Below are 144179 nucleotides of genomic sequence, written 5' to 3'. Positions count from 1 at the left end.
CAGTTAAAGGTTGTACAGATTTGCTGATTGATTTATCCTGGTAAATGAAACAAGATTCTGTTTGTCAGAAACAATTAAAGTACAAACCAATGTTGCATTCAAAGCAACTGAAATAAGTCTGGTTATAAAACCTGTGGTTACACCCTCCGCAATTAGTCATAGTCATGCAGCCCAGATACAAACCCTTTAGTGCAACTCTTCAAAGTTGACCAGACATCCCAATCTGATCTAGTCCCAGTTGCCATCACTTGGCCCATTTTCCCTCTCAGACTCTTCCTATTAATATACCCATCTGGGTGCCTTTTAAATGTGGGAATTGTACCTGCTTCTGGCAGCTTGTTCCATGTGCATACCACCCACTGCATGAAAGTTGCCTTCAGGTTCCTATTACCTTTTCCACCCCACTAAACTTATGCCCTTTGGGGTGAATAGTCAGGCCTTTTCCTATTTTCACCTTATAAACATCTAGAAGGTCATTCCTCAGCCTCTAATGCTCTGGGGAAAGAGGCCCCAGCCATACCCGATAGCTCAAACCTTTCAGTCCTGGCAACATTCTTAAATCTTTTCTGCACCTTCAAGTTTAACAATATCCTTTATCAGAAAGGGCCTAGGCCCAAAATGTCAGCTTTCCTGCTTCTCTGACACTGCTTGGCCTTTTGTGTTTGTCCAGCTCTGCACCTTGTTATCTCGGATTCTCCAGCATCAGCAGTTCCTATTGTCTCTGACATCCCAACTGCTAGGGTCAGTGCACTGACGTGTGGAAGGTGAGCATGCCAAATGCTCCCTTCACCTCCCTGTCTATCTGCAACTCTTACTTTGAGGAAATTATGCACCTGAACTCTTAGGCAACATTCCCCACAGGTCTGCCATTAACTGACCCCTGCCCTCCTTTGCCTACCAAAATGCAACCACTCACTTTTCCCCCCAAAATTACACTGCATCTGCTACTCCTTTGCCCATTGGCCTATCTGGTCAAGGTCCTGTTGTGCTGAGATAATCATCTTCACTGTCCACCACACCTGCAAACCACCTACCTGTGTTCTTCCTATAGGCGCATCCAAATAATTTGGATAAATGCTGAATTGAACATTCAACTCTCAACATGGATCAAACAAGCCTTTAAATAGGACACGGAAAAGTTTAGCCCAGGTGCTGAAAATATTTGCAAATGGGCAGGGTTAGAACTATAGTTGTCTAGGTAGGCTACAGAAGTTGGGGCTCCAAAAGCAGTTACGGCTCGGAAATTTGTTTTTGGTCTGTTGAGAAATGCTCGCAATGGTGATGTGCTCATTGAGCACAGCAGCAAACCAGAGGACATGAAGAGAAACCATGTGTGGCTAGAATTTGACATGAGATTAATTGCTGTGGTCAGTGTTTGTTTGTGGGATGTTTGCCAGAGGCGAGAACAGTGTTGTTTTTTAGAGACCTTGCTGCTGTGAGCCAGCTGGACATATTTTCAAAGGCCACTATTGAATTTTGGATAAATATTTAAGGTGGTGAAATTGGGCCAGTTCAGTGTTAAGCTATTCTGAGTACTTCTCCTCTTCTATTTTTTTTTTCAGCAAAGAAGTACGATGCCTTCCTTGCCTCCGAGTCCCTTATTAAACAGATTCCTCGTATTCTGGGTCCTGGATTAAATAAGGCTGGCAAATTCCCTTCCCTACTAACGCATAATGAAAACCTGCTAACTAAGGTGGATGAAGTCAAATCAACCATCAAGTTCCAGATGAAAAAGGTGTGTATTTAATTTATTGCGATTAAAATTGCTGCACACTAATTGGAACAAGCCATTGGAGCTCAGCCTGATAGGAAGTTATACTGAAATCCTAATATGGATTCAGCTGAGTGGTTTATGTACAGCATGGAATGAAGTTGTACTGTTGAAAAGCTGAGCTGTCTGCCTGACTTCTCTGATATGTTAGGCATTCCCATTAACAATATTGGTGAGAGGCCCTTGACCTGAATTAGCTGATCGTGGGATGCAGTTCATTGTTGGTGTTTATGGTTTTCAGTGAATATTTAGTTTGGCTCTGATCTCCACTATATTCAAAATGAAGGATGGCTTTTCCAATGTTGTATAGAAATGTAGCACATGACCATACAATTATAGGCTCAACTTAGCCTATTGCCTTAACATAGATGGGAAGGATATTTCCTGAAATAATGCAGAGTACAGAAATGTTACCACAAGCTGGTGTCTAATTCTGTGATCATGACAGATGACATTAAAGAAAATGATAACTGATTTGAGTTGACTGAGGGTTATGCAAAGTGCAATTCATGAATGATTCACTGATGTAGACTGGGGTTCGTAGTTAAATTGCTGAAATGCTGTTCATCTGGGTTTTGATAGAAACTCCTTTTTAGACTTGTTTTGGTTGCTTCGGAGTTGTCGATGTAGTTTAATCATTCCTTCATTTCCCCTTAGGTGCTGTGCTTGGCGGTTGCAGTGGGCCATGTTAAAATGACTGAAGAGGAACTTGTCTACAACATTCATTTGGCAGTCAACTTCCTGGTTTCACTGCTGAAGAAGAACTGGCAGAATGTGCGTGCCCTATACATCAAGAGCAGTATGGGCAAGCCTCAGCGCCTTTACTGAGTGACTTCTGCTGTTGTATGTTTTTAATAAAATATTGTACAGCATTTGGTGTCTTGCTATTCAGTTGAGAGAAGCCAGTTTGTAGCAATTTAAGTTCCTGGGGTCATCACAAAGCTGGTAAGGCTTTATTTCCAGGTCTAGACTGCACTGTTGCCTTGCATAAGGGAATGGCACAGGTGATATGACCTGTATGAATCCAGCTGGTGCTGGGAAATACTCTGAAAAATGAGGTTGATACAGAAACTCTTAACCAGCTGTAGTAGCACTTGAGTAAGGTCAGCTTCAGTCACAAGATCAAGTCTGTTGCTGCAGACTCTAAATGTGGACTGCCTGATCCATTTAATGCTAATCCTGGCCCTGAATTCAGATTTTTAGATTAAATAACAAGTTTTCATGAAGTCCTCTGGTACTGAGGGAATTACCAGGGTCAAGCATTTGGCCAACTTGTATGTATTATGTCAATTTCTTTGAAGGCAGCAGATGGCCTTCAGCAGCTGGGTGTTGAAGGATATCTAATGACTGACGTTGTTTGCAACAGATGCGTAGAAGGGCTTTGAACCTATCTGTGTTGGCTGATAAACGGCTATTCAGCTTGATCCTGCCTTGCAGTTCTTGATTTGTAACCCTCCAGATTATGGTATTTCAAGTGCATGTCTTTTTAAAAATATGCTGAAGGTTTCTTCCTCCCCTTCAGGCGGAGCTCTAGACCCACCACTCTTTCTAGGTGATGCAAAATGCTCAACTCTGTACCAGTTGTTACTTGATCATTATAGACCCTTGAGTGCTAATGGACTTAGGCCTTTCCTAGTCACTGTTTGTAGACCCTTTCATTTGTACTCAATAAAATCTGACCACTATTGACCAAAGAATAACAGTAGGCCTCTGGGCCATTTGAGTCTGTTGCACGACATGGTAAGGTAATGGCCGATTTGATTTTCTAACCTCCAAGTCTACATTCTTGTGTATACCTGATCATCTTTCATCCTCTTGGCAATCAAAGTCTTTAAACTCTGCTTTGATAATTAAGACTACAGACTCCCTACAGTATGGAAGCAGGCAATTTGGCCCATCAAGTCAGCACTTGATCTCCATAGATCATCCTGTCCAGATCACGCCCTTGCACTAAAAATCCTACCTTGTTTTTGTATGGCTAACCCACTTAGCCTGCACATCCCTGGATACTATGCACTTTAGTATGGCCAATCCACTTAACCTGCACATGTGGACTGAGGGAGGAAATGCACATAGACATGGGGCAAATGTGCAAATTTCACACAATTGCCAGAGAGTGGAATTAAGCACATGTTCCTGGTACTGAGGCAGCAGTGGTATCACGGAGGAGCCCTAAAATTAAAAATTCTGCATCCAAGGTATCTTGAGGAAGGGAAGACTATAAAACACAAACTTGTCAGAGATAGTAAGAACTGCTGATGATGGAGTCAGAAGCGTGGAGCTGGAGGAATGCAGCAGGCCAGGCCGGAAAGCTGACATTTCAGATTGGGACTCTTCAGAACATCCTGACCTGAAACATCAACTTACCTGCTCCTCTGATGCCACCTGGCTTGCTGTGTTCCTCTAGCTCCATGCTGTGTAAACTAGCTTGTGTTTGTTTTAAATGGGTGCCCCGTAACTTTTAAAATGAGCCCTAACTCTAGATTGTCCCACTAGAGGAAAAACAAATATTCACATAGGCCTCAAGATCATGTATGTTTTAACTTAGTCACTTCTGACTCCACTCCAGAGTTAAACAGCCCAGCTCGTCTGTCATCCAGACGACCAATCTGTTGATTTTGAGTGTTAGGTAGTCTAGCTATTCTGTACACAGGCTCTCAGTGTGGTTTCACCAATATCAAACTAGCATGAACAACAGTACAGCACAAACAGGCCCTTTGGACCTGTGCTGACATGACTCCTAAAATTAAAAACTTGCTTTGATGTGGTCTGTAACTGTCTATATCCTGCCTACTCAGGAATTTGTTAAATTAACTCTCATGTTACTGTTGTGTCTGCTCTGGCAGTGCGTTCAATACATTTGCCACCCTTGACTCCTTTAAACTGTCCCTCTGTTATCTTACATCTCTGACCCCTTGTAACTGATATTCCTACCCGGGGGGAGGAGGGAGAAATAATTGTGTTCTATCCACACCTCAGTTTTCAAACTTCAATCAGTTTCCCCCTCAGCGTCTGACATTTGGTGACAGCAAATTAGGTCTGTCCAATCTCCTTGTAGTTAATACCCTCCAAACCAGGCAACATCCTGGTGAACTGCTTCTGTACCCTAACCAAAGCTTTCACCTCCAACTGGAAGTGTGGCAACTAGAACTGTGCACAATATTCCAAATGTGGCCCGTGTGAAGTTGCAGTAGGACTTGTCAATATTTTTACTCTAAGCAGCATTTGTATTTCTGAATTCAATTTTCCTGGAAACAGACAAAATGTTAGATTTCTTGGATTACTTACAGTAGGATCCCCAGGATCTGTTTCCATTTAGATAATATGCTTGTTTTTAAAGTTCTTTCTGCTGAAATGGGCAATTTCTGCCTTACTTGCATTGAATCCTTTGAACCAGACAAAGGGAGTGCAATCTTGGCCTGTCCTTTGTAGATAATTTGTTTTATTCTTGGCTACATACTTTATAAATCATGCATCCGGCTCTCTTTTATTTTCATCCTCAATTAGTATTTAATTAGCTTTTTATACAATTCTAGTAGAATCTCCTTGTTTAGGAAGGTATATCATCCCAATTTGACCATCTCCCTGCTCTGCTACCTTCAACGACATTAACAGGATACATACAGTCACCAGCTTGAGAATAGGCTCTGCAGTCTGTGTGCAACTTGGAGCACAGTGCAGGGTGATGGAAATTTTTGTACGTATAGGATTGTATTCATAAGTTGGATGTTTATAAATTGGGGGCCCCCTGTATGCGGTCCGAAGACCTCTGCCTCTAAATGTTTCAGCATCGTACTCACTTGTCACTCCCTTGTTTGCCCTCCCTAAATACATTATCTAGTTTTGGTCGTGTGAATATTTCATCTCCTTAACTTCATTGATGAACTGCTGGAGTAATGATCTGATTGGAAGAGCTGGGGATTTAGGGTTAATTGAATGTAAACGAACATTCAGGGACATGTCACAAGTGGTATTTAGTGCACGGCATTGTTCTTTCCTTATTGAGCTGATCTCATCTGGGGAGGTGGTACTTGTACTAGTGCAAAACCAATTTGGAATTATTTCCTATTGCTGGCTAAGCAGTGACTTCTGCTGGAGACAGTAGCCTAGATACAGACCGTGGACTTTGCTAACTCATAAGAATGCCAAACAACATTTTGCTATCTATCTCTTTCAAGGAACGTTCAATGTCGGTAGCTCATTTCAATTGTTGTCTGTTGGGATTTGCAAGTGTTGGGCTGTTTGCATGTGCTTTAATTTATCTTCCCTGTTCAGGAGCTGGATATCTTGAGGGCAAAGGAGATGAGAGAAGGGGTGCTGCTCCCGTATCCGCCTGAATTGGGGGTACATAGAAGGTTAAGAGAGCCCTGTAGAGGGAAACAGTGAGGATTACTAGTCCAATGACTTCAGCTTTCTGACGAAAAAACAGTTGCTGCCAGACTCTCTGCGATCTTTGTTTTCATTTCAGGTTTCCAGAATTTGTAGTATTTTGTTTTACTTACGCAGAGGGTGTGGTCTTCTGACAACTATGTGTTGGACATCCTGGCCGCAGTGTGGCACTCTGACTGTCAAATGGTGTGTTAGGGATAATCCATCATGTTAGCTGCAGAAATTGGGTTAAATGTATTTCTTCAAACAAAAAACTTGTTTGTTTTGCATTCTTCAAACAGAAAAGCCCCTTTTAAACTGGGTCCATCCCAGGTTCTAGTGTCCTTTCCTCTCACTCCTTAAATATGTTTCCAAAAATCTGTGACTGTCTTTAGCACAGTTTCATGTTTGAACGTCCTCAGCCGGCTTTCCATGCGTGCAGTAGCATTGAAGCAAACTTTGTCAGTCTCGTTGTGGCATCCTGGGAGAGACTGAAAAGCATCCTTTCTCATCCTCTTTCTCTGTCATCAAATGGTTAAGCTGCACCTTTTGTTTTTAACTATTCTAGCAGGCTGGCACTGTTCTTAATTAATTCAAGTCTTGTCTACTTGGCCATAGCCGATGTCGCCTACAAAGGCTGGTGTTCTGGATGAGTTGGAAAGATGTAAGCCGTTGTATTTGATCCCTGCCACGAATCCTGTCCTCTTAGCTGCTGACGAGGTCTTTTGCAACCACACAAATTCTCTTTTACTGAGAGAAACTTCTAATTCCATATCCACCCTTCCCATCTGCATGCAAAATATTTCCACGTTCCTTGCCAGCCTCAGATCGTATGCTGAAACTCTCATTTGGTAGCTCCAGACTTACTCCATCCAGTGTCCCCTCCTGGCTGACCTCTCCCATATGCTGTCCACATCTAAACTCCCAGGTTGCATTCACCCATCACTGATGTTTACATTGGCTCCCAGGCCAGCAAAACTTCAAATTTTAAGTTTTACGATTAAAATTTTTAAAACTGTCCTCTAATTTGGGGTGGCGTTGTAGCTCAGTGGTTAGCGTTGCTGCTTCACAGTGCCAGAGGCCTGGGTTCAATCCCGCCCTTGGGCAACTATCTGTGGCATTTGCACATTCTCCCCATGGTTTTTTTCCAGATGCTCCAGTTTCCTCCCACACTCCAAAGATGTGCAAGTTAGGAGGATGGCCATGCTATAGTGTACAGAGATGTGCCAGGTGTGTGGATTAGCCATGGCAACTGCAGCATTACAGGGATTGGGTAGGGGTTTGGTCTGGGTGGGATGCTGTTCAGAGGGCTTGTGTGGACTCAACAGGCTGAATCGCCTGCTTCCACACTGTAGGGTTTCTATGAACTTGCTGGCACTCTGGAATCTTCCCCCTGCCCAACAGTACTGGGCACTTCCAATTTTGTCCTTCACATCACCTATTTAATGGATCCAAAACTCTGGCCTCCCTAAGGCCCTCAAGCTTTCTAAAGATGCTTTTAAAAAGCTACCTATTTGGCTTAGCTTTTAGAATTTTGATAGGAATTAGGTTTTATTGTCATGTGTTCTCAAGTGCAGGAGCACAGTGAAAAGTTACAATATCGCTGTTCCCAGCACCATCTTAAGTACAGAGATACCTAGGTACAAAATCTTAGGTACAACACTGAAAAATAAAGAAATAAAGTTAAAAATTCAATATTAAAGTCATTCTCAGTATACAGCGGAAAATAAAGAAATAAAGTTGAAAGACACTGTCCCGATGTGCTCTTGTGGTTTGGGTTTTATATTAGAGGTGCTATATAAACCCAGTTTGTGGGTGACCAACCAGTACTTGAGATGTGAAAATTGACGACTGTGTGGTGGATGTTTCTGTATAAATGCGTGATAATGGTGAGAATCTGATACAGGGATGCTTGGTAATGCTATATTGGTGAGCTGTCATTTTAGCAGGTTCACTTGTGTGTGCTTAAATTCCTAAACTGAGCCGTTGCAAACCTAAATCTAGACTCCCTTGGTTGAACTATAAAGCAGAAAAATCCAGGGAGTTGAAAGCCTAACTGATTTGGATTTTTCCAGTTTGTTTCAGAAAATCTCCTTGTGCTTCAGACCAAGCTGAGCAGGATCCAGCTGTAGTGACATTATGTGCCCTGTTGATGGCGCCATGAGCCCTCAGTCACAGAAGATATAGCTTATTAATAAGAATTAGGGCAAAGATTCGATTACCTTTAATGTTGAACTGAGGGGTAACAGTGGCAGAATTATATGGTTTCTATTGCAATTAATACTGGTACAATCTGCCTTCTCCTGCTTGGCACGTCAGACACATGCCTCCTGTCATGTGACCCTATACAATTCTTACACCAGAGATGTAACAACCTGATGTTTCCACATGGAATTGGACTGAAATTTGCAGCACAGGCCAGTCCAGCATGGTCTATGCTGTTGATTATAGCAAGCTTTCACTTAAAATTGTGGTTGCACTTCCATAAGTTATAACTTAAATGAATCAGAACATCGAGTATGGGAGTTGGGAGGTCATGTTGCAACTGTACAGGACACTGGTGAGGTCACTTTTACAATACTGCATGCAATTCTGGTCACCCTGCTATAGAAAGGATTTTGTTAAACTGGAAAGGATGCAGAAAAGACATACAAGGATGTTACCAGCACTGGAGGGTTTGAGCTAAAATGAGAGGCTGAATAGCCTGTGTCTTTTTCCCATGGAATGTAGGAGGCTGAGCAGTGACCTTACGGAGATTTATAAAATCATGAAGGATACGGATAGGTTGAATAGTCAAGGTCTTTTTCACAGGGCAGGGGAGTCCAAAACTAAAGGGCATGGGTTTAAGGTGAGAGAGGAAAGATTTAAAGAAGGATCTGAGGATAACTTTTTGCTGCAGAGGGTGGTGCGTGTATGGAATGAGCTGCCAGAGGAAGTGGTGGAGGCTGGTACATTTGAAAGGCATTTGGATGGGTATGTGAATAGGAAAAGTTTAGAGGGATGTAGACCAAATGCTGGCAAATGGAACTAAATCAGCTTGGGATATCTGGTCAGTGTGGACAAGTTGGTATGAAGGGTCTGTTTCTCTGACTGGATGATACTTGATTCCTATGGGAAACAATGTTGAAGCCAAGTGCTTTAGGGCCACTGTAAAGGCTTGTCAGAGGTTTGTCAGCTGAACCAATACACAACTCAAGTTGAAATGCATGTGCAGCATTCACATTGCAGAACAAAATCTATAACTAAATAAAAAAAGCATATACAGCACCAATGTAAATTGTTTAAATATTACGCATGCAGTTCTTTTAGATTGGGGCATGCTCCATCTAGTGGCATACTTTGTCTAATGCAGGTTAGCTTTCGGACTAACTCTGCAAAACATCTTCAGGCATGAGAAAGAGAGTGCAGAATTTCAGTGACTCACAGGTCAGTGTGTGTTCAGAGTGAGAGTAGGGACAGAGTGGATAAAGTACAGCCCTCGAGGCTAAGGTCAGAACAGAGGGTGGAATTGGAGCTGGAGAGGAGAGCCAAGACAGAGGGGGAGCAGCTGAACTCCCCGGTGGCCACAGTGGAAAGCAGGGACTTTTATAAGTAAGAATAAGGGATGTGGGTGTCACTGAATTGGACAACATTAATTGCCGTTGAGAAAGTCTGGGCGAGCTGCATCCATTTTCTTTAGGTAGATTCACAATGCTGTTGGGGAGGGAGTTTGAGGATTTTGCCCTGGTGACAGTGGGGAATGGCGATATATTTCCAAGTCAGGATCATAACTAACTTGAAGGGGAACATGCATTTGTGTGGCATGAATATTACTTGCCACTTGTCAGCCTGAGCTAGATACTATCCGATCTTGTAGTTGAGGAGTCACGAATGCGATCATCGGTGAACGTGCCCACCTCTGACCTCATGATGGAGGGAAGGCCATTGATGATGCTGCTGAAAATGGTTGGGCCTAGAACACTACACTGAGGAACTCCTGTACAGATGTCCTGGAGCTGAGATGACTGATCCCCAACACCCATGACCTCATCTTCCTGTGTGTCAGGCATGACTCCAACCACTGGAGCATTTGCCCCAGATACCCATTGATTCCAGTTTTGCTGGGGCTCCTTAATGCCACACTCAGTCGAATGCAACCTTGTTGCGAAGGTCTGTCGCTCTCCCCATACCTCTGGAACTAAGCTATTTTCTCTATATTTGGACCAAGGCTGTAATGAGGTCAGGAGCTGAGTGGCCCTAGTGGAACCCAAACTGGGCATCACTGAGCAGGTTATTGCTGAGCAGGTGCTGCTTCATAGCACTGTTACTGACACCTTCCATCACTTTACTGATGATCGAGGGTAGACTGATGGGGTGGTAATTGGCCCAGTTGGATTTGTTCTGCTTTTTATGTACAGGCCATACCTGGGCAATTTTTCACATTGTTGGGTAAATACTAGTGTAGTAACTGTACTGGAAGAGCTTGGCTAGGTGATGTAGTATGTTCTGAAGCACATGTCTTTAGTACTACTGCTGAAATGTCATGAGGGCCAAAGCCTCTGCAATATACAGTACATCCAGCCATTTCTTGATATCACGTGGAGTGAATCGAATTGGCTGAAGACTGGTATCTGTAATACTGGGACCACTGGATGACTCCAAACTGGCTCATCCACTCAGCACTCCTGGATGAAGATTGCTGCAAATGCTTCAGCCTTGTCTTTTGCCCTGATGGGCTGGGCTCTTCCATCATTGAAGATGGGGATATTTGTGGAGCCTCCTCCTCCAGTGAGTTGTTTAATTGACCACCACCGTTCATGGTTAGATATTAGAAGACTCCAGATCTTAGATCTGATCTTTTGGTTGTGGGATCACTTATCCTTGTCTAGCACTTGCTGCTTTTGCTGTCTGGCGTGCAAATAGTCCTGTTTGGTAACAGCACTAGGTTGATATCTCATCTTTAGGTATGTCCTGGTGCTGCTCCTGGCCTGCCTCCTGCACTCCCCATTGAACCAGGGTTGACCTCTTGGTCTGATGGTAATGCTTGAGTGGGGGATATGCTGGGCCATGAGGTTACAGATTGTGTTGGAGTACAATTCTGCTGCTGTTGATGGCCCACAGTGCCTCATGGATGCACAGTCTTGAGTTGCTTGATCTGTCCGAAGTCCGTCCCATTGAGCACAGTGATACTGCCACACAGCACAATGGAGGCTGTTCTCAGTGTGAAGGCAGGATTTCATCTCCACAAGGACTGAGCAAAGGTCACTCTTACCGATACTGCCATGGACAGAGGTATCTGCAGCTGGCAGAGATTAGTAAGGATGAGGTCAAGTATATTTTTTCTTTTGTTGGTTCCCTCACCACCTGCCGCAGGCCCAGTCTAGCAGCTACGTCCTTTAGGACCCAATAATCTTGATCAGTAGTACTGCTGCCGAGCCACTGTTGGTGGTGGACATTGAAATCCCCCAACCTTGCCACCCTCAGTGCTTCCTCTAAGTGTTGTTCAACATGAAGGACTGCCAATTCATTGGCCGAGGAAGTACGGTATGTGGTAATCAGCAGGAGGTTTCCTTGTCCACGTTTAACCTGAAGCCATGAGACTTCATAAGGTCCAGAGTCAATGTTGAGGACCTCCAGAGCAACTCCCTCCCGACTGTATACCAATGTGCCACCATGTCTGCTGGGTCTGCCCTGCAGGTGGGACAGGGCATAACCAGGGATGGTAATGGTGACGTCTGGAACATTGACCATCAGGTATGATTCTATGAGAATGACTGTGTCAATCTCTTGCTTGACTAGCCTGTGAGGCAGGACTCCCAATTTTGGCACTAGCCCCCAGATGTTAGTGAGGAGGACTTCGCAGGTTCGACAGGACCATTTCCACTGTTGCGGATGCAGGGTCGTCTGTTCGCTTTCATTCCTTTTTAGCCCCTGTTACAACTGACTGTCTTGCTTGGCCCTTTACAGAGGGCAGTTTTGGGTCAAGCACATTGCTACGGGTTGGGAGTCACCTGCAGGCTAGACCTGGTAAGGTCATCTGCTTCTTTCCGTGAAAGACATTAGTAAACCAGATGGCTCTTTCCTGACAATTGACAATGGATTTATGGTCATCATTCAACTGTTTATTCCAGATTTTTATTAAATTCAAATTCCACCATCTCTAGTGGTGGAGTTTGAACCAGGTCCCCAGAACATTACCATTACTCTGGATTACTCATCTAGACAACACCACTAGGTCACCACCTCCCACTGTGAGACAGTCTCAATGAGCAGTACAGTTAATCTCCAAGCCAAACCCTTCTGCATGTCCTTGTGATAACTTCCCGCTTCAAGTATTTATCTAATTCCCTTTTGAAAACAAACTGTGATAGTAGTTGTTTGAAATGGAAATGACAGAAGAATTGGAGACTGTTGACATTGATATGAGATGGTTTAATGGCACAATCTTCTATATTCACAATGTAGTGAGTGTGCAGTCCTTAAAAAGAACTGCGAGTTTTCTAAAGAGAATGTTGCCAGTTACAGGGAGTTCTTGGTTTGTTTAGATTGTCGTGTGACGTTCCTGGTGCCATGGGCATGGCAGAGAAACTGCTTGGGGGTTTCTTCAAGTGGCCAATATTTCTTGGTCCATTTGAAGAGCCAGTATTGCAAAGTGGTGGGACAGCTGTGTGTGAGTTGCTGTCCTTTGATGATTCAGACAAGCTCGATTAATGTTTGGGCTTTTACTTGCTAATCTTCCTGTGCATTTTACACTCTGCAAATTGGGCCCCGTACTTTCATGCTCTGTGGCTCACCCAGAGTTCACCCAGTCGGTAGCTAATGCCAGTGACAATCCCCAGTCTGCAATCCCCCTAGGATGAGTTTATCTCTTCCCTCTGTATGTTTCTTGTAGGAATCCTTGCACAAATCAGACCACACACACCGTAAGTATTTTTTTCTGTGTTTATTTCCAGATGTTAAACTTTTTGCTTTGAAGTGGAACATAATAAGAACAGACAAAGACATAACAGTCAACTGCCCTAAAATATAGCCATGTCAGCTCAAATGAGACCATTTATTTCCTGGGAGAATTGAGAAACAGATTTTTATAAAAAACAAGGTCAATTTGGGAGAAAATGTTTCTATAAATTTCCTGTCTGACCTCCTTAGGTTGAAGACCAAAACACTACTGCAGTTCTGATTCTGAGCAAGTTCTATTTTGAATAAGAGCATCAAATAGTTGGGAAGAGTTACTTTACTATCACTGTTATCCTATAGAGTGAGGTGGGAATGGTTCATTCCCTCCATTAATTAATTATTGAGTCATATAGCACGAAAACAGACTCTCTGGCCTGACTTGTCCATGCAAACCAAGTTTTCTAAGTTGACCTCGTCCCATTTGCCTGCATTTGGCCCACATCCCTCTAAACCTTTCCTATCTATGTCCCTGTCCAGATGTCTTTTAAATATTGTAATTGTACCCACCTCTACCACTTCCTCCAGCAGCTCATTCCATACACGGACCATCCTCTGTGTCAAAAGGTTGCCCCTTGGGTCCCTTTTAAATCTTTCCCCTCTCACCTAAAACCTCTGCCCTGTTGATTTGGACACTCCTACATTTGGAAAAAGCACTTGGCTATTCATCTTATCCATGCTGTTCATATTTTTATAAACCTCTATAAGGTCACCCCTCAGCCTGCAAGTCTCCAGGGAGAAGAATCTAGCTCTGAGGAAGGGTCACTGGACCCGAAACGTTAACTCTGATTTCTCTTCACAGATGCTGCCAGACCTGCTGAGATTTTCCAGCAACTTCTGTTTTTGTTTCTGATTTACAGTATCTGCAGTTCTTTCGGTTTTTAGAAAAGTCCCAGCCTATCCAGCCTCTTCTTATACCTCAAACCTTGCAGTCCTGTACATTTTTTCTGTACTCTTCCGGGTTTAGCAACATCCTTACTATAGTAGGGTGAGCCAAACTGTACACAACTTTCTAAAAGTGGTCTCACCAATGTTTCGTACTGTTGCAACTTCTATACTCAATGCTCTGGCCAATGAAGGCAAGCGTATGAAACACTTCTTCATTATTCTGTTTACCTGCAACATCACTTTCAAGGAACTATGTACCTGCACCTCCTGTTTGACAACACAAGCAAGGTTCCTACTATTAACTTTGTAAGTCCTGTCCTGGCTTTCCTTATCAAAATGCAGAACCTCATATTTATTTAAATGAATCACTATCTGCCACTACTATCTAATTGATCACTACAATCCTGGTTTGTACCCTTACTACTACATACTGACGCTCCCTAGAATAAATAGATGGGTCTCCTCCGCTGGTATCTGCTAGCTCTGAGATGACCTTGCACACTACTGCCAGATGAGTTGCACCAATAGCCACCAGTTGGCGATTCCTTATTCAGTGGCATCCACTGCCTCTCTGTTGACACCAACCTAAGCCCAAAACATTGGCCTCCATTTGGCCGTGTCTCCCTCAGACCTCTAGGTCCCACTTTGGGTTTGGGAGCATCTCCTTCTGTCGAACCCATTGAGTCGCACAGTGACTGTCCAGGAGACACTGGACCAAGATGCCTCTGTGGACAGGGTCCAAACATGTCAATGAAATTAATACTGAGCATCATTTTGCCAGCCTGAAATGGGAGCAGTGTGTTTCTGATGTGAATGGCAGCGACGAGGACTGGATATGAACCATTCAGCCAGAATGGGTAGAAGAGAATTGCAGGTAACAATAAGAAATAGATGCCACAATAAAGCCTGGCAATGATGGCATCTCTGTCTCACTGTGATTATGTCAGTGCATCTTTAAGAGACATGCTCATGATATCATCACTGCATTAGAGCATGTGACCTATAAGAATAAAGATTACAGAGGTTATCTTACCCTGAGATCACATGAAGCATGGCATGCTGCTGAAAACATACTGCTTTCTTGTCCACTACTCAGTTAATTGGCCCATGAGAGAGGTGGATTGGCCATGTTAAATTGCCCATAGTGTCCAGGGATGTGCAGGCCAGGTGAATTAGCCATGGGGAAGGGGTTACAGGATAGGGTGGGTCTGAATAGGAAACACTTTGCGAGTTCAGTCTGGAGACTCAATGGGCCGGATGGCCTGCTTCCATGCTGCAGGAATTCTATGATTAAATGTGCTTGAGGAATTTGATGTTTTATAACTGCAGTTGATGTCTCACATAAACTCAAAATGCTGGCTATCTGAACCAAAAGCAGAAAATTCTGGAGAAACCCAGTAATATGAACACTATTACTCTATCCACAAATGGAACCAGACCTATCGAGTTTCTTTGGTACTTTCTGTTTTTGTTACAGAAAATACTGGCTTTCAACAAGTGAAACAGTAGGTATTTTATAGCTCCCCTCAGATAGTCAAACCATTTCACCTATAAACACTGAATACAGATTCTGGGGGCAAAACTGACTGTTTGTAATGTTACTGAAAGGAAGGTGACTCTTTTGCCTCTAGAATTGGAACGTAAGCTAAGAACTAGGAGAAAGAGTAGGTAATTCAGCCCCTTGAGCCTGCCCTGCTATTTAATACAATGATAGCTGGTCTTAGCTTGGACTTTCAAGCTGCTGTGCCATTGTGTATGATCATGGCTGATCATCCATTCAGCCCCCAGTTCCTGCTTTCTCTCATATGCTTTGATACCTTTAGCTCTAAGAACTATATCCAGCTCCTTCTTGAAAACTTTAAATGCTTGGTCTCACGGTGGCTCAGTGGTTAGCACTGCTGCCTCACGAGGCAAAGGGCCCTGGGTTCGATACCAGCTTCGGGTGACTGTCTGCATGGAATTTGCACGTTCTCCCTGTGTCTGTGCGGGTTTCCTCCGGGTGGTCCGTATTCCTGGCTAAGTGCAGGTTAAGTGGATTGACCATGGGAAATGCAGCGATAGGTTAGGGGAGTGGGTCTGGACGGGATGCACTTTGGAGGGTCAGTGCGGACTTGATGGGCTGAATGGCCTGCTCTCACACTTTAGGGATTCTGTCATTGGACTTCTTTCTGTGGCGAAGAATTCCACAGGCTCACCACTCTCTTGGTGATGAAGGTTCTCCTCAACTCAGTCTTAAATAGCCCACCCGACATTCTTAGACTGTGACCCCTGGTCCTGGACTCCCACTCTTTGTATGTCTTCCCTGACAAGTCCCTGTTAGGAATGTTATAGCTTATATGAGATACCCCATTCCTCTAAATTACAATTTAGTCCTAACTGATCCAGTCTCTCTTCATGCAACACTCCTGTCAGCCAAGAAATCTGGCAAACCTTTGTTGCTAGAACATCCTTCCTCAGAAAAGGAGACCAAACCCTCAAACAAGACTCACCGAGGCCCCTACACAATCACAGTAAGGCAACTCTGCTCCTAAACTCGAATCGTCTCACTATGAAGGCAACATACCATTTGCCTTCTTTGCCGTCTGTTACACCTGCACCCCTGAACAGGGAACAAGGATTGATCTTGTTAGCACCAATTTGATCCACACTGGTCATCGGGCCACCTGAGCCATTTAGATATCCCCCAGCAATCTAAGTTGTTGTGGTAACATACACTTATACTGGCATGTTGTACCCTGCAGCTACGGACAGTTTCCTAATTGTTTCCTTTGTTCGGCTAATCAGGAATGTCTCCCAATCTTACCATCTGGCAATGGCATTGGATGATCTGGTTTGTCTTATTATTATAGTCTTCCTCAGCAAACAAGCCCTAGTCCCGGGGCTGCTGGCTCAAAGTGATGGATGTTACTCACTTTCCCATGAACCCTCCATAATGAATGATAGGATCTGTGGTTATTATCGTGAATAACAGCCTTTGTATATATTTTTGTGAATTACTGACTCTGTATATGTTACGGTGAATGACAAATCCTGTATATAGTGCAATGAATAACGCACTTTGTGTATATTATAGTGAAGGATACACTCTGTGTATATTGTTATGAATCATGGAACCTGTATGTTTTAGAGTGAATGACAGAACCAGGATATATTATAGTGGATAAAAGATATTGCACGTATTAGAGTAAATATTAGGCTCTGTGTGGTGTAGCAGATTCTGTAGATTTTATGGAATCATGATGTGGAGAGGCTGCTGTTGGGCTGGGGTTGACAAATTCAGATGTCACACAACACCAAGTTATAGTCCAGCAGGTTTATTTAAAATCACAAGCTTTTTGAGTGCTGCTCCTATGTCTGGGTGTAAAAAGTCTGCAGATTTAAGATGCATCTGTTAATCGCACAGTTGAAATCTGTGGAGTAGGGAAGAAATGTCAGCTTCAAACTGAAGAGCATGTCAAAAGCTGGGAGGGTTGATTTGTCACTTGACTGAAGACACTGTTCTGCAAGGCTCAGTCAGTGTCAGTTAATTAAGCCCAGGGGATTACAATAGCTTCAGCGAAAGCCTTTGGACTCTGTATTGGTGTGGTTAACCTCAGTGGAAGTTCTTGGCAAGTTCCAGCATGAAAATAGACAGAATTTCCTCTTTTCCCATAACTAGTGTGACAACAGCATTAATTATGATGTGGCAGACATTTAGACAAGGTGTTAGAATAGGAAATCAACATAATATTGAAAAATCTTCCATCCAACCATCAACTTTCTATGAAATCAATAAATTAAGGCTAAGATTGCATAGCTGAAGCCTTATGGGAAGCAGAATTGATTGTGCAGTAATGTGTAAAATTACGGGGACTGGGTCCATATGAATACAATCCGCCACATTTAAGAAGAATAAGGATACACAGCAATTCCCAAAAAGGGCCGAGGATGCTTCGAATGAAACATTTTCTTTGCTTCCTCTGTATTAAACATTGTGAATGTGCTGAGAAATCTGTTCCAACAATACTAAGGACAGGAACAATATTCCCCAGGCACAAGTGGTTCTGGGTTAGTGAAGCACATGAGCCCAGTAAGGTATCAGCAAATTGGATGAAGTGGTCAAGAAGGGTTTTGGGATACTTGACCTTATTAGCAAAGGCTTTGAGTTTAAGAGCAGGGAGGTTATGCTGGAGCTGTATAAAATGTTGGTTAGGCCACAGCTAGAGTATTATGTGCAGTTCTGGAATCCACTTTATAGGAGGGATGTGATTGCATGGGAGAGGGGGCAGAGGAGATTTACAAGGATGTTGCCTGGGCTGCAGAGTTTTAGTTATGAAAAGAGATTGGACAGACTGGGATTGTCTTCCTCAGAGCAGAGAAGACTGAGAGGGGATGTGATATAGCTGTGTAAAAGTTTGAGGTGAATAGACAGGGTAGACAGCTGAGCCAAGGTGCGGGGGAGTCTGGGTAGGTGAAAGACATGGGTAAGCTAGCTAGTGATATAAAAGAAGATTGCAAGAGTATTTTTAAATATGTAAAATGTAAGAGAGAGTAAGATTGGATGTTGGACTGTGGAAAATGAGACTAGAGAAATAGGGGAACAAAGAAATGATAAAGCAACTGAAGAGGTACTTTGCATCAGCTTTCACAGTGGAAGACACAGTGGCATACCAGAGCTTCAGGAGAGTCAAGGGGCAGAGGTGAGTGTAGTGGCCATCACTGAGGAGAAGGCGCTGAGGAAACTGAAAGATCTGAAGGTAGATAAGTCACCCTGACCAGATGGGCTACATACCAGAGTTCTGAAGGCGATAGATGAAAAGACTGTGGAGGCATTAGTGTTGATCTTTCAGGAATCACTGGAGTCAGGGAAGGTCCCAGAGGACTGGAAAATGGATAATGTAACACTCCTGTTTAACAAGGGAGAAAGGCAGAAGATGGGAAACTATAGACCAGTTAGCCTGATCTAAGTCATTGGTAAAATTTTAGAGTCCATCAATAAAAATGAAATTGCAGAGGGCTTGGAAGTGCATGGTAAAATAGGGTTGAATCAGCATGGCTTTGACAAGGGCGTAGCATATCCAACAAATCTGTTAGAAAATTCTTTGAGGAGGTAATGAGCAAGTTGGATCAAGGGAGAGCCAGTGGACATAATCTATTTGGATTTCTGGAAAGACTTTGACAAGGTGCTACAAAGGAGGCTGCTAAAGAAGACAAGAGCCCATAGTGTTAGGGACAATGTATTGGCATGGATAGAGGGTTGGCTGACTGGCAGAAGGCAGAGAATGGGGATAAAGAGGTCATTTTCAGGATGGCAGCTGGTGACTAGTGAAGTTCTGCAGATGTGAGATTGGGTCACCAATTATTCATGTTATACATCAACAATCTGGACAAAGGAGCTGAGGGCATTGTTGCTAAGTTTGCAGATGATACAAAGATAGGTGGAGGGAAGAGTAGCAGTGACTTCTGTTGAGATAGGGAGGCTGCAGAAGGGCTTGGACAGGCAAGGAGAGTGGGCAAAGAAGTGACAGATAGAATATCATGTCAGAAAGTGTGAGGTTATGCAATTTGGTTGGAAAAATAGAGACGTAGACTATTTTCTAAATGGGGAATAGCCTCAGAAATCTAAAGCACAAAGGAACATGGGAGACCTAGTTCAGGCTCCTCTTAAGGTTTACATGCAGGTTCAGTTGGTGTTAAGAAGGCAAATACAAAGTTACCATCTTTTTGAATGGGCTGGTATACAAGAGCAGAGGCTGAGGCTGTATGAGGCTCTGGTCAGACTGCATTTGGAATATTATGGACAGTTTTGAGCCCTGTATCTAAGGAAGGGGTCCAGAGGGGGTTTACAAAAATGATCCCAAGGATTAAGAGGTTGTCAAATGAGGAGCGATTGAGGACTCTGCGTCTGTAATCAATGGAGTTTAGAAGAATGAGCGGACAACTGGTTGAAATTTACAGAATGCTGGGAGGCCTGGAGAAGATGTTTCCTCTGGTATGAGAGAGTGGGACCTGAGGCATAGCCTCTGAGTGAAGGGGTGACTGTTTTGCACTGGGACGAGGAGACTTATCTTCAGCCAGAGAATGGGGAATCTATGGAACTCATTGCCACAGAAGGCTGAGGAAGCCAAGTTATCGAATGTCTTTGAGACAGTGTTAGATTGGTTCTCGATTGTAAAAGGATTAGAAGTTATGGGGAGAAGGCAGGTGAATGGGTTTGAGAAATTTATCATCCAGGATCCAAACGATGAAGCAGACTCGATGAGCCATTTCCTACCCAGAGTGTAAGACAGCTTCCAGCAGGATTCTAATGTTGTCCATCCAGTCGGATTGTCTGTGAAGGGTCTAGGCCAGAAACGTCAGCTTTTGTGCTCCTAAGATGCTGCTTGGCCTGCTGTGTTCACTCAGCTCCACACTTTGTTATCTCGGGTTGTCTGTGAGTCTGTGGCAGTTTGGTCAGAATTTCAGAAAGTCAATAACCCTCTTCGGCATAAAGTTATCCTTCCCTCAACTCAGCGATGAACACATCACAACCAGATATACAATTTGGAACAATTCTGGTCTGCATAGCAATGCATACACTATAAAGCAGGCCATTTATCTACCAGGGGCCTTGATGAGGGAGAATAGAAAGGAAGTACCTAGGATGGTATTGACTGAAAACTGTTTCTATTAATCTATAGCTGCAGCTCTGGAGTACTTCAATGTTTGTGAGGAATCAGAGATCTGCAACATTTCAAGTTCACTTTGTAAAGGCAACTGCATAGCTCAGAGCAACCATGAAATGTGATAGAAATGCTCCATGGCATAGGCCCTCCAGACTTCTAACTATTGAAATAACGCCCCGTTTACATCCAGAGACTGTTAATGGCTTTTCAGGAAATGATGCAAAATTGTTGACAAGATAACACAATAGCTTTCTCCCTCCCACCTTCGTGTGCAGGCACTAAAATCATATTGATGGCAACAACTTATTTAATCTGGAAATTTATCGGTTAGTGTTGTCAGTGAGTGTGTTGGTTTCAACTGGATTCATTGTTGATTCTGTGGTTCAAAGTCCCACATATAACATGCATATATGTGCTATGAGGCGGCAGGGACTTGTGCGTTACAATTTGCACTTTTGAAAAAATACTCATTCATTCTTAGGATGTTGGTATTACTAGTTGGGCCAGCAATTGTTACCCATCATTAATTGCCTTTGAGAAGGAGATAGTAAAACAGCTTCTTGCACTGCTGCAGTCCCTGTGTTGTGGGCACATCAGAATTAGGCAATTTGGTCCTTTGAGTTTGCTCTGCATTTGATCACAGCTAATATGTTTCACAAGCCCATTATCCTGCTTTCTCCTCCCAAGCTTTGATCCTTTTACTAATAAAGAGCCTATCACGACCGCCTTCCCCCAGTGACTGTTGCAGGACCTGCTCTCTCTCTATTTCTAGGTTGACTCTCTACTGCTGTGTAGAGTATATTTGTGTGCATTTGTGCGATGTGGGCATTGCTGGCTGGGCCAGTGTTTATGGCCTGTCCCTAGTTGGCCTTGAGAAGGTGGCGGTGAGCTGCCTCCTTGAACTACTGCATTCCTCCTGCTGTAGGTAGACCCAAGGGCATTGCAGGGCTTTGGCGCAGCAACAGTGAACAATGATATTTTTCCAAATCAGTACGGTGAGTAGCTTGAAGGAGAATTTGCAGGCAGTGGAGTCCCCATGCATCTGTTGCCCTTGTCCTTCTAGATGGAAGTGGTCATGGGTTTGCAAGGTCCTGTCTGAGGATTTTTGGTGAATTTCTGCAGTGCACCTTGTAGATGGTACACACTGCTGCTACTGAGTATCAGTGGTAGATAGAGTGGTGGTTTGTGGATGTAGTGCCAACTAAGCAGGCTGCTTTGGTCTGGTAGATTCTTGAGCGTTGTTGGAGCTGCACTCATCCAAGCAAGTGGGGAGTATTCCATTAAACTCTTGACTTGTGTCTTGTAGATGGTGGATGGGCTCTGAGGATTCAGGAGGTGAGGTGAGTTACTCTCTACAGTATTCCTAGTCTCTGACCTGCTCTTGTCACCAATGTATTTATATGGTGAATCGAATTGTGTTTCTGGTAAATGATAAACCCCAAGATGTTGTTTTTGGGGTATTTAGTGATGCCATGAGCATCTCCCTTTGTGTCTGAAATGATTACAACCAACAGAGATTTTCTCTCTGACACCCATTGAACCCAGTTTTGCTGGGGCTCCTTGATGCCACACTCGGTAGAATGCAGCCTTGGTGTCAAGGGCTGTCACCCCACCTCTGGAATTCAGCTCTTTTATCCATGTGTGATTGAAGGCTCTAATGGGATCAGGAGCTGAGTGGCCCTGGCGGAACCCAAACTGGGTGTTACTGAGCAGGTTATTGCTGAGCAGGTGCTGCTTGATAGTGCTGTTACTGACACCTTCCATCACTTTACTGATGATTGAGAGTGGACTGATGGGGCGGTAATTGGCTGGGTTGGATTTGTCCTGCTTTTTGAGTACAGGCAATTTGGGCAATTTTCCACATTGTTGGGTAGATAGCAGTGTTGTAGCTGTACTGGAACAGCTTGGCTAGAGGAGTGGCAAGTTTTGGGGCACAAGTCTTCATTACTATTGCTGGATGTTGTCATGGCTCATGGCCTTTGCAGTATCCAGTGCCTCTAACCATTAATCAATATCACGTGGAGTGAATTGAATTGGCTGAAGACTGGTATCTGTAATGTGGGGACCACTAGGGGAGGCCGAAATGGATCATCCACTTGGCACTTTGAGCTGAAGATTGCGGTGAACGCTTCAGCCTTATCTTTTCCCTAATGTGCTGGACTCTTCCATCATTGAGGATGGGGCTATTTGTAAAGCCGCCTCCTCCAGTGAATTGTTTAATTGTCCAACACCATTCATGACTGAATGTGGCAGGACTGCAGACCTTAGATCTGATCCGTTAGTTGTGGGATTGCTTAGCTCTATCTATCACTTGCTGCTTATGCTGTTTGGTGTGCAAGTAGTCCTGTTAAAAGTAGCAAGTTATTTGGTAATAGATTAACAAGTCCTGGAAATATGTTGACCACCCGAAGTTTCTAAAAGAACTGCATGATTTGCACTGGAAAATCTTGATATGTATTGTATTCACAATACCTAGATTTCACCAATAATACCTGGATGGAGAGATACTGCTTATTTAGCACTGTCTTTTTATTAAATGAGAATATAAGGCAGTTATTTGACATTGTTGGAAAATGTCACTGTCATGAGCCACTTGGAAAAGTGGATTAATTCTCAAGCATCACTACTGCTGGGGCTGCCATAAAGTTAATGATCTTAGTATCTAATAATTATCCAATAGTCTAATCTAATGCAAAGCCTTTGATTTATCTATCTGTTGGAATCAAGTCGAAAGGAAGCACTGATCATACTGTGTACTGAGCAAGAACATTACAAATAATGATGTGGAGGTGCCATTATTGGACTGCTCCTTCATTACTTCACCTGATAAAGGAGCAGGACACAAAAAGCTAGTGATTTCAAATAAACCTGTTGGACAAGAACCTGGTGTGTGACTTCTGACTTTATTTCAAATAAGTAGGTCCTAACTGTAAGTAAACAGTAATGAGCCATGAATTTACGCCTTGATGTTTTATAACTCTACCCTCCTTTTAAAACTCCTGACACACACATTCAGATGAACATGAACAAAGGATCATTAGTTTTATGGATGGACAAAAATAAAAACTGGGAATTGGTGCACTGTGTGTGCTGAGGTGATCTTTTTTACTTGCCAGACATTTTCGTTCTTCAATCTCTTTCATTCCCCAGATTATTTTCATTTCTTTACGGGAGGCACAGAGCGATTGGCATATCAATTGCAAAGTCTCTGGTTGCTGTTTAAAGGCAACAACTTTCAGCAACTGGTAGGGAAACAAAACTGGCTTTCTTCAGGCTTCAGGTATTTTACTGAAGAGGGGAGGATGGACAGCCTGCCTTCCAGAGATTGAAAGGCTTCTCACGCCAATAAGCTGTTCAGCTACCCAGGAACAAATCAGAGAGTTGTGGTTAGGCTGGTGATATTTGGCTTTGGTTATGATGGGCTACTGTTACGCAAACTGATCAGCTTATTGTAGCTGGTTAAATCTCACTCTGAATACACTTCTGGTGCCATACCTTCTACAAACAACATCCCCTACTACTTAAAGAAAGTAACAGTAAACACAGCACAAGACAAGAATCAGTAATTTGTTTTCACAAGTACAGAATTCCTTCTACAGTTCTTCGGTTTTAAAACAGCCCTTTTATTTTTCCATTTTAAGCCATAATCAAAAATACAGAAAATAAAATGAGACAGTCTTCACATCATTCAGGGCAGTGGTGGGGGGTGGCCTATTGTGGGATACTTGAACATTGCCTCAATTCCCTTCCAGTAGAAAGATTTTAATGGCAGCGAGTTTAAAGTCTATTGCTAATCACCCTAAGTCATGGAGAAGGGGGTGAATGAAACATCAGAAAAATTTGAAGAGGTACTGGAAACCTTGAACAATGTTTCAACCTCAGAACTAACATTCTCACAAGGGCAAGATTCAGCAATCCAGGTGAATCCTGAGCTGATTTATTAATAATCACTCTAGGCTAGTGGAGAAATGTAACTGTGTTGACAGAGCTCATATGAGTCTTTATTATTCTAGACCTTGCTGATGAATCTTTGTCAGATTTTCACAGTCTAAAGAATATCTAACTGAGAGAGAGCCATCCAGATGGTGAATGGGGCAGGGGTTCATGTACAAAACAGATCAATTCTAAGAGGAGATAGTAAAAGTTGACACAGGAGATCTGCAGAATCTACACATTTCTTAATGTACAAAACCCCAAAAGACATCAGGTAAGATGAAGTAGCACACAGAGCTGACAGTTAAAAGTTCATGCCAACACTGCTGAGCAAAGAAACCTTACAGGCATAAGCATTACCTAGCTTTAAAAAATTGAATTCTGTAATTGCTAGAAAATCGATCACTTGTGAAAAATCTGCAAAAGCAGGGCACAGCCACAGAAGGGGAAAAGACCAAAGAACAATCCATGTGAGGAGATGAATTAGAGTCTCCGGTAACAGTGAAACTAAAGTTTCCCTCCAGGAAATTGACAACCCAGACCAAACATATTTTCTGCTATCCTTGAACATGAGGAAATTGGCACAGGCACCAATGATCTTGAATCCATGTGACGGGGGCACATCTGCAACTCTGATTCCTGAAATCACTTCATAGAATCCCTACTGTGTGGAAGCAGGCCCATTTGGCTCATCAGGTCCACACCTGCCCTCCAAAGAGCATCCCACCCAGACCCAAACTCCTACCCTATCCCAGTAACCCCACATTTCCCATGACCAATCCACCTAGACTGCACATCCCTGGACACCATGATCAAATTAGAATGGCCACTCCAGCTAAACCGCACATTTTAAGATTGTGGTGGAAAATCGGAGCACCTGGACGAAACCTCTGCAAACTGTCACTAGATAATTTAGATAATATGCTTCCTTTTTATTCTTACTGCTAAAACGGACATTTTTATACTTTCTCACATTACGTTTGATTTGCTAAGTGGAGATTTTTCAGCTTTTTTTTTAGATGGAATCCTCACAGTGTGGAAACAGGCCATTCAGCCCAACACGTCCATACCGACCCTCTAAAGAACATCCCACCCTGACCCATCCCTCTACTCTATCCCTGCATTTCCCATGGCTAACACACTTAACATCCCTGAACACTATGGGGTAATTTAGCATGGCCAATCCAGCCAGCCTGCACATCTTTTATTATTCAGGTTATTCACTGTTGGTTTACCAGTCTTGATCTGGCTTATCAATAATACAGTGTCTGGAATGTACCTGCCTCCTGTCATGACAGGGTTTAATAAACATGTAAGTGAGCTTCTGACGTAAACTATTTTGCCTTCTGACCTCATTAGTCATATATTGGTGTCATATTAAGAAGCTGGTACAGCTCAGAGCATGTTGTTCTGCATGCTTACCGTTATGTACAGCGGAATAATGAAACTACAGAGAAAACTGGCCTCAGCATCAAGAACCAAAGACACCAGAAGAGCAATGAACCAACTGATTGTAACAATTTAACATTTCTATTCACACGCAAGCCAGAGAGACGTCATGAGGTTATACGTTCCAAATTAGGCAGAAAACATCTCTGAGTTGCCATTTACATTCCAATGAAGAGAGTAGGATCTATTTTAGACTGGGATGACAATAGCTTGCAAATATCATCACCATAACAGGTTTCTTACAAAAATCAAGCAGGATTTAGCTAGCCTTTATCGGATGTGAGATTTCACAGAGCAAAAACCATTTCCTTCAAGTGGAGTAAAATATCAGGCCTAATGTTGTGACTTAGACATTTGTACAGCCAATTCCAGTGTCCATTCTGCCAGAGGGCAGGTGGGCCTTTTGAAAATTAGGTCTCTAAACAATGTTAAATACATTGCTCCCATATTGGTGTCCCTCAGTTTGATGTACGTCAAGGTGGTAACATGTGCATTATCACCATAACTGGACAGATCCCAGTCCAGCACCCCATCCATTGGCTCCATCTACACTTCTCACTGCCTTAGGAAGGCAGCCAACATCATCAAAGACCCCTTCCACCCTGATTATAATCTCTTCCAACTTCTTCCGTCGGAGACAGAAGACACAAAAGCTTAAACACACGTACCAACAGATTCAAGAACAATTTCTGCACCCCTGTTCTTTGACTTCTGAATGGACCCCTCAAATATCAAATTTAATGTTGACTTCACTCTTTGTGCACCTTCTCTGTAGCCATAAATTTGAATTCTTTACCCTTTCTATTACGCTTATGCACTTTTTATGGTATGATCTGCTGGTACTGCATGCAAAACTAAATTTTTCACTGTACTTAGCTACACCTGACAGTAATAAATCAAATCAAATTGAATAATTGTGAAAAACAACATTGAACTCTGTGTTTTTCAAGTCCTCAGGCCATCCAACAATATTTTGGCGTTGGTAAATTATGTTTGAAAAGTAATCACAAGTTAATAGACGAAGGGGACAGCCAGTTGGTTCTTTGTTAAAGGTTGGGTTTCGTTACCCCTAGGCAGATGAGTGATTAATTACTAAAGAATAAATGTTGTTCAGTTCATAGGAGAAACTCATTGCTGATTATCCACATTACCATCTACCTGAAATAATGTGTTATAGCCCTTTTCCTGTAGATGGCAGTCTCTCAGAAGGAATAACTAGTTTCCCCAGCATTACTGCTGGTGACTCAGGAGGATAACGGAGCTGAATTCTGCTTTACATGGCGGTGTCCTATCACAGGGTGAGATCTGATTTGCTCCAGTAGGCAGCAAGACCCTGGTGACATCATTATGTTGCCCCAGTGACCAGTTTGCCGCTGGAACCATTGCATAATTGAGGATGTTGGTTCACTCCCTCAGAGCTGTTAGTCCCATAAAACATCCCCAGTAGCTCACCAGACCCAGTGGCTCTACAGCTAGTGGGGCTCAAACAGGGAGATTGTGCCTCAATGGCAGAGCACACTTGCCACACACAGACATATTTTTAAGTAAGTTGGAACCAGGAAGCCATGCTCTGGTTATTGATCTCAGAGGGATGGTGATGTGACAGCAGTCTTGAGAGTAGATATCCAACATTGCTGTGCTATAATAGAATTGCTTCATATTGTTAATAGGAAGGAAATGTGTGACAATATGGGAATGATGGAAATATTTTCCATTCCTATCTTCACTGAAGAAACTTCATGTGGCAGAAATCAGCAGAGATTGTGATCAAAAGGAAATACTGTGAAGAATGAGCAGTATTACTCACTTGTGTGTATTGAGAAATTATTACCTAAAGGAAATCAGACAACGCCATCTGCAGGACAAACTCACTGCCAAATTGATTTGGATTTCAGAGAATGGGATACATGAGTTCAAGAGGAATATTTCAATGCTTGGCTTCTGAAACTGCTTTACTTGGTGTCATTGATAGAGATAATGCCAAGTAAGCAACAAGCCTCCTGTACTATGCTTGAGAATGGGAAAGTATGTTGCCGGACCAGCGCAGTGACCATAGAGTGTGAATGAAGATATGTAACCGACTCATAAGTTGAAGTAAATAGTTTACACACTTCAACACAGATCTGCGAGCAGATTGAAAGTAAAAAAAACTGCTTGCATATAATGAAGAAGAGCTGCTTATGTATCTATGGGTAGCAGACCAATATCCACAGGTTCAGGACACAATCAAAGAGAAGTGATTGTCTACTTCAGAAATCCAGGACACTGCAAAGAAGAAAACACTTGATTCCATACTGGAAACTCATGAGGTGAAAGATCGCCCGGAAGACCCTATTTGATTTTGCAGCAAAGGGATTCCCTGTGAAAGAGATTCAGGAGATTAGCGATCCTCCAGATAAAGTAATGGACCAATCATAGAATCATAGAAGATAGGAACAGGAGTAAGTTAGTTGATCCTGCTCCACCATTCTATATAATTATGGCTGATCATTGAGCTCAGTATCCTAATCCTGCAGATCCCCTGATCCCGTTAACTGTAAGACTTATATTTACCTTCTTCTTGAAAACAATCTGGGTTTATAGCAGCAACATTCTCTGAGAAGAAAGATCCTCTAGAAGGAAGGAGGGTAAAGTTACTGAAGAAGGGTCCAGACCTGAAACGCCAGCTTTCCTGCTCCTAAGATGCTGCTTGGTCTGCTGTGTTCATCCAGCTCGACACCTTGTTATCTCCTCCAGAAGGAAGATGTTTTACAGACCATCCAAGATCAGAATTTGAATCAACAGATGTAAAATCAAAGAGTTACCAGTCTTCCAAATCTGAAGAGAATGCATTCTGGAAGAATTGTAAAACTTCCAGACTTGGGTGGAGATGGTGTAGTTGTAAATGTAATTATATAGATGAATGTATAAATGTTAACTACAGGTAAAAGTTTTGCTGGGAGATGATGTATAAGCTAATGGTTCTTAAAGAGCTAATGATGGAAGTGCTTCAGACTTCAGACAATCTGAGGATATAATACAGTCTGTGTGGGGATTTTGGGATCGTAACTCTGGATCTTGTGAAGGTAACAAATATGTCTTCTGTCTCCCAGTTGTCTTTTTGGCAATGTATAACTAGCTAGTGTTACTTCTACCTAATTGTTATCATGGAATAGACTACATCTTATTAAAGCAAGAGCCTCTTCTTGTTAAGACTCACTAGTGCTTGATCCTCTATTGTTGTAAAACGAATTGTGCCTCATACCCAGGCAAGCAAAATGGAGTTGTGAGGTCCTCCGTCTACCCAGAAACAGCACCCCATTTATCTAGGCTTATTCCCCATCTCTTGAGTCAAATATCTAGAAATTTATTGATTTTCAATAAGACTCAATGTTACAGTTTCCACAGCCCTATGGGTACCAGGTTCCAAAGACTCATTATCCTCAAGGTGAAGAATTTATTTCTCATCCCAGTCCTAAATGGTTTGTCCTTTGTTCTGAGAGCATTCCTCCAAATTCTAGACTCTTGACTGGGGGAAGCACCCTATTAATTTTCACCCTGTCACTCCATTTAAGAATTTTGAAAGTTTCAATGAGATCGCCTCTTGTTACTCTAAACTCAAGAGAATGAGGACCCAATGTCCTTAAACTCTGCCTTAGGTGGAGATAGCTCCACATGAAGACTGCACTTCATGGCATTTTTTTCTCTTCAAGCATAAGTCTGGTCAAGCATGAGGTCAAGCGTCCTATTTCAAGGCTGAGCATGCCTAACACTTGCAGCAGTCAAATTTACTCTGATGCTGGGAGGGTGAAGCAGGGTATGTTTTGGCCAATTCATTGGGTGAATGCCAGAGAAGTTTCTGGCAGTGTGTGCACGCTCTGGGATAAAAGTTATAGGTGGAGATAAATGTGATTATATACATCAATGTACACAATTTAACTACGTAGAGAAAGGTTTGGTGGGAGTTCTTGTTTAAGGCAATGGTTTTGAAAAGATTAATATTGGAGTAATCTCTACACAATCTTATGTGGTTGTCCAGTTGTGTATAGGGAGAAGTCTCATCATTCCAGGAAACAGTCTGGTTAACCTGTGCTATACTGCCTAAATGGAAAATATACCCCTCAGTAAGGGGATCAAAACTGCACACCACAGTCCAAGTACAGCCTCACTAAAGTTCTATACAACTGGAACATGGTATCATTCCTCTTAAACACAAATCTTTTTGCAACAGAGGCCAATGCACCATTTCCCTTTTTAATTGCTTTCTGTACCTGTAGGTTAGCTTTTGCTGACTTGTGAAGAGAGTGCACCCCTCCAGGTTCTTTTGGCCATCATCCCTTCCTAATCTCCCAGCATTTAGTAGTAATCTGCATGTTCATTCATCCTACCAAAGCAGGTAAACTCTGCAGCACTGTGTGCCGTTCTCTTCACCCCACTATAGAATGGATTTTATTAAACCAGAAACAGTGCAGAGGAGATTTACTAGGATCTACCTGGAATGGAAGGTTTGAGTTATAAGGAAAGGCTGTATAGGCTGGGGGACTTTTTTCTTTGGAGCATAGGAGACTGAGGGGTGACCTTACAGAGGTCTATAAAATCACGAGAGGCATAGGTAAGGCAGCTTTTCTGTATGGTAGGATCTAAAACTGGAGGGCGTAGGTTTAAGGTGAGAAGGGAGAGATGCAAAAAGGCCCAGAGAGACGATATTTTCACACAGAGGGTAGTGAATGTCTGGAATGGCCAGAGATAGAGGTGGAGGTGAGTGCAATTTTGTCATTTGAGACACATTTAGATAGGCACATGGACGGGATAAGTTTGGAGGAATATGCACCAAATGCAGGCAACTGGGACTAGTTTAATGGTGAAAACTGGGCAGCACAGACAAATTGAGGCAAAGGGCCTACTTCCCTGCTTTAAACCACTGTGACTCTATGACTCACGTGTATTGATGTTATTGTCCATGCACCATGTTCTTGCCCACACACACAGTGTTTCTAAATTACAATTGCTTGCAGCTGCTCCAATGTTGCCCACATGGTGATCAGCCAAATGCAGTGTGTTGGCGTGTGGATTTAGAAGTTCAAAAATAAAAAAGCCCTCAGTTGCTGGGCTATTTTCGTGCTGGAGTAAGCCTGCCATAGGCTGTCCAGAAATGACCTCCACTCTGTGACCTGGTGGGTGGGCGTTTCGAACAAAACAAAAATTAAACTTTACTATACAACTAAAACAATTTACTATATATTGATGCACACAACTCAAAGTCTAATATTCATAATTAACAGGTGATAAATTTGATAACAGACAAACTATAGTTGAACATGTCACAAAGCACATTAAATCACAAATTAAGACAAATCCCAAAGATCTCTCACCATCTCTCCCAGTCCCCAAGATGTTAGTGACACTGCAAGTCACCAAGTTTGATTAAATTTTCACATGGGATTCCAAAGCTTGACTTTTGAACATCTGGCTTTGAAATTCTATCAAAGCTGTTCTGTCATGGACTGCTTATAGCTGGGTAGTTCAGTCTCGTCTCCTGGGCTGCACTCTTTCAGATTCTAGACACTGTACTCCAGCATCTACTGACAGACACAATTCCATCTTTTCCACAGACTGCTGCCTTCACCAAACTAGTTCTACCCTGGCTTTCTCTGAATCTAATCTTGCTCAGCTGCTTGAAGCAAACACTGCCTTTGGGCTTCTATCACCCTACCCTCTGCTGCACTGGATTAGTCACAGGTCACAGGCTTCTTCCAAGATTCACATGGCTCCATGCCTTTTTCTGAGCCCTAGACCCAGTATTTCACTGGACCGACTGGCTCGTAGGACGTCTAAGCTGTTTTAAGATCCTTGGACTTCATTCTAATCCCACCTGCAAAGACCCAAGGATTTCGGCTAGCTCCTCAGCAGGACATCTTCTGCATGGAGCCTATTCCTTTGTTCCTCATTCTCTCACTCTAGCTTTCTTACTAACTTTAAATGACTCTACATTGTACTGCATTTCTGTGACCTTTGAACTGTTCTGGGCAACCAGTTGAAAACCTCGTAACAAGCTCTTGCCCCATTGCTAAACAAAAATCAAATGTAACCAATAATGGGACTCGAAAATCAATGTTATTGATTGCCGGCTTACACAGTACAGCTGTATATAGGAGAAAAAATGGATTTCATGACACAATTTGCAACATTAAACAGGGATTCTGCCCTTTGAAAGAAAGAGTACTTTGCATTGATGCAGCATGTTCCATGACCTCATGATAAAGTTTTATTATGAATGATGTATTTCTGAAGTGTAACTATTCTTGCCAAGTGCGAAATGCAACAGCCATTTCATGTATAACGTGGTCCTTCAGTCAGACTGAAAATAATTGTCTGATGTCAAGGTGAAAGGGGAAGGATTTAAATTGGACCTAAGGGGCAACTTTTTCACAGGCTGGGCAATACGCGTACATAGTAAGCTGACAGTAGAAGTAGTGGATTCTGATACAATTAAAACAGTAAAAAGCATCTGGTTGTGTAGATGAATAGGAAGAGTTTAAAGAGATATGGGGCAAATGTTGGTAAATGGGACTAAATTTATTCAGGATGTCTGGTCAGCATGTACGAGTTGGACTGAAGAGTCTGTTTCCATGCTGCACATGTCTATGATTCTATCAACAATTAATTAATTAATCATCATAACTGGCTTTGTGATACAGCCTGAGGTCTAAGCATTGGTTAGAATACTGGGGAAGACTTCTAAACCAGCATTCTCAAAAAAAACACCATGAATCATTTACATTCCCTTGAGATAGCTGGCATAACTTCAATTTAACACCTCATCCAAAGACATGACTTTAACAGCACCAAACCTCTGCAGTGTTTTTCTTTAGGACATAAATGCTCAATCTTCATTATCACAGTTTAGGCCACAGCTAGTATAACGTGTCCATGTTTGACACCACACTTTTGAATGGCTAAGCTGACGAGAGAACACAGTGAAAGTTTTTACCTCTGGCTGAGGAAATTTAGTAATGTGGGAATGCGGCGAAGATCGGGAGGAGATTTAATAATGTCCAGAGTTATGAGGGGCATTGAGGAGAGTCAATAAAGAGAAATGGTTTCTACTGGCAACTAGCTCAGCAACTAGGGCAGACAGGAGACATGGATTTTTTATTCATTAACTTATCCAAATGTCTTTTACATGTTGTACCCGCATCCACCATTTCCTCTGGAAGTTCATTCCACACAGGACCCCTTCTTGTGTAAACAAATTGGCCCTTGTGTCTTTTTAAAAATCTTTTGCCTCTCACCTTAAAAATATGCCCCTTGGTCTTGAAACCTCCCACCCTAGGGACAAGACATTGGCAAATCCACTTATCCACACCCCTGATTTAATTAATCTCTGCAAGGTCACCCTTTAACCTCCTGAGCTCCAGTGAAAAAAGACCCAGCCTATTCAGCCTCTCCTTGTATCTCAAACTTTGCATTCCTGGCAGCATTTCTGGGAAATCTCTTCTGACCCCTCTCCAGCTTAATAATATCCTCCCGATAACATGACTCAAAAAAGAGTCATTACAGATCCGATGGGTTGGTTGGCTGTGCTGTAAGATTTCCTGGTTCTGGTCGATTTACACAACTATTTCCAAATAATAAAACAACTGCTGTATTTTTCTGAGCGAGACATTTCCGATGGTAAGTGGCTGGTCCGGACCGAATGGGAAAGCTGCTGTTGCTTTAAATGCTGACAGACTGTATACACTCACTGAGAAAATGCAGGCTGTGGGAATGTGACAGGAGATAAACACATGGTGAACCATACACACACACACACACACACACACACACACACACACGTACACGCATCATAAAAAGTCAGAGATGAACAAATACATCAGATCCCGTGCAGGCAGGGAGGGAAGCAAGAAACGCTAAAAGCCCTGCTCTTCCACAGGCAGGTGAAAGCTCTGTTTAGAGGCATGTTGTGTCTGCTGGATCTCACGCCTTAGTTTCACCCCGAATGGTCAATCATCTGGCTGAGAGGTAAAATCCTATTGAGTTTCATGTGCCACCTCTTAATGCATCTGAAGAACTGCCACAATCATTAAGACTTGGAATTGGGATTTGTGAAAATTAATACTAGATTGAAATTGATCCATGTAGATTTAACACACTGGTATTTGAATACTTCGACCATTGAGCTTGCTTTCAGGAGTTACAAAGAAAAGTGACTGAGTGAGAGGGAGGCAAGCAAATGAAAAATAGAAGAGTCGGCAGGGGGAGAGAGAGAGAGAGAGAGAGAGAGAGAGAGCGAGAGAGAGAGAGAACTGGAGAAAACGTGAAGGACAGAGAGCTAAGTAAGGAAGGGAATTACACTTTGGGAGCTTGAGACAAAGGGACAAAATTAAAAATAGAAATAGGGAGGGATATAAAAAGCAAAAAAGTGTGAAAGAGATAAAGAGGAAAGAGGAAAGCAATGAGGGAAAAGGAAACAGGAAAGATTGAATGAATAAAAGAGTGCAAAAAGACTTTGGAGCGTGTGTGAGAAAAAGAAATGGACAGAAAGTGAGAGAAAGAGGAGAGGGAGGTAAAGAGGGTATGAGAGCAGAGGGAATTAATGTGAGGAGAAACAGGTGGAAGGTGGAGGAAGTGAGAGAGTGAAGATATTATGAGACTTCACTGACAATCTTTTGAGCAGCGAATGCCATCAGTTGGCTCTGCCTAGGTACTCTTGCGAATCACTGCAGTACACCTGGGAGTTTGAAAATGTCCCAGATCTTAACTCCAGGAGGTTATCAGTACCATTAGAAAAAGTGCAGGAGAGAGGAAGTGGGTGGCCGAAAGATAGGACAGGATGAAGACAAAGGCAGGGCAGAAGCATACCAATTCAATAGTTCTTGAAAACCAATTACCAGGTTTGAATACTAGAGAGGTTGATGGCACCTTAGAGAAATGCAAGGGGAATTAAACCCCCAGCACTGAGAGAGATTTGACTGGATATAATGGGAAAGGAAAGAGTAGCAATGCAGTATTACTAGGGATTTGATAATTAATTGACATAGAGAGGTGTTTTTGTAACGGCAAATGTGTTTTCTCAGTGATGTGCTACCTTCGTAACTGAGCAAGTGCAGGACATTTTGTAAGTGGAAGAACAAACAGCTGGCAGTGAGAGTTTCTGGAGCTTGGGAAAAAATTGTAAAAATGGTACTTTGACAGCAGTAATCTCAGGATTACTCCCAGTGAAGTGTAGAGGTGAAGTGAGGAGAGGGAAATACATGGAGGGAGCGGTAATGCAGGAAGGAAGTTTTCAGATTGCTGGGACATTGGGAAGAGGGCAGTTGTATAATTTGTACATTTTGAATTTGCATTTGACAAAGACCAATGCTCTTGCAGACAGATGAACTCATACTGTCGGTGACAGTTTAAACTAATTTAATTGGAAAATTCAAGAGATGAGTAGCAATGAGATCAGAGGACAGAAAAACATAATCAGCAGTAAAACTAGAAACATCCCCCAAAATCACAGGGACAAGATTGAGGGGAATTACAAATGTGATGGAGCAAACATGTATGTATGTACATTAATACACCAATTATAACTAATAAGGGTTGTTGTGGATTTGCAGGCATAAGGGGTCGCAAGATAATTCCATTGATGGAGACATGTATCAAACAAAGCCAGGAAAAGTCCACATTGGTTCTCATCAGGAAATGACAGACAAATTGGATGGGAGAATGGCAGTTTTAGGAGAGAATCAATCTGGTGGGTTGACTTGAAAACAGAAGGGGAGCTGCTATATTGCTGGGCGATTTTGTTTATAGACCTCAAAAAAATGAGAAGGAGACAGATGAGCAAATGCGTTGAAAAACTTTAGTCGTGTGCCACAAAACAAGAGACTTTAATGACCCATACATAGACCAGAATAGAATTTTGTCAAGCACTGGGGACAGACTAACCAGAAAATTACAGAAAGTTGCGGCAATGAGATCAGAGGACAGGAAATTTTATTAAAGCAGTAAAATTAGAAATATTCCTCCAAAATCTCACAGGGTCCAGTTTGAGGGCTGTGACAAATTCAGACTGAAACTGGGAAATGATGTAGGCCACTTAAGTTGCAGTAAGATGGTCCTAGCTGACAGTGACCACCCCAACATTCAGCTTAAAGTAATTATGAAGAGGGATGTTAAAAGATCGAAAGTTAAAGATGCACAACTGGGAAATGCTTAATTTCTCTGCATTAAAGGTGGAACTAAGCACAGGTTGGATTGGAAAAAGTCAGTCTTATGGGAAACAATAACTGATGGTGGGCTCTTAGGGAAGAAATAGTTCAGGAATAAATTAAACATGTAATTTCAAAGAGCAACCGTAGACCAATCAAAGCTACTATGGACTGGAGGACAAAGGAATTAAAAGTTTCAGTAGAACAAAGTAAGCAGTTGACAAATGACAGGAATAAGATTCAGTCATTAACCTGGCAGAGTACGAAACTACACAAGGGGAGAGAAGTTGTGAGAAATGATTAAAATGTTTTCTAAGGATAGAAAGTGGTCAACTCAGGCCAAAGTGTTATAGACCAAAGAGAAATCTGCACATAGGGGTAGAAGATGAGGTTAAAGTGTAAAGTTTATCCATTGCAGCTGTCATCACACAAGAAGTGGAAGATTTGATGGTTAAATTTAAAGAGGAGAGGAGTAGTATGGATAACAATAGGCTAGAAAAGGCACACTATAAAGATAAGCATTACTAAAAGTTGTTAAGTCAGCTGATCCAGATGGAATGCAGCTAGGTTGCTGAGCAAACGGTTGCAACAAAGTCACAGTGTTATAGTGGCCAACAGCACAGAAAAAGGTCTTTTGGCCCATTGCACCCGTACCAGTCAAAAACAACCATCTAACTATTCTATTTCCATTTTTCAGCACTTGGTCAATAACCTCGCATGCCCTGGCATCACAAGTACACATCTAAATACTTCTTCAGTGTTATGAGGTTTTCTGTCTTTACCATCCTTACAGACAGTGAGTTCCAGATTCCCACTACTCACTAGGTGAGAAAATGTTTCCTCACATCCCCTCTTCAGCCCCCTTAGGGCTGTTTAGTCAGACTCACTGATCGGGTTTAAATATTACATTGAGCTATGGCTTCTACAGAGGAGAGACTCTATACTTTCGGCTCTGTGCTCTCCTTGACCTGCCAGGACCCAATGTTGGCAGAGACTGAAAAAAAATCTCCGAACCTATCAATTCAAAAATGAAACTTTTCAAATCTCCCCTTCCCCTCATTTTCAGCTTTCTGAGCTAAGAGACACGATGGGCCAAAGTGCCCCTTCTGTTCTGTTCTGTGCCAAGTCTAATTTTTTTTTTGCTGACAGGATTGTGAAGGAAGATGAGCTCTTTGCAGAAGTTGTCACTCACCCTCCAGCACTCCCAGTCTGCCTCCTCCCTCCTTCCATTGGCCACCCCTCCTAGAGATAATGCCCTACATCTGTGGAGACAGAAGGATGGTGTCCTACCCTCAGAGGTAAGTGGGCAAATCCACCTCAATGCGTTCATTTTCAGATTCTGCCCCTCAATGTGTCAGTCGTGGCTAGTTTCGGGATATAAAAGGAAAGTGGTTTATTGACAATAAAAACCAAAGGAACCGTCGATGCTGTAAATCAGAAATGAAAACAGAAGTTGCTGGAAAAGCTCAGCTGGTCTGGCAGCGTCTGTGGAGAGAAATCAGAGTTAACGTTTCAGGTTGACCCTACCTCAGAACTTGGTTAGCTGATAATAATTGGTCCTGTATTTTCCTGAACTGGTTTTAATTATAAGAGTATTGGAGAAAAATTATCTCGGGTACTTTTATCTCACTTTGCCCTGTTTTTCCTCTTCTGCAGTTTTTCACCTCTCCCAGGAGAGGAGTTAGCTGTAGGTCTTGGGGAGGTGGTAGGGTGGAGGGAGGTGGATTTGGGGGAACCAGGTGACCGATATTAGAAAGAGTCCAGCCATGATCCTCTGGTCAGTAACTCATTTCCTTCTGTCCGTGTTTAATGAATGTGTAGGTGAGTCTCAGATGTAAGCTGTGATGAAATTATGAACTCTGAGATCATGTGCTAGGAGGTTGGAATTTGTACATTCTGTAACCTTTGCATCATGTCCAATAAATTTTATTTAACAATAACCTCTGGACTGGGGTTATATGAAAAAAGGGGCAGTACGGTGGCTCAGTGGTTAGCACTGCTGCCTCACAGCGCCAGGGACCCGGGTTCGATTCCAGCCTCAGTCTGTGTGGAGTTTGCACATTCTCTCTGTGCCTGTGTGGGTTTCCTCCGGGTGCTCCGGTTTCCTCCTACAGGCTAGGTGAATTGGCCATCCTGAATTGTCCGTAGTGTTTAGGGATGTGTAGATTAGGCAGATGGGTCTGGGTGGGATGCTCTGAGGGTTGGTGTGGACGTGTTGGGCCAAAGAGCCTGTTTCCACCCTGAAGGGACTCTATGATCTATGAATCCCTGTGAGAACATGATGCAGCCGTTTGTTGCGCATTTTGATATGTTCTCTGGGTTGGATCCTGTTTAAAGCGATTGGAATGTAACATGTTAAAACTGAAACTCATCATAGAGATCAGTGTGGATACATCCAACATGGTAGCCTAAGTGGCAAGCTGTGGCACAAAATGCTGAATGGACTTGTATCAAAGAAAGTGCCGTCTGGTAGGGACACGAGAACACAAAGTAACGAAGTATAGGGATGCAGCAATGGGAATGATGGAAGGCAGCATCACTGATTATTTTCCAGTTCCTTAAAACTCTAACTGAACTTTTAACTCTAATGAATGTTTTTGTATGCAAAACAAACAGGATTTCTTAACATGAGTCAAGGCAATTTGGATCTGGGTTCACCTGCCATCACATGTAAAAACACTAAAAAATCATGAATGGATACATTTTCATCTGAGTTGCCATGTGCTGGGTTGAGTCTTCTCAACGTCAATGCTGATTGATCTGTACAGCCTTTGGGATGGTTCTAAATCAGAACAGGCCCTGGAGGTGTGATTCTGGGGTCTAACTATAGCATTTAGTCTCATTTAATATCCATGAGTCTCTGTCATGCTCTAATTAGTAACAGGTCTACCCTGTGAAGCAGGCTAAATGGAGAGATTGTCATCCTTCAGTAATGTTTATGTCCCAAAGATGCAACTGTAGGTCCACAGCTATAGGCAACGAGAGAGGCACTTTATAAAAGATGAGTGGATTGGGGATCACAGCACTGGGAGAGCTTGCTCTGGATCCCATTGTCAATGGTGAAGCTGCCTCAAAGGGTACTCCTGGTGCACACAGCTCATTGCTCAGAAACTTGCACTCTGCTGACTTGCAAAGTAAGAGCCAGTCGGGGTGGCTGAGGTTCAGGAAAGCTATTTGCCTCCCCTCCTGTGGACATCCTCTCTAGGAGGCTGGGATCTGTGCTGATTGTCCACACCAGCCTCCTGCTGAGCAGGGCTTCCCTTCAGCACTCTCGGAGAAGTGGAGAATCTTTATGAACTTGCTCCATTCTGCAGGCCACTGAGCAATAACCTCTACACTTCTGCAGCCCTGTAGAAAGAAACAGTTGAAAGAAAGGGACAATGTACATTTCTGTAGCACTTTGCATGCTCATAGGACACCGTGCACCCCCACCCTCCCAATCCAGAGGCACTGTATAGCCAATGAAGTAATTCTGAAGTGCAGTCTCTGTTATTCTTTAGGAAGTGAGGCATTTAAATAGTTCACAAGCACTAGATCATTTGTTTCAGTGATAATGACTGAGGACAAATATTGACCTCAACACCAGGGGAAACACTCTCTTTTCTCCCATCCTTCTTTGAATAAAGCTGTGAGACACCCATTTGAGAAGACGGGCAGGACCTCAACTGAACGCCTCATTGAAAAGCAGCTTCTCCAGCAGTTAGTGCCCCCTCAGTACTGCACTGAAGTAACAGGCTAGACTTACAGCTCCACGTGTCTGGAGTGAGGTATGTGTGATATTACTGAGCTACACTTGATGCTATACCAGCCCATTTCATGGTCTTCTTCACCTCTCTTCAATTTTATTTTGTAGGTCTCATTCAGTGAGCAGCAGCCTGGACTGATGAAAGGTTTCGTTCTCCCGAGGTGAGAGTTTTCAGTTCTGGCTACAGTGTTACCCTTGTACCTGAAGTAGGGTAGTTCACATCCATGGAATGTGGAGCCCACGTTGGGTATAAGCAAAGGAGAGTGTGTGCTTGGTGAGAAATTGGAGACATTAATCAGTGTGGTGTCATCAAATCAATGTCAGAACAGGTCCGAGCTCAACAGCAGAAGAGGAGCAGAATGACATTGAAGCAATGGCTGGAAACAGGATAAAAGCAAAACTTTCCCCTTCTCCCTTATTGGGAATGCCTCATTGTCAGTCTCAACTCACTGAGCAGAAACCAACAGCCTTACAGCCAATGAAAACATCTACAGGCGTTCCTCACCAATTCCTTTGGCTTCCTTACCTGTCTTTGCCTGTGTGGAGATAGGCTGTTCACCTTTTAAAGAAATTATCAGACGCATGAGATACTTTCTGAGCAATTTTGATTCAGAGATTATATTGTTATGACCATCGTAGAGACTGATAACTTTATAAAGGGATATGAATCACCTTGGTTAGTGATGAACAGAATCAGAGAAATGGCAGATGGAGCTTAATCCAGACAAGTGCAAGGTGGTGTGTTTTGGAAGATCTAATTCTGTTGTGAATTATACAGTAAGTGGCAGAACCTTTAAGCATATTGACATATAGAGGGATCTGGGCACACAGGACCACTGATCCCTGAAAGTGGGAACACAGATGGATAAGATGGTCAACTAGGCATTCAGCACGCTCACCTTCATTGAATATATTGGTTAACAAAAGTTATATTACAGCTGTGCTAAACTTTAGTTTTGCCACATTTCGAATATTGTGTGCAGTTCTGGTCGCCACACTACCAGAAGGATGTGGATGCTTTGGAGAAGGTTCAGAGAAAGTTTACCAGCATGTTGCTTGGCCTGAAGGGTTTTAGTGACGAGAAGTTGGATAAACTCAGATTGTTTTCACTGGAAAGATGGAGGCAGATGGGATGACCTGATAGAGATCTACAAATTAATGAGAGGCATAGATAGGGTGGATAGTCAGAGGCTTTTTCCCAGGGTGGAAAGGCCAGTTACAAGAGGGCAGATGTTTAAGGTGAGAAGAAGAGAGTTTAGGGGTGAAGTGTTGGGAAGGTGGTGGGTGGCTGGAATGCACTGTGATTGGAGGTGGTGGAAGCAAGCATATCAGCAACATTTAAGGCGTATCTTGATAGACCCATGAAAGTGAGTCAAACAGAGGGATAGAAACCCTGCATGGGCATTAGGCAGTAAGTCTAATAAGGATTAAGAATTGGTGCAGGCTTGGTGGGCCAGAGGGCCTGTTCCTGTGCTATATTGTATTGTAAAAATTTGACATTGAGACTTTACGGTAGTAAACAAATTGAAATTGACATAGACTGAACATAATTTAATGAGCAAAAAACACAGCAAACGAAAGAAAAGATATTTTCCAATAGCCAATTAAAACAACCAAAATACTTTACACAGTATTCACAGCAGAAACTTAGCTATGATGATTTCTACTCCTTGCTGAATACTTGAGCCTGGGTCTCTGCCACACCAGCATGTGTTTATCAGTGTGGAATTGCATGGACCTCCTGATGAGGAGATTGCTGGTGGGGTGGCGTTTAATCATATGACAGCATGCTGGATGTGGGCCTTCCTACATATACTCTGATCATTCTACGGTCCACACCTTCCCCTTCACCAACCAACTGAGGAAGAAGTGTGTGCCTACTTTCGTGTCTCCTCCTGGCCCTGTGGCATCTGAGGGACTTGGCACACAGGGAGCACAAGATAGGAGTGAGGCATGAAACTCAAAGAACAGGAGAAATTGTAAGAATGAGCCCAGAGCCCTCTAGCTCTCTGTAGCTGATTGATGAAGATGGGCTGCTTTGGGATAGTGTGTTTCTGGCCATCTGTAGCTAACTGGGCTCGAAAGTCTTGTGAATGTGTGATTGGAGTACTGCTATAACAGAGGTGATGGACCCAGGTGAATAAAGGTGCTTCTCGTTTGCAGTAAGGAAGAACCGAAGCAACAGCAGTCAGAGCCAGTAAGTCTGATCTCTGTGCAGCCTCCACAATTCGCGCTGGTAAGTTGTCCTCATTTTCTGGGTGGGCGCAAGGGGAGTGTTTCTGATGTTTGATGATGTGATTTGCATCTGGTACATAACTACTTTTAGAGTTACAGAGACCAGAATTGCAATTACCTATTGGTGTTTTTAGAGGGCCATTTGAACATAGGTGATAAAAGTCGATCTGTTCAGTACAGATCTTCAAACAGGGAGAGCTGTTAACCTGACCTCATCACCTCAGGAGACCTCCCACCCACAGCCTCCAACCTCATTGTTCCCCAACACCGCACGGTCCGTTTCTATCTCCTTCCCAAAATCCACAAACCTGCCTGCCCTGGTCGACCCATCGTCTCAGCCTGCTCCTGCCCCACCGAACTCATCTCCACCTATCTGGACTCCATTTTCTCCCCTTTGGTCCAGGAACTCCCCACCTACGTCCGTGACACCACCCACGCCCTCCACCTCCTCCAGGACTTCCAATTCCCTGGCCCCCAACACCTCATATTCACCATGGACGTCCAGTCCCTGTACACCTGCATTCCGCATGGAGATGGCCTCAAGGCCCTCCGCTTCTTCCTGTCCCGCAGGCCCGACCAGTCCCCCTCCACCGACACTCTCATCCGCCTAGCTGAACTCGTCCTCACACTCAACAACTTCTCTTTTGACTCCTCCCACTTCCTACAGACTAAGGGGGTGGCCATGGGCACCCGCATGGGCCCCAGCTATGCCTGCCTCTTTGTAGGTTACGTGGAACAGTCCCTCTTCCGCACCTACACAGGCCCCAAACCCCACCTCTTCCTCCGGTACATTGATGACTGTATCGGCGCCGCCTCTTGCTCCCCAGAGGAGCTCGAACAGTTCATCCACTTCACCAACACCTTCCACCCCAACCTTCAGTTCACCTGGGCCATCTCTAGCACATCCCTCACCTTCCTGGACCTCTCAGTCTCCATCTCAGGCAACCAGCTTGTAACTGATGTCCACTTCAAGCCCACCGACTCCCACAGCTACCTAGAATACACCTCCTCCCACCCACCCTCCTGCAAAAATTCCATCCCCTATTCCCAATTCCTCCACCTCCGCCGCATCTGCTCCCACAATAAGACATTCCACTCCCGCACATCCCAGATGTCCAAGTTCTTTAAGGACCGCAACATTCCCCCCACAGTGATCAAGAACGCCCTTGACCGCGTCTCCCGTATTTCCCGCAACACATCCCTCACACCCTGCCCCCGCCACAACCGCCCTAAGAGGATCCCCCTCATTCTCACACACCACCTTACCAACCTCTGGATACAACGCATCATCCTCTGAAACTTCCGCCATTTACAATCCGACCCCACCACCCAAGACATTTTTCCATCCCCACCCCTGTCTGCTTTCCGGAGAGACCACTCTCTCCGTGACTCCCTTGTTTGCTCCACACTGCCCTCCAACCCCACCACAGCCGGCACCTTCCCCTGCAACCGCAGGAAATGCTACACCTGTCCCCACACCTCCTCCCTCACCCCCATCCCAGGCCCCAAGATGACATTCCACATTAAACAGAGGTTCACCTGCACATCTGCCAATGTGGTATACTGCATCCACTGTACCCGGTGCGGCTTCCTCTACATTGGGGAAACCAAGCGGAGGCTTGGGGACCGCTTTGCAGAACACCTCCGCTCAGTTCGCAACAAACAACTGCACCTCCCAGTCGCAAACCATTTCCACTCCCCCTCCCATTCTCTAGATGACATGTCCATCATGGGCCTCCTGCACTGCCACAATGATGCCACCCGAAGGTTGCGGGAACAGCAACTCATATTCCGCCTGGGAACCCTGCAGCCATATGGTATCAATGTGGACTTCACCAGTTTCAAAATCTCCCCTTCCCCTACTGCATCCCTAAACTAGCCTAGTTCGTCCCGTCCCCCCACTGCACCACACAACCAGCCCAGCCCTTCCCCCCCACCCACTGCATCCCAAAACCAGTCCAACCTGTCTCTGCCTCCCTAACCGGTTCTTCCTCTCACCCATCCCTTCCTCCCACCCCAAGCCGCACCCCCAGCTACCTACTAACCTCATCCCACCTCCTTGACCTGTCCGTCTTCCCTGGACTGACCTATCCCCTCCCTAACTCCCCACCTATACTCTCTCCACCTATCTTCTTTACTCTCCATCTTTGGTCCGCCTCCCCCTCTCTCCCTATTTATTCCAGCTCCCTCTCCCCATCCCCCTCTCTGATGAAGGGTCTAGGCCCGAAACGTCAGCTTTTGTGCTCCTGAGATGCTGCTTGGCCTGCTGTGTTCATCCAGCCTCACATTTTATTATCTTGGAATTCTCCAGCATCTGCAGTTCCCATTATCTCAGAGCTGTTAACTTTTAGACTGCTGACAAGTCCAAGAAACTCTTGTCTTCCTGGGCTGAAACAGTCAGCTTGTTTCAGCTCACATACTACAACATTGCAACACAACACTTACTCAAATACCTGCAGCACCAATATGAACCTAAATAAAATGGAAACATTTGTCTGTCAGCTGCATTGATAATAGGAGCTGGGATGTCATGTTGTGGCTGTAGAGGACATTGGTGGGGTCACTTTTGGAATACTGCGATCAATCCTGCTATAGGAAAGATGTTGTGAAATTTGAAAGAGTTCAGAAAAGGTTTACAAGGATGTTGCCAGGGTTGGATGGTTTGAGCTGTAGGGAGAGGCTGAATAGGCTGGGGCTATTTTCCATAGAGTGGCCGAGTCTGAGGGGTGACCTTATAGAGGTTTATAAAATCGTGAGGGGCATGATTAGGGTAATAGACAAGATCTTCACCCCAGGCTGGGGGAGTCCAAAACTAGAGGATATTGGTTTAGGGTGAGACGGGAAAGATATAAAAGGGACCTAAGGGGCAACTTTTTCATACAGAGGGTGGTGCAAACATGGAATGAGCTGCCAGAGGAAGTGGTAACTGGTACAATTAAAACATTTAAAAGGCATCTGGGTAGATATATGAATAGGAAGGGCTTAAAGGGACATTGGCCAAATGCTGGTAAACGGGACTAAATTAATTTAGGTCATCTCTTTGGCATGGATGAGTCAGACCAAAGGGTCTGTTTCTGTTCTGTATGACTCTATGACTACTGTATGACTAACTGCAACCCGTAAACATTTTGCAGTTTAGAATTTGACTTCTTCCTCATTTTTTACTTCCTGGTGTTGGTGAGCAGGAAGTTTCAAACAGACACTCTTGTTACTTTTTGCCAGCTGTGTGAGATCAGGAAATTGGTAAACAGTCATTAAGTCACATTTGATGATGCTATCAGGCACTGATTGTCACAGACATGTGTAATCCATGGTACCATAACTGACCATGGATATACACTGACCTGTATCATTTAGAAGGTAGAAACCCTGTTGGCGCAGAGTAGTGTTTATGATATTGGAAGTGTAAACCAAAGGCCTGAACTAATATTCCAGGGACATGGGCTTGAATTATATGGTGCCCACCTCTCCTGAGCATGTTTCCTGGGAGGGGCTGGGTGACCTTTTGCTCATCCTCTACCCACCCCACAACAATGTAATTGGCTAAGCGTTGAAATTGACAACCCGTCTGTGATTTTAAACGATAATGCACGGCCAACCAAGCCTGTTAACAATCTGATGAACCTAGGTCTTCCACTGCCCATACTGTAACATAGTCAGCATGGTTGAGTGGGTGAGTGTTGGGAAGACCATTTTTTAAAAACAAATGGTTAAAAGGCAAGGGGAGGGTGCGATTTACATGTTTCAGGAGGTGTGCTGGGCACATTGGGGCACCCCTTCCAAGATACTTGGCCCACTGTTGTGCCTTGTTATTTCCAGGCTGGCCACCTCTTACCTTGGACAACTTCCATCCCTAGTGTCCTCAATCGGTCCCCTTCCAACACCCCTGACTTTCCTGTCTCTCGGGTCCATATTGTATTCTTCTAGGAACCCACCTGCAATTCCTTCAGTGACCACTACTCAGTTTTGGTGCAGCTGGCCAACCTGATTGGAATTGATAGTGTCAATGCCAGAAATCCAGGCAAGCAGAGGATATTCAGTCACATTCCTGGCATGTAACAAGCCTTGAGAGGTCAGGAGGTGCAGTACTCTGGGCTTTGACACTCTGGTATAGTCATAATATTTATATGGCTGGTCCAGACAACTTTCTGATTAATGGTAATTCCATGAAATCCTGTGATGGTAATGCTGCTAAATGCCAAGGGGAAATGGTTAGATTCTCTCTTATTGGAAATGGAGTTTGCATTCAAATCATACCAAAAACCTTCTCCAGCCTTACAGCTCACTGAGATATTTGTGCTGCTCTGGTTCTGGTCTCAGTCGCACCCCTGATTTTAATCAGCCACCTTTGATGGTCGTCCTTTTAGTGACCAAGCTCATGTATTCCACAATTTCCTCCCTAAACTGCTTTTCCATTTTTACCTCCCTCCTTTGAGGACTTGCATCACCTACCCCTGACCCCTACTTAGGACACGAGACTTAACGGTTTCCTTATGTGGATCGATCCTCACATTTTGTTTGACTGCGCCACTGTGAAGCACTTTGCAAGTGTTACAACATTTCAGGTGCTATATAAATGCAAGTTATTGTTGTTGCTGCCATTACGAAAGGGCCAATTTCGTGCCCCTTTTAAAGTGAACTTGTGGGCATATTAATTTGAAAAAGAGGCTGCTATTTACTGCTCATTAAGTTGCTACCTCATTGTCTCAAGCATACTTTCTTCATCCACAGACCACTGGATGAGCTGGACAAATAAGGGTTGTATCTTTGACTGGAGTAAACAGTCTGCAATGGTAACTTACTGAATACAATGTACAGCCAGTGCTTACTGTGTTTCTGATCAGTGCTCTCAGTGTCCAAAATAAAATTCTCCGTTATAAACAAACCTCCAACACCTGAGAACATTACACTTTGAGGACAACATCATCAATCGTTGTTACTAAACTTAAACAAGAACAACTGGAAGCATAAATGTTCAGCAACATACAACTTAGTCAGACATACACTCAGTCCTTTCAGCTCAGACCTTGCTATTCTTGCTCTCTCTCAATATTCTTGGCTCAATTTGTTTATTTAGTTCTTCTTAATTCATTCATGAGATGTGAGTGTCATTGGCTAGGCCAGCATTTATTGTCCATCCCTAATTGTCCAGAGGTTAGTTGAGAGTCAACTGCATTTCTGTGGATCTGGAGTCACATGTAGGCCAGACTAAGTAAGGAAGGCTATTTCCGTCCCTAAAGGTCATTAATAGACCGGATGGGTCTTTACAACGATACACAATGGTTGAATGGTCGCAGCCAGGCTAGCTTTTGACTGCAGATTTTTAAAATTGAATTCAAATTTTACCATCTTCCATTCAAACCTCACATGCTCACAATGGGGTTCTGATTACTCACTCAGTAACATTACCAATATGCCACCACTATCCTCTCACTGTGTGCCACACAGTTCCTCTTTTGAACATTCTGTGTTGAAATTAAGGTTTATTCCTGGTTCCTCTTTATAACTTATGATCAAAGTCTTCAGAATGGAATTTGTTCTTCCTCTGTCCTCCCTTCTCAGTCCTGATTGGGGTCATCCAGCATCAGCCTGGGACTCTGCCGTCAGTGGGCACAATTGTTCTGGAGTTATCTGGTTGATGGAAGCCCTTGAGAAGGCCTTGTTGCAGGTGGTCAGGCAGGCTCGGATCGTTGGTCTTTCATGTCTTTACTGCCTGGGTTTCTCAGTAAATGGACCAACCAGGGACAGTGGCTTACGATGGGAGAATATCAAGTGACCAAGTGAAGTACATTGCAGCTTTCTGTTTCCTGCACCTATTAACCACTCCGGGAACATCCCCAGGAAACCATTGCCTGGTACGCTAAAAAATTTCATAGATGATCTCATTTCTAGCCTCTTCCATCATGTACACAATTCTGAAGTTATGATTAGCTAAGATTCAAAGTATAGGTTAAAAAATCCTTTGAAATCTTTTGTGAATTGCCTTCTCTGTAAAAGAGACCTCGCATTTCTACAGCACCTTTCTAAGTACTTCATTTCCACCTTTAAAGTGCTGAGATTTATGTTATTGCAATAATTGTTTCACTCACTTCACTTTTTACAATTTACATGTACCAACATCTCTCTAACAGCAATACAGTGATTGACCAATGAATTTGTTTCAGTGGTGTTGCTTAGGGTTGAGGGCTAAGCAATTGGCAGGATAATGAGGGATGGCCCCTATTGAGTCATGCTGCAAAGAGACATATTTTATCGAGTTTTTCATCTTCTACGCTTGAGAACAATTCATAAGAATACCAGTATAAAGGAAAATGATATTTACACCGGACAAGAACAAGGTGTTGGTGTGGTGGCAAATGGACTCTAATTGGCTGAGCATTGCCATGGAGAATGCACAAGTTAGGTGATGACTGACAATTAACCACCAAGATTTATTTGAAACTGAAAACAAGCAGGTTGACTCTGATTGGTAAAGTCATTGTGCTTATAAATGAACTGTTTGTCTTTCATTTTATTGAGATGGATTGTTTAACAAATTTAGGCCACATGGATTAGATGGAGAATTAGCCAATTGAATACAGAACTAGCTCGAAGGTAGGAGATAGAGGGTGGTAATGGAGTGTTGTTTTTCAGACTGGAGGTCTGTGATCAGCGGTGTGCCAAAAGGTTTGGTCCTGGATCCACCGCTTTTTGTCATTTATATAAATGATTTGGATGTGAACATGGGAGGTATGGTTAGTAAGTTTGCAGATAACACCAAAACTGGAGGTATAGTAGACAGTGATGGAGGTTACCTTAGAGTACAATGGGATCATGATCAGTTGGACAAATGGACCAAAGATTGGAAGATGGAGTTTAATTTAGATAAATGTGAAGTGCTGCATTTTGGAAAGGCAAATCAGGACAGAACCGAAACACACAATTGGTAAGGTCCTGGGCAGTGTTGCTGAGCAAAGAGATCTTGGAATAAAGTTTCACAGTTTCTTGAACGTCGAGTCCCAGGTAGGTAGGATAGTGAAGAAGGCGTTGGGTGTGTTGTCTCTATTGGTCAGTGGATTGAGTATAGGAGTTGGCAGGTCATGTTGCGGCTGTACAGGACATTGATTAGGCCCCTTTTAGAATATTGCGTGCAATTCTCGTCTTCCTCCTATAGGAAGGATGTTATGAAACTTGAAAGGGTTCAACAAAGATTTACAAGCGTGTTGCCAGAGTTGGAGTGTTTGAGTTAGAGGGAGAGGCTGAATTAGCTGGGATTATTTTCCCTGGACTGTCAGAGACTGAGGGGTGACCTTATAGAGCTTTATAGAATCATGAGGGGCATGAATAGGGTAAATGGACATGGTCTTTTTCCCGTGTTGGGGGAATCCAAAACTAGAGGGCACAGGTATAAGATGAGAGGGGAAAGATTTAAAAGGGGCCTAAGAGGCAACTTTTTCACTCAGAGGGTGCTTCTTGTATCAAATGAGCTGCCAGAGGCAGTGGTGGAGGCTGGTACAATTACACCATTTGAAAAACATCTAGATGGTTATATGAATAAGAAGAGTTTAAAAGGGTACAGGCCAAATGCTGGAAAATGGGACTAGATTTATTTAGGATACCTGGTCGGCATGGATGAGTTGGACTGAAGGACTGGTTACATGCTGTACAGATCTATGACTATGACTCTATGAGTTGAAGCAGGCACAGTTTGTGTAGATGTTTTTTAAGCTTGCATGTAACAGGACCCTGTGTGTTAATAAATGTAGATCCCATTATGCACAAGTTGCCCCACACTGCAAGCCAACTGAATTTAAACTGGAGAAGAGCCATCTGGAGAGGGTAAAGCTAGGAAATACATAATGAGTGGTATGAGACTGAAAATTGTAAAGGAGAGAAAGGGACCTTCCACTGCAAAGGCACAGATTCCTGAAGGTTACAGCTCTGCATAAGGTTCTAAAGGGTTAATGCTGTAGCCTGCATTAAGTGCCACCCAGTTTAATGAAGTCATAAGGTGGGGCGAAGAAAGGAAGAACAGCTATAGATCTCAAAGAAGACAGGTCCACCATCCAAGTCTCCTCGTAGTCTCTGAAACCATGTCTATCTTATTAATGTGACTTAATCCCGATTACTATCCTGCCACAAGCTACATTTTGTTTAAGGTACGAAATTCATCTTGTTGGGCTGTCAGCTAATTTTCAACCATCACAAAAGACCAAGTAACCACCTATTGAGTTAGTTAAAAAAGTCATGGTGGGAGCAACCTACCTGAGCATATGATGGCAGTGCTTGGCATGGCATGGTCAAATGACAGGAGTAGATAAGGTGATCAAAAAGGCATACTGGGATACTCTTCTTCATTAAATGAGGCATAAAGTACAAGAGCAGGGAGGTTGAATTAGAACTGCACAAAACACTAATAGTTTTCATTTTTGAACACCCTGCCTGAAAGTGTAGTACAGACAGAAAGCAAATCTCTTTGCCTGCTCACAACAGGAAATACACTGGCCATACCTAACGGGCCCATGACCGCAATACTCTTAGAACAGTTTCCAGTATTAGATGTGATTCCACAACTGGGCAATACAAGTTGAACAATTCTGACTGTGTAAAGAATTGTGCTAACAATTCATTTATATCCCCACCCAACCAGTCCATTCACATCTTCCTCCAGTTTACAGCATTATCACTCACTGTCGATTACATGAAAATATGAGCAGGAGTAGGCCATTCAGCCCTTCGAGCCTGACCGCCATTCTTTAATATCGTGGTTGCTCATCTACCTGAGTACCCTGTTCCTGCCTTCTCCCCATATCCTCTGATCCCTTTGCCCTAACAGCTATGTTTAACTCCTTCTTGAAAACATTCAATGATTTGGCCTCTACCACTATTTGTGGAAAAGCATTGCACAGGCTCTATGAGTGAATGTCTACTCTATAAGACTGACCAATCACGTGGCCTTTTTTTTTGTCCAGTTTGCAAACTGTTTACTGATGTTCCCTACATTGAAGAGAAGCTATGAGATCTTTCATACTGAGCTTCATGTACATCGGCTGGCAAGAAAGCTCTGGTCACGCAAAGACCAGCCAGTTTGGATCCAATTGGTCACACGGATTTGGATCTCATGGCTGTTAAGTTTCTGACTGGTCGACTGTTAGAGACTTGGTTAAGCTCTTGCTAAGATTCATGCCCGACATTTTAGCCATCCTCTTTTCTGAAGCTTGTGCCATGCTGGTGGACAGAGTACTTCAGTGGGTTTCCCATTGTTTTCTGTAGGAAGGCTGACCAGGAGACTGCCCCCATCATACTTCCTGCCAACACAATGGAAGGATTTACAGGCTGACATGTGACTTGTTTGCCCATGATATGAACGCACCGTCCATTGGCAGTGCTATTTGAACCCAGAGCCTCCGACGCAGTGGAAGGATGGCACCTTCTATGGACTCCTACCATCCACAGAAACATTACAGGGTGCCCAAAAATAACTTCTATAACAGCCGAGAGAGAGAGAGAAAGAAACATGAAAGGGAGCAACAAAAAAGCAAGCTACTTTGTATAAAGTAGTAATTGTTTGTGTTGGTCCTACACTCACACAGCATCCAAATTATTAGCCTTCTTTACAATAATCAGTCGTGAACGGCACAGGAGGGGTTATGGGAGGTCAGTTATTGTTGAGAGACATATGTGTGCATTCAATGTCGATTCATGCATCAAGCAAGCGCCACTCTAATGCAGCAGAGCCTGCTGATTATTCCCTATCTTTCCTGTGTACATTCATCTCCTGTTGAGTTGGTCCTGGAATCATAGAAAAGCTTCCATAAATCTTTCACGCTGTTACAAAAATATTCAAAATCCTTTGAAAGATTAATCAGCATCCAGACATTGAGCTGGCTTTTCACAAGTTTGTAAACTATTTCCAGGAATGTCACATTCAAGTGAGTGAGTACTCTGTAGTGGAATAATCACCTGCTTTGAGCTTGTCAAATATCTATGACAGCAAGACTCCTGATGTTTGTACTTTAGCAAGAGCTCTGCTTTGAATGTGATGTGTGTACTGATGGTATGAATAGGCGAACTTTAACCCTTTTAGATTAGATCAGATTCCCTACAGTGTGGAAACAGGCCCCTCAGCCCAACAAGTCCACACGCCCCTTGAAGCATCCCACCCAGACCCTTCTTCCTATAACCCACACATCCCTGAGCTCTACGGGCAATTTAGCAAAAAGCAGCAGAATTAGCATTGACTTGAAGGTTAATAGAAACTTCATCCAAGTTTTGTCCGGTCTGTCTTCTCATCTTCTGCATCAATGAAATTACCCTCAAACTGATACTCTAATAATTATCTTTATTTGAAGGCTTTAGTAAAACACTCTTTACATGTGGAGATAGTAGGAACTGCCGATGCTGGAGAATCTGAGATAACAAGGTGTCGAGCTGGATGAACATTGTAGGCCAGGCAGCGTCAGAGGAGCAGGAAAGCTGACGTTTTGGGTCGAGACCCTTCTTCAGAAAATGAACTGTTTACATGTAACATGTTTATATTAGGTGGCAATATATCATTATAATTTAGATCAAATGTGTTTATAATTACTCATTTGAAAAGGGCTCTTTCAACCAGGCATATTTGAGGTATGGGTTATACTGAATATTTAGGAGATCTTGTAATGCAGTGGATTCTGTCCCTGCCATTGAGCCTGAATCTCCAGGTTCAAGTCTTATTTCAGGACCTGACCGTCAATGGAGATGCATTCATAACATGACCAAATAGGCCAGTTATCAATGTGTAAATCCTTCCAATGCACTCTGCAGGCAGACAGTAGGAAGGGGAGACATTCCTGCTCAGTCAATAATGGAAAGAAATTTGAAGCCTCTGCCATGATGATGCTTAGCTCCAGACTACAACATGTTTGTGAAAGTGCACGTTGGACTCATTGATCTGTAACACACTACACTTTGAATTACCTCCTCAAATAATTCCATCAGTTTAGTTAGACATAACCTTTACTTAAAGAATCCAGGTCTTTCCTGATGACTTACCCCGTCCATTTGAATTTTTCCAATACTTTATTTACTAATGACTGGCCCATAATTACTCAGTCTACGTTCATCCCTTTTTAAACAACAGCGTAACATGAGCAGACCCCTGGCTCTGTGCCTCGAGCTAGATTGGATGGAAATAATGATTAGAGCCCCTGCTACTACCTCATCTGAACCCAATACATCTGGGCCTGATGACTTATCCATTTTCAAATACAACCTAACACTTAATATTTCTTCTGTTGCTATATTTATTCATCCAATATTTCATGCAACTTCTCAACTACAATGCCCACACTTCTAGCCCATTTCTTTATGCCCGTATCTTCCACCTACAAACATAAGGTACTACTTTGGTTTCTGATTTGTCTTATTCTTTTCTTAGCCATCCTCTTGTTCTTTATTTATTTATAAAATATCTTTGGATTTTTCTAGATGTTCGTTGCCAATATTTCTTCATGCTCCCTTGTAAGGGCGTAATGGTGATCTTACCATAAAGTTCATCCAGGATCACAGACTAATTGGGCTCAAGTCCTGACATTTCATGTTTGCATCTGAAAGCAACCTTTCATCAATTACGTTACAACCTACCTGAGCGGCATTATCCATGTTCAACACCAGAAACATGCAACACATCCCTAAACAAAAGTGTTACTGCATTTTGTCAGGGTCCCGCAACTGATGACTGGCTTTGGCTTACTCTTAAGTAAACATTAAGATAGAGAATAGATATTCACCTGTCATACCTGCACCAGGAGTCTCTGATTTCAATTGTGCTACTCTGGGTAAATGGCAAGCAGGCACTTCAGTGAGAGTCCACGATAGTTCTTATCCCAGAGTCAGAGGCTTGAGCACTGAACATAGGTTGAGACACCGGTGCTGCAATTTCAGAGGAGTCAACTTTTGAGGGAGACATTAAACTGAAGCCAGTAGGAAGTCTCGAGGCACGGTCCCTTTGGGTCACAGCTTCTGAGCTGGCTGGTTACTCGAAACAGGAGCAATATGCAGGATTATAGAGAGAAGGCAGAAGAATGGCTCCAAGTGAAATGTTGATTTGGAGCATTGTTGCAGGCATTGAGTCATACTGCATGGAAGCAGACCCTGCGGTCTAACTGGTCAATGCTGATCATGCTCCAAAAATAAACTAGTCCCTTACACTTGGCATATCCCTCTTATTCATGTCCTTATCCAAATGGCTTTTAAATGTTGTAACTGTACCTACACCCACCACTTTCTCTGGCAGTTCATTGCACACACGAACCATGCCATGTGTAAAAGTTTTGCCCCTCATGCCCTTTTTAAATCTTTCTCCTCTCACCCTAAAGATATGCCCCTAGTTTTGAAATCCCCCAACCTGGGAGAAAAAAAAAGCCTTTGCTATTCACCTTATCTATGCCCCTCATGATTTTATAAACCTCAGTAAGGTCACCCCTCAACCTCCCACACTCCAATGGATTAAGGTCCCAGGCTTTCCAATTTATTTTTATATCTCAAACCTCCATCCTGGTAAACTGTTTCTAAACCTTTTCCAGTTTAATAATATCCTTCTTCTGCAGTGTAACAATTCTGTGTTCATGTGAAATGAAAATGGATGTTTTCTATAACAGGAAGCGCTTTGGAAAATCTTTATATCTGGTACCAATGTGAAAGCCTGCCTTGGAATCTTCCTGGAGGTTGTGATATTTGTTAATGCATAGAGTAGCATGTTCTCATTGACTATTGCAGGAATCTGATACAGCTGCTCAACACTACAATGAGCGATGTGATTCCAGGGCAACTTCAGAAGAACAAACAGTGTACAGTGATGAGAGTGGGGAAGGTAAGTGCTTGACAAAGTTTGGGTGTCTTATGATGTCTTGCCAGGGTGCTTAGATCTGTTTGTATCCATCCCCATCTTCCTATGCCCACCAGGGGCTGACATATGATGGTGCCAATTCTATGCTACACCTGACCAATGCACTCTCCAGGGTCTGCACAGTCCTGGGATGACGCCTGAGTGTTAATCATCTTATTGCAGGATCATTGGGAAATTGGAGGTTACTGCAAACATTGTGGGGACACTACATGCTGTTTTCAAATGGTTACTTTGAGTGTTCAGTTCATTGAAGTTTGAAGATCAATCCCCAATCCTGTTTCTGTTCATTTTCTCTTCCAGCTAGGAGGCATTCAATCTTTCCTTACAGCTCCAACTTGCTTCTCATTCCCAATTCAATCCCCTTTCTGAATACAGAGATAATGGGAACTGCAGATGCTGGAGATTCCAAGATAATAAAATGTGAGGCTGGATGAACACAGCAGGCCAAGCAGCATCTCAGGAGCACAAAAGCTGACGTTTCGGGCCTAGCTCCCTTTCTGAATACAGTCTTTTTCTCTAACATAGTCCGATGCCCTGAGCTTGGCTCGCTCAGTGTAGGGGGTAATGAGATGAAAACATTGAAGTCTCCTATTACGATTGATTTATCCTCAGACTTCAACATTGAGATTTTAGACTGGATTTTCAGAACTGTGGCAATCTCACGCAGATCGCCAACTCCAACCTTTCTTTTCCACAAAAGGGGAGCTCCCCAGTTTGGAGAGAAGTTCTGCTCAGCTCTCCCTCAGAAATACGGAGACGTATCTCCATTCTGACAGCTCTTTCATAGTGTGGGAATGAAAACCACGTCTTTGCAGCAGTCAGCTGCTGGATTCTGACACTTTGACAGCTGCCTTGAAAGTGTAAGTATGTAAGATAACTAAGTGAGAGGTGAGAGCACTGTGATGGCAGCATGCCAAATGGGAAGGATGGGCACAGGCTGCCATGTAAGTGGGGTGTGAAATCAAGACCCAACTAAAAGAAATGGTCAGATTATACAATAAACCCAATTCATAGAGAAAGCTTTAATTAGTTGCTAAGTCCTGAAGAACAGACTGCATACAGACAGAAAGGGAAAGAGGTATTAAAGACCTTAAAGATCTGACGGAGAGTTAAAGAATTATACAATTCCATGAAAAAAGAACTTTACAACTGAGGGTATTATTAAGGAAGAAGTTTTTTTTTAAACATTTCTTGCTCATCCCATATTACCTGTGAAATGAATAACATACTCAGCCACTTCACAGGGGAATTGAGAACATTGCTATGGGTCTGGAGTCACATATTGGACAGGCCGGGTAAGGGTCCAATTTTATTGGATACAGTGAACCAGATCAGATTTTGCAACAATTCCCTGGTAGTTACATAGTTGCTATTAAGAAAGGTTGTTAATTCCATAATTTTTTAATGTGGCAGGGTAGCATTTGAACTCGTTTCCCCAGAACTTTAGCCTGGAGTCCTTGGATTATTAGCCTAACGATATTACCACTCCACCACTACCTCTCCAGCACATGGGAAATGATGTAGGTCAGCAATGCACTACCCGAAGCAGCACTACATGAATGAATTTCTCTCTGACTTGGTTTTACTGCTGCTGTTAAGCATAAAGTTTGTTTTGTCATTATTAATAATGTTTATATTTATTAAATTTGCAATATTTAATATTGCAGTACAACTGTTGTTTTGAGGACTAAGTTATAAGTGTAGACACCTCTCCTGTAACGTTTTGAGTAGCATTTTGCTCACTCTGTCCTGTCTCTCACATAGACAGCGCTCCTGAGGAACCACTGAACAACTCAGTGGATGAGGTCTCCATTTTGAAAAGGCTGGGCCTTCGGAGGTAAGCAGCAGTAACCATCATGCATGCTTCTATCGTGGATCATAATTCAGGCTTGCGCGACTCTTACAGATCTGACAACACCCAAAACTCTCAATAAGAGCATGAGTGGCACGGTGGCTCAGTGGTTAGCACTGCCGCCTCACAGAGCCAGGGGCCTAGGAGTGACTACATGTGTGGAGTTTGCACTTTCTCCTTGTGTCTCTGTGGGTTTCCTCTGGGTGCTCCGGCTTCCTCCCACAATCCAAAGGTGTGCAGGTTAGGTGGATTGGCCGTGCTATATTATCCGTAATGTTCAGACATATGCAGGCTAAATGGGTTAACCATGGGAAATGCAGGGATAGGGTTGGGTCGTGGTTCTGGGTGTGATGCTCTTCTGAGGGTTGGTGTGGGTTTGATAGGCTGAATGGCCTGACTCTGCATTGAAGGGATTATAAGACAGAGTTCTTGCTTACTATCATCAGTGTGTAATATTAAAATATTGTCCATTAGGGGAAAAGGGTTCCTCCTGTAGTTTCTGGATTACGGTTTTTGTTTGGTGAATAGTTTTTACCTCTGTGACAAATCATCATTATCTGCATTCATTGTCTAACAAAATGCTTGCAGGATGGTCCAATGCAAGCCCAGAGGGCACGAGAGTCTTGGCTGAATCAGAAAGCAGACAAACTCCCCCTGTCACATGCTGACCACAACATCGGGAAAAGATTCTACAATGCTTTGAAATCTGTCTGAGGTCTACAAGACTGCAGGCCAATATCTGATCAAAAATCTCACTGAGATCTTTTAGCTTATATGGGACAAAGGAGCCATTGCACTAAAAAAAAATTATTCTATTGTCCTCTCGGATAAGCAAAAAGCAACATGTCAGTCTTGTGACAACTGGAATGGAATCTCACTCCTCACCCCGCTGACTGAAAATATCTTTGTCAGAATCCATCTGAATCGGTTAGTGTGGAGCTGGAGGAACACAGCAGGCCAGGCAGCTTCAGAGGACCAGGAAAGCTGACGTTTTGGGCCTGGACCCTTCTTCAGACCCCATGTCTGAGGAAGGATCCTGACCCAAAATGTCAGCTTTCCTGCTCCTCTTATGCTGCCTGGCCTGCTGTGTTCCTCCAGCTCTACACTATGTTATCTGAGACTCCAGCATCAGCAGTTCTTACTATCTCTGAATCAGTTAGTGCAGCATCTAGTGTCAGGGAGTTAGTAGGGCAAGTAGCAGCTTTTAATAAAATTATAAGCCAGTAATAACAGCTCAATGTTGTCATCAACCCAGATGTATCTGAAGGCAAATGTAGTGCTCTAATAAAGAACTAACCACAGAGAAGGAATGAGCAGATACTAGGCAACTTATGAAGTCGTGGAAGCAGAGTCATTAGTGACATTTAAGCGACTGCTGGACATGCACATGGACAGCAGTGAATTGAGGGGAATGTAGGCTAGATTATTTTATTTTTGGATTTGGATTATTCCACGGCACAACATTGTGGGCCGAAGGGCCTGTACTGTGCTGTACTTTTCTATGTCCTATGTTCTATGTATTATTAAAGGACCTGAATATTTTAAAGGTAATGGATGAAATGCATGTGCAAAAACAGATGAAATTGGGACAGTCTAGAATTACCAGTTTCATTCATAAATTATTGTTCTCTTTGGGTGACCGTATATAATTTGTAACTGTGAATGGTGGTGCAAGCATACGTTTTGTGAAAAGGTTGTTGTTTGGAGATGGCAAATGGGCTGGCTTGCTGTAGTTATGTGAACCCTAGCTCCTCACTAAAGGTTTTCACTTTAGTTTGTGGTAGCCATTAAATGCATTATGTGAAACAGCAAAAATGAATTAACATTTTGCATAAATTAGGAGATATATTGACTTCATTTGAAAGGAAACTTAGGAGAAATGTATGACAGGCAACTAATCCCACATGGTTTCATTTTGCAGTATCAGCCAAAATTTAAAACGAGTCCTCTCCCCAACTCAGTGATGCACTTATGCTGTGTCCTCAATGACCTGTAAGGCTGTGGGCAAAATATTTTTCATTCAATATTGCATGATTCAAACACAAAATTGCACGTTTGCCTTAGAGCAGGACAGCTGCTGGCTATCAGACCTTTCAATATGCATGGAAAGCAAAGCCAGTTACCTCCAGTGTTGCATTCTAATGGGCTCTCTGAAGATGCTGTGACTTTAAGAAATTATTTTGTTTTTTTTTGAAGAGAGGTTGTAGGGTGGAGACATCGAGCAGTCTGCCAGACCCACTAGAGTAACCTGCTTGGGGGGCCTTGAGGTTTTTAAATGCAGACTGAATGGGTATGATCAGCTGTCACAGATCAGGATTTCTGAATAGCATCAGAAGCTGTTGGGGCCTCAACAAGAGTTGGAAGCTTCAGTGAATGTCTCCTGGCTGCTTCTCTCTCTGAATTTTCCCTTGATGTGTTTTTCTTCCTGAATGGGAGAACTGCATGTGAGAATCTATGTCTAAACTTTCCTTTTTGCCAAGGGATGTGTTTATGGGATATTTCTATATCAGAACAGGTAATTCGTAACTGTTACTGCATCTATTATTCTGTTAAGTTTTCCAACAGAGTTAAGTTGTTCTAAATGCCTCTTTCTTTTGGTTGTATTTTAATGACAGTGTTTAAATAAGTTGAATTTTGCATAAAATGGAGTAGTTTGACCAGATGCATCGCATCCGAAACACACAGTTCACATTTGCTTTTAAAAATAAGACAATGTTAGGGTCTAGGCTACCTTTTTATAGTATGTTGAGGGGTCTGGTCTAGTCCATGACAACTCATCTGTGATGGGATAGTAAGAACTGCCGATGCTGGAGTCAGAGATAACACAGTGTGGAGCTGCAGGAACACAGCAAGCCAGGCAGCATCAAGGAACAGGAGCTTGAGAAAAGGGTCCCAACCCGAAACGTCAGCTTTCCTGCTCCTCTGATGCTGCCTGGCCTGCTGTGTTCCTCAAGCTCTACACAGCGTTATTATCTATGATGGGCTCTTGTTCCATTTCTTTCATTGATCACATTGAGTCAATGATCAGCCCTGAAGGTTGTAGCATTGACAAAAATTGCAGGCTGGAGAGTGGGTTTATTTTCATTGGTGGGTGTAACGAATCCCCCCTCCCCGCCGCACCTCATGGAGACTGTTGCTTGATGGCTCCTGTGTCTCTACATCGCACTATTGTGAAGGTCATATCCCAGCATAAAGTATGATTTAGTTTTAAAGTTGCTATGATTGTTCATATTAAATTTGCTACTACCATTTTACAAAATTTCGCTTTGTGCTGGAATACATTGCATTCAAAAAAACAAGTTACAGAAGCTGATGCACAGACAAGAGTCATTCTGTACAATTAAATATAAAAGCCTGCAGTTTCTTCCTCCTGGAATTTAACACAGAAGTTGCACTGGAAAGCATTTTTGTTGGAAATTAAACACCGCAGAGGCAGGCAAATGTGCCATTCTAATAAACGATCCATTTTTTATTTTGCAGGGAATTCTACACTGAGAAAGAGGTCGAGGTAAGTTCAGCATTCTTTTGTTTTCTGTCAATGTTCAACAGCGAAGGATAAAACAATAGCACTCAATCCTGTATGCTAATCATCTCCACATGTACCTACTAACTGGTATCAGTGTAAGTGACCAGGGGTGCATGGGAATTCCTTTCCACACTCCTCACTCCAACCTAACAGGTCCTCAGGACAATTGCTCCAACTGCTGTGGTAGTGGAGTAAAGGCACCTTATATCTGGTCAGCATGGACAGGTCAGACCAAAGGGTCTGTTTCTGTGCTGTACAAGTCTATGACTCTTATGACTCCATGATCTCTACGACCAATTGAGATATTTAACTGTGATTTCCAATTCTTGTCTGTCCCACAGAAGATACATTCTCTCAGCAGCCACCCCGTCGAGACCTCTCTGTTTCAATGAGTTTGGAAGGATATGGGCCAACTCAGCCAAATGGGACTAGCTTAGTTCGGGAAACTTGGTCGGCATGGACGAGTTGGACCGAAAGGTCTGTTTCTGTGCTCTATGGCCCCACAAGCCTGCGACATCTGGAGGTCATTTCTCATTCTGCCAAACTCTGGTGGATAGCCTGCCCAATGCTCCTCTACCTTCTCAGAACACATTCGTTATGGCCACTTGTATCTGTCTTATCTTCTAGCTCTTTTCCCATTCTCCCAACCATTTCTATTTATGGGGGATTTTCTGAGATTATGTTGTTTTTGACCTTAACGTAGGATACAAATGCAAGTTGTTGTCGTCATGACTAAGGTTAAAAATAGTCACTTATGCAGTAAAGTGGCAAATAAACTGGGGAGGAAATCACGGCCAACCTTTGATATGAATTACCAATGGTAAGGATGTGAAATTGAAGCCCCACCAATCCTCTATGGTTGAGCTTTAGGATCCCATGGTACTGTTCACAGAAGGGCAGGAGTGCTTTCACAGCCAGTATTAGCCCCTCAGCTACAGATAGCTAACAATAATGGTCATTATCATATTGCTTGCTGTGGGATCTTGCCATGCTCAAATTGCTCATCATGTTTTCCATATTACAATGACAATTGTTCTTCAACAACGGATTCCACTGACTGCAAAGGGAGAGCCTGAATTTGTGAAAGAGACTGTTTAAAGACAAGATCTTTCTTTTGATGGTCTATTGACCCAGTGCTGTTTCACTGTGCTGAAACTCTCTGGACTTGGAGCCTCTCCCATGGCACATGAAGTATTATTCTCGATGCTGGGAGTACAGCCCATGTGACCAGCACTGTGACGGTAGGAATTTGAAGCCAAATGCAGGCTGAATGGCCACTTCGTTCAGATTCCTTTTTCTGACACTGCAGACTTCTCTCTTTATCTCCCCTACCCCCTGCCCAGACTGCATTCGTCCACCTGTCTCTCGCATTCAAATCTGACATGTTCACGTTGAAGCAAAGGCTTGAGGTGGAAGAACGAGCCCGGGATGTGGCTGAGGAAAACATCCAGAAGGAGCTGGAAGGATGCAGAATAATACTGCAGGTAATTGAGACATGGAAAGTGGACAGCAATATTGTCGATGCTGGAGATTGGACCCTGATTCAGGAGGGATGCAAAATAACATTACAGATGGAGGAGAAATATGGGCAAAGCCTGAAATTGCTGTATATTTTATGTCTATTATTCACACAGAGGTCACTCTAGTTGTTAAGTGTGCATGAACTTGGTAGAGTTGATAAAGTAAACATTTGCAATATCCTCCCAGATCAATTTCTAGGAGCTTCCATGATGTCTCTTTACTTATTTCTGATACAAACTTTGAAGCACAGTAAGCAGAGATCAGTTAACAGCTAGAACAATCACATATAGAGCAATTGAGCCATTGAACAGGACAAAGGTTATGAAGTAGTTATTTTTATTAATTTGTGGGATGTGGGAGTTATTAGCTAGGCGAGCATAAATACCAGAAGGGTCCAGACCCGAAACGTCAGCTTTCCTGCTCCGCTGATGCTGCGTGGCCTGCTGTGTTCATCCAGCTCTACAACTCGTTATCTCTAATACCTATTCCTTGTTGCCTTCTAAGCGAATGCTTTGCCAGGCTATTTCAGTTAAGAGTCAACAAAATTGCTTTGGTTCTGAAGTCATATGTAGGCCAGAGAAAATAAGAATGGCAGATTTCCATCCCCAAACGACTTTAGTAAAGCAGACAGGTTTTTATGACAATCGTCAATGATTGTCTCCATTGGGCTAGCTTTTAATTCAAATTTTTAAGAATTGAACCCAAATTTCACCGTCTGCCATGGTGGGGTTTGAACTCATGTCCCCAGGACATTAGCCTGCGTTGTGGAGGACTCATCCAGTGACAGAGGGGAATGGAGCCAAGTGCTGGAGTGTTTGCTGTGATGTTCCGAACTTAATGCTCATGGCTGATTCTATGCAGAAACTGAAAGCTGCTTGTTCGGACAGGCAGAGACAGGAGACTCTAAAACAGTTCGAGTACAACCTTCAGGTTCTGGAAGCTTCCATCACACGAGTGACCAACAGCTCTGAACTACTGGGTGCAGTACATCAGGTAGGTGTGCGTAGATCAGTCATTACAGTAGAGGGCACCTGTTTCACTGGGGTTTCTGCAGGAGTTATAATTCATCATCAATCTGTGTGTTTAATTTTTGTGCAATATTCAAGTATTAAGATATAGGAACAAAGACAGGAACATAAGAATCAGGAGTAGGAGTAGGTAATCCAACACTTTGAGCCTGCTCCACCATCTAACATAATCGTGGCTAATCTTATCTTGGTCTTAACTCCACTCTCCTGCCCACTCCCATTGGCCCTTTATCCTGCTTTTCATCAGAAACATATCTATTTCTTTCTTGAATCTGTTGATTTGATTTTCCCTCCACTGAGAGAAGTAGTTTCTCCTCATCTCAGTTTTGAACCTACCTCCTCTCACTCTATATCTATGGGCCATGGTTTGAGACTGTCCTGCAAAGGGGGAACATCTTTTCAATGTCCATCCTGTCAATTCCCTTTGGCATTTTATTTACTTCAATCAGACATCCTCCCCCGGCCCCGCATTCTTCTGAACACCAGTGAGTACAAGCCCAATCTGTTCAACTGCTCCTTGAACTCATGCCTTTCATCCCTGGAATCAACCTGACGAAGCTCCTCTGAAGTGTCTCCAGTGTCCCCACATCCTTTCTCAAATAAGGAGATCAAAACTGGACACAATATTCCAAGTGTGGTCTCAACAACTGCTTGGAGCCCCAATATTAAAACTATCAATATTACCCCCCCACCCCCACAACTTTAATTCGTTCACGGTAATGAATGTGTCGCTGGCCAGGTCGCATTTATTACCCATCCTTGGTCTGGAGTCACATGTAGGCCACACCAGGTAAGGATGGCAGTTTCCTTCCCTAATGGACATTAATGAACCAGATGGGTTTTTTTCCCTGACAATCAGCAATGGAGTTGTAGTATTCATCACACTCCTAACTCCAGATATTTATTGAGTTCAAATTCCACCATCTGCTGTGGCAGGATTCAAACTGCCTCCTGAGAACATTATCTGGGTCTCTGGATTTACAGACCAGCAATAATATCACTAGGCCATTGCCTCCCCATTGGCAGCAGGCTCCTATTAATGGACATGCACCATTGCCAGTCTCAGGAATCTTGTTAACAGCTTGGTCAAACTTCAGTTTCCTGTCTTTGCAGCATTCGTCTCCACCAGTTTATATGCCAGACTAACATTTGCATCCTGTACTATTATCAGTGCTAGTACCAGGCTCCCATTTGTAGACCTGTCAATTGTGGACCACTTATTTACAGACCATCTACTGCCTGACGTTGTGTTTTTTAAAAATTGTTGCACAGCCCCTCGGTAGGATTCTGACCTTCAGTTGCTGCTTCAGAAATAAATGCCCTGGCTGATTGACAGTAGATCATGAGAACAGAAATCTCCACCAAAGTGTGCATGACATCCCAAAGGCTTTAGGTTGGAGACAGCTCAATGCAACTGAGGTTGGGGAGTTAAGATGGACCAAAGCCCAATACTGAACTGTCTGGAGGTAGGAGGGTTGGAGTGTTGTCTCTGAGGTTGACCATGTTTTCTCTATTTCATGACATTTCGCTATCCCTTCCTGATATGAATGTTTAGTGTTTTAGAACATATTGTTGCAGCATGTACTATAATAATTAGAATTAGTGTAATAATTAGAATTTGGAAGAAGAGTAATGGTACACATCTTGAAAAATCCTATATTTTCCCTAGGGATACTGCCTTCATATAGAGATAACAAGATATCGAGCTGGAAGAAGGGTCCAGACCCGAAACGTCAGCTTTTCAGTTCCTCTGATGCTGCTTGGCCTGCTGTGTTCATCCAGCTCTACACCTTGTTATCTCAGATTCTCCAGCATCGGCAGTTCCTACTATCTCTGCCTTCATGTAGAGCCTGTATCAAAGGTGTGGCCACAACATTGCAGCCATGCGCCTCCAACATATACTCACTCTGTCAGATTCCCGAATGGAAGCTGAGGGGGATAATGTGTGTGATGTGCCTTTGCAGGAAGCCCGGGTAAGTGGCGGTGTGCAGGTGATGATGGAACATGTGGCCAATTTGAAAAGCATACATGCCAAAGAACATGCAGAACTGCAGGAAATGAAGAAAATCATTCAGCAGAACTCCAGGAGCCGACAGTTTGGAGACATGAGAGGTAAGGACTGTCTCTCATCCAGCACCATCCAATAGAAAAGACTGTAAGTTGGAACTTCTAACTTCATTTCTGTATCTTTCTACTTTTCACCTAAGATTTTGTCTAGGTGCCTTATACCTAAGATGGTGCCATGTACTCCTGTGCCCCTGTACTTGAGTACATGTGACAATAAAATCTAGTTCTAGTTTTAATTCTAGTTCTTGTTCTAGTTCTAGTTGTAGTTCTAGTTCTAATGTCGTCTTTTAAAGCAGAGGATCCATTCATTGTGACTCAGCGGTTAGCACTTCTGCCTCACAGTGCCGGGGACCTGGGTTCGATTCCAGCCTTGGGTCACTGTCTGTGTGGAGTTTGCTCGTTCTCCCTGTGTCTGCGTGGGTGTCCTCCAGGTGCACTTGTTTGCTCCAAAGATGCGCAGGCTAGGTGGATTAGCTGTATTAAATTGCCCATAGTGTCCACGGGTGTGCAGGCTAGGTGGATTATCCATGGGAAATGCAGGAATATAGGATGGATCTGGGGATGGGATGCTCTTCAGAGGGTCAGTATGGACTCAGTGGGCTGAATGACTTGCTTCCACACTGTTGGGATAATAAGGTGTAGAGCTGGATGAACGCAGCAGGCCAAGCAGCATCAGAGGAGCAGGAAAGCTTGTGTTTCGGGCCTAGACCCTTCTTCTGGAGTTCCTACTATCTCTCCACATTGTAGGGATTCTATTCTATGATTCAAAGTTTGAAGGGGGAATGTATATAGACTATTGAGCTGAATTCTCCGTTCTGAACCCCTCCCTTCTGGTATCGGGTGGGAATGGTGTTGTGTAACAATAGGATATTGGCTAGTGCAGCCTTGAGGCCCTTCCCCCATGAGTGATACCTTCCACACCCTCCACGTGCAAATAGCAATGGGATAAGACAAGACCGATCAAACCACCTAATTTTCATCATGCTGTACCTTGATCATGGCCAGGATCACCATGGGGAAGATAATAGCATGACGTAAAAAGGTGGGATTAATGTTCCCATGGTCCCCTCAATGGAGGGACAGCACCTCATTGCGTTTGCTTCCCTCACCTTCCTGCCCTATTCTGCAGTCCTCAGTTCCTGGATGTGTAGACTCTCAGGGAAGATTTTGCCAATTTAATTGCCTAGTCTTATCTCTAGCAATGGCCCTGTGCAGAGTCATTGAGATTCTAGAGGCTCATACTATCCAGCTTGGCAGCAGCCATTCTGCAGGGAAACACCATGGCTACCTGATGAAATCTGACTGATTTATGTTTGCTGCAATATCGGGTTGGTGGACAGTGGACCAGCCTGGAGGACAGTCTGATACAAACTGTACAAGAAAATGGAGGGTCTGAGTAAATAAACCTTAAGGGGGCCCTGGGACCAAAACTTAAATGGAATGGGTAATAAAGACTGGGATGGGGATGGAAGGGCAAATTAGTTTCCTTTTAGTCAAAGTTGTTCTCAAAGGTAGGTGATGCTATCTTGGTCACATATTTGGACTTTATTCTCTTACAATTGTCTGCTCACATGAGTAATGAAGTTAATAACTCGATGGTATGATTGGCCAAGCAGAAGCCACAGACCTGGAGGCTGATGTGGGCAGTTACCTTACCTAATGACAGATCAACAATTACTCATTACTCTGAAAGCCTCACTCCTGGTGCCAGATGTTTAACATGTAGTTGGCTTCTGAAAGATAGACTGCTCATCCAATATCATGACAGCAAACCTATGATATTCTACCAACTCAAATCCTGGTAGTACTTTCTCAGAAGGCATTCCTGGCATCTTGTGGTCTTTGCCACCTCTATCACTATGTGTTACTAGGTAAGGGCTGTTTTGAGCTAATTCATGGCATCAGCTCTAACCTTGTGTTTGTTTTATCTTGGACCTATCTCATGATAAGTAGTGGGAATACACCAGTATAGAGTATCTACAGAGGAGGCATTGACTTTAGTGACTAACATGAAGGCTTGTTGAATGATAGCAATAAGTTCAGATACAATTGGACAAGCATAATTACTGGGACTTTAGGGAGATGGTACAAATACATCTGCTCCCTTTGAAAGTGAGCGTGGAATATTTTGTCTTCACCCACAGGCTGTATGTAACATCAGAATAAGTAATGGAGTCAACATGACATGAACATTAACCCCTTCAAAACTATTAACTTAGGTAAAGCACTCCTGCATAGCAGCAACATTTTGGATCAAGCTTATTCTTCAGAAACATGGAGAAATCGAAAACATCAAGGCTTTTAAACATTGCAATATACTCTCTTGCAGATGATGCCGACTTTCAGACTAAGCATCAAATGATGAGAGCTATGCATCAGGTAAATCAGCACTATGTCTTCATTAACATATAGATAACTCAAATATGGTACATTTATGGGGAAATAATCACATTTCTCATAACGATATCAATGGTTAGTGATATATTTGATCTTTCTTTTTTCCTCCTCGTTCATATAAGACTGTTTTGGTTGGTATACTGTTGCGTGATTCTAATAAACTTTTCATCCATTGAGTTGATGACTTCACTGAAATGACGCTTAGAGGATTTCCCCAAGTTATTATATTGCAAAGTGTGTCGCAGCTTATGCAGTGCCATTCTCTCATCCACCTCTATCGCATTTCCTGTTTACATTGCCTTGTTGACACCTACATTGGAGTTTCTTCATTTTTAATTCTTTCCATGGGATGTGGCAATCAGTTTGTGCGCCATCCCTAAATTCCTTTGAGAAACGGGTGAGCCACCTTCTTTAATTGCTGTTGTCCATTTGTTACAGGTATACACATGATGCTGTTAGAAAGGGAGGTCCAAGAATTAAACACAGGAAGAGTGAAGGAGCAGTGAGATAGTTCCACGTTGGGATGCTGCATGGTTTGGTGGAGTTATTGCATTAATATTCCCTGGTGTTTGCTTCACTTTCCGTTTTGGGTGACAGAAGTCCCAGACTCTGTCAAAGGAGTCTTGGTGAGATGGTGTATGGCATCTTGCAAATGGTACACATTGCAACCACTGGGGACCAGTGTGGAGGAAGTGAATGTTGATCAGTTGGCAGCTTTCTTCTGGGTAAGATATAACTTTGTGACTGTTGTTGGAGCTGTTTTCATCCAGGCATTCCACTACGCCTACTAGGTTTTTGAAATCAGGAGGTGAGTTACTTGCTGCGGAATCCACGGCTTGTGAGCTGTTCTCGTAGCCATAGAATTTATATAGCTGGTCCAGTAAAGTTTCTTGTGAGTAGTGAACACAGGATGTTGATTCAGAGTGATTCCGTGATCGTAATACCTGGAGTTGGTTAGATTCTCTCTACATAGAATCCTGACAATATGGAAGTAGGCCTTTCAGCCCATACTGACCCCCCCGAAGGACATCCCACCCAAATCCCCTCCCCTATCTCTGTACCCCTGCATTTCTAATGGCTAATTCACTTATCTTGCACATTTTTGGACTGTGGGAGAAAACCAGAGCAAACCCATGCAAATGCAGGGAGAATGCACAAACTCCACACAGACAGTCCCCCGAGAGTGGAATCAAACCCAGTTTCCTGGTGCTGTGAGGCAGCAGTACTAACCACGGAGCCTCCATGCCATCCTTCCATTGTACACAGTTATTGCATGGCACTTGTGTGGTTTCAATGTTACTTGCTATTTACCAGCCCAAGCCTGAAGGCTGCGCTGACCCCTTTGAACATTAGATCTGTATATAATCGAGAGTGTCAAGATCAAATTTCATCTCCCTGCTCTTACCCTCCACAAAACTCTGCACCTCCACATTCTGCTTGGTCATCTCCTGCTACAGGCTAAAAGAAGCTAAAAGCCCTAACCTGCTAAGGAGAAACAAATCTCCGGAAAATACATTTCTGCAAGGATGCTTATAAATATTTAATTTAAAAAATAAATTGTGTCAGTCTTTCCCATGCTATCACTGAGCATAGTTTTGTATTCAATGTAAATTGCAACATGCCAGAGAACAGCCTGTAATTTCTGTACAAAACTGTTCTCCTCTCTCAGTGTAGGACTAGCCAGGACAATGTGTGATGGTGATGCTGTAGGATATCCAATTCTGAGCTTGCAGAACGGCAGCAATTTAACCCTACATCTCTGGTCAGTGCTGTCAGTGGAGAAAGATACTCATTTCCAACGTTCTCCCTCCCTCTCAATGCCTTAGGGTATCTGTTTGCTTCAGGGATCTCAACGTAGTTAAAGCTGGCAGGTTGTGTGGGTTGCATAGGCTGGTGGAAGTAATAAGTCAATTCTGTGGTGCCCACTTTTGATTCACTGCTTCCTGAAAGTTAACCTGAACCTCACTGAACCATTTCCAATGATATCGGTAAGAGAATGTAATCAAAAACTGGTTTCCAAAAATGCAACATCTGAGTTTGTTGCAAATTAATTCTTGATATCTGGGCATCAATGCAATAATAACGTTTCCTGCCCATGCCTAGTTTTCCTTGAGAAGGAGGTGATGAGCTATCTTTTTGACCCATTACAGTCTATATTGTACAGACAAAGTCCCACTGTGCTGTTGTACTGGGATGTACAGGATTTTGATACAGCCACAGTATTATGTCTCCTGGTCAGTCTGTCAGTCTGCCTTTGCTCATGACAACATCACTGTATCATAGCATGTAGTAATATGAGGGTATAAAGGTCTCACGCACCATCTTCCCTCAGGTCACTTGAAGCATGACACTACTGGAACCTCTGTTGTAATGTAATGAAGTCCATTGTGTATGTTTATCATCAAGGGCCTACTCTAAGTCAGTAAAGGTCCCTTGGGGTTGGTTCAGGTCTATATTCCCTAACTTTCTATTCTAGCTGTGGGGAAGTCAAATATATTTCAGGCAGGCTTTGTGGATCTTGTTATGATTCTGTGGATGGGAATTTCTACATCGTAGTGTATTAACAAGTCAAGATAGGTAAAAGCTGTCTCTTACAATGCTAATGCAGAATGGTAATAGTTAATTGCTCCCTGTGTTACAGTAGATGGTTCCATTCTGAAATAGCACATAAACTAAACCCTGATCTGTTCTTATTTACCAGAGTACAGCTCGCAGGAGAGTGAGCATCGCTGTCATTCCAAAACAGCTCGTGGTAAGTGTACAATCTAATTTTTCATATTTTTGTAATGTAGCTGCTTTAGATCATTTTAATTATGTAGCTTTTGAGGTTGAGCATTACAGTGTGCAGATACATTGGTCTTTCATCTCTGGGGCTTATCTCACAGGCCACAATGCTGAGGTGAATATCGCCTCTCTCTGCTGGTGGTCAGTTCTCCCACGGCATAGGTTGGCAATAGTTCAACCTGATCCCTCATGAATGACTGGTGAGAGAAATGGAAAATGCCGCACTGCTCAGGAAGCAGCCAAGGGGCTTCCGGGACACTGGGACTGAGGTGAAGGATAGGTAACTGTTGTACCTCAGGACACAATAGTATTTCAAGAAATGGGGTTGAGATAACTCAAAATAGTGAACAGCTTGGTATTTTGGAGATTGTTTTCCAAGCTTTATGTCTACGTTGAGTGGATAGATGTGGACCTTGGGAGTGGCGAGTCATATTAGAATTAGAATTAGAAATAAGTTTATTGTCATGTGTATTCAAGTACAGTGATACAAGAAAAATTTACGAAGTTGCTATTCCTGGTACTATCTTAGGTACGAAGGTACCCAGGTACAAAATATTAGGTACAAAGTAAATAAATAAAGAAATTAGTGACAAGTTGAACATTACAGTCCTTCTTAGTATGAAATAGAAAAATCAAAGAATTACAGTCCTTCTGTAGCCATGGCACTGCAGGCACTCTACGCTGGGCTTCACCATGAGGGCTCGATCTCTCACGTGCACTAGGTTTGATCATCAACCCCCTCCCACCCCGTGTGAATTGGTCTCCCCATGCACGCACTCCTCCACGATGTTGTCTCGCCACTGACCGCCATCAGGGCTCACCAGCTGCCTCGGCACGGCTCACCAGAATCCTGATCCAGTACAACGCCGAGCCCTCAGGCCATTTCCATGCATCCTGGTCTCGGAAAAGCCACAGCAACTTTGCACCAGCCATATTGCCAAAGATTCACTGTCGCCCCATGGCCGCTACTGTCACTGCTGCCTCCACAAACAAAGTCTCTCCAGAAAGTAAGGTGAACGAAAAAAACCTAAAAAATTGAGGAAGAAACAAAGAAAAAAAGTAGAAGAAAGAGAAGCAGTTGGAGTGGACAAGCCCTGGCTCAGGAATCCTACTCTGCCATCGCCCTGAATCATATAAAGTGGAAATCCATTTCCCATTTAAAGTGAATAGATCTCGTGTTACCTTATCTTCTTTGTTAGGATCACTAGGGTTAACAACAATCCATCTAGGTCCAGAAAGCACAATCAGGAATCAGAATTAAAAAAAAGATAATAGGAAATAAAACACAAACAGAATTTGTGGTCCTCAGGCCAGGGAATCGAGGCCACAGGCTCCAATTGTAGACTCCCCAGATGTAGGGAAATAGGACAAAGAGTTAGGGTTTGCCCTATAGACAGCCACTTGGATACCACTCATAGTGCCTGTGCTGGAGATAACAAGGATCATGACTGATGTTTTAATTCCGGAGGATTGAACTCGATGCCTGTTGGGTCACACAAACTGCTACCACCTCTGCCCCACCCCCGCTACAATGAGCAGTCGAGCACAATTGTTGCCAGTAGTTGCAGGAAGATGTAACCCTATTGGTGTAAAGTGATCGTATGGGGGCCAGTGAATTAATGGTTACAGAGTTGGGGATGACAAGCACCTGAGAAAGTGAGAAGCCTTCTCTTGTTCATGGTCACTGACAAGTGGTAAAGTTCCTGACCCTGGGATGGAGTGGTAACATCGAACAACACAGACAGACGCTGGTAATAGAACTTTGAAGGATCTATCCATTTCATAGAATTATAAAATAATGCAACATGGAAGAAGACCATTTGGCCCATTGTGTCTGTTTCAAAAAGAGTTATCTAATTTAAAGCACCCTTTTCTCTGTAACCCTCTCGTTACTTTCCATCAAGAATTTACCCATTTCTGAATAGGATGTCACTATCGAATCTGCTTCTACCTCCCTTTCACGGGCACCTTTCATATCACAAATCATTGTATAAATTTGTCTCCTTGTGTTATCTCAAGCTCTTATACCAAACACCTTAAATCTGTGTCTTCTGGTTGCTGACCTTTCTTCTACTGGAATTATTCTATCCTCAATTAATCCACCAAAATCACAATTTTAGATGCCTCTTTTGAATTGCATCTTATCTCATAATCCAGCATTTCAAATTCTCCGCATAACTATCCCTGATCCCTAGCAGCATTCAATTCAATCTCCTTTGAACTCTATCTATGACATTGATAGCTGGTATATCAGGAACCTAATGTATGCTGGTTGACTGATCTGTTAGATATGATGCCTGGAAACTCAAGGGAAGCACAGTGTTTTGGTTCAGAAAGCCAGTTAGCGAAGGAAGGTATTGGAGCCATACGTATTGAGATGTTTCGAGAAGGCACTTTCTACCTCAGTTTCAGCCAGTGTCTATTTATATATGATCAAGCAAAATGGCCCTCAATTGATGATCGATATACAATTAACGACCAACACCTCTTTTGTTCCCATTGTGAGTACAACCACATCTGGGAAATAGATTCATCTCTGTCTCTCATAGGTTATAGAATTATTTTTATCCTATCACATTACTTGGGCGTCATTAAGAGTGATGAGTTAACGCTTAACTTAAGAGTGAACCTCCTTGCTTTGGATCTGGAGTCGCATGTAGGTCAGGCCAGGTCACAATGGCAGATTTCCTTTATTAATGGACATTAGTGAATCAAATGGGCTTTTCATGACGACCAGCAATGGTTATGTAACTGCCATGAGATAAGCTTTGGTCAGCTCAGTGTAAATACTGCCATATATTTGTCATGAGATAACAGCTCTACTCTCTCAAGCAGCGATTTATATGTATGTTCTTTCTAGGTCTTGGAATTGAATACAGAAGTGATTGCCATGATTATTCCATGTCTTACTAGAATCTCCCAAAACCTGTAATAGTGCACAATGCCTTTCAACACTGACTACAGAAAGCCATCTGGCTGGAGTACAAGTTTCAGTTTACACAGGGAAGAAAGTTTTCCATAGAGGGATATCGATTTCATGGTGTTTGGCACTTTGCATCCCGTATGTCAGTTGTATAGTCTGAATGTCAGCCAGCAACTGAGCATTTTGCTGTTGTCTGCACCTGTCTGAGAATCTGTTTGACATGGAGATATCAGCAATGGATAAATCTCCCAATGGCTGCTCTTCTCAATTTTCTCACCTTCTTCATTTATCTCCGTCATTCCCTTACTATGCTTATCTTGTTTACTCAGTTTTATGATGTCCTATGTTTTCTGCAAGATTCAGGCACCAGAAAGCCTGGACTGTGGACCCATCACACTGGATGGACACCTGCTGTTTCTCTGCTTTCAAAGGCTTAGCTGGCCTATAGTTCAAGGACAAATCACTGATATAAATTGTTGGTACTCTGAGAACACTGCATGTGGTATGCTGGGAAGGCTCTGAAGTCAGAACTGCAGTTTTTAAAGGGCTCCCGGCTGCCATGAAAACTGTAATTTTTTTGGGAGGGGCTTGCAATATAATTCAGAGAAGAGTACTCAAACTTAGCGACCAGAGATAAAAAGAGAAAATACTAGAGAAATTCAGCAGGCCTGGCAGCATCTGTGTAGAGAGAAACAGAGTTAACATTTTGAGTAGGATATGACTGTCCTACAGAGCTGAAAGTGGTTGGAAATTGATGGTTTTTAAGCTGAGATCAGAGGGGGAGGAGGAGTAAGTGGAACAAATGGTGAGGATGCCCAGAGCAAAAGACGAAGGGAATATTAAATGGTGGTGAAGGAGCATATAAGAAACAGGTGTAAATGTTGCCTTTGAAAATAACTTCATTCTGCTGAGAGAAAAGTTAACAAGATACAAACAAGACATGGCTGCAGCAATGGGGGGTGCGGAAGGGGGTGTCAGGGGTTTGGGGGGGCTGGGTGGGGGGAGATGAAAGACATGTTGGAAGCACCCCATTGGTAAATGGCATCATCAGAATAGATGGAATAGAGGCAGCAAAACTGGGAGAATGGAATGGAGTTCCTGCAGGAAGCAGGGTGTGAGGTGTTCTAGTTGAGATAATGGTGTGGTTGTAGTATTATGAGGGGACAGAGGAATGTCTATGGGCTTCATTTATATGGACTTCCAGAAGGCATTTGAGAAAGTCCCATATAAGAGAAGTAGATGCCTACTGAGTTAAAGGCAAATTACTGGCAATGGCTGGGAAACTGGTTGAGTCGCAGGTGATAGAAAGCAGGGAGAATGGGTAGGTACTGAAGTCGGCAGGATGGGACCAGTAGGATCTGAGTTACGGCCTCAATTATTTGCATTATTTATTAATGACTTGGATAAATGGCATAGAAAGTCAGCTATCCAAATTTCCTGATGACACAAAATTAGGCAGCGTTCAGACAATGTCAGCGATAGCATAGAACAACAGAGAGATATTGGTATTCTAAGTGAATGCGCAAAACTCGGTGTAAGCAAATGTCCATTTTGGACTGGAAAAGTTTAGAACAGCGTACTTTCTGGATGGTCTGAAGTTAAACGCGATGGATGTCCAAAGAAATGTGAGGGCTTCATAGAATCCCCACAGTGTGGAAACAGGCCCTTCAGACCAACAGGTCCACTGACCCTCGGAGCATCCCACACAAACCCATATAACCCACCTAATCTACACATCCCTGAACACTATTGACAATTTAGCATGGCCAATCTATCTAGCCTGCACAGCTTTGGACCATGGGTGGAAACTGACACAGAGAGAATGTGCAAACTCCACACAGACAGTCACCCAAGGCTGGAATTGAACCTGGGTCTCTGGTGCTGTGAGGCAGCAGTGCTAGCCACTGAGCCACCGTGCCACCCTAGGTGCATTGGTCTTTAAAATGATATGAACAGTTTCTAGAAATAATCAAGAAAGCTAATGCTATGCTGCCCTTTATATCTAGAGGACTGAGTACAATGCTGCAGGTGTTATGCTGCAGATATACAAAACCCTGGTTAGATCCCACTTGGAGTATTGTGAGCAGGTCTGAGCACCACATCATAGGAAGGATAGATTGGCCTTGGAGGGAGAACAATGTTCAACTTCAGGGGTTAAATTAATTTATGAGAAATAATCATGTAAGTTAGGTCTAATCAAAGTCTTCAGACATTAACAGAAAACTCCAGGGAAGATAAAGATAAACAATTTCCACTGGCTGGGAATTCTAAAACCGGGGGACATAGTTTGAGAATTAGGGCCAGACTGTTCAGGAGAGATATTAAGAAGCAATTTTACACACAAAGAGTGGCCAACATTTGGAACTCTCTTCCACAAATGGCAGTGGGCGCTGAATCAATTGTTAATTTCAAATCCGAGATAGATAAATCTTTATTAAGCAAAGGTATTTAGGGATATGGGGCATTGGAAGGTATGTGGAGTTAGGCCACAGATCAACCATGATCTCATTGAATGGTGAACAAGCTTGAGGGACCAACTCCTGTTTCTATGTTCCTTGTGAGCCAAGAAGATATGGGCTCAATGCCATGAGGGCAGCTGGTGATATTTAAGATCTCCTTCCTCAGCAACCAGAGGCTAGTTCAAATTGCAGGTGATTCTTAAGTCTTTTCATCCAGGCCATTTAAGAAAGGGAGAAGATGTACACACAGGTTGTGACCCCCCTGCTTTTGCATCTCAATGTAATAAATCAGAATTAATAGCGATTTAAGATAGCTATAAATATTTCACTGCTTTTTTTGCTGCTCAATGTAATGAATTATGTGCATTCATTTTCTAATATTAGTCATAGTAAGTCGATTATTAATTCATACAGCAACAAAAATGTAGATGTTTCCACAACATAAACACCATAACTACAAGAGAGCATGTTTATTTGGAACTTTTCTCGTTTATGTTATAAAGTCATTCAAATAATCTTTGCGGAAACTAATATTACCTACTTACATCCATATCAATCAAACTAAATCAACTGTGACATAAATCTCATCAAAAAATGACATCACTTTGATGTCATTCATGCTTATGATGATTGGGAGTGGCACAGTGGCTCAGTGGTTAGAGCTCACAGTGCACTGGACGCGGGTTCAATTCCAGCCTCGGGCGACTGTCTGTGTAGAGTTTGTAAATCCTCCCTGTGTCTGCTTGGGTTTTCTCCTCTGGTTTCCTCCCACAGTCCAAAGATGTGCAGGTTAAGTGGATTGACAATGCTAAATTACCCACTGTATAGGGGATATTCAGGATTACAGGGATAGTGTGCGTCTGGGTGGGATGCTCTTTGGAAGGTTTGTGTGGACTCAATCAACCAGATGGCCTGCTTCCAGACTGTAGGGATTCTATGATTTAATCTGCACACATGGGATGCTCTCTATTTGTGTGATGAGGATTCTGGCCTATGTCAAACATCCTCAGTCGTGATATTGCACACCAGTGATTCGCACTTTGGATAGTTGCAGATCGACAGTAGTCTGTGGAGTACATTTTGAGAACCTCTGTTCTAATTAGAGTGTGCAGGGGACAGTTAGCTCAGTGGCTGGATTGCAATGCACCCTCAGCGTAGGTTCAATTCCTCTATCGACTGAGGTCACCATGGAAGTCTCCCCAATTTCACCCCTTATCTGAGGCATGGTGATCCACAGATTAAACCCACTGTCCTTCATGTCTCTTTAATAAGAGAGCAGCCCTTTTTACCTCTGGGACTGCAGTGACTTTACTTTGCATAGGTAGGTGATATTTGAACATCATGTTTGGAAATGCCAGTCCACGTCAACATGGTCCTCCCCATTGTGATAGTAGATGAACAAATAAGTTTTTAAACCTATTTAAGTTCTGCCAACTAAAATAAAGAAGTATGCAATCATATTAAAATAGGCTGTCTGGTTAAGTTTTTTTGTTATTCCTTGCAGTAGACTTTGATGTGTTGTGACTCAGCAGTAATGTTCATGATTCTGAGTCAGCAGTTGTAGCTTCACTACTTGCGCACATCAGCTAAAGGTGACACATCAGCACAGTACTCCCAGGGGGCATAAAAGATAATAAAATTCTATTCTGCAGACAGGCAAGGGAGAACCCCAAAGTCCTGCTGTATATTTTACTCTCAACCAACATCCCAATATTAGATTGTCTGATAATTTATCTCATTGGTACTTGGCAGAGCACAAATTCATTACCCATAACACACCATTGACTATATTACAAAGGTTAGTTTCATTGGCTGCCATGTGCTCTGGGACATCCTTAATTCATGAGAAATACTGCATAAATGCAAAGCGTAATTCCCACATTGCTTTTCCTTTGGCTTTTTCTTCCTTTTGTTCCAACAGACCTTTCATATTCCAGACTCCAAAGCAGCTGACAGTGAAGAGTGCAGGATGGATTACAGCTGTACGAAGATCCCCAAGCACAATGTCCCACTACAAAACAGGTAAAAGCACAACTTGAACCTAAGTCAATGATTGTTAAGTTGACAGATATTTTGTCATCTTATTGGCCAAATGGCAGCTGGCAGCTATTGGTCATACATCGATTGTCCCTTCACAACATGTGTGTGTGTGTGTGTGTGTGTGTGTGTGTGTGTGTGTGTGTGTCTGATGGTTAGGCAGTTTCAGGATTTTGACCCACTGATATTGACAGAATAGTGGGATATCTCCAGGTTAGAATTATGTATTCCTTGCAGTAAACTTTGGAAGAGCTGATGTTTCTATGCACCTGCTACCCTTGCAGTTGTTACGGCTCAGTGGGAAGTGAGCTGAAAATCAAGCCCTGCTTTTCCCCAGTTATCACCAAGATTAAAGATTTTTAAAAGTATATTCAATTCCCCAATTTATGTGTCCTTTAGACCCATGTTGACAGAAAGCATGGATCATGTAAATGGGTCATAACTACAGGTAAACAGCTCAATCTGGATAAATGTGCAGTGATAAGAGTCCTTGAGTCATGTAGCATGGAATCGAGCCCTTTGGCCCAACTTGTCCATGTTGATCGGGTTTCCAAAACTGAACTAGCCCTATTTGCCTGCATTTGGCCCCTGTTCCTCTCAAATTTTCCTATCCATGTACCTGTCCAAATGTCTTTTCAATGTTATAATTATACTCACCTCTATCATTTCTTCTAGCAGCTCATTCCATATACCTATCACACGCTGTATTAAAAAAGTTGTGCCTCAGTTCCCTTCCAAATCTTTCTTTTCTCACCTTAAACAAGTGCTCTCTAGTTTTTGACTCTGGAAAAAAGACCTTGTCTATTCATCTTATCTATATCCCCCATGATTCTATAAACCTCTATAAGATCATCCCATCATCCTCCTATGCTCCAGAGATAAACATCCCAGCCTATTCAGCCTTTCCTTATATCTCAAACCTTCCAGTCTTGGCAACATCTTTGTAAATCCATTCTTGTACGCTTTCCTGTGTGATAACATCCTTCCTGTACCAGGCCAACCTGAATTAAAGGCAGTACTCCAAATGTGGCCTTACCAATGTCTTGTATAGCCACAAAATAACATCCCAACTCCTGAGATGAATGCTCTGACCAATGAAGGCAAGCATACCAAATGCCTTCTCACCTACTTGTGACACCCCTTTCAAGGAACTGTGTATCTGCACCTCTAGGTCTCTCTGTTTGACGACACACCCCAGGAACCGAACATTAACACTATAATTCTTTCCCTGGGTTGTCTTACCAAAATGCAACACTTGACATTTGTTTAAATTATTCTCCATCTGCCATTCCTTGGCCCACTGGCCCAGTTGATCAAGATCCCATTGTACTCTTAGATAACCTTCTTCAGTGCACACTGTCCAATTTTAATATACGTGGGCAGGCAAACAAAGCAAGAGAAAATCAAGGATCATAGGTACCTGCAATAGGTTAGGGTTAGGTGGGCATGTACGGTAGTCCCTTAAAATATCTGGATGTGTGAATTAAGTGATTAAGAAGATAAATAGGACACTTGTCTTTATTAGCTGAGACAGAGTTTAAGAGCAGGGAGAGTGTAATGGAAAGGTATAAAACTCTAGCCACAGCTGAGTATTATGTGCCATTCTGGAAAGGGATGTGATAGCACTGGAGAGGGTGCAGAGGAGATTAACCAGATCTGGGCTGGAGAGTTGCAGTTATAAAGAAAGATTCAACAGACTGTGTATGTTTCCCTTTGAGCAGAGGAGACTGAGAGGGAACTTGATTGAGATTTATACAATTATATGAGGCATAGATAGGGTAAAAGGGAAGAAACATTTCCCTTTGGTGGAGGGATCAATGATTGGAAGCAAGGTGAGGAGCAGAAGATTAAGTGAAACATGAGGAAATGCTTTTATTGTGGGAATTTGGAAGTTATTACGAGAAAGTTAGAGGCAAAAGCCTTCGTAATATTTAAGAATTAAGAATGTGCTCTAGCAATGCCAGGGCATGCAAAGACAAGGGCTAGAAAATATATTTAGAATAGTTAGGTGATCGATTTTGTCTGGCCTGGATACAATGGGCTGAAGGGCCCTTTTTTGTGCTGTAGATCTCTATGACTCTACCACTCTAATTATGTGCCATTGACACATTAACTCTGACAGTTAAATCTCCAGCACCCTTACAAACTCCCTGATTACACACAAATCCAGGCAGTTAGGAAAAACATTGGTGCTATCGTTGGAAGGAAAGACTGGGAAGGTAGTTCAACGGTCTTTGCGCACAGTATTTGCTGAGATAATCCAGTTAGCTTGTCAGGATGTACTGTCCCCATCCATCCCTGTATACGTTTATCTGTTTGCAGAAGGTGCCTGGTTTACATTTATAAATTCTCTGGCTTATTGGTTAAGAGCCACAGCTTCTAGCAACTGCTGAAGGAAAATAAACTTTTTTTTTCATCTTAAGATGGTTCTTATAGAAAAGAAAAGAGCTCTGGGCATCACAGATATCTAATAGCTTCTTGTTCAGAGCCACAAGCTGTGTTCAGCTACTTGGGAACCAATCATATATTTGTTGACAGGCAGAAAACGTCTCTGATCTATAACTGATCATTGGTTCACAGACCAGTCAGCTATTTGTTGCTGGCTGAATCTCTATTTGTACACAGCCCTTGGCTGCAGCTTACCTGCACCTTTCCCTACTACTGCTTGATCTAGCAGCTGTGTAAGCAGTGCTTAGAATGAGTGTCAGATTAATTTTAAAAAGTGCAGCAATCCTTAACAATCCTTGTTTCTGAAAATAAATCTTTTTCCCATTTCAGTCCACAATCAAAAATATAGAAACAAAAATAACAAAGGTGTGGTCTTTAACACCCTCCTAGGTGTTGGAGGCATTGACCTCCAGGGTCTGCTGAAGAAGATTTACCGACTGGATGCTCAAACTATAGCTACAGTGGAGGGAGGGAGATGGTTGAGTAATGGCATGGATGATTAAGATGGTTGAGTAATGGCATGGATGATGGTGGACTGATTTTCTACTGAACAGTGCCACAAAATCAGCTGGAGAAATTCTGCTATGTGTAAATTCAAGTAATGGGTGTTTCAATGGTAAATCTTTAGAATTCCTTACCCCAGAGGCTTGTGTAAGTTCAATCACTTAGCTGGTTCAAGTCAGGAATTGATAGGTAAAAGAGACAGAGGTAGTGCAGGCAAGTGACATTTCAGCCATGATCAGATTGAATGGCAGAACAGACTTGATGGGCTGACTGGTCTACTCCTGATCTAATGTACTTTTATATTAGCCTGGCTGACAGATCCGTGGGGTAGCAGTATCTGTTCCTGACTCTACTTCACCACTGTAACTAGATATGAACTTACAACATTGTCAACACTCTCAATCCATTAACAATTTCTCAATTTGCTCCACTTGTTTATGTGTGGACCTGTAAGAATGGAAAATTGGAGAGCGTAACAGTTCTTATGAGCTGGGGGATTTTTAAAATTACATACCCATATGGGCAGCATGGTGACTCAGCAGTTAGTACTGTTGCCTCACAACACGAGGGACCCGGGTTCGATTCCAGTCTCTGTTAAATGTCTATGTGGAGTTTGCGCATTCCACTGTCTGTGGGGGTTTCCTCCAGGTGATCTGGTTTTCTCCCTTGGTCTAAAGATGTGTAGGTTAGGTGTGGTCACGTTAAGTTGCCCTGTAGCATCTGGAGATGTGCAGGCTAGGTGAGATAGCTGTAGAAAATGTAGAGATAGACTCTATCTGGGTGGGATGTTCTTTGGTAGGCCAGTGGGGACTTGATGAACCAAGTGGCTTACTCCCACATTCTGTGATTCAGAGGATTGCGGATGTCACCGACTAGGCCAGCATTTCAAATTCAATCTACCAGTGGTGGGACTTGAACCCTGAACCCAGAGTATTAATCGTCCAGTTATAATATCACTCGGCCTTTACCTGGTATAATTTTACATAGCTCAGATTGTGCCAAACATAATTGCAATTGAATTAAGGATTCCAGGAGGTTTGGCTAGGTATAGATTTTTACTGTCTGGTTAGACACATAATTATGTTTATTAGGAATGCCTTAGTTTAAGTTTAAGAACAAACAGCTGGTGGCTAGGAATTGTCTGAGTGCATGTATTTAGAGAGCACTTCTCAAAGTCATGATAGTCAAAAGGAAAAGGGAATGGAGAGGTGGACTAGATAAGCTTGGAGGTTGGGTTTTGCATTGCTTATGGCCTATGATGTCTATCTTGCAGCAGACTACGAAATCTTCGCGAAGACTCAATTGGGAACTATGCACAGTGCCTAGCGTCAAATTCAAACCAACCTATGCTGCCTTCTCAACGCTGTGAGATTAAATCTGAGGACATCTCATTTCGAAGGTAAGGTGGTGATTAGCGAGCACTGGGGGCAGAGAAGTGTGTGTCTTGTTTGCTTTGGTGAAGAATTATAATGTTAATATCTTCCTTTTTTGCCTTTAATTGTTTAAAGACTTTAACAGAGTAAGGGAGCTAATATGATAAGAATTCTGGTAAGATTGTTGAATATTCCTGGTGCATAGTTGTCATTGAATATGATTCCTCCTTCGTTCTGTGCTCCAGAGTGTATCTCCTTGGAGGATGCTTCTTATCAACAGTGGTACTTTTTATTCCTGTAAGATTTGCTGTACTTGTGGGGAAATGTTTAGATGCCAATTCCTGAAAGGGTGGTGGAAGCATATTCAAAAGTAACACTCTGTACAGAATAAGATCAATACCTGAAGGAAGAAACGTTAACAGGTCTATGGGAAAGATCGGAGGAATGTCATTCATTGGCTACCTCCATGAAAGAGCTGGCAACGGCACGATGAGCCAAATGGTCTCCTTCTCTACTCTATCGTGTGTGATTCCTTAACAGCAACAAGAATTTTACCATGTGGTGGTGACCATCATGCTGAGTAAACTCTGTACTTCATCAAAGTGCACATAATTCCAAGTGTGTCGTAATTCATCAACTTGGCATGAGAACATGGCAGTTCCTTGAACGAGTGGGGGTTTACATTTTCTTAAGATTATAGGAAATAAAAATATTGAGCTTGCTCTGCTGTTCAATGTGAGTATGGCCAATCTGACTACAACCTGCTCGTCCCATATAATCCTTGATTCTGTGGGACATCAATAACCTATCTAATGCTGCCTTTAAATATATCCAATTACCCAGTTTCCACTGCTCGCCACGGAAACAAATTTCAAAGAGTGGAGGAAAGGAGGCTGAGAGGGGACTAGATCGAGATGTATAAAATTGAGGTGCTTTCATAGGAAGAAATTTTGCTCTTGATAGATGGATTAATGACTAGGGATAATAGATTTAAGGTAAAGGACAGAACGTTAAGAGGAGATGTGAGGAAGTTTTTTTCACCCAAGGATGGTGGGAATCTGGGACTCAATCTGCCTGTGAGGGTGGTAAGAGGCAGAAACCTTCATCACATTTGAGTATTAGATGCACATTGCAATGCCAGGCAAAGACATGGGCCAACTACTGGACAATGGAATTAGAATAGTTAGGTGGTGGTCTTTGACCAACATAGACTCAATGGGCTAAAACAGCTTTTATCTGCACTGTGGATCACTGATTCTATGACTCTAAAATTACACACAGTTCTCGGATGCAGTCCAACTAAGCTCCTATACAATTAAAGCAAGGTTTCTTTATTCCTATACTTTAATGCTCTTGTGATAAAGGCTGACATTCCATTAGCCTTCCTAATAGCTTGTTGCATCTGCATATTAACCTTCTGCAAATTATCAACAGGAATACCTAGATCTCTTTGTACACTTTCCAATGCTATACTACTTAAGAAATATTCCATATGTTTGGGTCTCCAAATTTAGATAATCTTGTATTTATCTACACCATATTCCATCTTCCATGTTTGCGTCCATTCACGAAGCCTAACCAAATCCTCCTGAAGCTGTCTTACATCTTCCTAACATTGCACATTCTCACCTAGCTTTGTATCATCCATAAATTTGGTCCTTGCCTTTAAATCATTGATATATTCATGACCCTGGGATCTAGTGCTGATCCTCACGGTACACTGCTAGTCACACACTACCAGCATGAGAATGACTGATTTATTCCTACTGTTTTCTGTCTGTTAGTGAATCATTAGTCTATGCGAGTGCATACTTTTTATTCACTGACAGGATGTGGACGTCACTGGTTGGGTCAGCATTTATTGTCCATCCCTAAGGTGATGGTAAGTTACCTTTTTGCTGCAGTCTATTTGATGCAGGTAGTCTCACAATGCTGTTGGGACAATGTCACTAGGATTTTGATCTAGTGACACTGAGAAATGGCAATATATTTCCAAGTCACAATAGGCAGTGGCTTGGAGGGAGGATTTGCATGTGGTGATGTTCCCATGTATTTGCTGCCCTTGTCCTTTCTAGATAGTAATGGTTGTAGGTTTGGAAGCTGCCTTACGAGCATTGGTGAATTTCTTTAGTGCCTTCTGTAACCTTCGGTATTTTTTTCTCACATGCCTTGACTATTTTTTCGAATCAACCTCCTCTGGAGGACTTTATCAAAAGCATTTTAAAAATCTAAATATGCTATGTTCATTCACCCCCCTTTTATTTATTTTGTTTTTACATTTTCAAAAAGTCTCCCAAGTTTGTCAACACTATTTCCCATTCTCACAACCCATGCTGATTATACCCAACTAGGTCCTTATCAACCAGATGATAATTTATTTCTATCGTCCATGGAGCAACATTTGTTACCTTCCTATACACAGGAACCATTCCACAGTCTATATATTTTTGGAAGACAATCACCAATGCATTGTCTTATCTCTACAACCACCTCCTTCCACATTCTGGGATTTAGATTGTCAGATCCTGTGGATGTATCAACTATCAGACCCTAAAATTTCTCCAATACAACCTTCTTACTATCAGTAATTCCCTTCAACTCCTATTCTCTACAGTCGCTTGGATCTCTAATTGTGGAAAGTTCTTGTATCTTCCTCAATGAAAAAACAAGTTTTTATTTAGTGTCTCTTCCATTTCGCTGTTCCCAACATAAATTCTCCTGACCCTGCCTGTAATGGACTGACACACATCTTAGGGAAACAGTTAGTTTTACAGTCTGTTTTTACATTGCTAGGTCAGTATTCATACTTATGAGTTTCTTGACCCTCCTTTTGTCTCCCAAACCTCCCATTTGAACAGCCGATAGGCCCTTTCTTTTAATTTTGCATTTTGAAGGAATGTCCAGGTGTTAGATGCCATGTAATAGTTTTTTTTAAAAAGACTATCCGTTGCCTCTATACAATCATGTCCCTTATAATGTGTTTTTCCAATCCATCTAAATGAATTTGTATCTCATGCCTTCATACTTACCGTTATTCAAATTTAACACCCTTGCTTCAGCATGAACTACCTCACTTTCGAACATCATGTAAAATTCTGTCATTTCTGGCCAATCATGCCTGAAGGTTCTTTGGCAACAAGATTTGTTAATTAGCCCCTTTTCATTACATAATACTAGATTTTTAAAATAGTATGTCCTTTAGTTGGCTCTTCAATATATCGCTCTAGGAAATCATCACAAAGACACTCCAGTAATTAATCCGCCATAGCTTTAGTGCTCAAGTGGTCTACCCAATTAATTTATAGACTGAAGTCATCCATGATAACTCTGCTCATGCTTCATGATTCTCTCAGATCCTGATCAATACTATAATTAAAGTACAGAATGAATAATAAAGCTTCTAATGCTGTCAACGATAAATTCAGCCTTTTGTGTATTGTCTTTGATTTCGTAGATCAGAATGCATGTGGAACTTGAAAGGAAAAGCAAACTGGAAATCATCAAGATCAGGAGGAGCACCAACTTCCTTATTAAATACATTGGACTGCCCCTGCCTGAGGTAGATCTGAACAAATTCTGAGCTCAGGGGTAGGAACAGCAGATACTTTAGATGGTGGGAGCAGGACACAGGTCAGCCCTGCCAGCTTTTTTGAGTTAAAGCCTGGGTGGTGGGGCTAGGGACCTGAGATCCTCCCTGCAGCCTGTTGAGAACATTACCCTAAAAGGTGTTCTGTAACGAACAGTGAATACCGATTGAAATGTTATCTTATGATATGAGCCAGATGGCAAGAAATCCAATTGAGGGTTAAGTGGGGCAAAGATACTGCATCACATACGGAGTATATTTGTTCTTAAGTTGCTGATATCATGAAAATGTCAGGCCTGGGTTGGATTTGTTTCAGCATCGTCCCAAAAACTGAGGGCTTCAGGGAAAATCTGACCCTGCCCTTTCCTAAGGATTAGAATTGTATTAGCACATGCTCGCTCTCAGGAGTGGAAGACCCAGGGACACTGCAAGCAGTTGAAGCGCACTGACTAAGATGAATTGGATAAATAAAGGAATATGTTGAATCCATGAACTTTCCTGGTGTCTGCTGTTGGGCTCTGAGATTTTTAAAAGAATACAGAGGTTTTAGTGATGGAATTTGAGAGCAGGTAAGGCCTAGGCACAAGTTGCACAAAGAAAAGCAGGGATGCTAAAGAGGTCTGAATTGAAACACTGCAGAACTGTTGGAGGATTATCATAAATGAGGCATGTAAAGAGACAGGTGGGTATGAAGGTATTGGGTACTTTTAAATTTTGGGGCTTTGTTGGACCAAGAGACAAAGAGTAGAATGGCAATGGCAGCAATCCTCACAATTATGGATGATTGGGGCCTGTTGCAAGTTAGCAGAAATATTTTTTGAGGAACTCAATTTTTTCGAGGGTGGAATTTGAGAGGCTGTCCAAGCAATCACTGGATTTGTTAAGTCCGCAGATGACAAAAAAAAGTAGGAGAGGAAACAAGCAAAGATATAAAGGAGAGATGGGTGTTCTTGGTGAGAGAGGCTTTTGGACGAGAAGTTTCAATCATGGTCGAGCAGTTCGGGATGTGTATGGTCTGGTTCAGCCTCAGGCAATGGTCAAGAAGACAGATAAAGTTGGTGGGTTGTGAACCGGGTTTGAGCTTGGGAGCAGAAACAAAAGGCTTTGCTCTTTCCAATGTCTAGCATAGTGGGAAAATATTATTTGTCCGAAACTGGAGTTTGGCCAGGCAACATGGCGACTCAGAGTGGTACAGCTGGATGCCACATCAATGCAGCTGTTGGATTTGATGTATTTTTGGACGATGTTGTCAAGGGACAACATGTAAATCAGATTTGGGATATATCCTTGGGGAATTCCAGATGTGCTGACTGAATAATCCCCCTATATCATTGGTGCAAGCTTAGAAGGTGCTAAAAGAACTCTGGGTTATTGAACACTTCTATTTCAAAGGTAGAAAGATTAAATGATGCTATTTCATCCCAGTCTTCTAATGGTAAAATGATGCTGAAATTTGTTTAAGGTATTAGGAGAACAATAACAAATCAGGTATCTCAAATGATGCAGCCAATGGCGACTCTTATTTGCATCAATGATCTAATTTTTAGTTTTAGCCCCTCCCTCTCTCCTACCTCTCACTCACCTTTGATGGTTTGCATTGCACTTAACAGGCTCTGCATATAAATTAATCAATTGGAAAACGCAAGTGATTTAACAATGGCCCGAAACGTCAGTTTTTGTGCTCCTAAAGTGCTTCTTGGCCTGCTGTATTCATCCAGCTTCACACTTTGTTATCTCGGATTCTCCAGCATCTGCAGTTCCCATTATCTCTGATACCAGATGGTGACATTTGGATTCAATAAAAATCTGAAATAAAAAAAGCTAGGCAGTGCTGAGCTGCAGTAGCCTAATGGATAATACATTGGTCTCCTAAACGCGGAATTGTAGGTTCAAGCCCATTCTGGGCTAGTTGGTTTTAAGGGCCCTCTTGTGGTGCATTGATAGGAGCTTAGAGGTTTATGGATGAAATTTGCTAATTTTTTGACCAGAAGACCTTGGTTCAAGGCCCACCTGCTCCAGAAGTGTGTAATTACTTCTCTGAACAGGTTAATTAGGAAAATAGATTAAATGTAAAGAAAAGCTCACAGACAGAGCCATATAACTACCTGCAATTGTCATAAAAACCCATCTGGGTCATTAATTTCTTTTAGGGAAGGAAATATGCTGTTCTTACCTGGTGTGGTCAACATTTGACTCCAGACCCACAGCAATGCCCACATCAAGTGAATGGATATAAAAACAAATGTGCCTGGGATAACCCTTTGTAGTGTTAATGGATAAAATGCTTAATTGTTGAATTTATGACTGGCAGTGCAAACAGATCAAGTCAATTCATTTAAAGAGAAAAGGAAAGTTTGAACTGTTCGCTTTGGAGCTCAAGCATGAGAGGTGACAGAATTGAGGTTTAAGATGATTTGAAGGTATGATAGATTTAAATAAGGCTGTGACTTCAGGCTGGTGAGCTGATAACCAAAGGTCTGCAATCTAAAAGCATTGGCAAAATATCTACAGGGATACGATGCAAGATTTTCTGTTCACTCTGGAAGCTGTGGTTGTGAAAGTGAAATTGATTCGTGAGTCTTTTTTTTAACGAGTGGACATGGAGCTGAGAGGTTTATGGATGAAATTTGCTGATACTTTGACCAAGTAGGATCGCTCTTTCAAAGATCTAGGATAGACAGAATTGGTCAATAGCTTCTTGCTGATCTGTAAGTTTCTAATTCTTCAGGCTCTATGAAATTGGAATCTTTTCAGTGTGTTACATTTCGACGGGAGGCTGTTTAGTTATAGCTGCACTCAGCTGTGATGTTTGATTCTTAAGAAAATGGAAAATTTGAGACTGACTTATTATACAGATGAGAATCCCAACCTAAGCTACCCATAAAAATTCTTAGTTGAAACAAACACTCACCACCAATGACCTTAACACACCATTATCAATTATGTGTCCAACTGCACATGCTCAATGCATTAACACATGAGCACAAAGGCAAAGAGGAGCAAATTACTGCAGTTTCTGGAATCTGTACTGAAAACAGCAAAAGTTGGAGCTCACAGTGAGTCTAGATGACTCTTCATCAGAGATGAAGTGAATTGTGGAGGGGCAGCATTTATGCTGTGGTGGGGGCTGTGGGGTTTGGAGTGCGGGTTGAGAAAGAGTGTTGATAGTTCTGATTAAGTGATCAGAATGTGAGAGCAGCAGAACAATGGTGTGCCTAATGCCAAACTGCAACAGGTAGACCAACTCCAGTGGGAGGAGGTGAGGGGGGACGTGATGACAGAGAATTTAACAAGTAAAGCTAAAAGAAAGGGAGGGAATGGATTCACAGTCTGAAGGTTTTGTACTGTATATTGAGCCCCGAAGGCTGTGAAGTGCCCAGTCCGAAGATGGTATATTGTAGAACCTATCTCTGTCTTAAATACAATCATGACTTGGCCTCCACACTCTGGCTGAAGAAATTCCTCCTCATCTCAGTTCTAAGACATTTCCACTTCACTCTGAGGCTGTGCTGTCAGGTTCTAAGTCTCCTACTAGTCCGTATATTTTGTCCATGTTCACTCTATCCAGGCCTCTTAGTATCCTGTAAGTTTCAATGAGATTCCCTCCTTATTCTTCTAAATTCCATTGAGTATAGACCCAGAGTCCTCAAATGTTCCTCATATGTCAAGCTCCTCATTCCCAGGATTATTGTCCTCTAGAGCCCCTCCAAGGCCGGCTCATCCTTCCTTAGACATAGGACCCAAAACTGCTCGTAATATTCAAAATGTGGTCTGACCAATGGCTTATACAGCCTCAGCAGTACATATCTGCTCTTGTTTCTAACCCTCTTGAAATGAATGCTATTTGTCATTGTCCACTTGTCTTCCTAATTGCCAACTGAACCTATATGTTAACCTTAAGAGAATCCTGAACGAGGGTCCCAAATCCCTTCGTGCTTCAGAAATTTGAAGCCTTTCCTGATTTAGAAAATAGTCCACACCACTACAAAAATCATTTCTTCCTGGATTTGGCAAAGAAGTGTGAAAATGCTCAGGAAATTAGTACAGAATGTAAATTGTAATAATGTAACTCATTAGTACCATACTTTCCTCTATATTAAGCAGGTAAATAAGCCCAGATCCACAAATCAAATTGACCAACTGACCTTTCATTTTAAGGAATTATCTCCTATTTATCTGTTGTTCCCAAGTCCCTTTAGAAAGGCCTTTTGTCTCACATTTTCAGGACGTCCTGTGGGGGACTAATCCTGGGAGTGTTCAGGCTGAGTTTGAGTGACAAGGGAGTGTCTACAAGTGAGTGAGTCACCCTGCAGAAATGATAATACTGTGATCTCACAAGACAACTTCAGATTTTTAAAAAGTTATTTTTAACCACTTCACTACCCCGCTGTTATGAAATTAAGCAGCCCTTTCACGTTGAAAACTTTCCCACCTTCCAGACACCAATACACCCTCGCCCCTGAATGGTTGCAGTGTCTCTTATTTTATTTCATAGCAGTTCACAGAATGCCCACGGTGTGGAAGCAGGTTATTTGGCCCATTAAGTTGACACCAACCCTGCAAAGGGTATCCCACCTATTCTCTGTAACCATGTATTTCCCATGGTTAATCCACACAGCCCATACACTGTGAGCAATTTTGTATGGTTAGTCAATTTTTGGCCAATCTACCTAATCTGCACCTTCTTGGACTGTGGGGGGAAACCAGAGCACCCAGAGGAAACCCACACAGACAGGCATCCAAGGGAGGGATCGAACCCAGGACCCTGGTGCTGTGAGGCAGCAGTGCTAACCGCTGTGCCAACTCATCGCTCACCCTGCCACACTGTCTCAGTCACTTTTGCTCACTGAAATTCTGGACCTCCTTGGTGTAGTTGGACTTCTTCCACTGAAGAGTGCAATTGGACAGAAAGAAAGGAGCTTCAAAATTACTTTCCCAGACGACTGTTATTGCTGCCCCTGTATGTCACTCTTCAGGCATTTGGGTTTAAAACAATTGGTTCTGGTCGGGAGGGAATCAATCGATTGATACTCTCCTCTTTCTAATTTCTATCCTCAGGCAAAACCAGGGACAAAAAGTAGGTGGCATGTTGAAGAAGGAAACATTGAACAGAAAGCGAGAGACAGAGAGTGAGAGTGAAGATGAAGATGAAAATACTTCAGACACAACGAGTGATGCCTCATTGTTGTGAGTAAAAACATCTTGGGACATCAGCAAGTGTAAATCTTGAAAGGTGCAATGAAAACTGGGAATTATTATAACCCAATTTGGGAACATTAATGTTTAGAGAAAAACGAATTGTCAGACTTAATCAGTAATAGTATAACACCACCAGATTACGCATCTTTCAACAAGAAAATTTGCAATCTTTATTGTATTTAAAAGAAGTAAGCAAAACTATAACCGTCACCTGAAAGTTAAATTTATCTAATGCTTGGCATTTGGTTATTTTCTCGCTTCTTCCAAGTAGGACACATCACTCTCAAAGTTATTTACGATGTGGGAACTATCCATAAATCTGAAACAATTCTCTGGATACTGCTTTAATTCTCCATTCCAACTGTTCTCAGAGTTGAAACTTTATCTTCTCTTCTCTTGACTGTGGATGCCTCAATCCATTGTTCTGGATATTTTTACAATACTTTCAAACTAATGTGCGGCTTGTTTTTTTTATTGTAAGACTCTGTGAGGACCACCGTTGATTTTTCCACCAGCTTCAAACTAGGTCATCTTTCAGCTTTCTTCATTTTCCTCATGAGATACTGTCCTTCTTGAACAAGGGCACAACATTTGCAAATCTCCAGTCCTCTGATACTAAACCTGTAGACAATGAGGACTCAAAGATCAAGCCCAAAGGCTCCGCCACCTCCTCCCTAGCGTCCCAGACAATCCTCGGAAAAATCCCATCTGGCCCAGGATATTTATCTACCGTCACACCTTCTATAATTGATAACACCTCCTCCTTACTAACCTTAATCCTTTCAATTCTAGTAGCCCATAACTCAGTCATCTCCTCTGCAATATTATCCTGTTCCCCAGTGAAAACAGATGAGAAATAATCATTTCACACCTTTCCAATCTCCACAGTGTCCACACACAACTTCCCACTTCTGTCTTTGACTGGCCCTATTCCTACCCTAGTCATCCTTTTATTCCTCACGTACCTATAGAAAGCTTTAGGGTTCTCCTTTATTCTACCTGCCAATGTCTGCTCATGAACGCTCCTTGCTCTTCTTACCTCTCTCTTTAAATCCTTCCTAGCTAATCTGTAACTCTCCATCGCCTCATCTGAACCATCTTGTCTCATCGTCACGTAAGCCTCCCTCTTCTGCTTAACAAGAGATACAATTTCTTTAGTAAACCAATACAATTTCTTGAGTAAACCAAATACAATTTCTTTAGTAAACCACGGATATGGATATCCCTGGCTATCCCATGGATATCCCTGAGCAGTTCCAGAGCACTCTGAAGGGGGAGGGGGAAGAGCCAGAGGGCAGTGTGCACATTAGTGCAAATGAGATAGGTAGACAAAGGGATGGGGTCCTGTGAAACAAGTATAGGGAGTTTGGGAAGAAGTTAAAAAGCAGGACATCAAAAGGTACTGATCTCCGGATTACTCCCAGTGCCACATGCCAGTGAAGATAGAATTAGAAAGATAGGCCAGATGAATGTGTGGTTGAGGAGCTGATGTAGGATACAGGGTTTTCAGTTCTTGGATCACTGGGATCTCCTCTGGGGTAGAAATGGACAGGTTGCACTTCAGCTGGAGGAGGTCCGATATCCTCATGGGGAGAATTGCCAGTGTTAACCGGGAGGGTGTAAAGTAGTTTGGCAGGGGTGGGGGTGAGGGAGGTGGGACTCTGAATAGGAGAGGTGCCATTGAGAAGTCAGAAAATAAAACATTAGCCATTGAGAGCAAGTTTGCTATTCAGGATAGCCAGGGTGCAGTAAATGGGGGGGAAAGACTTCTATTTTCAAGTGCAGTTTATTTCAACCCACAAAGATCAACCGGTAAGGCAGATGAGCTCAGAGCATGGGCTAGCTCAGGGGACTGGGATATTATAGCCATATTAGAAACAAGGCTGAGAGAAGGGCAGGACTGGCAGCTCCGTGTTCCAGGCTATAGCTGCTACAGGCATGACAGAAATACAAGTAAGCGAGGAGGGGGAGCTTCCCTTTTGATTAAGAGAGTGCATAATAACAGTGCTTAGACAGGGTGTTCTTGAGGGGTCATCGAATGAGACCATATAGTTAGAACTTAGAAACAAGAAGGCGATGGTCACTCTGTAGAACTGTATGAGAGATCCCCAAATAGCCAGCGGGTACTAGAGGAGCAGATGTGTAGAGAGGCTGCAGATACCTATAGGAATAATACATTGGTATTGGATGGATATTTCCCCAGAATGTAAAAGGCCTGAACAGGGTGGAATTTGTCAAATGTGTCCAAGAAAGTTTCCTAAATCAATATGTAAAGGGCCCTACTTCAGAGGGTGCAACACTGGACCTCCTCTTAGGGAAAAAGTTCGGACGAATGACATAAGTGTCAGTTGGAGAGCACACTGGGTCCAGTGACCAAAAGCCTCTTAGTTTCAACACAGTTATGGAAAAAGATAAGGACAGGTTCACAGGTAAAGGTGCAAAACTGGAGCAAGGCCAGTTTTGTAGCCATTAGGCTGGGCTTAGTAGAGGTCAGCTGGGTGGTTTTGTGAATGTACAAGGCATGATTAGTAAGTTTGTGAACGATACAAAATTAGGAGGTATCATTCATAGCAAGGAAGGTTATCAAAAATTACAGAGACATCTTGATCAGATGGGGAAGTGGGCTGAAGATTGGCAAATGCAATTCAATACAGGTAAGTGTGAGGTGTTGCACTTTTGAAAGTCACACAGGTAAGACTTATGTAGTAAATGGTAAGGTTCTGAGGAGTATCGTGGAACAGAGGGACCTCATAGTTCAAGTACATCGTTCATTGAAAACAGCATCACAGGTAGACAGGGTGGTGAAGAAGGCATTTAGCATGCTGACCTCCATCGGTCAAGGCATTGAGTATAGGAGTTAGGACGTTATGTTACAGTTGTATAAGTAGTTGGTGAGGCCGCACTTGGAGTATTGTGTACAGTCTTGGTCACCCTGTCGTAGAAAAATATAGTTAAACTGCAAAGTGTGCAAAGAAGATTTATGAGGATATTGCCAGGACTAGTAGGCCTGAGTTACAGGAAGTATAGGCATTTATTCCTCGGAATGTAGGAGAATGAGGGATGACCTTATTGAGGGGTATAAAATTATGAAGGGCACAGATAGGATGAATCCATATAATCCTTTTCCCAGGGATGGGGAATTGAAAACTAGAAGGCATATATTTAAGGTGAGAGGTGAAAGATTTCGGAAGGACCTGAGGGGCAACATCTTCACACAGAGAATGGTGTGTATATAGAATGGGCTGCCAGAGAAAGTGGTTGAGGCAGGTACAATGGCAACATTTAAAATAAAAACATTTGGAAAGGTACATGGATGGGAAGGGTTTAGAAGGATATGGACAAAATGCGGGCAATTGGAACTATCTGAGTGGGCACCATGGTCAGCATGGACCAGTTTGGGCCAAAGGGCCTGTTTCCATGCTGTATCACTCTATGACTCTATGAGATACAACCCTGGAAATAAGCTCTATGGGTACTCCACATGATGAAGTTACCTTCTATGTGTGCGCTGCAGGTCTAACTAATTGTCACTTACTTTAGTTGTCTGTTCTTGTTCAGCTGCACTACATGCAAAATCCATCCTGCAATTAAAAGTCTTTGCAAACACCCAGATAAACTGAAATCAGAAAATCTCCCTAAGCTTCAGCCATCTCTGGAACAGACCACATGCTCGGTGATGTCCTCAAACAGGCCTTCGGATTAATGATCCCTCATTTACAACTGAGAATTGATGTCTGCTTTAACAACAATTGATGTCTGCATATTGCAGCCAGAGCAAATCAATTTTTGATTTAATAACAGAGGTTGGTCACTAAATGAGTCCTAATGGTGGACTCAAAGGAGTCCCGCCTTGAGGCGAAACTCACTGAGGACTTGCCAACTTTTAATATTTTCTGTCCTTCACTGCTTTAGAAGAATTGTGTACTGCTGAAACTTTTAACTTTTTTTTTTACTTTTCAAATTTTATACCTAAGAATTTGTACCTAGGCAACTTTTGTACCGATGATGATACCAGAAATGGCGACTTTCTAAACTTTTCACTGTACTCAGGTATCGTTGTATTTGAGTACATGTAACAATAACATGTAATTCTATGGCTCAGCTAATAAAGGCAAGTATCAGTGGCTTCCTAACCATCTGATCTACGTGTCCTGCTATCTTCAGAAATCTCTCGAGGTCTCTCTGATCTTCAGTCCTATTCAGGGTCCTACCATTCATTGTGTAATCTCCTGTCTAGTTAGCCCTCCCTTCATACTTCTCCATTTAAAGTCCATTTGCCACTGATCTGCCCAGCTAACCAGTTCATTGATATCCTCCTATAGTTTATGGTTATCCTCTTCAATAGTTATCATTCTACCTACTCCTGTCAGCTGCAAACGTCTAGATCATATCCTCTACACTTAAGCCCAAATTACCAACTTGCAACACTAACAGCAGGGGCCCCAATACCAAGCCCTGCATTACTCCACTGGAAACAGTCTTCCAGTCACTGAAACATCCCCATAGTATCACTCTGCCCCTCTTGCATCTCAGCGGATTTTGGATCCACTGTGCCTTGGGTTCCATGGATTTTGACTTTCTTGACCAGGCTGTCATGAGGGATCTTATCAAAAGCTTTGCTAAAGTACATGTACACTGTAGCAAATGTATTAGCCTCATCAGCACTCCTGTCTACCACCTCAAAAAGTTCAATCAAATTTGTCGATCACAACCTTACCTTAGCAAATTTGACTGACTATCCCTGATTAGTCTATGTCCTTCCATGTGCAATATACTCAGTTCCTCAGAATTCTTACTAGTAACTTTCTCACCATGTGAGATTAGATTGATTAGCCTGTAATTTCCTGGTCTAGTCCCTTTTTTTTCAAATAATGGGACAATATTAGAAATCTTCTGGCACCTCCCTACACTTCATATCACATTAAATCCCTTCTGCCCAGTTTTTTGCCCCACTCACTCAAATATATACAATTCCTTATAAATTCATTTTGTCATCATTAAAACATAATTACTGGCCTATTTTGGTATGATCGGCAAATTTGGATCGATTACTCCTGTCCCAAGTCATTAGCATAGATAGGAAATAATTGAGGGTCTGAAAACTGACTGTTGTGGCACTCTGAGATAACAAAGTGTGGAGCTGGATGAACACAGCAGGCCAAGCAGCATCTTAGGAGCAGGAAAGCTGGCATTTCGGGCCTAGGCCCTTCATTAGAAAAGGGGGAGGGGGAAAGGGTTCTGAAATAAATAGGGAGAGAGGGGGAGGCGGATTGAAGATGGATAGAGGAGAAGATAGGTGGAGAGGAGACAGACAAGTTAAAGAGGCGGGGATGGAGCCAGTAAAGGTGAGTGTAGGTGGGGAGGTAGGGAGGAGATAGGTCAGTCCAGGGAGGACGGACAAGTCAAGGGGGTGGGATGAAGTTAGTAGGTAGGAGATGAGGGTGTCGCTTGAGGTAGGAGGAGGGGATAGGTGAGAGGAAGAACAGGTTAAGGAGGCAGGGATGACTGTCATTCTGAGTTATCTTTCCAACCTGAATCAGACCCATTAGTCCTGACTCAGGCATCTATGTGTTAAACAATTCTCAATCTGTGGTAATACAGTGCAGTAAGCTCCTTTCATGTATCACCTTATCAAATGTCTTCTGGAAATCCAAATACATTGTTTTCCTCCCTTCTTGAGCCAAGGTGTCACGTTAGCAGCTCACTAATCTACTGGAGCCCTCCCAGAATCATTTGTGTTTTGGGATATTTTGACCAATGCCTTAATTATCTCTGTAGCCACTTTTTAAAAACCCTTGTCAGGTCCTAATAACTTGCCTGCCATTTTAGTCAATTTATCAAATTCTCCGTCCTTCATATTAGAGACTGTTACAAGATGTTTCCCCTATTAACAGCTTCTTTATAGAGTCATACAACATGGAAACAGATCCTTTGGTCCAACTCATCCATGCTAACCATGTTCCCAACCAAACTAGTCCCGCCTGCCTGTGTTTGGCCCAAATCCCTCCAAAGCTTTCCTATTCATGTACTTGTCCAAATGTCTCTTTAATGTTATAACTGTATCTGCATCCATAACTTCCTTTAACAGTTCATTCCACACACGAACCAGTCTTTGTGTCGAAAAATATTGACCCTCAGGTCTGCTTTTTAAAATCTTCCTCCTCTCGCCTTAAAAATATGCCTCTTAGTTTTGAATTCTCCTGCCCTAGGCCCTGTTATCTTTGAGGTGTTTCAACCATTAAGGCCAATACAGAATATTGATTTAAATTACCTGTTGTCTCCCTAACCTACCTTATTCAATCACCAGTCATATCCTCCAATGTTTTATGATCTTGTTTTTCTGAACATTAACTTCCGTAAGTTAATATGAACCCAAACATTTTAAGTGTGACAAACTCCAGGCCTTTTTGAATTACATTCTCTCCAGAATTCATCAGCTTTCCAAGTGCATCGTCCAAAATTGAATCTTTAATTTCTAAACTAAAACTTCTAAAACCCATGGATTAATATTTGCAACAAGACAATGATGGAAATGCATTTCAAGTGAAAGAGAGCCCCAGTGAAATGTGCCATCTGATGATTCTCCTTTGGGTGGTCTTTCTATACATCTTCGTTGTATTTAATTTTAATTTTGGGGTGGCTCAGTGGTTAGCACTGCTGCCTCACAGTGTCAGGGATCCAGGTTCAATTCCACCCTCGGGTAACTGTCTGGGTGGAGACTGTGCCTGTGTGGGTTTCCTCTGGATGCTCTGGTTTCCTCCTACAGACCCATCTCCCAGTGTCTGGATGCTTCCTTCCAGGATTCTAATGTCAGGTCATATTTTGTGATTTTTGCAAAGACTGTACTCTTAGCTTGGCTTTAATGGAACAGTAAAATCAAATGCTTAGAATGCACATGTGCCTTCCATTTTCCGGTGGAAACTACTGAGCTGTGCTAAGGCTGAATGCCAGAAATCCTAGGCACTTTCACAGGGACTTCCAGTGCTCGGTCAAAGCCACAACATGCATTTATGTAGCACCTTCAATATAGTAAATGTTCAAAGGTACTTCGCAGAAGCACAACCATGCAACAGTGGACTGATGGACTGAAATCGAGGTTGGAGGACAGGTTTTAAGCAGTCTTAAAGGAGGATTTTTTAGGGACAGAATACAATGCTTAGAGATGAAAGCACTGCATAGGAAGGAATACATAGATCTGAGGGTTGATGAGCTGAAGGAAATTTTAATAAATGGAGAATTGAGGTCATAGAGGGATTTGAACACAAAAAGCAAGAATTTCTAATTGGATGCATCGTTGACTAGTTGGTGTATGTCAGCAAACTAACCAGTCATAACAGAGCAGGACTTGGTTTGCATTAGGCTGACAGAAATGGACAGTTTACCCTTAACTTTTTTTACCAAGTTTATAAGATTATAATTATGGCATTTGGAAGCTTTATCCCACTCTCTGTAATGAATCCAAAAATGTTTTATTCTGGACGCAGTATGTGGACATTAATTTTCAATTATTCCTCATGACTCGGAGTGTGTGTTGTGTTTGTTTTCTGGGTGATAGATTTTTTCCTGGTCATTCAGTAAGTGGTGCAGTTTTGTTCAATCATCTCAAACATCTTCACTTACTGAAGGAACATACAGAAATGTGAGATAACAAGGTGTAGAGCTGGATGAACACAGCAGGCCAAACAGCATCAAAGGAGCAGGAAAGCTGACATTTCGGGCCTAGACCCTTCTTCAGAAATGATTCACAGTTCAAATATAGCAGCATCCCATACATATGCCCTTGACAAAGGTACATTCAGCAAAACAGATTTTTCTCCCGGAGAAAGGAACACCAAAAGAAACAATCCAGCAGCAATGACACAACACAAACTTTTAACTGCAGCACAGAGTTGCATCTATCAGCTTCAAACTCCATCTTTAACTGCAACTGAAAACAAGACTAAAACCCTTGGTCTGTGTGAGCCAAACCCCACCCACTAATGCTCCTTCTGTCTAATTTAAATAAAGAACACACTCAGGGCACTCAAAGCTGTTTACCCACTGCTTCTGAAGCAGACATTCTGTCACCAATGGTAACAGCTGTATGCAAGAGAAACCACACAGAGCACATCCCTCTTAATGGAACAGTACTATCACACTCATTACAGCTTCAGCCCAAACATGAGCAAAAGGGCTACATACCAGAGATGACGTGAGAGGGACTGATCTTGGTATCAAGACATGATTTCACTGTGACAGTTAGGAGCCCCAGCAAAATTGAAATGGACAGACTTAATGGGGGAAACTCTCGAGTTAAACGTAGCACTTTTGTTGTGGTCATTGAAACCAATGACCCCATCTTTAGGTGCCACATCAGTGATCTTACCACCATCATATGGCCAAAAATGGAGAGGACTCTCCAGAGGTGTGAGTCAGGTACAGAAGACCAGACCATACCCAAAACTGAAGAAGTGAAGGAAACCTCAGTCTCTAACTTCACAGGAGGGTAAAAGTCCTGGAACATCTCTCTCACACTGACACTGTGAAAGCACCTACATCAGAAACACTGCAGTGGTTTAAGAAAGCACCTCACACCATCATAGATCAGATGGGCAACAAATCCTGCCATTTGGAATCAATTCTGGAGATAACCTGGTGCGGCTGCACTTGGAGTATTGTGTACAGTTCTGGTCACCGCATTATAAGAAGGATGTGGAAGCTTTGGAAAGGGTGCAGAGGAGATTTACTAGGATGTTGCCTGGTATGGAGGGAAGGTCTTACAAGGAAAGGCTGAGGGTCTTGAGGGTGTTTTCGTTAGAGAGAAGAAGGTGTCATTGGACAAACATATGGACGTACATGGAATAGTGTAGGTTAGATGGTCTTCAGATTGGTATGGCAGGTCGGCACGATATCGAGGGCTGAAGGGCCTGTACTGTGCTGTAATGTTCTATGTTCTATATTCTATATAACATTGGTCACATCTACATTAACTGTTAATCCATTTCCATTTTATACAATGAGACCTATGCCGCAGTTTAAAATAAAAGGTCCAAGTCTCTTTTTGAACACAGTAAATCAGCACCCACCACAAATACCATGGTCATGGTCCAAATGCTCGCTCCTGTTTCTGTCACATGAAGAACCTGCTTAATATCCAGTCCAATCCTGTTCTTGTGTTTACATGCATCCTGTACTCTGGCCGAGCCGTAAGATTGGCAAAAGCTACCTGTGGCTAAGCAATTCAGCCACTGAATTAACTTACAAACATTTATCAGGTTGTCTCCTTATCTTCGTTGCTCTGAAGTAAATAGGCTCAGCTGAGTAACTGAGGTAGTTTGAAGCAACACTTTCTGCTAACATTCTCAGAAGCCTCACTATAAATTGATCATTCATTGTAAATCAGCAGTTTGGATTGAGGCATAGACCAGTATTAGAAGGATTCAATTCAGCTTAGTTTCAGTTCCTCTTCATATACATCTCTTTCGGCCCAAATACGTATCAAGTGTGTATCTGTTTCTCTCATTGGTTGTAACTGCGCTCTATTTCTGAGACACATTGTTGCGGGTGGATTTGAGACCCATCTCCCACAATCCAATATGATGTTGCCTTGCAGTGCTGAAGAAGCGCTGCACCATTTAAGATGTTGTCTTTCTGACAAGAGATTAATCACATGTTCAGTCAAGTTTTGCAAAAGTTGTCAGAAAAACTGAGAAATTCCTCCCAGAGTCCTGTCTAATATTTATCCGTCAACACAAACATGAATAAAACATTTATCTGGTCATCATGCCATTGCTTTGCTTTGTGTGCATATTTACAGATGTTTACATTACAACGGTACATTGTTCAAGAGTACTTCATCGGCTATAGTGCACTCAGGTAAGGCCTGAGATCATGAGCCCTTTAGAAATGTAAGTCTTTCTTTCTTTCCTCAGGTTGGACCAGCAATCTCCATCATCTGGGTTGTCCTGTTTCCTTGATAGCTACCAGAAGATACTTACCTCTGTTGTGTTGACCCTCATTGTCGCATGGCTACTGCAGCCAAAATCCTTCTGGTTCTGGCTATGACATATTGTGTGAACGGAACCTCAAAGTGAAGATGTCAACAAGTTCTGTCCCATTCCGACAGGAACGAGCATTCTCAGAAGTCGCAGGGGAAGGCCCACCTCAAAAAAAAAATAAAGCACCAAAAACATTTGACTGGAGATTCAGAAATTCACAGCACCTAAAGAGCCTCTTGGTCCATCAAAGTCAGGCGTGCATTAAAATTCCAAATGAAACCAGGTCTTGTTTGCCTTTGGGCGACAGCAAATTTTGAGATCTGCAAGTGGAGGTACAGTATTGCTACAATTATGGAACACATTCAAGCCGAGGGCATTTCATGCTAGCATTGAACACAATCACACCTAATATGTCAGAGTTAGAGCTAGCTCTATACTGACCCAGCAATATACTTCAGCCCCAAATCCCAAGGAGAACAGCTCTATTGTACTTGGTGATACAGGCTTCCAAATCGGGCATGCAGCGGTCTCTCTTAATTTTACTGCCAGTTTAGTTTCTGTTTTATTCATTCGTGGGATGTGGACGTTGCTGGCTGGCCAGCATTTATTGCCCATCCCTAGTTGCCCCTTGAGAAGGTAGTGGTGAGCTGCCTTCTTGAACTGCTGCAATCCTCCTCAGTGGGGAGGGAGTTCCAGGATTTTGACCCAGCAACAGTGAAGGAATGGCAATACATTGCCAAGTCAGGAAGATGAGTGGCTTGGAGGGGAACTTGAAGGTGGTGGCACTCCCACGTATCTGTAAATCTAAGCACATTGAAATTAGAATTGCACCTCTCCAATTTATCAAACGTTCCAGCACAGAAGGAGGCTGTTCAGCCTATCAATCCTGTGAAAGCCCCTTTGAAAAACTTCTTCCACATTTTCTGTTTCTTTTTCCATTGTTCTGTAAATGTCACACAATCGAGTATCTGTTCAAATCCCTGAGAACAGAGATGGGAGATTTAAAATCAAGACGTTGCTTGACTGGGGACCCATGTACGTCTGTGAACACTGTGATGATAGAGGAATGGGACCTGATGGAAGTAAAGACATAACCAACAAAGTTTATTGGCCAATACCTAGTTTATAGATATTAGAATGTGGGAGACCAGCCAGCAGCCTGTTGGAATAATTGAGTCTGGAGTAGCATAGGAATGAATGAGGCCGTCATAGATGCTGAGGCAGAGAAGCAAGGTGATGTTACGGAAATGGAAATAGACAGATTTGGTGATGGACTGAAAATGAGATTTATTTTTTAAGGTCGACCTTCCAGATCCTGATGACTATCTAAGTGGAACCAATTTGCCTCATTTCCCCTCTTGAATTTTAGTCAATGATTTTGGATCTATGATGTTTACTTCTTGACCCATGTGATATTTCTTCTCTATCTGTTTTATCAAAACCTCTGTCATCTTGAGAACCTGTATTAGGTATCCTCTTAACTTTCTCTGTTATAAGGAGAACAGTCCTTACATTTCATAACTCATCCCAGGCAATATCCTGACGTACCTCACTTGCATCCTCTCTATGGCCTAACACCGTAACACCCAAAAAAACGATACATCGTTTGGGATAATGAGTTGCACATGTTAGCAATAATAAAGTGCTACAAAAATATCCACGATGAATCAGTTTCATGCAATGGCAAGTAAGTAGCAAATTAATTTTGATACAGGTAATTCTGAGGAGTTCTAGTTTGCCAAGAAAAGTAAAGGGGCCACATTCTGCTTGGAAAAGAGGAGTAAGAATAGGGTGAAGGGAAATAGGAATCTGGGTTACCCATTCACAAATTACCAAAGGTAATGATAATGGTTAATGAGACCTTCGAAAAAGAAAATAAAAGAGAGATAGAATTGCAAAACAAGGAAGTTATGTTAACCTTCTATCAAATTTTGATTATATCACAGTTGGAATACTGTGAATAATTTTGGACTCCATATTAACTAAATTCACAAGGAACAAGGAGTTATTTGGAATATAAACGTAGCTGGAGCAGGGTATTTTGCAAGGAGGGATCTGATCCTGATCATTTGGAGTTAAAGGCTGTCAGGCAAAAACAAACATGAAGTCATGGTTGCCCTTTAGAGATGGTACTGTGTAGGTGGAGATGTTCAAATCCAGTGCTCCCTGGATGATTTACAAAAGAGTTGGAGAGTAGAACGGGGCAGAAATTGACATAAGACAAATGCCAACTTTATAAATGGTGGCATGGTGGCTCAGTGGTTAACACTGCTGCCTCACAGTGCTGGGGGCCCAGATTCAATTCCACCCTTAGGCAACTGTCTGTGTGGAGTTTGCACATTCACCCCTTGTCCGGGTTTCCTCCGGGTGTTCAGTTTCTTCTGTAGTCCAAAGATATGAAGGTTAGGTGGATTGGTCATGCCAAATTGTCCGGTAGTGTCCAGGGATGTGTGGTCAGCCATGAAAAACGTGGTACAGTGATAGATTGGGTCTAGGTGGGATGCTTTTCAGAGTCATGCAGACTGAATGGCCTCTTTCTGGACCATATGATTCCTATAATGAAAGACAGAATCAAGTTGAGCACTGAAAGGAAATAAGAAGACAGAGACAACTGGAGAATAATTTGATGGCAGGCATAGGTCTTCTCTAATATTTTTTAAAGGTATTAAACTTGTAAATTTTGAGCCAAAGCCATTTGACTGTACTCATACAGGTGATGCAGAAAGCCAGCATACAAATACAACAAGCAACAAGAAAGGCAAGTGCATGTTGGGCTTTCTTGTGAGGGACTGGAACACAAGAATAAAGAAGTCTTCCTTCAGTTATATTGGGCTTTGGTGAGACCACGCCTGGAATACTGCGTGCATTGTTCTGATCTCTGTATTTAGGGATGGATATATGTGCATTAGAGGCAGTATAGAGAAGACTGTCCCATTAAATATACAGGTGGTGACTTGTTGTATTTTATGACAGGCCAAGTGGACTTTTAAAATGTTATTACAATGCCAACGAAATAAAAGCTGAGTTGTGCTGATTGGCATCAAGAGATCTTGATATATTGCTGTTACTGAGACACAGTCTCAGAGACTCCAAGTGGATATGTTAATCGAGACCTCAATTGGCTAAATATTCAGTTGCTTGCAGGCTGTAGTAATACTATTTACTAACGATCTTGATGGGTCAGAAAGAGGTCGCTGTCCTAGTTTGCGTGAAAACCAACGACAACAGAAATCCAGAATAACACACTGTTGAGATAAAATATTTGATGGATTCTCCCGTCACTTTGACAGATGAGCCTTCAATAATAAAAATCAGTTGCAGCCTGGGCTGATGTCACCTTGTGCAATGATAGGCTAAAGCCTGAACTTGTGTAATCAATTGTAAACACTGCACATGAAGTCAATGTTGGAGAGATGGATGGTGATTTGTCATCCTGAAGGTGCAAAGCTTCGTACTCCTCAAATATCAAAACTCACACGATAAAGAGAGACTTCTCCAACTTGGTCTGTCCAAAGCTTTTTTGTTCCGCATGTCGTAGAGGTCTATAGCACGTGGGCCTTTGGCCCAACGCATCCATGTTGGTCAAAATAACCACCCAACTATTCTAATCCTATTTTCCAGCACTTTGCCGAGAGCCTTGTATGCCTTGCTATCACAAATGCACATCTAACTACTTCTTACGTGTTATGAGGGATTCTGCCTCTACCACATTCATAGGCAGTGAGTTCCACATTCCCACCAATCTCTGGATGACATAGCTTTTCCTTGAATCCCCTCTACGCCTCTACTTTCTCAGGAGACTAAGGAAATTTGGCATGTCCATTATTGATGCACCACAGAAAGCATTCTATCTGGATGAATCTTTGCATCTTGGTATGGCAACTGCTCTGCCCTGAACCATAAAAAAACTATGGAGATTGTTGAGCACAACCCAATCCATCATGCAAGCCAACCTTCCATTCACTGACTCTATCTACATTTCCCACTGCCTTGGGAAGGCAGCCAACATAATCAAAGACCCCTCCAACCCTGGTTTAAATCTCTTCCAAACTCTTCCATTGGGCAGAAGATACAAAATCTTAAAGACACATATCAACACATTCAAGAACAGCTTCTTCTCTTCTGTTGCTAGATTTCTGAGTGGGCCTATCAAATTTTAAATTTAATGCCGATCTCACTCGGTGCATCTTCTCTGCAGCCATAACATTGTATTCCTCACTCTGCTGCATTATGCTAATACACTTATAATAGTATGATCTGCCTGGACTGCATGCAAAACAAAACTTTGCCATTGGCTATGTATCAGTTTTCTCCAGTGTTTAACCATCTGTAATGTTCAACCAAAGGCGCCACCTGCTGACACTCTCAACACAACACAACTGAAGATTTCTCGTCCACTTCGGTCCTAATATTGTGATCAGAGATAATGGGAACTGCAGATGCTGGAGAATTCAAGAAAAGTAGGTGGGAAATGGAGGTGCGGCTTCAGGTGGGAGGAGGGAATAAGCGAGAGGAAGAACAGGTTAGGGAGGCGGGGACGAGCTAGGCTGGTTTTGGGATGCAGTGGGGGGAGGGGACAAGCTGGGCTGGTTTTGGGATGCAGTGGGGGAAGGGGAGATTTATCACCTCCTCTCACCTCAAGCCGCACCTCCATTTCCTACCTACTAACCTCATCCCACTTCCTTGACCTGTCCGTCTTCCCTGGACTGACCTATCCCCTCCCTACCTCCCCAGCTATACTCTCCTCTCCCCCTGTCCTCTCCTCTATCCATCTTCGGTCCGCCTCCCCCCTCTCCCTATTTATTTCAGAACCCACTCCCCATGCCCCTCTCTGACAAAGGATCTAGGCCCGAAACGTCAGCTTTTGTGCTCCTAAGATGCTGCTTGGCCTGTGGTATTCATCCAGCATCACACTTTGTTATCTTGGTCCTGATATTTACTGGTCGAGTGTCATTCTCCATAGATCCTGTGGCACTTAATGATAGAATTTCATTTTAGCTCATTTTCTTAGTTTTCCACCAATGGGAGGTGATGGCATAATGGTATTGATACTAGACTAGCAACCCAGAGACCCAGGTAATGTTCTGATCATCTGAGTTTGAATCCCACCATGGTAGATGATACATCAACTGTTTGAAAGCTTTAAAAAAGGAATGCAAACAAACAGACCAGCTGACATTGACTAAGAAACTTGAAATGACAATGAAAAGCAAAGATATACCAACCTGCAGAGTCCTCCTTACTAATATCCAGAACAAGTTCTAAAATTAGGAGAAATGCCTCATAGACTAGTCAGGAGACAGCTTGATTGGCACAACATCCACAAACATCCATTTTTCCTACCACCCACGCTCAGGAGCAGCCACGTGCACTTGTTACAAGATGCACAGCAGAAGTTCACCGAAGCTCCTCAGACAAAATCTTCCAAACCCATGACCACTTCTATCCATAAGGACGAGAGCAGCAGATACAGGGGAACACCACCAACCTGCAAATTCCCCTCCATGCCACTCACCATCATATACCATTGTTCCCTCGCTGTCACTGGGTCAAAATCATGGAGATCCCTCCCTAATAGCATTGTGGGTCAACTTACAGCAGGTGGGCTGCAGCGGTTCAAGATGGCAGCTCACCTCCACCTTCTCAAGGGCAACTAGGGATGGGCAATTAATTCTGGTCCAGCCAATGATGCCCACATCTGATCTGCAAATAAGAAAAATTCTACTGCAGGGCAGAGTGGAAAGTTACCAGTGACTATATCAGTATGCTAGGGAAGAGTGGGACATGCCAGCAGTCATAACTCCCCCCATTGTCTAATGGTCACACTGCAAATGCACATAGAACAGTCAATCAATGAGGCAAAGAGAGATAGTGAGCTGTCAGGATATCAGGGCAGGTTCTCAACACCCCACTAGATTCTGGGTGTCAGGAGGCTGAGTTCATTCAGGTTTGAGCATCATGTCCACATTCTATGATCTTTAACTGAGGCAGGTTTCGCTGTTCCTCTGCCCATCTTGTGACATTGAACAATGATTCATGATTGTCGTCAAGATCTCTGTTCTCGTAACCAAAGCTGACATGGGGAATTCAAGTCTTGACACATTCCAGCTTCGACCCCTGCCTGAACATGTCTTCTGCGCCACCCTTGTCTATTCGGAAAGTGAGGGCCCTCTCTGTCTCTGAAAGGATAAATTAGTGATAAGACGAACAATGTAAAGCATCTGTAATCATTCAAAACAGATAGCATACATTATTAGTGTGTATAAACAGGAGGCACATTCCAATCTACCAAGGTTATCCGTGAGCTCCTGAAATTAAAAACTAATTTCCTTGATACTGCTACAAGCAACGATGGAAGAAAATAGTTGCTGTTGTTAATTTTCTTTGAATACTTTTTTCATTATTGGGAAAAATATTGAACATAGAGAAGAAATGTTGCTGGAAAGAAATGCAGGAAGCATTTCTAATGCTATTGGTAGTGTTGCTGGATCAGTAATCCAGACATCGAGGTTAATGTTCTGGGTATACGGGTACAAACGCCGCTAGACTGATGGTGAAGTTTGAATTTAATATTAAGCTGCTCTGGTAACCATATGACCACTGTCCCATTGATAGTACAAAAAAAGTCACTAATGCTCTCATAGAGTCAGAGAGTCATACAGCACAGAAACAGACCCTTCGGTCTGACCAGTCCACGCTGAAAATAATCCCAAGCTAAACTAGTCCCATCTACCTGCTCGTAGTCCACATCTCTCCAAACCTCTTCCTATTTATGTACTTATCTAAGTGTATTTGAAACTTTGTAACTATGCCCACACCCACCACTTCCTCAGGAAGTTCATTCCGCACCGCCCTCTGAGTCAAAAAAAAACCCTCGTGCCTTTTTTTAAATCTCTCTCCTCTCGTCTTAAAAATAGAGGATAAAAATAAAGGATAGCAAATGTGGTTCCCCTGTTCAAGAAGGGCTGTAGAGACAACCCTGGTAATTATAGACCAGTGAGCCTTACCTCAGTTGTTGGTAAAGTGTTGGAAAAGGTTATAATGGATAGGATTTATAATCATCTAGAAAAGAATAAATTGATTAGGGATAGTCAGCACGGTTTTGTGAAGGGAAGGTCGTGCCTCACAAACCTTATTGAGTTCTTTGTGAAGGTGACCAAACAGGTAGATGAGAGTAAACCGGTTGATGTGGTGTATATAGATTTCAGCAAGGCGTTCGATAAGGTTCCCCACAATAGGCTATTGTACAAAATGCGGAAGAATGGAATTGTGGGAGATATAGCAGTTTGGATCGGAAATTGGCTTGCTGAAAGAAGACAGAGGGTGGTAGTTGATGGGAAATGTTCATCCTGGAGACCAGTTACTAGTGGTGTACCGCAAGGGTCGGTGTTGGGTCCACTGTTGTTTGTCATTTTTATAAATGACCTGGATGAGGGCGTAGAAGGATGGGTTAGTAAATTTGCAGACGACACTAAGGTCGGTGGAGTTGTGGATAGTGACGAAGGATGCTGTAGGTTGCAGAGAGACATAGATAAGCTGCAGAACTGGGCTGAGAGGTGGCAAATGGAGTTTAATGCAGACAAGTGTGAGGTGATGCACTTTGGTAGGAGTAACCAGAAGGCAAAGTACAGGGCTAACGGTAAGATTCTTAGTAGCGTAGATGAGCAGAGAGATCTCGGTGTCCATGTACACAGATCCTTGAAAGTTGCCACCCAGCTTGACAGGGCTGTTAAGAAGGCATTCAGTGTTTTAGCTTTTATTAATCGAGGGATTGAGTTCTGGAACCAAGAGGTTATGGTGAAGCTGTACAAAACTCTTGTGCGGCCGCACTCGGAGGATTGTGTACAGTTCTGGTCACCGCATTATAAGAAGGATGTGGAAGCTTCGGAAAGGGTGCAGAGGAGATTTACTAGGATGTTGCCTGGTATGGAGGGAAGGTCTTACGAGGAACGGCTGAGGGACTTGAGGCTGTTTTCATTAGAGAGGTTGAGAGGTGACTTAATTGAAACATATAAAATAATCAGAGGGTTAGATAGGGTGGAGAGGGAGAGCCTTTTTCCTTGGATGGTGACGGCGAGCACGAGGGGGCATAGCTTTAAATTGAGGGGCGAAAGATATAGGACAGATGTCAGAGGTAGTTTCTTTACTCAGAGAGTAGTAAGGGAATGGAACGCTTTGCCTGCAACGGTAGTAGATTCGCAAACTTTAGGTACATTTAAGTCATCATTGGATAAGCATATGGACGTACATGGAATAGTGTAGGTCAGATGGGCTTCAGATCGGTATGACAGGTCGGCACAACATCGAGGGCCGAAGGGCCTGTACTGTGCTGTAATGTTCTATGTTCTATGTTCTAAGTTCTATATGCCTCCTAGTCTTGAAATCACCCGTCCTAGGGAAAAGACACTTGCCATTAAGCCAACTCTTATGATTTCATAAACCTCTGTAAGGTCATCCCTCAACCTCCTATGCACCAGTGGAAAAAGTCCCAGCCCATCCGGCCTCTCCTTAAAACTCAAACTTTCCATAAATGGCAATATGGTAAATGTCTTCTGAACCTTCTTTAGCTTAATAATATCTTTTCTACAACTGGGCGACCAGAACTGGACACAATACTCCAGAAGAAGTGTTACCAACATCCTGTACAACCTCAGCATGACATCCCAATTCCAAGAAGAAGCTTTGCCATCTTTACCTGGTCTGGCCTACATGTGGGTCCAGACACACACTACTGCCCTGTGCAACTGCCCGGGCAATTAGGGATGGGCAATTAAGGCTAGCTTAGCTTGTGCTGCCCATGTCCAATGAATGAACAAAAGACATCACTTGCATCTTTCCCTGCAAGCCAGATAGCTTCCTCACTTTGAAATATATTGACGCTCCTATCACTGTCACCAGGTCAAAATCCTGAAACTTTCCTCCCAACAGGAGTGTAGGTATACCTATAACAAATGGACTGCAGTGGTTCAAGAAAGAGATTGGTAAAGACAAATGTAGGCCTCCTTCAGATGTAAATGGGGGAATGTTTATAGGGGGACAAAGAAATGGCTGAGGAGTTGAATACATACTTTGGTTCTGTCTTACAACAGAAGACACAAATCAGATACCAGAATTGTTGGAGGATGCAGGATTTAGTGAGAGGGAAGAACTGAGGGAGATTGATATTAGTGGAGAAATTGTGCTGGGAAATTGTATCAGAGATAATAGAAACTGCAGATGCTGGAGTATCCAAGATAACAAGGTGTAGAGCTGGATGAACACAGCAGACCAAGCAGCATCAGAGGAGCAGGAAAGCTGACGTTTCAGGCCTAGACCCTTCATCAGAAACGGGGGATGGGGAAGAGGGTTCTGAAATAAATAGGGAGAGAGGGGGAGGCGGATTGAAGATGGATAGAGGAGAAGGTAGGTGAAGAGGAGACAGACAAGTTAAAGAGGTGGGGATGGAACCAGTAAAGGAGAGTGTAGGTGGGGAGGTAGGGAGGGTATAGGTCAGTCCAGGGAGGTTGCTTCAGGACATGGTTGAGCAGTTTCAAGGCCGAAGAGATTATAAGAGAGTTGCAGTGGGAGAGAGGACCCCTGAGGTTTGTCCGGAGGGAGGTGGGTAACTTCTTCAGGTTAGGCATCCTTAGAAGAGGCTTTGCAGTGGGGTTAAAATTCTATCAGAGATAATGAGAATTGTAGATGCTGGAGAATCCAAGGTAACAAGGTGTGGAGCTGGATGAACACAGCAGGCCAAGCAGCATCTGAGGAGCAGGAAAGCTGACGTTTCGAGCCTAGACCCTTCATCAGAAATGAGGGAGGGGAAACCTCCCTGGACTGACCTATCTCCTCTGTGAACTGCGAAGAGGATGCAGAGATCTTCAGCTTGATCTCAACAGGTTGGGTGAATGGGCAAATCAATGGCAGATGCAGTATAATTTGGATAAGTGTGAGGTTATTCACCTTGGAAGCAAAAGCAAGAAGGCAGATTACTACCTGAATGGCTGTAAATTGGGAGGGGGAGTGTGGAACAGGAAATGCGTGTCCTTGTGCAACAGTTGCTGAAGGTGCAGCAGGCGATAAGGAAGGCAAATGATCTGCTGGCCTTCATTACGAGACGTTTTGAGTACAGGAGCGGGGATGTGTTGTTGCAGTTATACAGGGCCTTGGTGAGGCCACACCTAGAATATTTCGTGCAGTTTTGGTCTCCTTTTCTGAGGAAGGATGCACTTGTTCTCGCGGGAGTGCAGCGAAGGTTTACCAAGCTGGTTCCAGGGATGGTGGGACTGATGTATGAGGAGAGATTGACTAGGTCAGGATTGTTTTCACTGGAGCTCAGATGAATGAGAGGGGATCTCATTGAGAGTTATAAAATGCTAAAAAGCCTGGGCAGGGTAGATGCAGGGAGTACGTTCCCGACGGTGGGTGTATCCAGAGCCAGGGGTCACAGTCCAAGGATTTGGGATAGACAATTTAGGACGGAGATGAGGAGACATTTCTTCACCCAAAGAGTGGTGAGCCTGTGGAATTCATTACCACAAGAAGTGGTTGATGCCAAAACATTGAATGTATTCAAGAGGCAGCTAGACATAGTACTTGGGCAAATGGGATCAATGGTTATGGAGAGAAAGCAGGATTAGGCTATTGAGTTGGACGATCAGGCATGATCATGAAGAAAGGCGGAGCAGGCTTGAAGGGTCTTCTGTGTTTCTCTGTGTCTCAGCACCACAATTTCCAGGGTTATTAGAGATGACCTTGTCAGTGATGCCCACATCCCCTATCAAAATAAAATGTTTTAATTGTAATAAGATGCCTCGTGGAGCTTTGAGAGAAGCGAATCTGATGTTAAGCCACATAAAGAGGATGGGTGATTAATAGCTTGCTTTAAGGAAAATACTAAAAGAGGAGAGAAGCAGTGAGATTCAGAGACTGAATCCTATAACCAAGAAAACATGTTGCTGAAAGTAAGCTGCTGGGGGTATAGTGATGGAAATTGAGAATGTTAAAGAGAAAAGAAATGGGGAGGTTCAGTGAGCTTGGAGATATGTAGGGCTGGAAAATGTTCCAGATATAGGGATGTCTGTTAAAATGGAGAGATTTTAACAATAAGGTTGAGAACTTTATATTCATTGCCCTGGTGAATCTGGATTTGAAGTGTGTTGATGAACATTGGATTTGTAGAGGACAAAGGTTTGGATAAGTTGAATTTAACTGAGAGCGCTGGTGGGATTCTGACCATTAGGGTAATGGAACAGTTTAGTTTAAATTAAAACCTGAGCCAGATGCAAAAACGATGGCAGGAAACGCAGGCCCCGAGAATATGTTGCAAGGCTGCCTGGGGAAAGCAACAAACATCTCTTTCTCAATTACATGATGCAATGGAATTAGGCAACAAAGCTGTCACTTACAAAATGCCAAGTGAGTCAATGGGACTGAGAAGCTTACTAATTCGAATTGTATTGTAATTAATTATCCTGTTGTGTGGACTGACTCAGGATCAATCCTGACATGGCAATTCTTCCATGACAAACCCCAAATGGACAATAGCAAGGTATTCTACACAGAGCTATTAGCATTGTTGGCAGGATGCTTTAACTGTGAAAGTATTTGTAGGACTGTCGGCTGCTCTAAGCTTATTGATAACCATGCTGTACATTTTACTTCTGTAATGAAAAGACAGGGTGTAACTGACATTCACATGGCAAAGGCTAATCTAGAATCTCCCGTAGTGAAACACAGAACTGCAGATGCTGGAGATTGGACTCCAAACTCTGGGTCCGCTGTGTAGATGACACCTTCGTGATTATCAAACATACAAGACTAGAAGAAACCCATCAACACACAAACAAAGTCCTCACTGGAACAAAATTCACAAAAAAAGAAGAGAACAATAACAGACCACCTTTCCTGGATATATTGGTAGAATGTAAGGACAACAGGGAACTCCAGAACAACATATACAGAAAGACCACCCATATAGACCAGATACTTAATTACACCAGCAACTATCCCAACACCCATAAATGGAGCTGCATCTGGACACTATTCAAACGAGCCACAACACACTGCACCAACCTGGAACTGTGCAAAGCAGACCACAACAAGACCAGACACACCAGTCACCCTACCGTATATCAGACACATGACCACTAGACTACTCAGACCCCTAGATATCAGAGTAGCACACAAACCAACAACTACCCTACAATAGTTACCGACGAAAGTAAAGGATCCCATGCACACAACCAATAAAACTAATGTAATATATAAAATACGGTGCAAGGACTGTGAGAAACATGACAAAAGCTAAACTGGAAGAAAATTGACAATAATGATCCGTGAACACCAACTAACCACCAAGAGACATGACCAATTCTCACTGATCTCACTGCACAAAGAAGGACACAAATTCAACTGGGGCAACGTATCCATAATAGCACAAGCCCAACAGGGACATGCTGGGGAATTCCTGGAGGCCTGGCATTCCAACCTGACCTACATCAACAAACACATTGAACTGGACCCAATATACAAACTTCTGAGAGAATTGGAAGTAATGCCAGCCACCCAGCAAACCGAGGCACATAAATAACAAGTGGGGCAGAACCTCAACGCTTCACCAGAGGCGCACTGACCATGTTACCGAGCAGGGTGACCACATGTCTGCAGTCAAACACACTGGCTCGGCAAGCAAGTCTACAACCTGAATCAGCATTTATTGCCCACCCTTAGTTGTCCTCAAGAAGATGATGGTGAGCTGCCGTCTTGAACCTCTGCAGTGCATGTTGTGTTGATAGGTCCACAGTGCGAAAAGGGAGGGACCTCAGATATACAAGATTCCACGCAATTTGAAGTCAGCTTGGTTATTCACCATGACATTCCTGGCTACCATTTCTTTTGCTCAAGCACTTGCAAGTAAAGCTGAGATAATAATGAGATGGAGATATTGTATTTTCTATTTCCCCCATCATTTGAACTGATTTCCTCTGATCTTTTATCTGATCCAATACAACAGGCATGTGAAGAAGGGTCCCAACCCAAAATGTTGACTTTCCTGCTCCTGTGATGCTGCCTGACCTGCTGTGTTCCTCCAGCTCCACACTGTGCTGTCTCTGACTCCAGCGTCTGCAGTTCTTGCTATCTCCAAGGCATCTCCTAGGGTTCCCTAGAGAATCTGAAGTAGATCAAAAGGGATTGATTCACACAGTTATTGTTGCTCCAACAATTTTATCTCTGATCTTTCTGAAGAGATTTTTTGTGTTTATTGGCACCAATTTCCCAAAATACTAACACTGGATATACAAAAGTTTCTACCCTCACGACACCCCAACTACTGAGTTAATGCACCATTCCAGTTCAACTACAACACTGATATCTATCTAACAAGTAAAGGTGTTCAACAAAAAACACAGGACAGATCCAATCTGGTGAATTCGTCATAACAGTATCAGCAAAGTGAGGGAAGCTATCTTTAAAAGTACAACATACAAGCATATGACTTTAGAGTTGAAGTACAGCCCCTAGAGACTGTTCCACCATTCAATAAGATCATGGCTAATCAGTTGCCCTTGCCTCCACTAGGTCACTAGTCCTTAGAAAAGAAATAGTGACCCTGGCAGTGCCCTGTTGTGCATAGGTTGCAAGCACTGTGATGGAGATAACAAAGTGTAGAGCTGGATGAACACAGCAGGCCAAGCAGCATCATGCTCGTATGATGTTGCTTGGCCTGCTATGTTCATCCAGCTCTACACCTTGTTATCTCAGATTCTCCAGCATCTGCAGTTCCCGCTATCTCTCAAGTACTGTGACAGTAAGGGTCTCATGACAGTGGTGCAGAAATTTATGCTGCACATCTTTGCTTAATCCAACGACAGAAAGGGCTGAATGAACGAGGGCACCAGCAAATGAAGCTTCAGCATTTAGACGCTTCAAGGCAAATCACTTCATAGTCAATGAATTTTGTTTGAACTTTAACCATCAAGCTGTAAAGCACGGAAACAGAACTTTCAGTCCAACTCATCCATGCTGACCAGACATCCTAAGCTGATCTAGTCCCATTTTTCAGCATTTGGCCCATATCTCAACCCTTTCTATTCATGTACCCATCCAGATGCCTTTTAAATGTTCTAATTGTACCAGTTTCTACCACTTCCTATGGTAATTCCTTCCATACACACACAACCCTCTGCATGAAAAAGTTGCCCCTTTGGTTCCTTTTAAATCTTTCCCCTCTCACCTCAAACCTATGCCCTCTGGTTTTGGAATTTCCTTCCCTGGGGAAAAGACCTTGGCTATTCACCCTATCTATGTACCTCACGATTTCATAAACTTCTATAAAGTCACCCTCACAGCCTCCAACGCTCCAGGGAAAATAGCCCCAGCCTATTCAGCCTCTTCCTATTGCTCAAACCCTCCAACCCTGGCAAAATCCTTGTAAATCTTTTTGGAACCCTTTCAAGTTTCACAACATCTTTCCCTTAGCAGGGAGATCAGAACTGCATACATAACTGCATATTCTAAAATTGGCCTAACCAATGTCCTGCACAGAACAAGAGGAATTGAGTACAGGAGCCTTCATAACAAGAGGAATTGAGTATTGGAGCAAAGAGGTCCTTCTGCAGCTGTACAGGGCCCTGGTGAGACCGCACCTGGAGTATTGTGTGCAATTTTGGTCTCCAAATTTGAGGAAGGACATTCTTGCTATTGAGGGAGTGCAGTGTAGGTTCACGAGGTCAATTCCTGGAATGGTGGGGCTAACATATGTTGAAAGATTAGAGCGACTGGGCTTGTATACGCTTGAGTTTAGAAGGATGAGAGGGGATCTGATTGAGACGTATAAGATTATTAAGGGATTGGACACTCTGGAGGCAGGAAGTATGTTTCCGCTGATGGGTGAGTCCAGAACCAGAGGACACAGTTTAAAAATAAGGGGTAGGCCATTTAGAACAGAGTTGAGGAAAAACTTCTTCACCCAGAGAGTGGTGGATATATGGAATGCTCTGCCCCAGAAGGCAGTGAAGGCCAACTCTCTGGATACTTTCAAGAAAGAGATGGATAGAGTTCTTAAAGATAGTGGAATCAAGGGTTATGGGGATAAGGCAGGAACAGGGTACTGATTGTGGATGATCAGCCACGATCATAATGAATGGTGGTGCTGGCCTACTCCAGCACCTATTGTCTATTGTCTATTGTCTATAACATGACCTCCCAACTCCTATACTCAATGCACTGACCAATAAAGGCAAGCATACCAGACACCTTCTTCACTATCCTCTCAATTTGCGACTCCACTTTCAAGGAAATATGAACCTGTACCCCAATGTCTTGTTGTTTGGCAACGGTCCCCAGGACTTTACTGTTAAGTGTGTAAGTCCTGCCCTGATTTGCCTTTCCAAAATGCAGCACCTCACATTTATCTAAATTAAATTCCATCTGCGACTCCTCGGCCCATTTTCCCATTTGATCAAGGTACCTTATATTCTGAGGTAGCCTCTTCACTGTCCTTAACACCACCAATTTTAATGTCATCTGCAAACTTACTAACCATGCCTCCTTTATTTGCATCCAAATCACTCAGATAGATTGGGAAAGAGGGAGGTGTGATGAGATCTGGGTGTCCTTCTACACCAGCCACTGAAAGCAAACACGCAGGTGCAGCAGGTGGAGAAGAAGGCAAATGGTATGTTGAACTTTGTAGTGAGGGCATTCGAGTCCAGGAGCAGGGATGTCTTGCTGCATTCACACAGAGCCTTGGAGCGTTCACACCTTAAGTATTATGTCCCGTTTTGGTCTCCTTTTCTGTAGAAGGATGTCTTGCTCCAGAGGGAGTGCAACAAAGGGTTTTTTTCCTTCATTCATTCACAGGATAGGGGTGTTTCCTGGCCAGGCAGTATTTATTGCCCATCCCGAATTGTCCAGAGGGCAGTTCAGAGTCAACCACATTGCTAAGCGTCTGGAGTCACATGTAGGCCAGATCAGGTATGGTTGGCAGTTTCCTTTCCTAAAGGGCATTGGTGAACCAGATGGGTTTTTTCAACAATTGACAATGGATTCACGGTTATCATTAGATTCAAACCCAAGTTCCCAGGCATTGCCTTGGTCTCTGGATTAACAGTCCAGTGATGATGCCACTAGGCCATTGCCTCCCTGGCAATGACAGTTTACCAGACTGATTCCTGGGATGGCAGAACTAATGTGTGAACAGAGACTGAATCGGTTAGGACTATATACACTGACATCTAGAAGAATGAGGGCGAAACACATAACACCCATAAAATGCTAACGGGATGAAACAGGGTAAACACAGGAAGGATGTTCCCAATGACCATGGAGCCCAGAACCAGGAATCTTAGTCTAAGAATATAAGGCATGCCATTTAGGACTGAAATGAGGAGAAATTTCTTCACTGAGAGAATAGAAATCCTGCGGAATTCTTTGCCACAGAAAGGGGTTGAGGCTGATCCATTGAATACTTTTAAGAAGGAGAAAGATATAGTTCTTAGGGATCAAGGGCTATGGGACAACAGTGGGAACAGAGTAATGAGTTGGGCAATCGGCCGTGATCGCTACTTTTCCCAGAATGGAAAGTTCAACCATAAGAGGGCACTGGTTCAAGGAGAGAGGGAGAAAGGTTAGGGGAGAGGTGTGGGGAAAATTTTCCACACAGAGGGCATGGATGCAGGGAACACACTGAGGTGGAGGTAGTAGAACAGGCATGTTAGCAACATTTAAGGCAGATTCATGACAGATACATGAATGTGAGGTGACCAGAGGGATAGATACCGTGTATGGCCAATACGTAGTGGATCAAAATAAGGATTAAGAATTGGCATTGGCTTGATGTGCCGAGGGGCCTGTTCCTGTATTGTATTCTATGATCATATCGAATGGCAGAACGGGCACCTATTTTTTATGTTTGTATTCCATGCATTCTGGAATGACATCTGCAGATTGGAAGCTTGGGGATGTCACTCCATAAATTCAGGAAGGAGCAAGGGAAAGAACAGTGTACTGTCATCTAGATAGCAGTAGTGGGGAAATGGTAGAATCTATCAAAAAGACATGATAAATAGACATGGATAAAAATAACCCACTTGGGTATAGTCAGAATGGATTTGTGAATGGAAAATTGTGTTTGTTGGAGTTTTTTGAGAATGTTGCTGATAAAGGGGGTCTGTTAGATATAGTCGTCCCCTGGTGGTCCTCCTCCCAGGTCACCAGGCCCATGACTCCCGAGGCTCAGACATGGCCGCCACTGGAGTAGCAGCAGTGGCAGGAGAGGGGCCCATTACCAAGACCCCGGCCAAAGTCAAGCAGCAGTGACTGGAGAAACAGCAGAGAAAGAACAGGAAGAAGGAGAAGCCAATGGAGAAGAAAACGGAAAAGATGAACTGCTGAACCACAGACATCCAAGATGTCACCAGAGTGCAGCGATGCTTTGTGAATAACTTGCAAAACAACACTTTCAGTGTATTTAGGTACATGTGATAATATTAAATAAATCTAAATCTGGTATATAATTGGATTTGCAAAAGACTTTTGATAAGGTTCTCCATGGAAAGTTGCTTGATAAAATTCAAACATACAGTATAGGAGGTAACGTACTGGCATTGATTAAGGATTGGCTAACAGACAGAAATTAAGGAGTAGAAATAAATGGGCTATTCTCAGATTTGAGAACGGTAGACTGCATCTGATGGAATATCCCAAGGATCAGTACTTGGTCCCAGCTGGTTACATTATATATATATATGATTTGGGAATGAGGGCCAAATGTAATATTCCCAATTTGCAAATGATACAAAGTCAGGCAGGAATATCTTTTTTAAGGAAAATGTAACTACAATTGTGGGGCAAAATATACAAGAATTATTGGTCACGTGATAAAGGGACTGATTGCGGGAGGTTTTCATCTACATATGTACTAGAAAACTCAGATTGACATTAGAAGCTTGAATGAAGATTTCAAAGAATACGCTTTAGACAATTTCAGTGGTACATTTTGGAACCTACTAGAAAGTAGGCTGTATTAGGTTTGTTTTTGTGCAATGTGGCATGATGAATTAATGACCTTAGCAGCAAAAACGAATGTTTGAATTTTGCATCTAGTTTGAGAGGGAGAAGATCGGGTCTAAACTCAGTATTTTAAACCTAAATAAAGTCAGCCATGAGGAATAAGACCTGAGGTAGCTGAAGTGAAAAAGAGTAGATCGATCAAGATGCAGTGCCTTACATTTAAAGGGAGCTTTCAGAAAACTGAGAGTAAGTATATTTCTTCTATAAAGAAAAACTCTAAAGAGAAAATCCACCATCCATGATTCACCAAAGAAGTTAATTAAAAAGAAAAAACTTAAAGTTGCAGTCACACGTAGATGGGTTGGTGAAGAAATTATTTGGTATGCTTGCCTTTATTGGTCTGTGCATTGAGGATAGAAGTTGGGATGTCATATTGCAGCTATACAGCACATTGGTGAAACCACGTTTGGAATACTGAGTTCAATTCTGGTTTCTCTATTATAGGAAACATGTTATTAAACTTGAAAGGGTTCAAAAATGATTTACAGGGATGTTGCCAGGGTTAGAGGATTTGAGCTATAGGGAGAGGCTGAATAGGCTAGGGCTATTTTGCCTGGAGCATCAGAGGCTGAGGGGTGATCTTACGGCGGTTTATAAAATCATGAGGGACATAGATAGGGTGAACAACCAATGTCTTTTGCCCAGGGTAGGGGAGTCCAAAACTAGAGGGCATAGGTTTAAGGTAAGAAGGGAAAGTTTTGAAAGGGACCTAAGGGGCAACTTGTTCATGCAGAGGGAGGTTTGTGTATGGAATGTGCTGCCAGAGAAAGCAGTGGAGGCTAGTACATTTACAAAATTTAAATGGTGTCTGGATAAATATATGAATAGGAAGAGTTTAGGGGGATATGGGGTAAACGTTGGCAATTGGGACTCGATTAATTTAGGATATCTGGTTGTTATGGGCAAGTTGGACTGAAGAGTCTGTTTCCATGCTACACAACTTTATGACTCTGAAGGATGACATATATAACACAAAAAAAATGGGTGGCAGGCCAACTGATTGGTCAGAATACAAAGATCATCAGAGAACGATTAAAAGGATAATTACGACAAAGATATTAGACAATGAGAGGAGGGGAGTGTCGGACCTCACTGGCAAAACACACTGGAAATCAAACCCCAGGATTTCTGCAAAAGGTAAAGATCTTCTTGAAGTACACAAAATTCTCCCAATTTACCTGTCTTTTGGACTCAGAGTGACAGAAAGTAAACAGCAAATACTTTACAAGAATTATGATTTATTTCAAATAAACAGAATCTAGTTACAGGTTAGTAATTACGAACTGTCGCCATACAATTATACTACTTGAAACTCTGATCCCCTTGTAAAATTTCCCTCTACACACACACGTAGGCAAACATAGAAAAAATAAGGTTATGAATGAAGGGAAAAACTGGGAGGGCAGTTCAATGGCTTCTGTCCACAGGACTAATCAAAAGTACCTACCTTTTCCGACTGAATACCCCTTTGTATATATTCCTTGGCTCCCGTACATCTGCAACTAAACTTTCTGCTTTAGTTGAACAAAGAGCAGTGTAAACAATACCTACTATAAGTGAAGTGATCCTTTGGTTTGTCAGGACTTGCTGGTTAATTATCTGTCTCCAGGTACTTACAACTCTTTGCTGGAGGCACGGAGCAATTGATTCACAGATCATTAGGTCTCTGACATATTGTTTAAAGCCACAGCTTACAACAACTAGAAAGGGAAAATAAAATGGCTTTCTTCAGATTATTGTTGTTTTTTTACTACAGATGCATGGACACCTATTCCCTTTCCAAAGATTTCTGACCCTGTCATTCACACCCACAAGCTGTTTGGCTACCTAGGAGCCAATGGCACTGCTGTTGACAGGTAGAAAGTTTTTGTCATTGACAACTGATCATGACTCTACAGACCAATTGGCTGCTTATTTCCCTTTGGACATGCTCCTTGGCTCCAGGTCATCTACAAGCAAACCTCCCGCCACTGGTTCAACAAAGGACAGTGTAAACAGCAGTTACTATATATGATAACAAAGTGTGTAGCTGGGTGAACACAGCAGGCCAAGCATGTCCTAGATGTTTTACAATAGCCCTTTTCCCATTTTAGTCCACAAAGTTCAGAGACATAAAAAGATACAAGCTTAACACTAACTAGGAAAATATAAATGAATAGGAAGAATTCCTACAGTTATTTTACAAGGAAAGTCAGTTTTGGTTTTGCGGAGAATGAGAGTTTATGGTCAATAAGAAGGAAATGGCAGAATGAAATAAAAAAAACTTTCTCTTTCTTATGGAGGATATAAAAATGTTTGAGTAATAGCTGTAAATCAGGAGTCTTAAGGGAGGGAGTAACAACAAAATCACAATCATGAGGAAAGTGGTGCTAATTAAACTGATGAAACTGAGGCTGACAAATCTCTGGTTCCAGATAAACTTTATCTTAGGGTTTTCAAAGAGCTTGCTAAAGAGGTGGTAGGTGCTTTGATGTTAATTTTCCAATATTTGCTAGATTTCAAAAGATTCCACCAGATTAGAAAATATCAACTATAAACCTTCTACTCAAGTGGGGAGGGAGGTTGAAAACAAGAAATAACATGCTAGTTAGATTCTCTGTCACAGGGAAGATATTTACATTGATCATTAAAAAAATGATAACTTCAAAAATCTTAGGGTGCCGTGGTGACTCAGTGGTCAGTGTTGCTGCCTCACAGTATCAGGGACCTGGGTTTGATTCCAGCCTTGGGTGACTGTCTGTGTGGACTTTTCAGATTCTCCCATGTTTGTGTGGGTTTCCTCTGGGTGCTCTGGCTTCCTCCCATAGTCCAAAGCTGTGCTGCTTAGGTGGATTAGCCATGATAAATTGTCCCATGATGTGAAGGCTAGATGGATTAGCCATGGGAAATGCAGCGTTACAGGAATAGGGTCAGAGTGGGGTGTTTTTGGAGGGTCGGTGTAGTTTTGATGGGCCAAATGGCCTGTTCCCGCACTGTAGGGATTTTATTCTATGACTCAAGGTAATTTGGATGAGTTGGCATGGTTTTGTCAAAAGGAAATCAAGTTTAACCAAGCTATTGGAATTCTTTGAAGGAGTAACATGCAAGTTGGATAAAAGGGAAGTTTGTAGGCAGACTAATTTTGATTCTCAGAAGTCATTTGATAAAGTGCCACATCAAATGTTATTGCAGAAATTAGAAGCTCATGATGTAAGAGATAATATATTAGCCTGGATGGCAGATTGGTTGACTAATAGAAAACAAAAAATATGCTTGGTCTTCGTCTGATTGGCATGAGTGGAGTCCCCCAGGAATCTGTGCCAAGGTTTCAACTTTTTACAATTTATATCAAAGACTTAGGTAAGGGCAGGAAAGTCATTCTAATTAAACTCACAAGTGACACCAAGATAGATAGGAAAGCACGTTGTGAAAAAGACATGAGGAAGTTGCAGACAGATTGAATGAGTGGAAAAAAGATCTAGCAGATGGCTTATAATGTGGGAAGACATAAAGTTGTGCACTTTGGCAGGAAGAATAAAAATCTGAGTATTGACTAAATTGAGAACAATTGCAGAATTCTGAGTTGCAGAGGGATTTATATGTCTGCTACTTGAATCGCAAAATATTTGTCTGTTAACACAGTCAAGAAGGCTGATAGTATGCCATCTTTTGTAATGAGAGGAATTGAACCTCAAAGTATTTTTTTCACTCACAGGATATGGAAGTCAGCTAGCCATTTGTTGCCCATCCCTAGTTGCCCTTGAGAAGGTGGTGGCAAGCTTCCTTCTTGAATCACTGCAGTCCTTATGTTGTAGGTAGACCCACATGCTCTTGGGTGAGGGGGTTGAATTCCAGGATTTTGATCCAGCAACTGTGAATGAATCGTGATATGTTTCCAATTCAGTGTTATAGGTGGCTTGGAGGGGAACTTGCTGGCGGTGGTGTTCCTATGTATTTGCTACCCTGGTCCTTCTTGACGGAAGTGGTTGTATGTTTGGAAGGTGCTGCTGAGGAATATTTGGTACATTTCTGCAATACATCTTCTCGATAGTACACACTGCTGTTACTGAGCATTGACGGTGGAGGGAGTGGATGTTTGTGGATGTTGTGCCAACCAAGTGGGCCACTTTGGCCTGGATGGTGACAAGCCTCTTGAGTGTTGTTAGAGATGCACCCATCTGGGAAAGTGGGGAGTATTCGTCTGTCGTCTGCAACGTGTTAGAAAGGATTCTGAGGGATAGGATTTATGACCATCTGGAAGAGCATGGCTTGATTAAATGCAGTCAACACGGCTTTGTGAGGGGCAGGTCATGCCTCACAAACCTTATCGAGTTCTTTGAGGATGTGACTAGAAAAGTTGATGAGGGTCGAGCTGTGGATGTGGTGTATATGGACTTCAGTAAGGCATTTGATAAGGTTTCCCATGGTAGGCTCATTCAGAAGGTCAGGAGGAATGGGATACAGGGGAACTTAGCTGTCTGGATACAGAATTGGCTGGCCAACAGAAGGCAGCGAGTGGTAGTAGAAGGAAAATATTCTGCCTGGAAGTCAGTGGTGAGTGGTGTTCCACAGGGCTCTGTCCTTGGGCCTCTACTGTTTGTAATTTTTATTAATGACTTGGATGAGGGGATTGAAGGATGGGTCAGCAAGGTTGCAGACGACACAAAGGTCGGAGGTGTCGTTGACAGTATAGAGGGCTGTTGTAGGTTGCAGCGGGACATTGACAGGATGCAGAGATGGGCTGAGAGGTGGCAGATGGAGTTCAACCTGGATAAATGCGAGGTGATGCATTTTGGAAGGTCGAATTTGAAAGCTGAGTACAGGATTAAGGATAGGATTCTTGGCAGTGTGGAGGAACAGAGGGATCTTGGTGTGCAGATATATAGATCCCTTAAAATGGCCACCCAAGTGGACAGGGTTGTTAAGAAAGCATATAGTGTTTTGGCTTTCATTAACAGGGGGATTGAGTTTAAGAGTCGTGAGATCTTGTTGCAGCTCTATAAAACTTTGATTAGACTGCACCTGGAATACTGCATCCAGTTCTGGTCGCCCTATTATAGGAAAGATGTGGATGCTTTGGAGAGGGTTCAGAGGAGGTTTACCAGGATGCTGCCTGGACTGGAGGGCTTATTTTATGAAGAGAGGTTGACTGAGCTCAGACTTTTTTCATTGGAGAAAAGGAGGAGGAGAGGGGATCTAATTGAGGTAAAGAAGATAATGAGAGGCATAGATAGAGTTGATAGCCACAGACTATTTCCCAGGGCAGAAATGGCTAACACGTGGGGTCATAGTTTTAAGCTGGTTGGAGGAAAGTATAGAGGGGATGTCAGAGGCGGGTTCTTTACACAGAGAGTTGTGAGAGCATGGAATGCGTTGCCAGCAGCAGTTGTGGAAGCAAGGTCATTGGGGTCATTTAAGAGACTGCTGGACATGCATATGGTCACAGAAATTTGAGGGTGCATACATTAGGATCAATGGTCGGCACAACATCGTGGGCTGAAGGGCCTGTTCTGTGCTGTACTGTTCTATGTTCTATGTTCTATGTTCTATTCCATCATACTCCTGACTTATGCCTCGTAAATTGAGGACAGGCTCTGGGGAGACAGGAAGTGAGTTACTCTCCGCAATGTTCCTGGCTTCCGACCTGCTCTTATAGCTACTATATGACAGGATATTGTGCTTCACACCTAACTGGCTCACTTCACCAGGATCCAGCTACAATTTAATTGGCTCCTTCACAGCACACTTTGTTAAAAACTTGCATACAGTTTCAGAATTTAAACTGCAAATTGGGACTTTTTACACTGGGGCATAAGAGGTTGGGAGGATAGAAGTTGACAAAATAATGAGGGATATAGGTACAGTTAATGGTGGTTGTCTTTTTCCGAGGATGGGAGATTTCAAGACTAGGGAGCACATCTTTAAGGTGAGAGGAGAGTGATTTAAAAAAGACATGTGGGGCAAATTTTTGACACAGAGGGTGGTTCGTATGTGGAATTAACTTCCTGAAGAAGTGGTTGATGTGGGCACAATTACAACATTTGAAAGACATTTGGATAAGTACATGAATATGAAAGGTTTGTAGGGAATAAGGGCCGGGAGCAGGCAGATGGGATGAGTTTAGTTTGGGATTATGGTCAGCATGGACTGGTTGGACTGAAGTGCATGTTTCCATGCTGTATAGCTCTATGGCTCTAATTTCAGTTTAATGCCAATGGGAAACTACTTTAGATTTATACAAAATAAAGATTTAGACTTTTTAAATCTAACAGCTACATGCACTTATATGAACAAACAAACAGGGCTCTATACGTAAGAATATTTATTCTCCTGTTATATATGAGTCTGAACATTTCAACGGAGTGGATAAATCTAATCAGGCCCGTGGGACTTATCTATCTTCAACATCCTCAAAATTCCTGGCACATCTTCCTTACTAACCCCGACCTCCTCTAGCCGGCCAGCCTGTTTCACACTGTCCTCCTCTACAACTAGGTCCCTCTCAGTTGTGAATACTGAAGAAAAGTATTCATTAAGGATCTTTCCTATCTCTTTAGGCTCTGTGCACAAATTCCCTTTACAATCCTCAATCGGGCCCTACTGTTGCTCTGGTCATTCTCTTATTCCTCATGTACATGTAAAAAGCCTTGGAGTTTTCCTTGATCCTATCTGCCAAGGTTTTCTCATGCCCCCTTACAGCTCTCCTGAGCCCTTTCTTCAGTTCCTTCCTGGCTAACTTGTATCCCTCGAGAGCCTTGTCCGTTCCTTGTTTCTAAACCTTATATAAGCCTCCTCCTTCCTATTAACCAGTTGCTCGACCTGTCTTGAGAACCAAGGATCCCTCACTCGACCGCATCTTCCCTGCCTGCTAGGGGCAAACATATCGAGCACACGCAGTGTGCATTCTCCACATTTCTATACTGCTCTTCCCTGACAGCATCTGTTCCCATTTCATGTAACCCAGTTCTTGCCTAACAGAATTGGAATTACCCTTTCCCCAGTTATAAACCTTACCTTCTGTATGTACCTCTCCTTTTCCAATGCCCCTACCGAGCGCTGATCCCCACCCTCCCCCCCTCACACTGCCCCTGGAGTTGACACCCACCCCACCAAACTCTGTCACCCTCCCCCTCCCAGGGTAATGAATCTGCCCACTCTGCAATGCATTGGGAAACCTGAGGCCATGGGGAATGCCGTGATGTGTCCGAGCAGTCGCTCTCACCTCCCCAGGATCTCCAGCAGAAGACTGCAAATAAATCATTTGTTGTAGAGCAAATGTTGAGTGGATGCCTCTCAGTTGGAAATCTTCCGGATGTTTCCAGACATCTTCCTTATTTGCTTCAATGACCCATGGACCTGAAAGACATTCACTGCTTCCAGCTTCTATTTTTAGCCAGATGACACAAACTGATGTTTCTTATAGAAGAAAGCTCCTTAGCACCAAAATCAAGTGTTTATCACACCTCTTCTGCAGAGTTGGCATGCTCCTCATTCATTTCCCATCCTTGAAATCAATTTCTGACATGTTAATGTCTTGAGTTGTTGCTGTGAAATATCTCAGTCCTAATCTATGCAGAGAGATTGTAGAGTTTATGAGAATAAGGTGCTGGTTCAGTAATCTTACCTACTCTGGCACTGAACTAATTTCTCCTGCAAATCTAAATTGCCATTCAATTCCAGGTCTCCAATGTTCATGCATTTTACTGTCATTTTTAGCTTTGCGCATGCCACCAGAAAGTAATTATCTACATTCTACCTGGTCTTATTCTTTGCAAATTGATCTGCCCAATTGACTTCTGTGGTTAACTTGTTTGTCTTGTTTATCAGCTTTTGTTATGTGTGACCAGATGTCATCTAGCCCCATCACATCTTTGTATCTTAGCTTGCCAATGTGTTCGGTTTAAATTGATCAATCTCCCAAACTTGTAGTTAACATGATTCTACCTCTGACTACATTTATTTGTTTGGCATTCTATTTCTTTGGCAAAACTGTATTTTACACAGTCCCCTCCAGTTAATAATTCGATCAGCTCCTCATTGATTCTTTTTTTCTGATTTTGTGCATATCTCCTTTATTTGTTGGATTTATTCTCAGTGCACTCTGCTTTCAGTTGGCTCAAGGGGAACCATATCAGTCTCACTGTATGCATGTACCAGATGAGTATTGTTTGTGTGGTTTCCAGTCTCTGCTTGTGGTGACTTCTTATCAAAGTCTACTCATCACCACTAAGCTCACAGCAATAATTATTGTCATGTTTCAGGATTTGGATCAAGTCCCCTAGAATTTGTTTTTAATAAAGCTCCAATTCAATAGCTAAAATATAGGACAGTAAGGGATCAATTGCATCCAAAACAGCCTAGTGGCTATCCCCTATCCTGTACAACTAAATTGTACAGGAATAGCAGCGTCATCTAACCACATACAATTGATTTACACATACATAAATACACTCAGACAGACAAACAGAGAGATATGAACACACATGCACTGATACACACACACACTGACAAACATACAAACGTGCATACATGGACACACAGATTCACACTGGCACATGCAGACACACACTGATAAACACAGACACACAAATACACACAGATACACACATATAAAACAGACATACAGATTTACACACACGCAGATACACTCTGCTAAACACAGACATGCAAGTACACATACAGACACACACTGATAAACACAGACATACAGATCTACACACACTGAGACACACAGATGAATACATACACACAAAAAGCCACATGTGCAGGCACACACAGACACATATACACACACATAAAAGACACACAAAGACGAACAGCACATCAGCTCAACATCTTTATAAAAGTCTCAGCTTTTTCAGATCATTCATTAGTTTTTTACAATGCTTGCACAATCTTAAGGTCAGTTATTCCCTCTGGGCAGACCACTCGCAGTAACCAGTCTTCTAGTAGATCTAAATCTACCAGCGAGAAGACGTTCACTCACAGTGCGTTTGGTTCTGTGCTGAGCTGCCAATATTAGACAAACTCTAAATGTGAGGTTTTACTTTTAAACAATGGACCTGGAATACTGGCTCACATCAAAACACACATGTGGATCGATGCAGTCAAGTGGGAGGGAGTTGGAAACTTCCCCTTTGAAGGCATTACTTCCTACTTGAAGGCTCTTCCTGGTAACATGCAATAGAGGAAGAGGCCCTTTGACCCACCATGTCTATACCAACCATGATGCCGTTCTAAACTAATCCCATCTGCCGACGCATGGTTTCTATCCCTCTATCCCCTGCCTGTTCATGTGACTATGTAAATATCTGCTAAATATTGCTATTGTATCTGTTTCTAGCACTTCTCCTGGCAGCATGTTCCAGGCATCTACCACCCTCTATGTAAAAATGATTTTCCTTGCACATCTCCTTTAAATTCTCCCCTCTCACCTTAAAACTGTGCACCCCAGTATTTGACATTTCTGACCTGGGAAAAGTCTCCGGCTATCTATCCCATAATTTTATTTACTTCTATCAGGTTTCTCCTCAGCCTCTGACGCTCTAGTGAAAACAATCCAAGATTGTCCAACCTTTCATTATAGATAATACATTCCAATCCAGGTAACACACTGGGTAAACTTCTTCTGTACCTTCTGCAAAGCCTCCCCATCGTTCCTATAGTGCACCAACCAGAACTGCACACAATACTCCAAATGTCACCTAACTAAAGTCCTATAAGCTGCAACACGCCTTGCCAATTTTTACACTCAATGTCCTGATCAATAAAGGCAAGCACACCATATGCCTTATCTGCTTGTATTGTCACTTTTGGGGTGCAATGGACTTGCAACTCAAGATCCCTCTGTATATCAATGATCATAATGGTCCTGCATTTACTCAATACTTTTCTTCTGCTTTTGTCTTCCCAAAATGCATCACTTTCCACTTATCCAAATTAAGCACAATCTGCCATTTCTCCACCCAGCTGATCCATTTCCCGCTGCAGCCTTTGCTATCCTTTTTCATTCTCCACAACTCCACCAATTTTCATGATATCTGCAAATTTACTCATCAAACCTCCTACATTTTCATCCAAATCATTTATTATAAACAAGAGAAGTGGCAGCATTGATCCTAGTGGAATACATTCAGTCAGAAAAACACCCCTCTACAACTACCTTCTGTCTTCTTTGATCAAGCTAATTTTGCATCCAATTTACCAACTTGGATCCCATGTAACCTAAACTTCTAGAGAGGTCTATCATGAGGAACCTTGTCAAATGTTTTCATTAAGTCCATGCTTAACATCCACTGCTCTACCCTCATCAATTATCTTTATCACTGCCTCAAAAAAACACAATCAAATTTGTGAGACAAGACCTCTCCCACACAAAGCCATGCTGACTATTCCTAATAAGTCCATTAATTTCCCAAATGTGAGTAAATCCTGTCCCTAAGAATCTTCTTCAATCATTTCCCTACCACTGTAGTAAGGCTCACAAACTATAATCTTCTGGATTATCCCTGTTGCCCTTCTTAAACAATAGACAATAGACAATAGGTGCTGGAGTAGGCCAATCGGCCCTTCGAGCCAGCACCACCATTCATTATGATCATGGCTGATCATCCACAATCAGTATCCTGATCCTGCCTTATTCCCATAACCCTTGGTTCCACTATCTTTAAGAGCTCTGTCTATCTCTTTCTTGAAAGCATCCAGAGAGTTGGCCTCCACTGCCTTCTGGGGCAGAGCATTCCATATATCCACCACTCTCTGGGTGAAGACGTTTTTCCTCAACTCTGTTCTACTTGGCCTACCCCATATTTTTAAAATGTGTCCTCTGGTACTGGACTCACCCATCAGCGGGAACATGCTTCCTGCCTCCAGAGTGTCCAATCCCTTAATAATCTTACACATCTCAATCAGATCCCCTCTCATCCTTCTAAACTCAAGAGTATACAAGCCCAGTCGCTCCAATCTTTCAACATATGATAGTCCCGCCATTCCGGGAATTGACCTCGTGAACCTACGCTGCACTCCCCCAATAGCAAGAATGTCCTTCCTCAAATTGGGAGACCAAAACTGCACACAATACTCCAGGTGCGGTCTCACCAGGGCCCTGTACAGCTGCAGAAGGACCTCTTTGCTCCTATACTCAATTCCTCTTGTTATGAAGGCCAGCATGGCAATAGCTTTCTTCACTGCCTGCTGTACCTGCATGCTTGCTTTCATTGACTGATGTACAAGAACACCTAGATCTTGTTGTGCTTCCCCTGTACCTAACTTGACTCCATTGAGATAGTAATCTGCCTTCCTGTTCTTGCCACCAAACTGTATAACCACACATTTATCCACATTAAACTGCATCTGCCATGCATCCGTCCACTCACCTAGCTTGTCCAAGTCACCCTGTATTCTAATAACATCCTCCTCACATTTCACACTGCCACCCAACTTTGTGTCATCAGCAAATTTGCTAATATTACTTCTAATGCCTTCGTCTATATCATTAATATATATCGTAAACAGCCGCGGTCCCAGCACCGAACCTTGTGGTACCCCACTGGTCACTGCCTGCCATTCTGAAAGGGACCCATTTATCACTGCTCTTTGCTTCCTGTCAGCCAGTCAATTTTCAGTCCAACTCAGTATTTTTCCCCCAATACCATGTGCCCTAATTTTGCTCACCAATCTACTATGCAGGACTTTATCAAAGGCTTTCTGAAAGTCCAGGTACACTACATCCACTGGCTCTCCCTTATCCATCTTCATAGATACATCCTCAAAAAATTCCAGAAGATTAGTCAAGCACGATTTCCCCTTCGTAAATCCATGCTGACTCTGACCTATTCTATTACTGCGATCCAAATGAGTCGTAATTTCATCTTTAATAATTGACTCCACCATCTTTCCCACCACTGACGTCAGGCTAACCGGTCTATAATTTCCTGCTTTTTCTCTCCCTCCTTTCTTGAAAAGTGGGACAACATTTGCCACCCTCCGATCTGCAAGAACTGATCCTGAATCTATAGAACCTTGGAAAATAATTACTAACGCGTCCACAAAGGAACAACATTGGCTATACTCTTCTGGGGCCTCACCTGTGGCTAAAGAGGATACAAAGATTTCTGTCAAAGTCCCAGCAAACTCCTCCATTACCTCTTTCCGTATCCTGGCATAGATCCCATCAAGCGTGAGGATTTAACTACCTTAGAGTTTTTCAAGACACCCAACAGCTCCTCCTTCTTAATATTGACATGCCCCAGAGGTTCAACATACCCTTCCCTAATCTTACCGTCACCATGTCCCTCTCCTTGGTCAATACTGATGTAAAGAACTCAAAGAACAAAGAAAATACAGCACTGGAACAGATCCATCGGCCCATCAAAACTGCGCCAACAAATTATGCATTTCTAAACTAAAAACTTTTTGCCTCTACATGACCCATATCCTTCTATTCCTTGCCTATTGATATATCTGTTAAGATGCATCTTGGATGTTGCTATTGTATCGAACTGTATCACCTCCTCTGGCAAAATTTTCCAAGCACTTATGACCCTCTGTGTAAAAAAACCTGCCTCTCACATTTTCTTTAAATATACCCCCATCTATTTTAAACCTGTGTCCCCTAGTAATTCATTAAGGACATCCCCACTTTCTATGGTTCTATGCATAAATGTTCTCAAATGGACCTACTCTCTCCCTAGCTACTCTCTTTCTCCTAACATACGTATAAAGTGCTTTGGGGTCCTCATTAATCCCACTTAACATGACATTTCATGGCTCCTTTCAGCCCTCCTAATTCCTTGTTTAAATTCTTTCCTACTTTATATTTCTCAAGAGCTTTTCTGATTTCAGTTTCCTAAACCTTATGTACACTTCCTTTTCCTTTTGATCAAACTTTCAATGTCTCTTGTCATCCAGGGTTCCTGAATCTTGCTATTCTTCCATCTTCATAGGAACATACTATTCCTGAACTCTGGCCTTTAAAAGACGCACAATTATCAGATGTGGATTTACTCTCAAACAGCCACCCCCATCAAATTTCTCCAGTTCCCCTTATGATTAGCCTTCCCCGTGTTTAGCAGTTTCACCGGTGGACCAGTCTTCTCCTTATCAATAAGTATCTTAAAACTTATGGAATTATGATTGCTGTTCCCAAACTATTCATCCACTGAGTCTCCACCAAGACGGCAGTGGCAGAATAGATGGTGTACAAGTTCCTGAGCCTCGCCCTGTCCTATTTGTTTGTTTTTTTCTTCTTTTTCCTTCTTCCCCTTCTTCTTTCTCAAACGTACCTGATGGAGTGAGCTTTTTGGTGGGAAGGCAGCTTTGGTGGGCTCCAGAGTGGTAGTGGCAGCATCTTCAGAGGCAGCTTGGTTGTAGTCAGCTGGAGTGGGAATCCTGGAGTGGGACCACTCGCTTCTGTGTGGAGTGGGCTTTTAGCGGCAGCATATTGTGGATTGGGAATTCCGGAGCGGAACACTGTCAGAGGCATGGCCTGGGCTGGGAAGCCTGGAGCAGAGCTGTAGCAGTGGAGTAGGAAAAGTTAGATTCTCTTCAAGTCATCTTTTCTTTTTTATTCTAAGTTATTGTAAATGGTGCCTATATATGGTTATGGTACACACTTTATACTGTATTCTACATTGAATACATGTGATAATAAATGATTCAAATTCAAACTCAAAACTTCTTAACACTTGCCAGGCTCATTCCCTAATACAAGATCCAGTTCAGCCCCTTCCCTAGTTGGAATATCTATACATTGTTTCAGGAAACCGTTCTGGATGCACCTTACAAATTCTGCCTCATCTAAGCCCTTGGCACTAAGTGAGTCATGGTCAATATTTGGGAAGTTAAAATCATCCACGACAACAGCCCAGTTGTTTTTACATCTTTATGCCAACATATCTGCAGGCTATTAGGCCTATAATGTAACACCATTAAAGTGATTATACCTTTCTTATTCTAGAGTTCTACCCCCTTCTTTCCTTCCACAGTTGTGAGCCGTGAGTTTAATAAGTCAAAGATCTTTTATAAGTATGAACCAGCCTCTGTGCCTCTGGTGAAACAGTGGAAGAATCCAGAGAAGGAAGACCAAGAGCAACATTCTGACCAGCCCAAGAGCCATCTCAGCAGCTCCTGTGAACGGGGACTAATGAACTGCTTTCCAAATTTTCCTTCTGCCTGTAACACCATGTATTGTTTGTGTGTACATGTGTCTGTGTGGTTGAATGTGTAAGGTGTGTTAGTAAGGGCTTTAGATTTTTTAGTTAGTAGAGTTTGTAGTGACTGTAATGAGATCAGCCTGCTAGACCTCATAGAGTATGAGTTCCCTGATTGGAGTTGTTAATGTGGTCCAGTCAGGGAGTCACTGTGAGAGCTGGCTCTGAAGTGGCATTACTAGAGTCACGGACTATTCACGTGTAAATAAAGGGTACTGGCCTCTCTGGAGTTATTTCAGAATAATGTTCTAATTGTTTATCCCTGGCTAGAGTCTGCTTACTTGTAATAAGTAGTCATTTTTACGAAGTACGGAAACCTGGTCTGTACTTTTTGTTAGCTGGGTCTCAAAGAGAGATAAGTTATAAGGGTACTGCATACTGATAAAATCTTTAACGCTTGACGTAACCCTGGGATTACTGGGGCTTGATTTCCAGTGTGCGTCTCCAGTGAGATATAACACCATGAATCAGCATGTAACTGGTACATTCTCCATGGTGGTGTCTTGATAAATCAGCACGTATAGGAGATGGCATGAGTTGTTCCTGACATTGCACTGGACCCCCTGTACTTGTTGCCTAATTCTGCCACATACCTTGCCCTAGCTTATTTTGCTTAGACCCCTACAAATTCTGCTCATAGAATTTTATTTTGCAAAACTTGCTCCAATACAGAGCTCAAGCATTACAACCAATCTATTCTACTATAGATGGCAGCAAACGACTGCTAGTCATAGGTCACAAAGCCTATGTTGTAGGAGAAACATAATTTTGTGTCTCAGCTGTTTGGCCTTGCTCACCCCAACTCACATGGAGTAACCTTACACTGTATTACACAGCTCACACCTGCAGTTTTAAATTATTCCCAGATTCGGCATCGAAATGGGTCAAATATTCCAGCTGTATCTGCAATCATATCGTGTGGATAAGTGTGTGGATAAACCTGATGTGTGTTACTGAAGCATTGGCTGCATTGAAGGAGCAGTGTCTTCCTCTGTATTGTTTTTGTTAACCACATGCCAGCCGAGGTCAAACTGGAAAAAACCATGAGGGGTAATCTTTTAAGTCAACCAGTGACAGATTGCTACTCACTTTAAAAGGAACTGAGCTACTTTTATGTGTGTTTAATGTTAAAAAAAACAGAAGTACGTACATCTCTGTAGCACCACTGGGAGAGGTAGGACCTTAGTTCAATGCTCTAACTGGAAGACCACACTTCTCAGAATGCTGCATGGGAGCATTAACCTAGTTTAGGTGTAGATGTCTCCCAGTTGAAGTCACAATCCTTTGATTTAGAACAGGGGTTCAACCACTGAGACATGGCTTGTACATTAGAGTGCAATATTAAGAAATAAGGCATTGTGACTTTCTTTTGGTAAACAGCAACATTAATGGCCAAAACTTTGGAAAGGGGTCAGGGGTGAATGGGCCTTTGAGCCACTACAGTGGGAGGGGCAAGATATTTTGATAGGGGGGAAGGGAAGGAACTGTGGGAATGAAGGGTGGAGGGGTGGGGAGAAGGACAATCATCTGGAGAATGAGCATGGGATTATCCTTCTGGTTTGGAAGATGAGGGGGAGGCACAATAGCTATTTGCTTAGTTAAGTTAATCAAGCAATTGACCACAAGGTCATTTGTATCCCAGATACACTCACATTTGTACCCATCAGATTTCAGAGAGAAAAGGGATTGTGTCTTCAGAAATATGGTAACAAGGAAAGTCAATGAATGATTTGCTGGCAGTAGGCCATGAATAACTGAGGCCAAGAAGCACTTTTGCAACTTGATCGCAGCATTGCCTTTTTGACGAGTATGCAGAGGTTCTAGTGTTAGCATTGCTGAAAACCAAACTAATGCAGCGACTGGTGATTGTATTCGGGAAATCTGAAAGTAAAGCACCAATGACTAATTTAACCATGTTTGCAAATTGACTGTGCATTTTCAGATCGACATTATCTGCAATCTTTATCAAGCTTTGTAAGATTGCAAGCTCCTTATCTTGCACTTGCTCCTTGGCCAGTATCAAGTCCTGCACTGGTGACGTGAGCACAAAACCTAACAAACTGATGCTGAACTTTCTACATTACAACTATTACTACATTTCAAAGGTACCTTAAGTTACTTTAAAATGCTTGGAATACCCCAAGTTCACAAAAGAAGTTGCCAAACACAAGTATTTTCTTTCTGAAGGACTATTTGTGATGTGTTCTTGCCTGATACCCTTGCAATTGCAGAGCGTAGGAAATGCAGTGGATTTTCAAGTTGGCATGGGAACACGAAAGCTGGCTCTTGTAGTAGAGACCGCTGGATTTCCACTTCCATCTAACGATTCTGAACAGCAACCTTCATTGACAACGAATGTTGTATTTTGCAATGTGATGGTTTGGCTCTTCAAACATCCCTATCACAAACAATTAACTTGCCTCCACTGCCTTCCATACTGAATGCTTGTAACTAACATCCTGCTGTCACTCTCCTTTTCAGGTGGCTGCCTGTTGATGTTTCTGTTTCCACTTTAGGGAAGTGATCGCAGCAGATTCCTTGATTACAATTGACTACATGAGAGTGGAACTCAACCAATTCGCTTCTGAGGAATTGGATGATGGAGATGAGAGTCAGAAGAGGTCACCATGGTTTATAAATTTTTTTCTTTAAATTACTACAGTGAGACTTCCTGAAAATAAAACTTGTTGTTTGTCTTTTCCTGCCTCACTTTCAATCATTCTGGAAGCTCCATTATTCCCCAACTCCATGTTACAGATTTTCCTATGGAACTGGTGTCCCAGGTAACTAAAGTGGCTCTGACTAGAGACTCACACAGCATTCTCTGTGACCTGCTGCAATAGTTCTCCTCACCCTTCTAAATCTTTGGGCACCACTCTCCTTCTACTCCTCACTTCCACCAGTCAATTCTAGAGGACTGGCTGAGCTTAGAGCAAGTCCTCCCCCTACCTTTCTCATTTAAGCCACTCGTTTGAATCTAATTCTCTGGCCAAACATTTGGTCATCAGGCCCAATATCTGCTGATGTGAGTCAATACTGCATTTTATTTTATAACTGTCTGGTCAAGCACCCTGGGACACTATATTTCATTAAGGTGCCATAGAAACATAAGTTGTAGTTGTTGCATAGCCAATTATGACTACAGCATCCGTTCTCTTGCCAACCCTGTGCCACCTTTGCCATAGCATTCCACTTCTCATTATTGCCTCCTCGTAAGATTGCCTGCAGATACAGGGTCAACACCCAGACAGATGGCAGTGATGCCTAGCACCAACTTTTGATCACTTTGCTCACTCCTTCCATTGCCTGTCCTTTCAGCCTTCTGTTTCATGTGCTGTCTTGGATGGGTGATTTCACTAATCACTGGGAAAACCCACTGGGCAGAATGTTCACTGCCAAGGGTACAGATGGCTGGGGGGTTGTTGGTGGGGGGAAATCAGATACAGATGAGTGGGTTAAATACTCAAATATTTCTGACAGGTCAGGAACCCGATACAAGCCCCTGAGTTTAACCCAGGCAGATCTGCAAATAAGTGGGGGTGATAACTCAGAAAGCCCGACTGGAAAGGAATATAATTTATCATTGAACACCATAATACTGTAGGGCCAGTACTTCTGGCATACACAGGCTACTCCCAGCCTGGGACAGTCAGTTTTGCAGACCCATCCCTAAGCCTGCTTTACTTATTCCTGCTCAGAGATGTGACTACACACCCCTAGAGTGGGTAGGACTTGAACCTGAGCCTTATAGCCCAGAGGTAGAATCACTACCCACTGCAGAACAAGAGACCTTCTCTGGGTCTGCTTTATCCTTTTTTTTTAGAACTCTGCCACCTTTGGCACTAACCTCACACATTGGTAAGCTGCTGAAGGTAGTCCACCCTGTATCATAGCTATTTTGAGGCTGTTTATCGTTTGAGGCATTTGATTTGTTTGTTGATCACTTGGCCCAAGGTATTTTTTCATCTATTAAGAATCTAGACCTTTATGTTTATTTTCTAATGAACAGCAGCAGCAGCTTTCTGTCCAGAGCAGAGCATGGGTGCAGACATTCTGTCTTGGGTCAGCTCTCTTGATGCGTGCAGTGCTTCAGAAGACTCAACATTTCATGGAATGTTGTTGCCGATGTCTGCAACAAGCCCACTTTCCCAGTGGACCAGGTGGGGCAAAAATGAGGACAAGTGCCAGCTGGGAGTGAGATGAATGAGTTGGGTAGAAGCTATGTCGAGTTAAGGAATTGGCAAGATAAAGCTGGCAACATCAGATTACGGGGATTTGCTTTTGCAAGTAGCCCACTCACATTTCCCAAGTCAGTAAATCTTTTGAAATGCAAGGTCATGACAGTTATGGACTACCATCTGCTGTGAGTGCTGTGAATCTGAAATCAAAAATGTGTTAACATTTCAGGATTTCATCATGATAACCCCAACCCTAAACCTAACCCTAGCCCGGCAGTGTGGAGAATGTTTGCGTGTGGTCCGAGGGAGAGTCATTTACCCAGGTCTACATTCCATTTCTGTGGTTGCTGAATTAATGGTCAGTTCCATCTTCCGGATGCCTGCCTGGACCCCATCAAGAAGTAATCTTTCCACTGGCAGATTCGGAGTGTCAGCCCTCTCAGTCTCACTGTTTCTAATTAGGAAACTTGGAAATGGGATATTAATGCTGTGCTGACTTCAAGAGCTCCTGAAATATTAAATGGTTCCCCAACGTGTTACTCCCTTTCCCAGTGCACGTTGGTCTTACTGCTGTCTCCATTATCCTCCACAGTCACTTTCTCAGCGCCAACCAGACTGTTCATCATCCCAGCAGGCTTTTTGACTTCCACCCAAATTCCATCCTCTTCATCACCCAAATCCACCTTTTTATCTCTGCTGGGCTATGGGCATCGTCGGTAAGGCCAGCATTTGTTGCTCATCCTGAAACGTCCCTGATCTGATGGCTTGTTAGGGCCATTTCGGTTAAGTGTCAACCCCCATTGTTTGGGTTTGATGTCACATGTACGCCAGACCATCTGTAAAGATGGCAGATTTCCATTCCTAAATGTCTTTAGTGAACCTGGTGGACTTTTACAACAAATTGATAATAATTTGTGGTCACTGTTACTGAGACCATTAGGTTATAAATCTAAAAGACTGGAGTAGGCTGTTCGACCCCTTGAGCCTGCTCAGCCATTTCAACAGAATCATGGCTGTTCCTACAGTCCTCATGTCTTCATTCCTGTGTTTTTCTTGTAACCCTTAATTCCCTACTAATCAAGAATCTATCTATCTCTTATATATACACAAGGGGTCTGCCCCCAATCACTGTGACACCGAGTTCCAAAGACTCATAACCCTCTGAGAGACGAAATCCATCCTCATCTCAGTCTTAAATTGGCATCCCTTTATTGTGAAACTATGCCCTCTGGTCCTAGACTCTCCCATGAGGGGTAACATCCTCTCATCATTTACCCTGTAAGTCCGCCTTAAGAATCCTAATGTTTCAGTGAAATCACCTTTCATTTGTCTAAATTCCAGCCAGTAGAGTACCAACCTGTTTAGCCTTTATTCATAAGACAATCCCTTCTTAACTGGAATCATCCAAGTGAACCTCTGAGCTGCCTCTTAAATATATCAGTCAGAACTGCTTACAGTACTTCTGAGCTTAACTATCAATTCAGATTTATTAACTGAATTTAAATTCTACCTACTGCTGTCATGGATTTGAACCTGTGTGCCCAGAGAATTAGCCTGGGCCTGTTGATTTAGTAATTGAGTGACACTAGCACTATGCCACCTCAATAACATCACTGCTTCCTTTTCTATAGCATTCTATTTATATCTAAAGCTCTTATCTACACTCTCATCATGTTCAGTCTTGACTATTGCAATACCCTACTGGCCAGGCCCTCATTCTTCACCTTCTATAAGCATCTATTTATCCAAATCTATGTTACGCCATACTCTATACAAAACTTGCATGTGCATTATTCTAATCGTTAATGACTGCCAGCTAACCATTCCTTCACATTTCAACTTGCCACTTTTTGATTTAAATACTTGCACGAACTGCCTCTCCATCTCTACAGCTTCCGCCGTTCCTGCAACCTCTTAAAAGCTCACATCTTTGACCGTGTGTATGATCACATGCCATTCTGTGGCTCAACATTTATTTTCCTCACAGCTCTGTCAGGTTTGTTTTCTTTGTTAAAGATTTTATTACCCAAAGGTCAGTGGTTGTGATCTCCTTACATAGTTCTTAAGTTTTCACAAATACTTTTATCACCATTGCATGCCTGTAATCAGCCCGGAATTTATCCAGTCATTAGTCAGAAACAACCTAATGAAGAAACAATGTTCACCATGTTTCAAATGTGAGATATCTTTTAACTCAAATGTTGTCTTGATTGTGTAAATCTTCTCACCCATATGTCGTCAAGAAGCAAAACTGAGATTTTCAGAATATCTTAAACAAGGGAATACAACTTCTGCCATGCTGACTAAAGCATGTTCCATGCAGCAAAAATACTAACAGGTTATTAACTTCAATGGAATGATTTAAGAATCTCCTTCATTTGGCAGAACCTCTTTACTCACTGTTTTTGTTGTACTCTGCTGAGAATGAGGACGCATTCTGGCACTGATACATTTTTTCACAATGTGTCACAATATTTTCACTACCAAAGTGTTTTCAGATCATCGATATTCTCAGCATGTACAGCCATTTGGAGAGACAGTTTCAGATAGCGTGGAAGGGGAGAGGCTTTAAAGGGCGAAACAGTTAATGCTGCTTGGCCACAGAGAGCGTTAATGGAGCAAATGAGGAAAAAATAATCCAGTAGTGTAGTGGACAGTGAAGTTTATTTCAGATTCCAAAGGGGTCTTAATCAGATGGGCTGAGCAGTGGCAGGTGGAGTTTAGCTTAGGTAAATGTGAGGTGTTGCATTTTGGTAAGGCAAATCAGGGCAGTAATTTAATGGTGGCGCTCTGGGGAGTGTTGCTGAACAAAGACACTTAGGGGTGCAAGTTCATAGTTGCCTGAAAGTGGGGGTCACAGATCGGCAGGGTGGTGAAGAAGGTATTTATTGATCAGTGAGCATAGGAGTTGGGATGTCATGTTGAGGCTATGCAGGACATCAGTTAGGCCACTTTTGGGACTCTGCATTCAATTCTGGTCTCCCTGCTACAGGAAATATGTTGTTAAACTTGAAAGGGTTCAGAAAAGATTTCCAAGAACATGACTAGGACTGGAGAGTTGAGCTGTAGAGAAAGGCTGAATAGGCTGGGGCTATTTTCCCTGGAGCATTGGATGCTGAGGAGTTATGTTATAGGGGTTTAAAAAATCATGAGCGGCATCGATAACGTGAAGAGCCAAGGCATTTTTGGCAGAATTCCATCCGAAAATAAAGTGAGAAAAGTAAGACACCCCGTTCCATTCTCCATGACAATGCTTTGGCTAATCAGTCACCTCACTAACCAACCATCTTCTCTTGTTGTTTTTTATTGTTGTAATTGTCTGAAATTTAGTCTTCTTGAGTTCAAGACGCTTTTCAGCAACATTCAAAAACAAGATTTGAGCTGACACAGTCAAAGAAAATGCAAAATAAAAGGAATTCATTGTCTGAAATTGTTGAACTCGGTGTGAGAGTCTGGAAAGCCGCAAAGTGCCTCGCTGAAAACTGAGTTTCTATTCCTTAAACTTACATTGACCTTCATTGAAACACTGCAGTGTCGCAGTCCTATGGGGTGTTGCGGATGATTGAGGAGTGGGCTAAGGATGAGAAAAGATAACAGTCTTGTCAGGAAATGCAACACTTGTGTGATCTCCTTTACACTATAAGGAGGCTACACACAAATTGGGTGATTGTTTTGTAGCACACTTCCATTCAGGAACAAGCACATCTCCAAGTTTCAACTGCTCTGTCATTAGAATTCTCCACATTTATCTCACATTAAGTCTGTATCCTCGGTTTGCTTCAATGTTCCAATGAAGATAAATGCGAGCTTGAGGGCTAGAACCACATCTTTTGATTTAACGATTTACAGCCCTCCAATATGGAATTCACTGTCATAGAAGGCTATGGAGGCAGGTCATCGAGTACATTTAAGTCTGAGATAGATAGGTTCTTGATTATAAGGGGACCAAGGGTTACGGGGAGAAAGCAGGAGAATGGGGTTGAGGAACTTATCAGCCATGATTGAATGGCAGAGTAGACTCAATGGGCCGAATGGCCAAATTTCTGCTCCTATGTCTTATGGTCTTATAACAATGAACTCAAGAATTTCAGACCTTAATATCTCCCATCATTTTTTGTTACCTGTTTCAGATTTTGTCTTGCTATTATTTTGTTCGTTATTATCTGTTCATGATTCTGCCATTCAGATGTACCTTTAGTTAATTTTACTTGTTCCATTACCATTCACTTTGATTCACCAACTGTTGCCAATTAATGTGGCTCTTTGTTCTTTTTCTGAATTACTCATTTTGCCCAATTAATGTCTCTTACATATCTAAATTGTCCAGCTTCTGATGAAAGATTATGAACCTGAAATATTAATGCTGTTTAGATTTCCACTGATGCTGCCTGATCTGCTGGGTTGCCAGCTTTTGGAGAGTGAGCGTAGGCATGATGGCTTGAACTTTCTGTGCTCTAAGTTTTCATTCATTTTTAATTCCACAAAATGTGGAAATATTGTAGACAGTGATATAGCACATAGAAAAGTACAGCATAGTACAGGCCCTTCGGCCCATGATGTTGTGCCGTGGAATAATCCTAATCCAAAAATAAAATAACCTAACCTACATTCCCCTCAATTCACTGACCATGCGCATGTCCAGCAGTCGCTTAAATGTCACAAATGACTCCGCTTCCACGACTACCACTGGTAAACTATTCCATGCACTCACAACTCACTATGCGAAGAACCTCCCTCTGACGTCTCCTCTATACCTTCCTCCTAACACCTTAAAACTATGACCTGGGGAAAAGTCTCTGGCTATCGACTCTATCCATGCCTCTCATTACCTTGTACACCTCGATCAGGTCACCTCTCTTCCTCCTTCTCTCCAGAGAGAAAAGTCCGAGCTCAGTCAACCTCTCCTCGTAAGACAAACCCTCTAGTCCAGGCAGCATCCTGGTAAACCTCCTTTGCACCCTCTCCAAAGCCTCCACATCTTTCCTATAATAGGGTGACCAGAACTGGGCACAATATTTCAAGTGTAGTCTCACCAGGGTTTTGTGGAGCTGCAGCAAAACTTCGCGGTTCTTAAACTCGATCCCCCTGTTAATGAAAGCCAAAACACCATATGCTTTCTTAATAAACTTATCCACCTGGGTGGCAACTTTGAGAGAGCTATGCACTTGAACACCAAGATCCTGCTGTTCCTCCACACGGCCGAGAATCCTGCCTTTAATCCTATACACAGTACTCTACAGATTCAATAGACTGTAGCCCTGATTCAATGTCTCATCAGTTTCAAGTAGATGCTGCTTTAAGACTACTGCATGCATGGTGCCAATCAGACAGACATCTTAATCGTGACTAAATATGATGTGGTTTTACACAATCAACGAGTGATGTGGTTTTCTCCAGCTGACGCCAAAGCTAGTGGCTTAACTCTACACGAAATGCAGATTAATGCAGGCCGAATAGTCTCCTTTTACACCACAACACTCCCGTGATTCTGCAAGCTAATGTCCAACGTCAGCCAAATTGGCATGGAGTGCATTTTGTATTTAAGACGTTGTTCCTTCATAACCAATGACAAAGCAAGTTTTATTTTAAACCCCAAATAGCTAACACAGTTGGCTGAATTCAAATTTACAGTCAGGCTTCAAGTACTTTGAACTATAAAGTTGATTCTACAAATCTGTTCAAGAGAAGGAATACAACAACTTTGGCAAAGCGGGTTTTGTTTTAAAGACTCAAAGGAGAAGTCAACTGCACCAAAAAAGCAGCGAATTCTCCCCACTGCAGAGGGCACTGGATGCCCCACGGGAACGGAAAGGCAACTTATATACACACACACACACACACACACAGAGCATATAATAATGGGTTCCTGTGGCTGATTATAAGGCGAAAAAAATCAATTGAAGCTTTGGACAAGAAGCAAAGCAAATACCTGGGAAAAAGTTGGCACTAAGTTTAGGTAGTGTCAGAAACTCTACTGGTTAATATTATGAGATTACCGTACCTTTTCAGAATCGGTCACCTTGGTATAAAGTAATTTTATTCTGGTTGGGATATTTCTGGTATTTCAGACAGTTACAGAATCCTAATCACAGACTGAGAGGAAGCTGGTAAACGAATGTGGACTCTTATGATTATTGATCTGCTACAAGCGGATGTGTATTCTATACGATATAACTTGATAAAGATTGGCCTGTCACAGCTCCTGCCACTATTCCGCTCTGACACTACTGTGCTCACTCACAGCCTGCTTTTATATGGGCTATTTATAACTCCAAATGTATGATGACGTCACCACGCAACACTCCACGTTGAAAGACTACAGATCCCAGACGCCATTGCGAGCAAGGCGCTTGCGTACATCCAACGTCCTAAAGTCCTACAATCCGAGGTACATTTTTTGCTTGTAACACAACAGTATCTACGTCTGAGGGAGGTGGCGAAGTCAATATTTGAACGGAGCTGTGGGATCCGGGTGTAGGCTGTGGACTACGTGGTGCTGCGGGTTGGCGGTGGAGAGTATTCGCGGCGGGGTCCTCCAGGCCCGGTTGTCCTTCGCACGGAAAGTGGGGCTGGAGGCGCGAGCGCGGCCGTTAGCGAGGGGGTGGAGTGCGCATGTGCAGAGCACCGCCCACAGCTGGAGCCCGAGCCCGGCAGCGGGGGCTGGAGAGACAGCGGAGGGTGAGTGGGAGTGAGGGCGGTGGGTGGGTGGGGAACGAATGGACGAGGGCAAGGGGGTAGGAGAGGAAGGGTTGGATGAGGCAGAAGGGAAGGGGTGAGTGCGAGACGGGTTGTTGGGGGAGGTGAGTGCGGGGGGCGTGAGTGCGAGGGAGGGTTGTAGCGGGGTGAGTATGATGGGAGGGTTGTAGGGCTGAGGGGAGGGTTGTAGGGCTGAGGGGAGGGTTGTAGGGGGAGTATGTGGGGAGGGTTGTAGGGCTGAGGGGAGGGTTGTAGGGGGGTGAGTATGTGGGGAGGGTTGTAGGGCTGAGGGGAGGGTTGTAGGGGGGTGAGTATGTGGGAGGGTTGTAGGGCTGAGGGGAGGGTTGTAGGGGGGTGAGTATGTGGGGA

The 144179-nt window shown here is 42.8% G+C and overlaps 3 protein-coding genes across 4 annotated transcripts in view; all 3 read left to right on the top strand.

Annotated features, from left to right (window-relative positions):
- Nucleotides 1-2643, top strand: part of rpl10a (ribosomal protein L10a) — a 6674-nt gene extending 4031 nt beyond the window's left edge. Inside the window, exons 5-6 of the mRNA XM_048553489.1 lie at nucleotides 1563-1735; nucleotides 2429-2643. Of these exons, the coding sequence (XP_048409446.1) occupies nucleotides 1563-1735; nucleotides 2429-2599 (344 nt within the window). The 3' untranslated portion in view covers nucleotides 2600-2643. The remainder of the gene's footprint in view (nucleotides 1-1562; nucleotides 1736-2428) is intronic.
- Nucleotides 2644-33889: 31246 nt separating this feature from the next.
- Nucleotides 33890-102484, top strand: LOC125462933 (inositol 1,4,5-triphosphate receptor associated 1-like). Its single transcript, XM_048553447.2, has 17 exons — nucleotides 33890-33987; nucleotides 37314-37462; nucleotides 40018-40070; nucleotides 42073-42145; nucleotides 54883-54976; nucleotides 56777-56849; nucleotides 60345-60372; nucleotides 61734-61874; nucleotides 62773-62904; nucleotides 64904-65051; nucleotides 67336-67385; nucleotides 70105-70155; nucleotides 77491-77591; nucleotides 81832-81957; nucleotides 85386-85490; nucleotides 90576-90704; nucleotides 100628-102484. The coding sequence occupies exons 2-17, from the start codon at nucleotides 37328-37330 to the stop codon at nucleotides 100758-100760; spliced, it is 1572 nt and encodes a 523-aa protein (XP_048409404.1). The 5' UTR covers nucleotides 33890-33987; nucleotides 37314-37327; the 3' UTR covers nucleotides 100761-102484.
- Nucleotides 102485-143444: 40960 nt separating this feature from the next.
- The window catches only part of nras (NRAS proto-oncogene, GTPase), a 68519-nt gene continuing 67784 nt past the window's right edge, over nucleotides 143445-144179 (top strand). The window contains exon 1 of one of the 2 annotated variants that reach the window (XM_048553290.2): nucleotides 143445-143502. The gene's annotated coding sequence lies outside the window, so the exon portion shown is untranslated. Of the gene's footprint in view, nucleotides 143503-143531; nucleotides 143793-144179 lie in introns of those variants that run through there. The other variant, XM_048553289.2, reaches the window with a different exon arrangement.

The sequence above is a fragment of the Stegostoma tigrinum genome, chromosome 21, assembly GCF_030684315.1.
Source record: "Stegostoma tigrinum isolate sSteTig4 chromosome 21, sSteTig4.hap1, whole genome shotgun sequence".
Lineage (NCBI taxonomy): Eukaryota > Metazoa > Chordata > Chondrichthyes > Orectolobiformes > Stegostomatidae > Stegostoma > Stegostoma tigrinum.
The sequence above is the reverse complement of the archived record's forward strand: the minus strand, read 5'-3'. Positions and strand labels throughout refer to the sequence as shown.

What these genes read in the sequence shown, in the direction of transcription:
- LOC125462933 (XM_048553447.2), top strand. Translation starts at nt 37,328, where the DNA reads ATGAGCTCTTTGCAGAAGTTGTCACTCACCCTCCAGCACTCCCAGTCT. An exon ending in AATGTCCCACTACAAAACAG is followed by an intron (nt 77,592 to 81,831) that starts GTAAAAGCACAA and finishes TCTATCTTGCAG; the next exon opens with CAGACTACGAAATCTTCGCG. An exon ending in GAGGACATCTCATTTCGAAG is followed by an intron (nt 81,958 to 85,385) that starts GTAAGGTGGTGA and finishes TTGATTTCGTAG; the next exon opens with ATCAGAATGCATGTGGAACT.